At 39.3% G+C, this 141,469-nt stretch overlaps 1 protein-coding gene and 1 non-coding gene across 2 annotated transcripts; both read left to right on the forward strand.

Annotated features, from left to right (window-relative positions):
• Positions 1-19,212: 19,212 nt before the first annotated feature.
• Positions 19,213-19,282, forward strand: LOC122686362. Its single transcript, XR_006338731.1, has one exon. It is a non-coding gene; the product is annotated as a small nucleolar RNA U2-30 (small nucleolar RNA).
• A 31,076-nt stretch (positions 19,283-50,358) lies between these two features.
• RORB (RAR related orphan receptor B) lies at positions 50,359-113,492 on the forward strand. Its single transcript, XM_043891412.1, has 10 exons — positions 50,359-50,456; positions 64,338-64,423; positions 69,504-69,645; positions 76,655-77,056; positions 92,700-92,821; positions 94,166-94,298; positions 96,906-97,013; positions 98,790-98,900; positions 101,842-101,954; positions 112,950-113,492. The coding sequence occupies exons 1-10, from the start codon at positions 50,417-50,419 to the stop codon at positions 113,103-113,105; spliced, it is 1,413 nt and encodes a 470-aa protein (XP_043747347.1). The 5' UTR covers positions 50,359-50,416; the 3' UTR covers positions 113,106-113,492.
• Positions 113,493-141,469: the final 27,977 nt, after the last annotated feature.

The raw sequence follows: 141,469 nt of genomic DNA on the forward strand, positions 1-141,469 counted from the left end.
AGAGGTTATGTTCTGAAGATGAAAGCTTTTGTGGATGGATGTTAGACTCCATTGTTTGGGACTATCTATACCTGTCTGGGCCCCTGTCTGCAGCAGCTAATCACCATTAACTTGGCAAGCCTTGCAGGAATTCCCAGTTGTATGCCAGCCATTCTGTGGCCCGCCTTGAAGTATGGAAACATCACAGAAGTGGGGATAAGGGCAACAGTGACAGACCAGAACATTAGCTACGATTAAGGAGAAAGGGACTTAAAGGGAATTCAAGATTTCATGGTGGACAAAAGAAAACTCAGTAGGAGGGAGAAAATGGAATTGTCCTTGTACATGTCACCATGATTATAATATAAATATATATATATATATATAAGACTAGCAAGGAAACCTCTGAATTTCAGTTTGGAAAACTATCCATTAGTTTGTATAGCTTCATTTTAAATTGAACATTTTAATCAGTGCCTGTTTTTTTGACCTTGCCTATGGAAGCAATTGATGGGCTAAGGAAATGCTATTTTGAAAGTCTTTTTTTTTTTTTTTTTTGGTTTCAGAGTGGTAGGTTTCCAAAAACCTTTTATTAAGAACATTCTTATGTAGTAATGATAACTAACATTTAAGCAGTGCTTACTACATGCCTTGTACTTGCAAGTATACGTGTATGTGTGTGTGTATTCGGTACACATGGTGAGCCCCTGGAGAAACTGAGACACACTAACTCTGTGTGATTAGTCTCACTAGTGTGACTGTCTCTGGTCACACTGCCTATAATGAGAGGAGTCATTTTCTGTGACCAGGTAGTCTGGATACAGAGTCTGTGCTCTTATCAATGATACTCCCCACCTCCCAGGTTAGTGCCATAGATGCTTCCAATGTATACAGGTTATAAGACACCTATGTCTATGTGATCTGTATATCTTATGCGCTGAAACAATTGAATTTTGCTGGCTTGTTTCTATGTTCATCAGTTTCATTCTGTACAACTGGATTTAGTTTCTTCTCTAATGTCAAAATGGTTCTGTAGAAGAGTCCCATCTCCTTTTTAAGAATGTTCAGTTCAGTTCAGTTCAGTTGTTCGGTCATGTCCGACTCTTTGAGACCCCATGGATGGCAGCACTCCAGGCCTCCCTGTCCATCACCAACTCCTGGAGCTTGCTCAAACTCATGTGCATTGAGCCAGTGATGCCATCCAACCATCTCATCCTCTGTCGTCCCCTTCTCTTCCTGCCTTTAATCTTTCCCAGCATCAGGGTCTTTTCCAATGAGTCAGTTCTTTGAATCAGGTGGCCAAAGTAATGGAGCTTCAGCTTCAGCATCAGTCCTTCCAATGAATATTCAGGATTGATTTCCTTTAGGATTGACTGGTTTGATCTCCTTGCAGTCCAAGGGATTCTCAAGATTCTCCAGCACCTCTGTTCAAAAAAAGTACTTGGCATCTTTTCTTTTGCCTTCAAAATTATTTCTACCTTAAATTAGAATCGGAAGCTTAAATGCAGGGTGACCATCAATCTACTTTTAGGAATCCTCCTTTTTTTTCACCTCATCCTACATTTGCCTTAGTGAATAACGGCAGGCTTCAAAGTCAATGAATCTTAGAAATCCTAAAATATTATCTGGCCTAGCTAGAGTAGCTATTAATCCATACCCACTCTCCCATTATACAAATAAAGAAATAAACGCTTGGGAGGGTACATGGCTTTGTGCAAGATCATACAGCTAGCAGGTGATAAATACAAAATTGGAACCAAATATTTTGCCTCCTTTAAGGGTATTTTAAAAATTATAATTGTTGCCTTTCTCCGTACTGAAAGTCTTAGGCCAGTAGGGGTCAGCCAAGAGCAATTCTCTTTCTAAATGTTTAGCCTTGATTCCAGGGACCACTGAAATCATAAGATAAAAATAGGGTTCCAGGAAGAACAGGGGCTTCCCAGGTGGCTCAGTGGTAAAGAATCCACCTGCCAAGCAGGAGATGCAGGAGACACGGGTTTAGTACCTAGGTAGGGAAGATCCCCTGGGAGAGGAAATGACAGCTCACTCCAGTAATCTTGCCTGGAAAATTCCATGGACAGAAGAGCCTAATGGGCTACAATCCACACAGTTGCCAGAGTTGGATACAACTGAGCAAGCAAGAGATGAGGAAGAACAGGAAAAGTTTAGATTATACTAGGCCATCAAATGCTCACATAAGGAAGAGAACGGTAACAGTTTACAGAGAGCACGATTAAGACCCAAGCTGAATGTATTCTTTGGGGACAGTCCTTTCAGCATATTGTGTGGTTTGGGCTTCCCAAGTGGTAGGTGGTAAAGACTCCGCCTGCCAGCCCAGGTGCTACAGAAGACACGGGTTCTGTCCTTGCATCGGGAAGATCTGCTGGAAAAGGAAATGGCAACTCACTCTAGTACTCTTGCTGGGATAATCCCATGGTCAAAGGAGCCTAACGGTCTACAGTCCATGGGGCTGCAGAATCAGACATGACTGAGCATGTGTACATAGTGTGTTCAGGTCCAGGGCATGAAAGATTCTAGGAAGTAGGTAGGCTATGAGAGCCAGGTGATACAGGGGTCTCATGAATCAGTTCTTAAAGTTGTGCCATAAAGTGCAGTCAAAAGATTTTATTTTGAATACTAAAAGTTTACTTAAAGTAATAGACTCTTTTAAAGATACTTTCAATTCAATTCAGTTCAGTTCAGTCGATCAGTCGTGTCTGACTCTGCAACCCCGTGGACTGCAGCACATCAAGCTTCTCTGTCCATCACCAACTTCTGGAGCTTACTCAAACTCATGTCCACTGAGTCGGTGATGTCAGCTAACCATCTTATCCTCTGTCGTCCCCTTCTCCTCCCGCCTTCAATCTTTCCCAATATCAGGATCTTTTCAAATGAGTCAGGTCTTTGCATCAGGTGGCCAAAGTATTGGAGTTTCAGCTGCAGCATCAGTCCTTCCAATTAATATTCGGGACTGATTTCCCTTAGGATGGGCTGGTTGGATCTCCTTGCTGTCCAAGGGACTCTCAAGAGTCTTCTCCAACACCACAGTTCAAAAGCATCGATTCTTCGGCGCTCTGCTTTCTTTATAGTCCAACTCTCACATCCATACATGACTACTGGAAAAACCACAGCTTTGACTAGACAAACCTTGGCTGGCAAAGTAATATCTCTGCTTTTTAATGAACTGTCTAGATTGTTCATAGCTTTTCTTCCAAGGAGCAAGTGTCTTTTAATTTCATGGCTGCAGTCACCATCTGCAGTGATTTTGGAGCCCCCCAAAATAAAGTCTCTCACTGTTTCCACTGTTTCCCCATCTATTTGCCATGAAGTGATGGGACCAGATGCCATGATATTAGTTTTATGAATGTTGAATTTTAAGCCAACTTTTTCATTCTCCTCTTTTCATTTTCATCAAGAGGCTCTTCATTTCTTCGCTTTCTGCCATAAGGGTGGTGTCATCTGCATATCTGAGGTTACTGATATTTCTCCTGGAAATCTTGATTTCAGCTTGTGCTTCATCCAGTCCAGGATTTCTCATGATGTACTCTGCATATAAGTTAAATAAGCAGGGTGACAATATACAGCCTTGACATACCCGTTTCCCGATTTGGAACCTGTCTATTGATTCATGTCCAGTTCTAACTGTTGCTTCTTGACCTACATACAGATTTCTCAAGAGGCAGGCAGGTGGTCTGGTATTCCCATCTCTTGAAGAATTTTCCACATTTTGTTGTGATCCACACAGTCAAAGGCTTTGGCATAGTCAATAAAGCAAAAGTAGATGTTTTTCTGGATCTCTCTTGCTTTTTTGATGATCCAGCAGAGATTGGCAATTTGATCTCTGGTTCCTCTGCCTTTTCTAAAACCAGCTTGAACATCTGGAAGTTCACAGTTCATGTACTGTTGAAGCCTGGCTTGGAGAATTTTGAGCATTACTTTGCTAACATGTAAGATGAGTGCAATTGTGTAGTAGTTTGAACATTCTTTGGCATTGGAATGAAAACTGATCTATCCCAGTCCCATGGCCGCTGCTGAGTTTTCCAAAGTTGCTGACATATTGAGTGTAGCACTTTCATAGCATCATCTTTTAGGATTTGCAATAGCTCAACTGGAACTCCATCACCTCCACTAGCTTTGTTCATAGTGATGCTTCCTAAGGCCCACTTGACTTCACATTCCAGGATGCCTGGCTCTAGGTGAGTGATCACACCATCGTGGTTATCCGGGTCATGAAGATCTATTTTGTATAGTTCTTCGGTGTATTCTTGTCACCTCTTCTTAATGGCTTCTGTTTCTGTTAGGTCCATACCATTTCTGTCCTTTATTGTGCCCATCTTTGCATAAAAAGTTCCATTGGTATCTCTAACTTTCTTGAAGAGATTTCTAATCTTTCCCATTCTATTGTTTTCCTCTATTTCTTTGCATTGATCACTGAGGAAAGTTTTCTTATCTCTCCTTGCTATTCTTTGGAACTCTGCATTCAGATGGGTATATCTTTCCTTTTCTCCTTTGCCTTTCACTTCTCTTCTTTTCTCAGCTATTTGTAAGCCCTCCTCAGGCAAAACATTTTCCCTTTTTGCATTTCTTTTTCTTGGGGATGGTCTTGATCACTGCCTCCTGTACAATGTCATTAACCTCCATCCATAGTCCTTCAGGCACTCTGATACCTTATTACAGCCATAGACATCATTGACTTAGATGAAACAGGACAAGCCCTTGGACTTTCTACTTGATTTCCTTGTGATGTCTGTTACAGGATTTCCCAGTTGGCGCTAGTAGTGAAGACCTGCCTGCAGGAGACATAAAAAGATGTAGGTTACATCCCTGAGCCGGGAAGATCCCTTGGAGGGAGGAATGGCAACCCACTCCCGTATTCTGGCCTGGAGAATCCCACGGACAGAGGAGCCTGGCAGTCTGCAGTCCATAGGATCACACAGAGTGGACATGACTGAAGCGACTTAGCACACATTCATGCACGAAGTCTGTTATGGTTAAAATCACCACTATGGTTCTACCTTTCTTCTGAAGTCCACCTAACTCATTTGCATAAGTCCCCATCACCAGTTAAGTCCTCTATCAGTTGACTTTGTGTTTTAGCATGTCCTTCTCCGTTTCCTTCTGCCTGTGCTGCCTGACTTCAGCTCAGTAGTCAGCGATCGTCCGCATGAGAAAAGAGATCACTCCTTGACCTTGATTTTATATATATGAGTAGATGAAAACCTCTCCTCAACAAGCCAGTTTATAAAGTATATTCATTTTCTATTAATATATCTAAATATATACATGTATAGAATATAAATATTTTTAGCTGATCAAGTTATGTTTTGTGATTTTTCTAAAACTTATTCCACTGTTTCCTCACCTAGATTAACAAACAATAATTTACATTTAGTACATAATACTTTCAATTTTGACTTTTAGCAAATTTAGCATGGAGCTTAAAACTACATAGATGTAAATTGCTGAGCAATAGCAAAACTACTGTTTATTTACTGATACATTAATGATGATTTACACATTGCAAAGCATACTTTACCTTTTCCCTTTTTATGTTTCTTTCTTTCTTGCGTTTGTCTGTTTTAAATTGCTGGCAGCATCTTTTAGCACTATTAAAGGGCTGAATTCCCAAAGGCTTTCCTCTCTAAATCGTAGCATGGCTAACTGAACTCTGAGGGTTGAGCCTTTCTCTTCTCATTAAAAGCTATAAGGTGACCAAGCACAGGAGTTGAACTGAGGCACCAATTAAAATGTTGATGGTAAATACTTTTCCATGGGAGATGGAAAAGTAGTTTTGTTTGCTTGAGAATGTAAATTGCAATCATGAACTTGAGAAGCATTTTTCCTATCATGTCCCATTCACTGCAGTAGAAGAGAGTATTTTATAAAACACTGACTTTTTTGAAAATACTAGATTTTGATTTCAACTTGTGTTGGTCAGCCTTGGCTCACTTCTCTCTGTGGTGTCTGTGTTCTATTTGGGTAGACTTATTTGTCCAAGAAACATTGGAAGGCATTTCAGAATCACCTAATAAGGCTTTTATTTAGAAAGTGAAACTTGGAAATGGCACAATTGTAGTAAGCCTCAATAGGAGTGTAACCAAAGGAAATCATCAGTTTGAGATAAACTTTCCTGTTACACCAAAGAGTCCAAAAAATGCGTGAAATACACATGGATTTTTCTCCTCTAATTCGTTAAGCCAGTGTTACCAGTTGCCAAGATTTGCATGAGTATTCAAAAAAAATGAAATTTTTCCGGTATCTTGCCCCTTTGTTCTCCTAGTTTTGAGATATAAGTGACACATGTCATTGTGCAAGTTTAGTGTTCAGCTCAGTCGCTCAGTCATATCTGACTCTCTGCAATCCCATGGACTGCAGCATGTTAGGCTTCCCTGTTCATCACCAACTCCCAGAGCTTGCTCAAACTCATGTCCATCGAGTCGGTGATGCCATCCAACCATCTCATCCTCTGCTGTCCCCTTCTCCTCCTGCCTTCAACCTTTCCCAGCATCAGGGCCTTTTCAAATGAGTCAGCTCTTCGCATCAGGTGGCCAAAGTATTGGAGTTTCAGCTGCAGCATCAGTCCTTCCAATTAATATTTGGGACTGATTTCCTTTAGGGTGGACTGGTTGGATCTCCTTGCTGTCCAAGGGACTCTCAAGAGTCTTCTCCAACACCTCAGTTCAAAAACATCAATTCTTTGGTGCTCAGCTTTCTTTATAGTTCAACTCTCACATCCATACATGACTACTGGAAAAACTACAGCTTTGACTAGACAAACCTTGGTTGGCAAAGTAATATCTCTGCTTTTTAATGAACTGTCTAGATTGTTCATAGCTTTTCTTCCAAGGAGCAAGCGTCTTTTAATTTCATAGCAGCAGTCACCATCTGCAGCGATTTTGGAGCCCAAAAAAAATAGTCTCTCACTGTTTCCACTGTTTCCCCGTCTATTTGCCATGAAGTGATGGGACCAGAGGCCATGATCTTAGTTTTCTGAATGTTGAGCTTTAAGCCAACTTTTTCACTTTCCTCTTTTCACTTTCATTAAGAGGCTCTTCAGTTCTTTGCTTTCTGCAGTAAGTGTGGTGTCATCTGCATATCTGAGGTTATTGATATTTCTCCTGGAAATCTTGATTTCAGCTTGTGCTTCATCCAGTCCAGGATTTCTCATGATGTACTCTGCATATAAGTTAAAAAAGCAGGCTGGCAATATACAGCCTTGACATACTCCTTTCCTGATTTGGAAACTGTCTGTTGTTTCATGTCCATTTCTAACTGTTGCTTCTTGACCTACATACAGATTTCTCAGGAGGCAGGTCAGGTGGTCTGGTATTCCCACCTCTTTGAGAGTGTACAATGTGATGATTTCATACATATATTTATTGCAAAATTATTACTACAATAAAGTTATTTAGCATATCACATTATTGTAATTACATAATAATTATTATTTACATAATTATATAATTACTATTTTGTTGTTATGGTGAGAATGTTTAAGATCTACTCTGTTAGCACCTTTCAATTATACAATACAGTTTTATTCACTGTATCCATCAGGCTAGGCATTAGATCCCCAGAACTTATTTATCTTATAACTAAAAGTCTGCACCTTTGAGCAACATCTCCTGCATGTCTGTAACTCCCCAGCTCCTGCAGTTACCATTTCAGTCTGTTTCTATGAGCTTGGCTTTTTTAGATTCCATATATAAGTGAGATCATTCAGTATTTGTCTTTCTCTGAGTTATTTCACAGATCTTGCCCCTTGATTGGTACCCAGAATCATCTCTCCAAAATTATTACCTAGAAAACAGTGTAAAACCAACACTGACGTCCATTCAGTAAACTAATTCCTTGTGGCTATGGGCTTCCCTAGTGGCTCAGACAGTAAAGAATCTGCCTGCAAAGCAGAAGAATAGAGGATTCTATCCCTGGGTCAGGTAGATCCCCTGGAGAAGGGAATGGCTACCCACTCTAGTATTCTTGCCTGGAGAATTTCATGGACAGAGGAGCCTGATGGGCTACAGTCCACGGGTTAGCAATGAGTTGGACACACACAAAGTAGCAACTTCCACTGCTTTCACTATGGGAGAATTAAAAAGAGAATGTCACTGTCTTCCTGTGACTGCTAATCCTCCCAAAGAATTCTATAATAATTTTTAATGAATATACTATTCTTCCGAGAAAGGAATTAAGACCACCAAAGTTTATTCATCAGGGATGGTAAATCAAGCAGCTGTTTGTATCCTCTTCTGGGGCCTGGAGGAAACTCTTGGTGCTAAACATTTCTCAGAATCAGGTCAGGAAAGTGGCAAGAACAGTCAACGTACCAGTGATTTATAAGGATATTACACTCCCTAGGGAAAGTCCCTGAAATAAATCATGCCTCAGTTAACTGTGCAAAGCGAATTTTTACAACAGCAATAGCAGAAGAGAGTAAAATTTCTCTAGTAAGTCTGGAAATAAGTAAGGGAACGTCATGGCCTTTTTAGAATCAAATACTCCATTGAAACTCTAGAAGTGAATGAAGTTTTATTCTATCAAGCTGTGGAAAATGAGCCAGATGTTCTGGTGGGCAAACAGCTTGACTCCTTCCCTCTACCCTAGAGACTCAAGTCTCAGACCTTGGTAGCACAGAATCCCAAAGAACCTGCATATCTCCTCAGGGTTCCTAGGTGGAAGTAAGAATGTATTACTAGCTTCTGTCTTGCCTTGTGAAAATTAACCAGCATCTTAAGAACTTCAGCTCATTCCTTCCAAAAGACCTATATGGTAAAGTTTCATGCAGTCTCAGGCATTTAAAATGTTACCACGCCATATAAATCAACTATACTTCCATTAAAAAAAAATAATAAAAGATCATTGTCAAGGTGGGGGCAGTGAAATAGGATCCAAAAGGTCTACTCTTTCTTGAGCTGTAAACAAGCATTTTCTATGCGCTCCACTCCTACATCAGCTGATTAATAAAACTAAGACCAGTTTCAGAATAGAGATGGGAAGAGATCATTTACTAAGGAAACCAGATTTGTTTTGTTTTTTTATCTCTTATCCCTGGAACTGAAGATCAAAGGAAGGCTATTAACAAGTGAGGTTTGCCAGCAATAAATTGATTGCCTTTACAGCCTCACCAGAATGACAGGAAATAGCTCCATGGGCTTGAGAGGGAAAAGTTTGCAGACCTCAGCCCAAAATGCAAAGGAGCAAAAGGCATTAACAATAAAACATGAACCCACATGCTCCTCTTCAAATATTCCACTCTCCCTACAACTGTATCTGTATCAGTCTATTCAAAGGCTCCTGTCTGTGTAACTCTCAGTGAAATTCTCTCTTAATGAAGTGATGCCCCTGAGAGCCAAACATTATTTGATATTGAATTCATGACTACCGTTAGGCATTAGAACACAGGGCATCCCTCTGATGGATTATTTGATTGTATATTTTATGCCACTCTTTCTCTAGAGCTTTAGAAACTCAAAGACACCTGCGATACACTTTATGCATGTGTAGATTGTTATTTTACATCTTAAAAATAGCATTGTTATTTTATTTCTTAAAGCCTGTACTCATGAAGCGAAATAAAAAATTCTCACCCATATCAATCAGTTGAAAAAAATCAGATTCCTTGGATTTGTAGTGACAATATAAATATTCTATCGTCTATTCAGTGTCTATTTATATCTCCTCTTGAACTTCCCAGCATGGATGAAATATTGCATTCTGTCAGAAGAAGTAACACCCAAAATAAGATTACATTTTAAGTAGAATGGGAAAAGTTTATGACTAGTTTGCTTAAGTTGTTAAGCTATGATATTAATATGACCAGGATTTCAGGTTCAAAGTATGAACCTGTTAGCCATCTGGGTTAATTTATCTCCTACTTATTCTCTAAAATCAGTTTCCAGATGGCTTTTGTTATGTGTACAAAAGAGAACTCGGCCAAGAGGGTAAATGGACCAATGGAAATTGTCACTGATATTAGAAAAATGGCTCAGAGCCCATGCCCTACTAATGGCAGGTAACGAATTCCAGTGCCACTTAAAAATGTGAGCAAATTATTAAATTGAAGAGAACCCTACAAAGGTTATAAATTGGCAGACTGCCTGCCAAATACTCCCAACAATATTATTTTGTTTTGCCCCTATAGTGTTTTTAAAACACTTGAGTCAGTTACCAACGTTCAAAAATTGGAAGATATCACACAGAATCCTGGGTTGCTTCTGTGTCTACAGCCCTACGCAGCAACTTCAGCTGGATCTGAGCAGCAGCTGCTGCTTTGGATAGAGTGTGTGCTTACTGGTTCACTCCAGTCCCCACCACGCCCCACTCTCGTGCTTATCTCGCTTCTACTATATGTTACCTCCCCAAGCCTGGGCGGTGCTGGTACTTGAGCTTGTGATCTCCTGCGTGTCTCCTGCATGCGTGAGTGCTAAGTTGCTTCAGTCGCGTGCAATTCTGTGAGACCCTATGGACTGCAGCCCACCAGGCTCCTTGTCCATGGGATTCTCCAGGCAAGCATACTGGAGTGGGTTGCCATGTCTTCCTCCAAGGGATCTTCCTGACCCAGGGATCAAACCTTCTCTCTTGTGTCTCCTGCATTGGCAGGCAGGTTCTTTACCAATAGCACCACCTGGGAAGCCCATGATCTCCTGAGGTTCTTATATACACAATATGAAGAGTTGTAGGATCTGAGTCTGGAGGAGGATGTGGCAACCCACTCAGGTATTCTTGCCTGGAGAATCCCCATGGAAGGGGAACCTGGCAGGCTAGAGTCCTTGGGGTTGCAGAGTTGGACAAGACTGAGCAACAAAGCAGAGGATCTGAGTAGCTTATTTTTTGGGGGGGAAAGATCCATTCATTTAGTTGATGTCAATATTTGCTTTGAAATTATAGAAAAGTGAGAGCTGCTGTATCTTCAAGGAAAGACTCAAGAACTTGAACTACTGTGGCTCTCTTGCTCATATCTCTGCCTGGGATTGTTTGTCCCAAGGTTTGTCTGTGCTTGCATTAGCAGCTGTGTGTCGCACAGACTGGGCCCTATTCTGTGCAAATGAATGGTGGAGAATGTATCTCTAGCTCCTTCTACCCATCCTCTTTCCCTAAAAATCTACAAGGCTTACCACTTTCATATCAGACACAAACCTACTTTCCAACCCGTAGATGTTCATCTAGGGCTCAGGCCAGTGTTTCTGTATAGAAATTTGCTGTGGCCTCAGTAGATGGCTAATAAAGCAGTTTATGGACTAAAGATCCAGCTTGCACCATGCAGACAATTTCCAAAACTGCACATGTCCCAACAAACTTCCCTGAACATCCTGACAGTCTCTGTGGACCTATTGATCTGTTTTCTGTACATAGTCCTGGAATTGTTTATATTTCCAAACCAAATGCTAATTATTTGATTTACTAATTCTGCCGATAATCATTTATCTGCCAAAAAAATTGTTTTTTCTAGTCAAGCAGACCTCCAAATTGTACCCTTAGGTTGATGATCTGTCAGTTACAGAAGACAAGCAATTCAAACCACAAACCAGCTTTATCCTTCCTGAGGCATAGCATCTAAGGAGCAAATACTGTTTAGCTCTAAACCTGTCTGCTTTTTGAGCCAATGTTGGCTGGGTTGAAATATGCTATGTGTCAGTTCTGGTGGGCAAGTCTACAAGTTAAAGATGTCTCTTTCTTCTGTAAGGCAGAATTCAGCATTTGCTCAGCTGGGAAACAAACTCATTAAGAAATAGGCTGAGAACTTTGATGGCATTGCTTAAGTTTATGCAAAGGTTGTCTCTGTGTAGAGCAGGAACAAATTGAACCTTATCTGCCAGGAATCTTATGATGGTGAGGAAACCTTGCAGGGGACTTAGCTTGTGCTGTCCCACTGTGTGCCAGTCTTTATTTATTTATTTTCAATTGGAAGATAATTGCTTCACAGTATTGTGTTGGTTTCTGCCATACATCAACATGAATCAGCCATGTGTACAAACATGTCCCCTCCCTTCTAAACCTCCCTCCCACCTTACACCCCATCCCATCTCTCTAGGTTGTCACAGAGCCCCAGTTTGAGTTCCCTGAATCATATAGCAAATTCCCACTGTGTGTGCCAGTCTTGATGATCATAAACTTCCTCTGCAACCTTGAGACTACAGCTGGACAGGCTGAGAGTTAAAAGCCACTGATATCACTAAATGAGCTATTACTGGTAGACTCAGCATAGTGAATCATATAGAAGTCTATTCCCATCTTCTGTGTAGTCTTACTATTTATATGAGCTTTGCCTTATTTTTTTTTTAAAAATTACTGCTCTGTCATTTCAGCAGCCCTGCAGACAGTATGATGGAGTGGTGGAGAGTTTCTTTGGAGCCAGTCTGTCTGGGGTTGTACTGGCTGCGTGATCTTAGGCAAGATATTTCTCTTCTCTATGCCTCAGTTTCCTCATGCAAAATGGGTATTAGGAAAATGTAACCACTGATAAGGTTGCTGTGAGGATAAATGAGATGATAATGAAACAGTGACTAACTCAGTACAATGACTGGCATGTAAGTAAACACTCACTTAAATGTTGATTTCTTATTATTTCTCCGGGAAGCACAGTGAGCTAGGCTCTAAAGAGAGCTGTCTGGGACTTTCATGGTGCCATTCAACGCATTGGAAAGGTTTTCTATTGATTCAAGAGTCTACTGTTCTTCATGGCAGCTCAGTATCACAGAGGACAGCATTAAGAACCACTCAGCTAGACATTACTTTATTCCATTTGAAGTCATTGTTTATTGATAATGCAGACACATGCTCTGCAACAGTTTCAATTTACTCTTCAGTGACTATTGTCACAGACCTTCAGACTAATGGAGCTTTAAACAAAAGGGAAGCAGAAGTGGAAGGAGCCTGGGGGCTGCCTTCAAAGTGAGATCGCTAGTTAAATGGCAAAAGCTTCTGGCACTGGAACTGGCTATCAGTAGATGTGAAGCTGGGTTGTTGCATATGAAACAACCATACATAAAGTGTTTCATGTTGAATGCATGTATATGTATGGCTGAGTCCCTTCACTCTTCACCTGAAACTACCACAAAATTGTTACTCAGCTATACCCCAATAAGAATAAAAAGTTTTTTTAAAAAGTGCTTCATGGTGAAAATGACAATACTCCCAGGGCTCTGGTGGACTAGGGTGTCATGCCCCTTTCAATCTCAGCACTAATGTGGTGGTCCAACCAGAGACCCTTGGGGTAATAATGGAAGAGTCACACAATCTATTTATGCACAACATGTTGCTTGAAGACTGAATAAATATTATCTCATACAGATATGGGATTAGCCAAAAAAATTCATTCAGGTTTTTCCATAAGGTCTTGTGGAAAACTTGAGCAGACTTTGTGGCCAACCCAATACATTTAGATACTTTATTTAGAACATTATAACTGGGATTACTCCCAATCAACAGATTCTGAAAGTACAGCTTAAGATGATCTGAAAACCTGCCTGACATTTGCGTGTGTGTATATGTGTGTGTTCAGTCGTATCCAAATCAGGTGAACCAGTAGCCCATCAGGTTCCTCTGTCCATGGAATTTTCCAGGCAAGAATTCTAGAGTGGGTTGCTATTTCCTACTCCAATGTCTTTTTATTTTGGAAACCACTCTCCCTAGCCTAATTTCAAAAAATATCGGAGACCAAAAGAGTAATATATGAAAAACAACAGTGAATGGAATTCTCCAAAGGCTGAACAATCACATTTTATATAGAGCTTGAAGGCAGAAGGAAAAGGGGATTACAGAGGATGAGATGGTTGCATGGCATCGTCGCCTCAATGAACTTGAGTTTGAGCAAGCTCTGGGAAATGTGAAGGACAGAGAAGCCTGGCTTGCTGCAGTCCATGGGGTTGCAAAAAGTCAGACATGACTGAGTGAGTGAACGACAACAACATAAAGAATAGAAGCAAGTATCTGCTCTTGGATTTTTCTTAAGCAAAACTATAAATTATTGGGGAGTTATGAAATTGAATATATCTTGCCATTCAGTAATCTTGGTAAGCCTCTTCCTTTCTCTGAATTTTCTCTTAGATGGAGTGCAGCTGACAGCTATAGACAACTCTTTGCTTGTCCTAACCGCTAGACTATGAAGAATCACCTCATGGGTACTATCCTGTCAGTCACTTCTTCTGCCCCAATCCTGTTAGAAGTTATTCACATTTGGCTTTCAACTAATATTTTAGGTTTCTGCATATTATCACTCTATGTAAGTTTGCGAGAATTTGACTCTTTTAAAATATCTACACCTCACTCTTTTTTAAAAAATTATTTTAGAACAATTTTCAGTTCAGTTCAGTTCAGTCATTCAGTTGTGTCTGACTCTTTGTGACCCCATGAATCGCAGCACACCAGGCCTCCCTGTCCATCACCAACTCCCGGAGTTTACTCAAACTCATGTCCATCGAGTCGGTGATGCCATCCGGCCATCTCATCCTCTGTCATCCCCTTCTCCTCCTGCCCCCAATCCCTCCCAGCATCAGGGTCCTTTCCAATGAGTCAGCTCTTCACATGAGTTGGCCAAAGTATTGGAGTTTCAGCTTCAGCATCAGTCCTTCCAATGAACACCCAGGACTGATCTCCTTTAGGATGGACTGGTTGGATCTCCTTGCAGTCCAAGGGACTCTCAAGAGTCTTCTCCAACACCACAGGTCAAAAGCATCAATTTTTCGGTGCTCAGCTTTCTTCACAGTCCAACTCTCACATCTATACATGACCACTGGAAAAACCATAGCCTTGACTAGACAGACCTTTGTTGGCAAAGTAATGTCTCGGCTTTTTAATATGCTATCTAGGTTGGTCATAACTTTCCTTGCAAGGAGTAAGAGTCTTTTAATTTCATGGCTGCAGTCACCATCTGCAGTGATTTTGGAGCCCCCAAAAATAAAGCCTGACACTGTTTCCACTGTTTCCCTATCTATTTCCCATGAAGTGATGGGACCAGATGCCATGATCTTAGTTTTCTGAATGTTGAGCTTTAAGCCAACTTTTTCATTCTCCTCTTTCATTTTTAGTTCCTCTTCAGTTTCTGCCATAAGGGTGGTAGGTTTATAGTAAAATTGAAGGGAAGGTACAGAGATTTCCAAATGCCCTCTTCCCTACACACATGCATAGCCTCCCTCATTACCAGCATCACTCACCAGAATGGTACATACTTTACCAAGGATGAACCCACAGTGACACATCATAATCACTCAAAGTGCATAGTTTACCCTAGGGTTCACACTTGGTGTTGGTTTGAATAAATGTATAATGACATGTATCCATCACTATAATATCATATAGAGTATTTTCACTGCCTCCAAAATTCTCATCCCTCCTCACCCCTTACAGACACAGCACTCTTTCCCACGGAGGATATTAGCACCAAAGATATCCATAATTTATCAAAGTGTCAATGATCCACAGATCCCAATGGCATATGAAATTCTAGAACTAATAAAGTAACTTATATTGTAAAGAAAGGTATTTATTTAACTTATTTTTATTTGTATTATTGACTCTGGAAAAATAGAATTGTATGTGTATGTGTGTGTGCATGTTTTACATGTGCATTTTCATAAAATTTTATTTTAGGAATACTTATTTCTGCCTCTGTGTTATACCACTCCACATGGACAAAACTGAAATCTATCTGCATCTGGCAAATGTTTTTTATTTATGTTTTGCCATGTACTTTAAGTTTGAAGTAGAGATTGTGACAGAAACCCTAATAATATGTACTAACATCACTCAGGAGATTGGTCAAATTAAATGCAATTTTTAACTTTGGTTTAATCATAGACTTAACAACATATCCCTCTCTTACCTATGTTAGTGAAGAAGCATTGTCCTGTTTCTTTATCCTCTGCTCTATATCAAAAGTCTTGTCTGACATCGACTCCTAACCGATGTGTCTGTTGTCTTAATACCAACATTAGCTGGTAATACCTTGAAGAGCAGATTGTTTAACTTTGGGTTTTACTTTCCCCATCAATAAAATTAACCACAGCATCATCTAAGCTATCAGTGGTATAATAAAAGATAGGAATACTTATAAATTAATAAAGATAAAATTATTGAAGGAGGTTTTCGCCTCGGTTGACTCACAGTACTCTGAATGGACAGTTTCAGGATTTGGGTTTGCACTGGTCAGAGCTTTAATGTCCAAGTCAGATAAAACTCATATCAGCTCTCCTGACCACTTCCCAGTGGAAGAGACGAAATTCTATATTAAAAGTTACTATTACATGAGAACATCTGTCGCTTCTGAAAATGAAATAATTTGATTGGTTTTTATTTTTGGACTAATTCAAGTATTGCCAGACTGCTTGGATAAACTTGAAATGAGCCACTTACCTATTTTATGTGTTATGTTGTTTTCTGTGTTTTTCAATCGTATATGATTTAACTCCATCGTAATGGATCTCCAAGTATGTCAGTTAGCCTTACTGCCTAACAAACTACCCCAACAACTTTGTTATTGTTTAGTCACTCAGTCGTGTCTGAATCTTTTGCAACCCCATGGACAGTAGCCTTCCAGGAGCCTCTGTCCTTGGGATTTCCCAGAGAAGAATACTGGAGTCGGTGGCCATTTCCTTTCCCAGGGGATCTTCCTAACCCAGGGATCAAACCCTTGTCTCTTGCATTGGCAGGTGGGTTGTTTACCACTGAGTCACCAGGAAAGCCCCAAAACTTAGGAGCTTTCAAAAACAAATATGTGTTATTAATTGTGATTCTGTGGATCACCTGGGCAGTTCTTTTGTCTGAGCCGGTTTAGCTGATCTTCAAAGTCAGCTGACAATTCAGCTGAGAAAGGATGGTCCTGGATGGCCTTACCTGTCTGGTGTTTGGAAAGTTGGATGGTCAAGGGGACCTCAGCTTGCCTGACATCCTCCAGCAGGCTAGCCTACTAATCAGCAACAGAGGGCAAGACCCAGCACATCTGTCAAATTTGCTCTTATCCCATTGGCCAAAGCAAGTCACATGACCAAGGCTAGAGTCAGTGTGGAAGACACTCCCCAAAAGTGTGTATATACAGATATGAAACTTTGGTTGCCATTACTGCTAGCATTAGAAACCTGTTCAATCACTGGGTCTTGTTTTTTGAAAAGCTATTCTAATATAAATCCATATAAATTGTCACAAGATTCTGATCATTTTTCACTTTTCACACGGGGCTCCTGAGCTATAGGATTCTATGTTGCTTGTAGGGATTTTATTTATAATAAGGTTTCTTTGGATTTAGAAGACAACTTTCAAAATATCTAATGAAAGCAGGAGGATACAGTGGCAAAAATACGGCACTAGGCCTAAGCAGGCATGCTTTCTCACCAGCATGATGTGGGGTGAGTGAGATAATTAGGACAAGTCCCTCCCTTTCAGTGAGAATCAATTTGTTCACCTGGAAAATCAGGGACTGCGGTGAAGCCTCCGCCTGACTTTGCTATTCTACAATGCTAAAAGATCCAGATATGTGCAACAGTACAAAATTGATTCAGGGCCTCAATAAACATATGGATATACTGCTCTATAAGGAAAATATTGACCTTAGCAAACTCAGGTTAATAAATTTTGATATTTGCCTCAAAAGAAATCAATACCCACTTTTTATCTTCACATAAAGTAATACTTCTATGAGCCAAAGCTAGTGATGGAAGTGAATTTACCTCTAATCCTAATAAATGCATTATATATAATGTAATATTATTATAGATCATCATTCATTATAGCTGGACATTCTTTGATTTAGAACAAGGGTATTATACTCCCAATTCATCATTCAGTTAACTTTTCTTTTGAAGGAAAGATTAAAAAAACATTTCTCATTCTTTTGGGACCATTAGTACATGAAATAGTATATTCATTACATAAGAACACTCAGAGCTTTTAAGCTATCAATGGAATCTTGTTTAGTCAGCTAAAGTACATGTATTACCTTGTTGTATGGGTACAAAGTGATTCAAAGCAAGATACCTTTTAATCCTCTGAGGAAAACAGTTGCATATTTCTCTGGCCTGCTTTCACTGTTAACGTTTCTTATTTCTTCTTGTTTTCCTTTGGATTTGGCACTGACCATTAGATGAGATTTTTTTTTTTCTAAACAAGGAACTCAGAAAGAAACGAAGGCTCTATGTGCCTGCTTGGCAAAGAATTATTCTAACTATAATTTTTCTCTAAAATGAAACACAATATTAACATTCACAGGGTAGCACGGGTAGGACTCATTGAACATTCCATTATAGAGATCTTAAAAACATCCCTTTAGACAATTGCTAATATTTGAGGTCAGAATATTCCTTGGAATCATTTGTCCTCAGACTCAGTATAAGGAATTAGTAATTTTGTAAAACAGACAGGAAGGGCAAAAAGTGAAATTAAGGAAGTGGGGGACTTTAGTAGTAGATGAATGAATTGGCGATCCTAATCTTAACTGGGTTTTTTGTGTCTCTTTACTATTTCTTCCATTACTGGAACATAACTGCACAGGTCCCCTTTTTCAACATGACTTATATTTTTCTTCAAGAAAGAGTCCCCACAGCTCAGTAATAAAGCCCAGACAAGGACTGGATTCAAAGCCTCATTTTGTTACCTACATATTCTAGGACTTTGGACAAGTCACTTTGAGAGCTTCAGACTTCTTCATTCTTTAAATGGTGTCAAGATCTATCACACAGGACATTAGTTCGAATCAAAAACCATTTGTTGTATGGACTGCATCTAGCAAAATGCCTAGTACTCAGTAAATATTAGTTTTCTTTTCCATGCTTTCCTTCTGTATCTCCATGTCCATTAAACCAAAGTTTAAAGGAAAGAAAGAAACCATAGGACAGGGGCATCAGAGGGGCTTCTCACGTGCCTTCCTATCTATCCCATCTCTCATCTCTCAAAGATCTGCTGGGGGTGGGAGGGGCTCTCTACAAGCAACACGTCTTCCTCAGAGAAGTCTTTTCTAACCGGAGGCCAGGGTGGGTCTCCTACTATGCACTCCCTGTTCTTCTCTGCAGTTTGCATACTTGCTACTCATTCATTCATTACAATGATTGACTTTGTGTTATTGCTAAGAACATAGACTTCAGGGTCAGACTGCCTAGATTCAAATTCCACCTCCTCCACTTATTATCTATGTGACTTTGGGCAAGCTACTTACTCTCTCTGTGCCTCAGTTTCCTCATCTGTAACATGAATATTACCTCCCTCAGTGGGCTGTGGGTGGGGGGGTAAGAAAGGCTCATCAGTTCTGAGCAATGATGAAAAGGTTTTACTACTGACCTTTATAGCTATGAAGCTTTCTATACTTGATCTGAGCTCAGAATTTAAATTTTTTAAGAAACAAATATGCTTGTTGATAGAATGATTACTTTTGGGTCAATCACAAGTCCTTCTAAACTGGAATAAAAAATATTTTATCAGTTATATATAACAGTATTTGCTTCTAGTCTAATAACTGTGACACTTGAACCTCAGCTAGATCTTAGCTCAAGTCCTGATTCTACCACTTACATGTTATGTGACTCTGGGAAATTTTCTTAGCCTCCATAATCTCACCTGTAAATGCTAGTCATGCAGATTTGCACACAGTAAGCTCAGTCCACGGTTTGCTGTCTTGTGAGTGAGACCTCTGGCCCATCCATCTCTGTATTCTGTCCCTCACTAGACACCAAAGGGTATTTTGGAGAGTACAGTATTGCTCTTCAGGAGTTAATTGTGATTTCACTTAGAACACTTCCTATTCTGCATGATTTGGGTATTTTAAAAGAAATCCCAGAGCCAGCTGAATGGCAGTGAAAGAAGGGAACAATGATGGCAACTTCCACCAAACACTAGGAAACCCTGAAATTTCTAGCTGTATTCAGCTCTTGTAAAATGAACTTTAATGTAGGCTGGACTTCTAAAATTCAACTATCCCAGTAAGGCCTTTAAAAAAATATTCCAATCTTCAGTTGGGACCATGATTCTCTAGGCATGTGAATGAATGGCTTTCCATTATATGTCAATGTCTATTGAACAGGCAAAACATCATGCTCTTCTCATTAATTCTCTTTTTAAGATAAGACCCTTTGCTTTAAAAGATGTTTTGGGAGGACACAAACCTTGCACACATTCTAGGTACAAAAAAAGGGAAACTTTAGATTTATGGCAAAAACATAAAACCACGCTATAAGCATTCTAAATTCAATGTGGATGGCGGATACTATACTAAGTGGACTTAGATCATGAGGTCCTGATGACTAGTCTGATTATTCATCTTACTTTCCAAAAGTTAAGTTATGGTTGAGCTAAAAGAACAAAAGGATAGAGAGAGATGTTCTTAGGGAATTTTAAATTGTTTTTCACATAAAACATGTTTTTCTCAAAGCCGGATTTACCTAAATTCACTGACAGCTGGAAGTCAAATGTATTCACATTAAATTGTCTACATCACAAGATTCCAGTAGATAAAGTACATTTCATTTATTAATGTAGAAGAGACCCTAACTCCTATTTTTAACCAAATATGTTTCTCATCATTTCTAATGCTTAGAGAGGGGTATGAGAGAGAGAGAAAGAGAGAGATGATGGTCGGTTTTTTTTCATTTGACAGTGTATCATTTTTTTGGTTTGCTTTCTGTTTGGTTTTGCAAAATAGGAAGAGGATGACTATCTACAATGGCCCAGATTTTGATAGTTCAGGAAGTGACCATAACCATCTACATTCACTTTCTCTGGAGAATTCCATCTCCTGCTTCAGTGTTCATACATTCCTGGAAAATAAAAAGAAATACAAAACTTTAGGAATAATAAGACAAGGGTTCCTTTTATTGCTGGAGAGAGCATAGTACCTAGAGTAGAAAAATTTATTCAAAATTCTCAAGTCCCATCCCAGAGCTACTGAACCAGAATCTGTATTTTAAAAAGTTCTTTATGTGAACATTAAAGCTTAAGAAGCAGTGTCCTAGGAGGTCGCTCACACTATGGCCACCTCCAACCCCCGGGTCTTTGGAGAATCCCTGTGACATTACAGTAGAATTTGTAGAACTGGAGAGTAAGAAACAGCCAAGGGTGTCGAGAAAACATTCATAGTTCACTACTCATTGGACAAACTCTCTAGGAATAAGTGACTTAAGGGCCGTAAAAGTGGAAGATTTCAAGGAGGAATGCAGATACTCCCTGTTTGTAATTGGAGAAACCAGACTACAAGTGTATAGCGATAGTCAGGACCATGTCTCAAAACCTATAAAGGATGACAGGAGGCACTGGTGAGCCTGTTCCAAAATCCACAATTCAGGGATGAAGAGAGAGAGGAAGCTGGGGGATGCTACAGTGACAAGTCTGTGAGGAGCTTGCCGAACCTTAGGAAAGATTTGTGTGTGTCTACAGACTGATTCTTGAGCTGACGATAGTCACAGCAGTTTTCTACCCCTTCAGAGGTCGGCCCAACTTCTTACAGTGACCAAGTATAGCCCTTCATTCATCCATAACTCAACTATCTGGCAATGTCATTTCCCCTGATATGCATCAGAAATGTAGCTTAATTCAATTCAATATGTGTTTATTGATTGACTATATTAGGCACCATAACTATGACTCAATTTTTTAATTAAAAAAAAGAACCTCCAAATAGTCAAAATTGGTGACCATGTTCATCAGTAAAGCTCATAATTCTTCCATGTAGAATCAGGGTAGGCCCAATTCTGAGCCTATTTTTATTTATCTATTTTGTTCTACTGTACATACACTTCTGTACACACATGAATTTGAGCAAACTCTGGAAGATAGTGGAGGACAGAAGAGCATAATATGCTGCAGTCCATGGGTTGGATATGACTTTGTGAACAATAGCAACAACACCAAATTATAGCAAGCTTGGTATCTGGTTTCCAAACCCTCCATGGAAGGCATAAAGGGACAGGGCAGTCAATGCTATTGCTGCAGGAAATTGCACTGACCCAGCCAGAAAAGCAATAGGTTGTCCATAAATGGAGGACCAGAGATCTATAAATAGAAGACACAAGAGCTCAAAAAGCTCTGTTCTCTGGAGTGTTTTTTTGTTTTTTGTTTTTTGTTTTTTGGTAGCTATAACATTTCCATGCACCTCCCAAGACCTGGGCCTTGAAATGTTACACCAGTGCAATTGATCCTTAAAAGGGAGTCAATCTTCACAGAAGGTTACATCATATTCCCAATACAATTTGAAAAAAAAAAAAGAAATTCCCTGGCTGTCCAGTGGTTAGGACTCAAGACTTCACACTTTCATTACTTGGGGTCCAGGGTTCAATCCCTAGTCAGGAAACTAAGATACTGCAAGCCACGTGGCACAGCCAGAAAAAGACGAATGAAAATTATGTAACATATTGTAGGAAGCTCTCCACACAGAGAGGCTCTGGTAAAAAAAAATCATGGTGCTTGAAAGAGCAGCCCAGCATTTTAGAGGAATTTGCAAAGGCTCAAGCTATAAAATTCTGGATATGGGCGGCTTTAATATGTTTTCAAAAGGATCAAACTTACCTGGGATAATATTAATAAATTGAAATCAGAAACACTGCCTCTGATGGACTCTAATTTCCACTGTCCGCCTTTTACATGAATGAGACGTTTGTACAAGCTGTACATTCGTGAACATCACACAGCATTTCCCATTGCATCTGAGGACACAGAGCTGTCAGCACACTCATATTTCAACCCCTGTTTCTAGGTTCTTGAGCATCATTTCAATTAAGCCTCCAATAAGCTGCAAGCAGAAGAATCATGGCCCTTATTTGTCTGCTCCTTGAGAATATTCAGAAATAGGGGTATCTGGGGGAGAAAGCTGCTTTAGCTAAACGAAATATGCAACAATTAATTCTCACCAAAAAATTGGAATATCGGTTGGTAAAGTATCATGGAAATTATAAATACAATCAACATATAGTAGTATATTGATTTGGTTTATTTAATACAAATATGTGTATTATATCATGTTATTGCACCCATATACTAGAGAGAGAAAGGGAGAGAAACAGAGAGCTGGGACTATGTCAGGAAAAATTCTTAAAAAATACACTAAATATTTAACAGTGTTTTTTCTCCACTGGGAAATAGAATTACTTGCACATTTACTTTCTTCTTTACATCTCTACATTCTATGAGGTTTTTGCAAAGAAAACAAGCATGCGTGTGCACACACAAACACACACACAATACCAGTACTTCCGTTTGGAAGCAAAGGAAGAAAAGATGAGAAAGAGGGAGAGAAAGGAAGGAAAGAAGGAAGGAAGAATGGGAGGGAGAGATGGAGGATCTGGTGAGGGAAACTGGCCCACAGATCCCTTAAGTGCCACTTAGCCTTGCAGGTTCCCTCGTCCTTCTCAATACCAGCGTACCTGCCCCTTTTTACTGATGACACTTCCCTGTCGCTGTCATCGATTATTCCACACACCCAGTCCCTGGGACTGTCCCTTTTTGGTAGCTGATAAAACCAAAGCACTAAGAATAAAAACATGCAAAGCCACAAACCTAACTGTGGTACAGCCAGAGGCTGGGGACACCCACCAGCTGGATCACTCTCCCAGCAACTCAAGGTTCCCTGGGACTCTCTTCTGTTCCATATGTGGTCAGGTTGCTTTCCAATTTGGAAACACACCTGTGAACCAAAAACCAATCCTTAGCTCGTACTGAAGGTCATCCCATCATGAGTTGGGGCAAATTAGGACAGGCTGGAGAAAGGCAGCCCCTCATTTGAAAAAGCTGTCCTGAAGTTCGTTCATTGCACAAAATAAGAAGGGCATTCATCATTTAAATAGGTAGTTTTATTTTCTCTCTTCTAAACATGCCCTTTCTTTATATGCTGTTTAAGATTAAACAGTATAAAACAGGATTGACATCATGTAATTACTTGCCTTTTACACTGTGCTAACTTAATTTACTTTTCATTCTCAGGTATTTAAGAGACCATTATTTTCCCATCAGACTTTACTGTCTGCCAATTAAAGGGTTAGATGGATGAAGTAGAAAGAGAATATTGTTCAGGAAGGTTTCAGGTAGCCATATGGAAAACAACAGCTTAATACCACTTTCTTTTCATTAAAGTCAGAATTTGTTTTTGGCCAGTTTACCAGTTTCTGTGATACCCTCTGTGTATAATATGTTGTTTTTTGGTTCCACTTACAAATGAAAATGGCATGGTCATCGTATACCTTCTAGCATTCACAGCTACATACAAAGTCTCCCTTTCTGTAGAAAGAGTAAGCAGTTGGGGATCACGTTGGCACATGGAGTTGTTTTAAGGTCACACTTACTCTTCTGGTGCAGCAAAGTTACAAAGCGTGTTTGGATAGCACCCAGTGGTCTCATGGAGCTGTGCTGTCCCTCTGCTCTGCCAGGTAAATTTCAGCAGGAGCCACATCCCAGCTCCACAGACTGCTCTTCAGTCACATGATCAAAGATGCTTCACATCCCAGGAAACATTGGGTTTGTGTTGGTTTAAATAAGGTATAAGGGGTAATGACCCAAACAAAAAATACGAGTCACTTTTCGTCTTATCCACTCTCATTTTATGTAATAAGAGTTGTGACACTAAGGTTTTTTTCACCTTGTATCTTGACACACAGTCATTTCCTTTTTCTCTCTGTCATTATGGGAAACATCTATATTTTCAAAGTCAAGGAAGTCATAGTAATTTGCTCAAGACCTGTAGAGAGAGAAAGGGTCCAGGACAAAAGTAGAGACATTTGTCAGTTCCAGAAAGCATTTTCCAAAGAAAGAGAATTAATAAACCAAAAAGGCCACCATAAGCACAACCAGATAACCTCCACCATTAAAAGAAATTAATTGACTGTAGGTAATAACTCAGGAGACAAAGCCCTTGCAATTATTAATTGCAAAATATGATTATTGTGTGTCATGGCCTCCTTGTCAGAATTCATGGTTCTACTTCTGACCTGGACGAGTAAGTCCTGGGTCATGAGTTGACAGCAGGCTATAGGTTGTTTCAGCTACCCTAATCCTGGGCTTAGAGCACACAGCAGTTCAATGAATCCGTCTCCTCTCTGTCCTGAGAGAGCAGGCATGGAGAGGACAAGATTGTCACCTATCAGATTCTCCTCCACCTTAACCCTGAGCTCATTCCGGATTCAGGTCAACAGTCCCTGCAGTTACTGAGCTCCATGCTTATTTGTAAGAGAGGTGTGTGAGAGAACCACAATAGGCTGTATAAATTTAAATGCAAGGTAATTAAAATTGAATAGAATTTAAAACTTATTTTCTTATTTGCATTCGTCACATTTCAAGCCTATATTGTTTAGTACAAGCATGGGTTTTCAGTCACTCAGTTGTATCCAACTCTCTGCGACCCTATGGACTGTAGCCCGCCAAGCTCCTCTGTCCAAGGGATTTCCCAGGCAAGAATACTGGAGTGGGTTTCCACTTGCTCCTCCAGGACATCTTCCTAACCCAGGGATCAAACCTGCATCTTCTGCGGCTGCTGCATTTGCAGGTGGATTCTTTACCAGTAAGCCATCATAGAAGCCCATTGTTCAGTACAGATTTAGAATATTTCTATCATCACAGAACATTCTGCTGGACCATGCCGTAAAATTAGAAATGCTTGCTCTCTCAGCATCCCCCACCTCAAGGAAGAGCTGAGGAAAATAGGACTCCTTTAGACCTTATAGCTCATCTTTGCTCTAATTTTCTTGAAGAGATATCTAATCTTTCCTATTCTATTGTTTTCCTCTATTTCTTTGCACTAATCACAGAGGAAGGCATTCTTATCTCTCCTTGAGATTCTTTGGAACTCTGAACTCAAATAGGTATATCTTTCCTTTTCTCCTTTGCTTTTCACTTCTCTTCTTTTCACAGCTATTTGTAAATCCTCCTCAGACAGCCATTTTGCTTTTTTGCATTTCTTTTTCTTGGGGATGGTCTTGATCCCTGTCTCCTGTACAGTGTCACGAACCTCCATCCATAGTTCATCAGGCACTCTGTCTGTCAGATCTAGTCCCTTAAATCTATTTACACTCCCACTGTATAATCATAAGGGATTTGATTTAGGTCATACCTGAATGGTCTAGTGGTTTTCCCCACTTTCTTCAATTTAAGTCTGAATTTGGCAACAAGGAGTTCATGATCTGAGCCACAGTTAGCTCCTGGTCTTGTTTTTGCTGACTGTATAGAGCTTCTCCATCTTTGGCTGCAAAGAATATAATCAAACTGAAAGAAAAAAAAAAAAAGAATATAATCAATCTGATTTCAGTGTTGACCATCTGGTGATATCCATGTGTGGAGTCTTCTCTTGTGTTGCTGGAAGAGGGTGTTTGCTATGACCAGTGCATTCTCTTGGAAAACTCTATTACCCTTTGCCCTGCTTCATTCTGTACTCCAAGGCCAAATTTCCCAGGTGTTTCTTGACTTCCTACTTTTGCATTCCAGTCCCCTGTAATGAAAAGGACATCTTTTTTGGGTGTTAGTTCTAAAAAGTCTTGTAGGTCTTCATAGAACTGTTCAACTTCAGCTTCTTCAGCATTACTGGTCGGAGCATAGACTTGGATTATAATGATATTGAATGGTTTGCCTTGGAAACGCACAGAGATCATTCTGTCACTTCTGAGATTGCATCCAAGTACTGCATTTCAGACTCTTTTGTTGACTATGATGGATACTCTATTTTTTCTAAGGGATTCTTGCCCACAGTAGTAGATATAATGGTCATCTGAGTTAAATTCACCCATTCCAGTCCATTTTATTTCGCTGATTCCTAAAATGTCGACATCCACTCTTGCCATCTCCTGTTTGACCACTTCCAGTTTGCCTTGATTGATGGACCCAACATTCCAGGTTCCTATGCAATATTGCTCTTCACAGCATCGGACCTTGATTCTATCACCAGAAGCAGAAGATATTAAGAAGAAGTGGCAAGAATACACAGAAGAACTGTACAAAAAAGATCTTCACAAGCCAGATAATCATGACAGTGTGATCACTCAGTTAGAGCCAGACATCCTGGAGTGTGAAGTCAAGTGGGCCTTAGGAAGCATCACTACGAACAAAGCTAGTGGAGGTGATGGAATTCCAGTGAGCTATTTCAAATCCTAACAGATGATGCTGTGAAAGTGCTGCACTCAATATGCCAGAAAATTTGGAAAACTCAGCAGTGGCTACAGAACTGGAAAAGGTCAGTTTTCATTCCAATCCCAAAGAAAGGCAATGCCAAAGAAGGCTCAAACTACCGCACAATTGCACTTATCTCATACACTAGTAAAGTAATGCTCAAAATTCTCCAAGGCAAAGTCCAGCAATACGTGAACCATGAACTTCCAGATGTTCAAGCTGGTTTTAGAAAAGGCAGAGGAACCAGAGATCAAATTGCCAACATCCACTGGATCATCGAAAAAACAAGAGAGATCCAGAAAAACATATATTTCTGCTTTATTGACTATGCCAAAACCTTTGACTGTGTGGATCACAATAAACTGTGGAAAATTCTGAAAGAGATGGGAACACTGGACCACCTGACCTGCCTCTTGAGAAATCTGTGTGCAGGTCAGGAAGCAACAGTTAGAACTGGACATGAAACAACAGAGTGGTTTCAAATAGGAAAAGGAGTACATCAAGGCTGTATATTGTCACCCTGCTTATTAAACTTATATGCAGAATACATCATGAGAAACGCTGGGCTGAATGAAGCACAAGCTGGAATCAAGATTGCCAGGAGAAATATCAATAACTTCAGATATGCAGATGACACCACCCTTATGGCAGAAAGTGAAGAACTAAGAGCCTCTTAATGAAAGTGAAGGAGGAGAGTGAAAAAGTTGGCTTAAAGCTCAAGATTCAGAAAACTAAGATCATGGCCTCTGGTCCCATCACTTCATGGGAAATAGATGGGAAACAGTGGAAACAGTGGCTGATTTTCTTTTTCTCGGCTCCAAAACCACTGCAGATGGTGACTACAGCCATGAAATTAAAAGACACTTACTCCTTGGAAGGAAAGTTATGACTAACCTAGACAGCATATTAAAGAGCAGAGACATTACTTTGCCAACAAAGATCCATCTAGTCAAGGCTATGGTTTTTCCAGTAGTCATGTATGGATGTGAGAGTTGGACTATAAAGAAGGCTGAGTGCCGAAGAATTGATGCTTTTGAAGTGTGGTGTTGGAGAAGACTCTTGAGAGTCCCTTGGACTGCAAGGAGATCCAACCAGTCTGTCCTAGGGGAGATCAGTCCTGAGTGTTCATTGGAAGGACTGATGTTGAAGCTGAGGCTTCAATATTTTGGCCACCTGATGCGGAGAGCTGACTCATTTGAAAAGACCCTGATGCTGGGAAAGATTGAAGGCAGGAGGAGAAGGGGACAACAGAGGATGAGATGGTTGGATGGCATCACTGACTCAATGGACATGAGTTTGGGTAAACTCTGGGAGTTGGTGATGGACAGGGAGGCCTGGCGTGCCGCCGTTCATGGGGTCGCAAAGAGTCAAACATGACTGAGCTGCTGAACTGAACTGAACTGAGACCCTATAGCATTAGTCTCAAACTTCAGCATGTCTCAGAATCATTTGGAGAGCTTGTTAAAACACAGATCTGGGCCTCAGCCCTAGGGTCTCTGACTGAGCAAATCTACAAAGAGCCCCTCAGATTTGCATTTCTAACAAGTTCCCAGGTGATGACAGATGCTCCAGTCATGGGGCCCACACTTTGAGAACCACTGCTCTGTGATTAGTAGGAATAATACCTGGAGTGTAACTGGCATGCAAAATGCACTTGACTAATATATTAAAATACTCAAATTTGTCTCAGTTCAGTCAGTATACATTTACTGAGTACCTCCTGTATCCCAGGCAGCAGGTTAATTACAGGGCTACAAATATCAGGCCTTGATTCTATAACTGAAAAGGAGAATTACCTAGAACTCCACTGTCTAGTACTATAGCCACTGCATGTGGCTCCTGAGCACTGGAATTAGGCACCTAAGAAACAGAATATTTAATTTTTATTCATTATAACTTAAGTTGAAATATTAAAGTGGTATATAATATTTGTCCATTAATCATAGCTATATAGTTTTGACAGGACTATATTTTATTTGAACTGTTGAAAATTTGACATCCAAATTGGTGTATAAGGGTAAAATGCACATCGGAGTTCAAAGATTTAGTATGGATTAAAAAATGTTAAATATCTCATTATGTTGATTACATATGATAATATTGGGACCTATCTAGGTTAAATAAAACATGTATTGAAGTCGTTTTCACCTGTCAATTGTTACATTTTCAATGTGACTGCTAAGAAAAAAAAACATTAAATCACATGGCTTGCATTATATTTTTATTGGACTGTGCTGATCAGGAATCTAACTTCAGCCTCTTAGACTATTAACTGCCCATCAATCAATTGGAATCCTGGAGTAGAGGGGAGGAGTAGTAGATTAGGACTGAAAGCCCTGTAGGCTCTGAAAACTGTGATTCCCGCAAGACAAAGCGCCAGAAGATAATCTTTCCTTTCTGCTTTTCCTCCAGCATTGGGCAAACCTGCCAAATATCTCCCTTTGAATGCCGTGACAGCCCACTCTCCGTCTGCAGTTCAGAGAAAAAGATGATGATTCAATCTCCTTAAGCCACAGAGGACTACATCTTAGGCTCACATACCAATACCATACATTTTCTAACTGGGCTGCACTTCTTCCACATATCTCTATAAAACCAAGTGAGAGCTGGCTTGTTTTTGTTGTATATAGCAAAATGCTGGCCTCCCTTCCAACTTTAAGCATCCTTCCTATCAGACAAAAAAAAAAATGTCATGAATTGAAATGCTAACTGTTTATTAAATGGCCTCCAAGGTCAAAAAGATGAAGTTTGCTTTTGCCATGTACAAATGAAATTTTTTAAAATTAAAACAATATACCCATGTTCATAGCAGCATTATTCACAATCACCAAAATGTGCAAGCAATGTGAGTGTTCATCAATGGATAAATGGATAAATAAAGTGTGATGTATACATACAGTGGAATATTACTTAACTTTAAAAAAAAAGAAGGAAATTCTGACACAAGTTGAAACATGGATGAGTTTTGAAAATGTTATGCTAAGCGGAATAAGCCAGTCACAAACTGACAAACAGTGTATGATTTTACTTGTATAAGGTTGTTGAATTTATGGACACAGGTAAATATAGTTAATGCCACAGAATTTTATATTTAAAAATTGTATGTTCTGTATAAATCACCACAATTAACAAAAAATGAAAACAATCCATTATCTAACATTATGAACCTATCTTCCATCTCTTTCACTCTACTATCCCTGAAGCTTGCAAAATCCTAGAGAATTGTTAATAATGCAACTAACAATAATACTCATTCTATATTTTTAGAGCATTTTAGCATTTATAATACACTTAAAATATGATTTCACTTGAAATAACAGTTCACTGCCAATTGTGCTATAGAAACCTGTAACTAACTACACTGAGGATTAAGATTCAATGTTATGCCCAAGGTCATTAAGGCTGAGTTGTAGCAGGGCCAAGATTATGTCCGCATGCTCTGACTCTGCATCATAGCAGATCTTTATTTTGGATTCTGAGCCAGACCATGGGGTAAACTTCAAACACTCCAGAAACCCACGCTGTTTTAGAAACAGCTAGCTATAGAACTATCTTGAACCAATTAAGGAAAAAGACCAGCCCCAGACAAATTGTGGTGGGGTTGAAAATTTTCTTTAGCAAATTTTTAGCAAATTTCTAACTTCCCTTCTTATCCTGCCATCTCCTGCCTGGTCTTATGTCACCTCCTAAGACAGCCAACACTTTGCCACTGCTTCAAAAAGACTACTTTCCAGTAATGGCACTCAGGACAGCTCTAGACATACCCCTGTCCCCTTCTCCACTAAAACTTACCCAACCCATGTCTCTGTCACTGCTTTGCTAAACTGTTGACTGATGAACAATTAAGTCACATTCAGAAGAGCAGTGCCCACCTGTGCTCAGTCGCTCAGTTGTGTCTGACTCTTTGCAACCCCAGTGGTGCTCCCCTAGTGGTGGTTTTATTCTTAAAAGTAATTCCTTAGAGATGTGCATGCGTGCTAAGGCGCTTCAGTCGTGTCTGACTCTTTGTGACCCTATGGACTGTAGCTTACCAGGCTCTATCCATGGGGATTCTCCAGACAAGAACACTGGAGTGGGTTGCCATGTCCTCCTCTAGAGGATCTTCCCGACCCAGGGATTGAACCCACATCTCTTACATCTCCTGCATTGGCAGGCAGGTTCTTTACCACTAGTACCACCTAGGAAGCCCTGCTTAGAGATAGCAGTGTCTTAAAGGAATAAACAATCAAAGGGGAAATTTCAGACACAGGGCAGATCAGAAATGAGGTCATTTCAGACTTGGTGTCTTTAGTCAAATTATGAGAACAACTGTCTGTTCATTTATAGGTGAAGGTTCTATTCAAAGTGAATAAAGGGAAATCTTAATTCACCACTGAGATGCTTTGGCCACAGTACTGAAAGTCAGGATGTAGAAATCTTCACAAAGTCCTAAAGAGCCACATGGCGGTCATCTGTAATCACCGCTTTTGGTCATCCTCTGAGGCACTGCTTGGCTCAGATCTGTCATTACCGAATGACTGTGAACAGAACACATTGATGGTCTCATGATGGCTTGATACAGTCTGCTTACTGAAATAGACTCATGTATCAAGAGAGTAAAAGATTTCATAGATGAATTACAAACTAGAAATATTAATAAACTGAAATCTTACAGTGTCTTCTGCATTGACCAAACTCTATCTTCCATCTGGTATAGAATTAAAATATTACAGATTTTACCAAAATCATGGATACCTTAAAGATTACTTCTACCTAGGGTTGATCAGATATCTCTTCAAAATTATCATTTCCTCAGAGTAATGCTTTTGGTGAGGAGGGCACAACCACCCACTCCGGGCTGTAGTCCATGGGGTAGCAAATCACAGCACAATGCATTTGGTAGTTATCAGTTCGCAGATACAAAATGAATCAGGGCTAAAAATTCATGTTAAGTAGCAGGTAGAAGCCAATGCGGAGTAAGTATGTTTTCGTATTATAACATTGAGGTATCACAAGGCCATTTTTTACTTAGCTTTTGCTATTTTGAAAAAAATAAGTCAGTGTCAGAAAGAGATAAGCATTCTCATAGCCTGATCAATGTTTCCAAGAACCTTTAAAATAACTAGACTTTTTTTCTTAACTATATCTTTTGTCAGAATCTAAGAGAAGTAAACAGTTGTGCATTTCATAATAGAGAAAAGAGTCTTAGAAACAACTGAAAATATCCAGTTATGATGAAATTGAATAAATTAAGGCAAGCCACATGAGGAAATATTACATACACTAAAAGTAATGTTTCTTTGAGAGTATTTTAACAATTTTTATTTTCAATTTAATTTTGTATAGAGAATATTTGAATAATACATATATAATATTTAATGATTCAGAAAGTATTCAGTTAAATGTCTTTACCTCTAATCATTCCCTTAGAGATAAAAAGTATTACCAATTTCTTATTTATCATGCCAGAGATATTTTATGCGTATTCAAGTTCTAATTATGTGAGTAAAATGTTTGTTTTCCCTTGAGGGCACTCATATTGAATTTGTAACTTTTAAAAGAGAGCAGTACTCAAATCCAAGAATCTTAGTTCTTAGAATAAAGTTTCCTATGAGATTTCCAAAATTTTCATTGTAGAAGAAGAACTTGAGACATTGCTAGAAATCCTATTTGCCCACCTGTCTATAGAAACATTCAAATTAAGAGCAAAAGAAATAAGGAATTATAGTTATGCAGGCACTTTCCCTCCAAATGCCTAATAGTTTGACGGGTGAATGGGAATGAAGTTTTCCCCTCTCTCAGCCTAGCCTACAAACCCTAGAAGACTATACTTCTGGCATAAATGTGCACAAGCAAAGAACCCCCCAGTTTTGGCACAGTGACAAGGAAGAACCACATTCTCACCTTAAAAGCAAGACTAGACCTGAAGCTTAGCTTAGTTTATGGTCAGCAGAGCCGTCTGCTGCCCACTCCAGCACCAACTATTCCCGCCTCCATCACGCTGAGGCCAGGGGTCCAGCTAGCCCATCACAGTGCACTTAATCCCCATTCTGGTCCTTCATCAGCTCCACCACCTCCTGGTTCTTAGAGGAAGCTTCACAAACCCGGGAGAGCAACCCTCACCCACTGTCTCCCCCAACAGAATAAAATGTCTTCCACTGTGGCTTTTTTGTTGAGATTTTGTACTTTTTCCCTCAGATAAAAATCCTACAATGTGAATCTTGGTATATAAGCTATTTATTGAATTTCTGGATCTAGCATATAATAAGCACTCAATAATTTTTCAAAGAGCTGCCTTAATGAATGAATTTTGCATTGTTTCAAAGACTGTTTTTTTGAAAGATGTTTGCATGATGCCTTTTGGCACTGCATGTTATATTCAATAAAAGCAGCACAGGTGGAAGTTCTTGCGGCAAGAAGAGAAGTTGTGGAGTGGTGCTTGAGAAAGGTTTGAGGCAGCATTCGGCTCTCAAAGCACTCATGATGACAGGGTACACGGCATGCCAAGTGGTGGGCTATCCATTGCGGCTGACCTTCCTAACAGACTGTTATGTCCCTCAGCTGTTTTGTCTGAACTGAACCAGACATGCAGAGTGGAAAAAAAAATAATAATAATAATGACACTTGAATTATATAGCACCTTTTTTCCCCTGAAGAGCCCCAGTGTTTGGCCAGCAATTCCTTTCCTTGTATCTGGTTATTTAATACCTTTCGCTCTGTTTTATTAAGAAATTCTTCATTATGTAAATTGGTTTCATTTATAAATGGTGAACATTTTCAAATTTTTAACTGTGCATGGTAATGTACATTAAAATGTGCCATACAAAGTACTGTTATTTACGACAACTATTATTGCTGTCATAATTAGTATAAAAATGACAACATTTATAATGCTCTCCCGAAATCACAGGCAACTTGTGAGCTAGACAACAGTGAGTATAAAGGAGCACTGGCCCAGGCAGTTAGTGTGCATTTGGTAAGAATTTATTACTGAATTAATTGGTAGGTGTAATTTTACCTGTCACAGAATTACATGGAGTAAGAACCAGCCTGGGAGATGAGGTCCCATGTGCGAGAAGGCATGCTATGTGGGACAGCTCTTCTTGACATATGATGTGACAAATCATAAGAGTTTCAATACTGAGCCCCAAAACATAGATGTGGGTCTCTGGGAGGACTCTCAACCTCTAGAAATGAGAACAATACACATACCCAGTATGCTTGCGTTTTCTGGCCTAGGGGGAGGCAGCCTTAGCTATGGGGTAGGCAGTTTTCATGCTTAATAACGACCATTTGCTGACTACTTTCTATCTGCCAACCACGGGCCAATTACCTTACAACAAAATTTCATTTTAGTCTTTTCAGCAGCCCTGTGAGGAACCATCACACTAATTTAATAGATGGGGAAATTTCGATGCAGACAGGTGGATCGTCTTGACCAAGTTTGCATCTCTTGAGTGGACTAGAGCAAGAACACAGGTCTGAAGCCCATGCCACAAACCAGTGGCTCTCAAAGTGTGGTCCTCAGTCCCCTGGGAGGGCCTTGGATTTCCTCCAGACCAGTTTTGAGGTAAATGTGACAAGCCCTCCTTTATAGTTCTTATTATGAGCAAAGGACAATCCCACAGAGCTTCATTTTTACATAAGACTAAGGACAAACGCGGGTTTCCCCTTTGGGTCAGTGGTAAAGAATGTGCCTGCAATGCAGGAGCCACAGGAGACGCAGGTTCAATCCCTGGGTCAGGAAGATCCCCTGGAGGAGGGCATGGCAACCCACTCCAGTGTTCTTGTTTGGAGAATCCCATGGAGAGATGAGCCTGGTGGTCTACAAGTCTATAGGGTCACAAAGAGTCGGACGCGACTGAAGCAACTTAGCAGGCAGGCACGCAAGGACAGATCTACTAGTAACTTAATTGGTGGGATACAGGGAGTTATTAAAGTGTTGATACTCAAAAACTCAAATTTTCATGGTATTATATAGTTTATAGATAACTCTAACTTATTATTCTATATTATTATGAGATTTCAGGCTAAGATCACATTGTAAATTTAATGCTTTATGTATATTAGTCAGGCTTCCCTGGTAGCTCAGTCAGGGTTCTCCAGAGAAACAGGACCAGCTGGATATATAGAGAGGAGATTTATTATAGAAATTGGTTCACACTGTCTTGAAGACCAAGGAGTCCCACAGCGTATCATCTGCAAGCTGGAGAATCAGGCAAGCCTATGGTATCATTCAGTCCAAGGCCAAAGGCCTGAGAACCAGGGCAGCCAATGGTATAACTCCCATTCTGAGGCTGAAGCCCTAAGATGTGGAGGGCCAGTGATGTAAGCCTGGAATCCAAAGCCTAAGAGCCAAGAGCTCAGGTGTCAGAGGGCAGGAGCAGACGAATGCCCCAGCTCAAGAAGAGAGAGGGAATTGACGCTTTCTTGCCTTTTGTTCTACTCAGATTCCCAATGGGTTGGCTAATTCCTGCTCACATTGGTGAGGACAGATCCTATTTACTCAGTCTACTAAATCTAATGCTAATCTTCCAGAAACACCTGAAAAACACACTTAGACACAATGTTTTACCAGCTCTCTGGGCATCTCTTAGCCCATTCAAGCTGACACATAAAAATCAACCATTACAATATGTAAACATACAGATAATTGGAAATCCGCTAGAAGGTGGAAACAGGTCAAGTGGGAGAATAGTGTGAGGTCTTTGCCTTGCTTTAGTGTGTTACAATAAAAATCCTTGAGTACCACTGTCCCAGGGCTTCCTTGGTGGCTCAGATGGTTAAGAATCTGCCCTCAATGCGGGAGACCTGGGTTTGATCCCTGGGTAGGGAAGATTCCCCTGGAGGAGGGCATGGCAACCCACTGCAGTATTCTTGTTTGGATAATCCCCATGGACAGAGGAGCCTGGCGGGCTACAGTCCATGAGGTCGCCAAGAGTCAGACATGACTGAGCGGCTAATCACAGCACCCCTGTCCCAACTATGATGCTAAACTGGAAGGGGAGAAGGCTTTGTCTTAGTCCATTCACCCCACTAGAACAAAATGCCATACCCTGAGTGGTCTGTAAACAACTGGAGTTTATTTCTCACATTTCTGGAAGCTGGGAGTTTGAGATCAAGGCACCGGCATAGTTGGGTCAGGGTGCTCTTCAGGGCTGCAGACTGCCAGCTTCCCACTGTATCCTCACAGGGTAGGAAAAAAAGAGCTAGCCAGCCCTCTGGTCTCCTCTTGTAAGGGTACTAATCACACTCAAGAGGATTTCACTATCTAGACCTAATTACCTCCTGAAGTCCCCACCTCCTAATACTATCACATCAGGGGCTAGGATTTCAACAAATGAATTTTGGGGAGACCCGGACAGTGAATCCACACAGAGTTCATTCCTCTGCCTGTGAACTGAACAGAGCATGCTGGTGTTATTTTCCTATACATGAAGAGAAATCTTAAGAACAAACTGTTATTTTGTTTTTCTCATATTCCTCTAATTTTCATAAGATCCTTTTTAAAACGCCCTATTGTTATTTTCTGAACTAACAATCTAGAATCTCAAATAAGACAGGACACATCCAATGCTGATGCTTAGCTCTGCTTTCATTTCCACACTGATTCATTTTAAAGTAAATATTATTTGTATCCTTTCCTGTTTTAACGTATCTCAATGATTCTGTCTTTTTCATACCATAAGCAATATATGCTTCTCAGTGAGGTCATTTAGTCTCTCTTCAGAAAATCAGAATAAACACTTTTCTGAAACATACCTAAGGGAGCTGCTTCTCCAAGACATCACCCATCAACTGCCTTTAGCAAACAAAAGATAATTTTTAGATTCTGAGCATTATTCTTGGGCCCATTAGCTGCAAGGGCATGGGCAAATTGGGTTATTCAGTCTCTGAGCATTTTTGTCACAGAGTCAAAGATGTATATTATTGTTCTTTATTTATTGAAATGTTCCCTCAGCATTCATGCCCTACTCATCTGAAAACTTCCTTAGCCCCTGGGATATAGTTCTTACTTTTCAACCATAAGATAATAATTCAATGTCTTTTCCTCCAGATCATCCAATTATTATTTGTTAGTAAGTGTGGTGGTGCTAAATAGCTATTATTTCTACTTGGCGATTTTATCTCAGCCCAAGAAAAAAAAACTTTTTCAAATAGGGTAAGAAAAGAAGTCTTTTAAGTCTTTGACATGACATTTATCACTGAAAATTCCCCAGGCTTTGTTGACCTCCAAAGCCACAGTATTTTGATAATGCTTTTTAAACAGTTTGAAAATAACTTTAATTTACCACTTAATAGTGCTTAAGACTGCAACTTGAACACCTAATAAGTATCAAGGATAAAAAAGCAAAATATAAATAAAATGGAAGGGCAGATGGGACTATATTCACTAAATTGTATCCACATTCAGTATTTTACCCTTTGTTCTGACAAAAATAGGGTAAGCCTCCAAGTTTTATACAGTAACCCTTTAATCCTGGGAAGCAAAGGGAGCGATCAACATAAACATGTTTTTTTGTTGTTGTTCCTTTTTTCTTTCTTCAGAGAGACTGGAGTTTAAATCTTTCATTCAGTCCTGAAGTAACAGTCAGCATGAAGCACAGCAAAGGTATTAATGATACTGAGTAAAAATAGTAATGATGAAATGCCAACCCAGACTAATGTCATGATGAAAAGGCAGAAAGAGAAAATAAGTGACAATTCTTTTCTCAATCAGACAGACAGACTTATGACAGGTGATCAAATTTTATGAGGGTTAAGAGGATTGTAGGTAGATTTTAGAACCAAAAAAAATCATGGTAGTACATGTCAGTGACCTCCCGTGGACCAGCAGTGTCCCTGGAAAAAAAAACATCCTATGGAAATTTAACCCCAACAACTGTAACATGCTGTATTTTCTACAGTACAGGCTGTCAGTCCACCAGATTGCCCCCAGCAAAGACATAACCCAACGTCTGTCTGTTCCTTAGAACTAGAGAGGGAAAAGCTTGCATAACATGCAGTTCTTCTTGGTCTGCAGGGTTCATGCGCTGAAATTACCAGGTCCAGAAACATGGGCTTTCAGGACTTATTCAAATAGACAAAACATGAAAAATTTAATAAACAGTTTAAAAATATGGCTTTCTTGAAGTGCTCCCAGATAACACGTATCTTGTGAACAAGCTACATACTAAGTATGTCATTTAGAGGTTGGGCTTAAAGGCCAAAACAGACATGGATCCACCATTATTAATTGAGTGATCTAAACCATTGTTCTCAGACTTTATTATTCATTAGAATCAGCTAGAGTGTGCGTGCATGCTCAGTTGCTAAGTCGTGTCCGACTCTTTGCACCCTCATGGACTGTATCCTGCGAGGTTCCTCCGTCCATGGGATTTTCCAGGCAAGAATACTGGAATGGGTTGCCATTTCCTTCTCCAGGGAATCTTCCCCACCCAGGGATCAAACCCACATCTCCTGCACTGGCAGGCAGATTCTTTACCACTAAGCCACCTGGGAAGTCTAGAATCAGCTAGAGGGCTGCTTAAGACACAGATTGCTATAGTGTTCACTCATGGAGTTTCTAGACCACATCTCAGTAGATCTGAAGAAGGCCAGAGGATTTGGATATCTAAGGACAGGGGAGTGGGAGGTGATGTTGATACTGCTCATCCATGGACCACATACTGACACCACCACTGTCAGTTTCCACCCCTCATCCCTGCTGTGCCTCAGTTTCTTCACCAGTTACCTGAGAATATTAACACCTACCTCCCCGAGTTGTTGTGATAACCAAATCAAGCAATGTGTTGAACCCTCTTAATGCAGTGCCTGGCACATGTGAAGTTCTCAGTCTGTGCTAGCTGTCATAACTGTTTAATTCTATGGACCCTGGAGGATTCTGAAAATGAAAATAATGAATGGTTATAAATACTTTGATTTTCTGGATTTTCTGCTTTTAACTTTAGATCAGAGTAAACTCCTGTTTTCAATTTTGAGTTAGAAATTAAAGATTTTGTTCTTCAAGAATGCTAAATTCACATTCAGTTTGGCAACGTGATCTGTTTATGTGGTGTTACATTCTTCATTTGTTTCTCACTCTGTTCAGTAAAATATTCATGATTTTGGTTGGCTGTAAGATACCATAAAATGTCCCAGGATGAGTGAGGGAAAAGAACTGTGTGTGGTTCTACCTTGTAAGATACATCAGGGACAAATTTCTTTCTACTAATGCATTCTTGTACTGCAGACAGAGATAATGCTAGCATTTCTGGACTTCCACATTTTTAAGTAAATTTGCTGTCTCTGGTAGTTAAGTTGTCTCTTGGTAAAGATGTTCCTTAGAAGATACAAGATGAGAAACTCAACTCCTTTGCTGATTTGGAAGCAAAACTGAGTTGGATAGCATTAATGACTGTCTGTGAATTCTTTCTGACAGAATTACCTGATTCTTATGTAAATAAAGGTATGTTGTTGGTGCCTGTGTACAGAAAGGAAAAAAAAAAAAAAAAGAGTAGAATGTAAGCAATAGCAATGAATGACAGAACCTAGAGATCAAGGGTTAAAAATCTCTGATGGTTATGAAAGAAGAAATTATTCTTTTTACTTGAACATAATGGGGGAAAACAAGACTCTTGAGTGGTGGAAATGGTTTTGCTAGACGATTCTGAGCTAGTATGGCTGAAACTCATGCAAGAGTATAGAATAATATGGGTCTCTGGTGCAGCAACTTATAGCCTTGTGTCCTGGATTAAAACAATCAAAGCTCATCATGTGATGCTGCGTATTCAGCACTACCATGCAAAATTACTGCTGTCTCCCTTGGCACCAGGTAATAGTAGTCTTCATCATATACAGACTTATAAAGGAACTTATCGGAAGTCAACTTCCAAGTTCAGATACCTTGGGAAACATTCTCATGGTACCAATTTCTTTGCATATTTTTTAAGACTGGTGTCTCCACCACTCAAGAGAATGACTTTCAGATTAGAAGGTAGAAAAAGAGTCATCAAGGCAGAACTGAGGTTCACAACTGAATGCGGGGTAAGAGGTGAAGTTTGCCACTTTAAAGAAGTGCTGAAATCTCTAGATGAACGCTATGTTAGGGATTACGGTGTGTTTCTCCTATGATGGCTATATTTGAGATTTCTAGTAAGCTGAAAAGCTTCCAGAAGATTAGAAATAAATAAAATATCCCACATTGAAAAGCAAGCAGAGAAATATAAATTATATATAGACAAATATTTACACTAGATAGATAAATACATATATACATCTATATATACATGTATAAATATGTATGCATATACACATATATGCTCTATTGATATTCAACAGCAAGACCTTAGAACAAATTATAGACTAGAGTCACATGACTAGGGAGGTAAGGAGGTGTTACTGACAGTCCATCTTATATACACAAGGTAATAAACAATGACAAACTAACCTCACAGCACTTTTTGATAGTGTTTAATACACTGAAAACTCCAGTGGAATAATGCAGACATCATATTTTTATTTTTATTTCAGCAAGGCTGTGGGCATACTATAGATAGGAGAAAATCATAATTGATTGTTCAGGAGGAGAATGCAATAGTGAAATCAATTGTCTTGCAAAGTGCTGAACCTCCCATCATTGAATGTAACCAAACAGATGCTAAATGAAAACCAGGGAAATCTCTTACTCTTCCTGCATAGTAGGCTTACATACTGTAAGTTCCATAAGGGAAGGCATTTAACTCAGACACTAGAATATTTTATGCATTCAACAAACATGATTTTTTTTTTTTTGCTGAATAAATGAATGTCAAGATTCAAGAAGGAATTGGATTTCAGTCTTTCCTAGTGTTCAGACCTCAACTCTTAAATAGCTTTGATTTCTACTGAATTGGGTATTGTTTGCTCAATGTAAAAAATGTTAAAGGCGAAATAATGGAGATGAGTCGTTACTGGAAGTGGAAGCAGGGGAGATGAATAGAACACAGAGGATTTTTAGGGCCGTGAAAATATTCTGTATGAGATTACAATGATTGAGTAAATGTCATTATACACTTCTCCAAGCCTATAGAATGTGCAACAGCAAGAGTAAACTCTAATGTAAACTACAGACTTTGGGTGACTGTGATGTGTCAATGTAGGTTTATCTTTGTTTTTAAAAAATGTACCATTCTGGTGAGTAATATTGATAATGGAGGAGGCTACGCATGTGTATGAGCAGGACATATGGGGAAAATGTCTATCTTCCTCTCTATTTTGTTGTAAACTTTAAACTTCTTTAAATATAAAGTCTTTTTTTTTTAATTCAGCATTTTTAAATGAAAATAATCACTTGTTCCCCCAAATCTACCTTACATATTTTATCAATCTAATAGTGCTTATAATGAAAGGAATCTAATTTTACTTGATACTGGGAAGTTTTTGTTGTTAACTTTCTTAAAGTTTGAAACTTTATATGTTGGAAGAAAGCTTAGGAATATGTCAGTGAATGAGCAACCAGGGTTCAAGATTTCTGCCACTTGCATTTTGGATTCTACTATTAATACTAATGTCATCCAATGAGAGTATTGAAAATCTCAAGGTAATATTGTCTGTATAACCTTCCCTTGAGTGGAAAATAAGTAAGAGCACTGAGGGGAAAATGCTTGGAAATATAAATGGATATTATAATATGGGTTTGAACCAAAGTTAAAACATTTGCAAGCTCAGTTGCAATAATAATAATAATTTAGCTACTGGTTAAGACACTAATCACTACTCTACTCTGCACCAAAATTAAATGGCTAAATGTTCTTAAATGGATTATACAAGATAAATATCTCCCAGGAGATATTTGAAAATCTGAAAACCTTTTTGTTTGTCACAACTGGGGGGGTGATGGTGGCATCTAGTGGATAGAGACCAAGGATGTTTACAATTTCTGCTGTTGAGTAATAGCATACATGATGCATTTACAAAATCATCAGTAGATTAACCCATTCCTGCAGCTTTCTGGAGAGTGTATAGTTGTGACTAAATTAAAGTATGTATTTGACTTAACTAAATACCCTTCAGAAAGCTGAAGCAAATGCACTTTTGACAGAACGAAATGTTAACGTGACAGGAGAAACCCTTTTCACCATTTGTCAGTTTAGATCGAATGACGTCATTCACATCCATGATGACAGGGATTATGCCTGCCTTGTTTCCTGCTATGCCTTCGACTATGATTTTTTTTTTTTGACTATGATTTTAAGGGAATTAAATGTTTATTAAATGCCTTCTGTATATAAAGATATTGGCTTATATGCTTTCCCATATGTTACCTAACATGTTTTATAACAAATGCATGAAATAGAAATTATTTTCCCTACTTTATAATTGAGGAAAAATGGTTCTGAAGGATTAAGCCACTCCCTAAGAATACCTCACTTCAAAAGGGTGGAAATAGAACCTTGTTCCAATGATTCTCACACACTCCTGCTCTTCTGTCTCCACCCCAGATGTAGACTCTAAAAGGTATACATTAGTATTTAGTCTTTCTGATTCATTATTCAGAGGATAAACTGTTGAACGGGTACACAGATTCTGTGTAAAGACTTCAGGAGTTTTCTCGGTGGTTTGGCATCAAGATAAGACTGTGTATATTCATGATAGCTGACATGATCTCTATTCAGGCTGCTATACCAAAGTACCACAGACTGATAGAATAGGTGGATGATAACAGAAATTTGTCTCTCACAGTTCTGAAGGCTGAAAGTCCAAGATCAGGGTGCTGGCTTGGACGGGTTCTGGTGAGAACCCTCCATGTTTCAGACTGCCAGCTTCTCACAGTATCCTCCTGTAGTGAAAACAGAGGGAGAGAGCTCACTGGGATTTTTGCTGTTGTGTCCGGCTCTTTGGCAACCCCACAGACTGTAGCCCGCCAGGCTCCTCTGTCCATGAGATTTCTCTATGCTGGACTGAGTTGCCCTTTCTTTCTCCAGGGATCTTCCCGACTCAGGGATCAAACCTGTGTCTCCTGCACTGCAGGCAGATTCTTTACCACTGAGCCATAGGGATTTTTTTTTTTTAATAAGGGCATTAATCCCTTTGATGGGAGCTCCACCTTTATAACTTCATCAACCCCAAAGGCCCCACCTATTAATGCCATCTTATTGGGAGTTAGAATCTCAACGTATGAATTTGGGAAGACACGAACATTCAGTCCCTGGCATTTGCTGTGCTTAAAATACTGTTCTCAGTGCTTTCTGGGCACTTTCGCTCTTATCTGTCAAATCGCATAACAGAACTCACTCCTGAGGTGAGTACTATTATTACCTCCACAGGAGTGTAGACAGAGGCACAGGGGGGTTAAGTACCTTGCTCTAACATAGCTGTTAAACAGCAAAGCCTAGATATGTATCCAGCTATTGAAACTCTAAAACATCCACAGTTGTTAACCGGGGGCTACCTTTTCCCCAGGAGATATTTGGCAATGTTTAGAAATCCTTTTGGGTTGTCACAACCATAGGATGATCCTGGCTTCTAGTGGATAGAGGCCAAGGATTTTACAGTGCACAGAACAGCTCCCAGAGAAAAGAATTATCCAGCCCCAAATGTCAGTCATGGCAAGTTGGGAACTCTCCTCTAGAACCTACATTTCAGCATTTCTCTGTGCTTTTCTGCCTCTGAGTTGGGGCAAAATCATGGAAATAATGAATGTGACATCTGACATTACTGATGATTAATTCTAACCTATATTTAATCTCAAGGCAATGTTGATTTTAATATATAACAACAGTATATTATACCATACATCAAAATTATCTTGGCATCTTGTGTAAAATAAAAATGTCTGGTCTCACATCTGACAATTCCTACTAAATTGGTCTGCAGTAAGTCTCCTGTAAATCACATGTATTTTTTTTTTTTTTAAGTTTCTCATGTGATTTTTAACATGCAGCCAAGGTTTGGAAAACTTAAAGAAAAAGAGTGGAGATTTTTAAAGTATGAAATGCTTTCTATTCTCCATAAAGTAAGATAATATTGGCCCACAGTCACTGAGTGCTTATCTTGTGCCTATGACAGAGGGGAATACTTTACAGGAATTATCACATTTTGACTCATTGGAAAAGACCCTGATCCTGGGAAAGATTGAAGGCAAAAGGAGAAGGGGCATCAGAGGATGAGATGGTTAGATAGCATCTCCAACTCAATGGACATGAATTTGAGCAGACTCTGGGAGATGGAAGACATCTGGGGGATGCCATAGTGGAGGACAGGAGAGCCTGGCATGCCGCAGTCCACTGGGTCATAAAGAGTCAGCTTAGCAACAGAAAAACAACAAAAAAACTCTTCAACACTTCTATCAGGTACGTGATCTTATGACCATTTTTACAGGCAATGAAACTGAAGCATTAGAAGATTAAATAACTTATTCAGAGCACACAACCAGGATGTGACAGAGCTGCCGGTTAACTCTGGATCCTTCTTCTTGGAAAATCCATGCTATAAACCAGTGACTCATTGGGAGGACTGATGCTGAAGCTGAAACTTCAATACTTTGGCCACCTCATGCGAAGAATTGACTTATTGGAAAAGACCCTGATGCTGGGAGAGATTGGGGGCAGGAGGAGAAGGGGACGACAGAGGATGAGATGGCTGGATGGCATCACCGACTCGATGGACATGTGTTTGAGTAAACTCCGGGAGTTTGTGATGGACAGGCGGGCCTGGCATGCTGTGATTCATGGGATCGCAAAGAGTCAGACACAACTGAGCGACTGAATTGAACTGAACTGAACTGAAACCAGTGACTCTGAGATCAGAGCATAATCAGGGCCACCGGGAGGGTCGTGAGGACTCAGATGCTTGCCCTCCACACATACACCCACATCAGAGGTTCTAAGTCAACAGGTCTTGGAAGAGGCCTGAGAATTTGCATGAATTGTTTGAATTTCTCACAAGTTCCCAGGTGATGCCACTGATCCTGCTGCCCTGGGGAACTATAATTTGAAAACCACGGTACTAAAGAGGGACAGTTTTTTGTTTATATTTATTTATTTGGCTGCTTTGGGTCTTCCTTGCAGCATGCATAATCTTTAGTATGTGGCATATGGAATCTTTAATTGCAGTATGTGAACACTTAGTTACAGCATATGGGATCTAGTTCCCTAACCAAGATTGAACCTGGAGTCCCTGCATTTGAAGTGCAGAGTCTTAGCCACTGGACCCCCAGGGAAGTCCCAAAGATGAAGAATTTTGCCTTTTTTTTTTTTTTTAAATAAAATCAAGCTCCCACTCTTTTATGACATATTTCATTTAAAAGGTTCGCCTCCTATTTAATCCCTGAATATTATATCTTTTTAAAGGAACTTTTTTAATCCCACTAGCTTAATGTCTTGTAACACCAGGGACAGTCTAAGTACCACATTGGTATGACAAGTGTATAATAGCTGCTACCAGGCAATGCCAAAGAATGCTCAAACTACTGCACAATAACACTTATCTCACACACTAGTAAACTAATGCTCAAATTCTCCAAGCCAGGCTTCAGCAATACGTGAACCGTGAACTTCCAGATGTTTAAGCTGGTTTTAGAAAAGGCAGAGGAACCAGAGATCAAATTGCCAACATCCGCTGGATCATCGAAAAAGCAAGAGAGTTCCAGGAAAACACCTATTTCTGCTTTATTGATTATGACAAAGCCTTTAACTGTGTGGATCACAATAAACTGTGGAAAATTCTGAAAGAGATGGGAATACCAGACCACCTGACCTGCCTCTTGAGAAATCTGTATGCAGGTGAGGAAGCAACAATTAGAACTGGACATGGAACAACAGACTGATTTCAAATAGGAAAAGGAGTACATCAAGGCTGTACATTGTGACCCTGGTTATTTAACTTATATGCAGAGTACATCATGAGAAACGCTGGACTGGATGAAGCACAAGCTGGAATCAAGATTGCCGGGAGAAATATCAATAACCTCAGATATGCAGATGACACCATCCTTATGGCAGAAAGTGAAGAAGAACTAAAGAGCCTCTTGATGAAAGTGAAAGAGGAGAGTGAAAAAGTTGGCTTAAAGTTCAACATGCAGAAAACTAAGATCATGGCATGCAGTCCCATCACTTCATGGCAAATAGATGGGAAACAGTGGGAACAGTGGCTGATTTTATTGTTTTCAGCTCCAAAATCACTGCAGGTGGTAACTGCAGCCATGAAATTAAAAGATGCTTACTCCTTGGAAGGGAAGTTATGACCAACCTAGACAGCATATTAAAAAGCAGAGACATTACTTTGTCAACAAAGGTCCATCTAGTCAAGGCTATGGTTTTTCCAGTAGTCATGTATGGATGTGAGAGTTGGACTATAAAGAAAGCTGAGCGCCGAAGAATTGATGCTTTTGAACTGTGGTGTTGGAGAAGACTCTTGAGAGTCCCTTGGACTGCAAGGCGATCCAACCAGTCCATCCTAAAGATCAGTCCTGGATGTTCATTGGAAGGACTGATGTTGAAGCTGAAACTTCAATACTTTGGCCACCTGATGCAAAGAGCTGACTCATTGGGAAAGACCCTGATGCTGGGAAAGATTGAGGGCAGGAGGAGAAGGGGACAACAGAGGATGAGATGGCTGGATGGCATCACCGACTCGATGGGCATGGGTTTGGGTGGACTCCGGGAGTTGGTGATGGACAGGGAGGCCTGACATGCTGCAGTTCATGGGGTCACAAAGAGTTGGACATGACTGAGCCACTGAACTGAACTGAACCAACGGTGTAGTGGGGTCAAGGGAGAGCCACAAAGGGGAAGAGGGGAAGAGATCAACTCCTTCTTGACTCCAATGTTATTACTTCTAACCAGAGAAAAATAAATCTAAATAGGACAAAGCAAAGACCTAACACAAAAGACATCTCCAAAGTGGCAATTAAATGCCTGACAAAGAGGATGAGGGGGAAGGTAGTAGATTAGAGGAAAACAGGAAATCAAGAGAAGTTTTTTGGTGCAACTTCCTTGTTCCTAAGAACCAATTATGATTCAATAAAAAGCAAAAAAAAGAAGAGATTTTTTTTTTCCTTAATCTTCTCTCACCTCCACTGAGTAGCTGCAAGTAAATAAACCAATAAGCCCCAAAGATGAGAGCTCAAAGTGAAACACAGGTTACAGGAAATGGTGGGAGTAGGCAGTGAGACATACATGGCCCCCTAGTGCTACAGTCAGTCAGCAGGAATACACTCGCCCACTGATGGACTCTATATGTTTTATTGCATCTCTATGCTAGATGTTGAGGGACACACAAAAAGAGGGTTTTATCCCTAAGGAGCTTACAGTCAAGGTGAAAGGTAAGCATATAAACAGGATTAATGTAGAACACCAGGACCAATTAAGTGGCAGAGACATAGGAGCCCAGGGTAATCACTGTGGATGGAGCAGCCAGGGGATGCTTGGCAGAGATGATGGGAGTTGAGCTGGGTCTTCAAGAATAGGTCACATGTGCATAGCTAGAGCACAGTAGAGAGAGGCCCTCAGCAGGATTGAAGAAGAAAAAGAAGTGTCATGGAAAAGGCAGAAAAGGGACGAATTTGGGGCAGACATTGAGGTTAGATGGATGACTCTGGCCGTGATCACAGAATAAGTACCTGAAGACAGGGCTGCCCCAAGCTGTGAAAATCCAGACCAAACAGGAGATTGGGTTTGTCTTGTGGAGGGCTGAAAAGTTTTTGATCAGGAAAGTGGTGTGATAACGCTACAACTCTAGAGAAATTCCTTTCGTTCTTTCTTTTCTGATCATTTGTCCCTTATTCAGGCTGAATTTACTGTTTATGCATGTGCTTTTATCTCCAATCCTGCTCTTTGTTTGTGGGGAACATGCATGCTCTGTGCGTCAAGGTGCCATTGATTCTGTCTTGATGTTCTTTGGTACCAATTTCCTGGCTCACCAGAGGAGCTGGATTTATTTTCAAGGCTCAGGAGGCATGAGGAGTATTAGCTTCTAACCCAAGATTTGGCTCCCGGCATCCTATGAATACCTATATTTTTTGTTCTACACAAGGTAGTATTAACTAACCTTTGAGTAGTTCACAGAGAATTCAGCCTCTGCATTGAAATGGAACACACAAAACATTTGGTATCCCCCAAATCTGTTTGCTTTCTGACTTAAAAAGTGGTTTTAAATAGCTTTCTTACCTATCCTTATTACCAACAAGTCTTCTAAAATGTTATTTCTACTACTATATAGAAAGTGACAATTACAATGGAAGAATTTAAATAAGATTAAGTCCACAGGTTATTTTGTTTGTTTGATTTCTGGCCACACTATGTGGCATGCAGGATCTTAGCTCCCTGTAAGGCATTGAACCTGTGCCCCCTGCATTGAAAGAGTGGAGTCTTCATCACCGGACTGCCAGAGAAGTCCCTAAATCCATAGGTTTTAAATACACATGAGAGTGTGAACTCCATCATATTTATTTCCCAGAGCCTTGTACAAATAATATTAATAATGAATTAATATGTATTGACTGAACAAATAATAACTAGAGTCAATAGTCAAAATGCATGTCTTGGAGATAAGCAAAGGCAAGCTGATTCATTTTCAAGTATAGTTACTCAATGTCCAATGTGTACCAGACACTGTGCCTTTCACATTTCCTCCTCATACAATTCAAATGGGCAGGTGATCCTATGTTGGAGATATGTAACCTGATATACGGAAAAAGTTATTAACTTACCCAAAATTTTGAGACCAGATATTCTGATTCAAAAATGTTTTAGTAACTTACTAAAAGTTTAGACCAGATATTCTGATTCAAAATCCAAGATTCTTTCCTCAAATTTTCCCCCAATTTATCTAATTATAGTAAATTGTTGTTGTTCAATCACTAAGCTGTGTCTGACTCTTTGTGACCCCATGGACTGTAGCCCACCATGAAATTTCCCAGGCAAGAGTACTGGAGTGGGTTGTCACTTCCTTCTCCAGGGGATTTTCCTGCCCCACAGATTGAACTCACATCTTCTGCGTTGCTAGCAGATTCTTTACCGCTGAGCCACCAGGGAAGCCTGATCCCAGGGCCTTATTATTCTAGCTTCCAGGCTCTTCCTCAGAAGACTCTGACTGAGTATTTGGTGAAGGTCAGGAATCCATACAGTTAACATATGGCTCTTTTGATTCTGAGATACATTTCAGGGGCCTCTAGTCTTGGCTGCCCATTAGAATCACTGTGGAAGTGTCTAAAACTCCAGATGCCTTGGCCCCACCTCAATGAATCGATTTGTTTATCAATGGTAAATAAGAAAGAAATCCCAGGGTATCAGTATCTTTTTACTCTTCAGATTATTCCAATGGGCATCCAAAGCGGAACCACTGGGCTCAGCTCTGCTGTGCTGACAATAATCTTTGCTGGGTTTACCCAGCCTCCTCTAAGCACTTCTCCACCCCTTGCCTTTCTTCCCATACACTGTGGGCCAGGAAACAAAGCAGAAATATTTCAATGAAGAAAGGCACAGAAAGGAAGGAGATCAAGAGACCATTTGTGACAAGTGATTAGGGAGAAGAAAATGAGAACTGTTGAAGGTGGTAGGGGGAAGTGAGGGGTGAAGGGAAAGGTCTGAGACTCATCATGGAAACAATTTAGTAACTCCTAAGCAAAAGTTAAATAAAGTTGGCACTCATGTGAGCCTATTGCTCTCAAATAAAGATCATGCTCTTTTCTATGGGAGTCAGAGCAATTTTTACTTTCTCATATATCTACCCTTCCTCATGACAAGGCTTGAGGATCAGAAATTCTGTATCTTTATTGTTCTTTTTACAAGTGGGAGTACTGAGACATGCTTGGTGAACCAAGTCCCCAACTGGTTCCTAGGCTTTGTTAGCACCTCTTGTATGTGTGCATTTTTCTCTGCCTGTGAAATACTCATGGCATAGACAACTACAATCCAATATTTGGGAAAACAGGAATTTTGACTACCTTTATGCAGTCCTCCCTCCCTGGACTTCACTCAGTAGAGGATCCAAAATAATGGGAGCAAATTAATCTGATGGAAACTTATATTATACTTTGAAAATCAGAAATAACTTCTGGTACGTGGCATCTGCCTATTGGCTCTGTTTCCAAAGGGATGAAAGCAAAGGAGAATTTTGAAATGCAGAAATTGCAGGCAGCTATACACTTCTGGTGGGAGAAAATGATGTTCTTAAACTGCTTGATTGTGATCTAGCAAGTGCTGAATTCTTTTGTCTCAAAAAAGAAAAACCAGTGTTCCCCCTCCTGCCTTCCTTGCCTGGACAGCCCGTCACCCTCTCTTAATGAAACGGAACAGTTGATGCCTCTAACTCCTCTTTCATTTAATCTCATTAATGCAGTCTGTTGGGATTCTTGTTGTGGGGTAACATAGGGACAGTCGTTAGACCTCTAGTGAAAAGTGCAATATTTTCCTGTTAGACTTTTAATTGCGACATCAAAATGTGTGAGAACGAGCTCAAAACCAAAGCTGACGCCACTGGTGAGTTTTGCATTTTCTTCTTTCTTCTGATGCTTAGCTGTACGAACTATCCTTCAGCCAAGACAGTAAGCATGTATAAGCTCTCAGCAAAATAAAGTGATGGCTAAGTGTGGGAACAGTAAAATATTTTGACTTGAGCATGCATATGATAAACAAGTGACTTAAGCTTTATTTTACACTGGAGAACATCTTTGTATATAAATATTATCATATCCTAGAGCAAATAACCGGATGCATGAGTTTTAAGATTGAATTCATGTGGCCCATTACACTAACATGAGGTTAACAGTGTGAATATCCATGTCACAATTTTGTCCCTTTGCCATTCCTGTTGTTAAGTTCATTTTACTTTTCTAATTTTTAAAAAAAAATCAGTTTATCAATATATTATAGCAGGCACTTTCTCAAATGTAAGAAATCTGTTTTCAAAACAATTCTATTTGGTTGAATGATTATTAGCAGTCAGGTGGATTATGTTTGAGCTTTTCTTCTAAATTTTTCATATGTTAATACATAGTTCCCTAAGCACATATCATCTCATAACATAGATTATGTGCATTTATTTTAAAAATATTTCAGGGCAATATGATGCATGATTTATTGCCATTTTTTTTGCTAGTACTAGAACTATAGTTGGAAATATTAAGAAGTAAATTGATATAATCATTTGTTTCAAATAATATAACCTAACAACTGTTCAAAAATGTTACTAAGCAAATTAAAATGCCTAAAATATTATATTAACTCAGAAGTACATTTTTTTAAAATACTAAAGCTTCCTAGTGCCTGTATTTTTAGAAAAGAATAGATATTGTTTTAAGGCAATTATTCACTGATGTCAAAATATATATTTAAGGACTTTATTCATGACATAAGCCATTACAAGCAGATTGTAGTTCTGACATCATTGGAGTCTTTAGACAAATATTTATCCTTCCTACTGACAGATTTACTCAGGATATTGTTGCTATTGTTGTTTAGAAATTAATAACACTGGACGTATTAACATCAATGTACTTAATCCTCTTTGGGTCTGAATTACAATTAGCAGAAGCTAACAGGTAAACATAAATGTCCCTTTCTCCCTTGATTTGGTGTTTTAAAACAACATGAATTTGTCCTCTATTGTAAAATTACATCGAACACAGAATTTAATTTTTGGAGCTTATATGTGTATGGGCACTCACACACACACACACACACACACACACACACACACACACACACACACACACACTTCATTTTTTTAAATGAACTATATGAAAAAAATGTGCCTTACATTTTGCAAAGAGAACCAGATATTTTAATTTTGTTTTAAAATTTAGTGGAATTAAAAGGAATATTCCAGATTAAACCTGCAGGGTGTTTTGGTTTTTTTCCAGTTACTACAGTAGAAAATTTTGGTGCTGTGCTTAGCAACTGGTTTCACCAGTCTTTTTCCTCTATTATTTCTCCCCAAAATAGATATTTCTGCCTTGAATAATTCAAGCCTCTAAAGAAAACCTCCACTTTTTCCTACCAATTTAGACCACCTGGTAGCATCAGAATGCCTTTGGTAGACATTAATGTATAAGGAATACAGCTAACAAATGGAACAACCATAAACATCTCCATGGAAATGCTGTTAGAAGCTATCAAGCAATGATTATGAATCTGCTGCTTGTAGAAAAACAGTTCAAAAGAAACTTGCGAAAATGGAATGTGAAAATCACTGTATCTGTTCTTACTACTTGGTCATCGTTGTTCATAGAACTCCTTCCCCAGCTTACGTAAACACTGAATAAAGCTGTTAGGGATTACGTGCAGCATGCTGGATCTGATGAGCTCAAAAATAAGATAGCTTGGGTCCTATAATATTTAGGATTATGCTGGTAATCTCTTTAGGGAAAGTGTGCGGTATCAGCAGAAATGCACTTCAGTCTTCGCGGGAATGGGCACTAATAATTCTACATTTGTTGGGTAGCTAAACCTTTGCCTACCTTGATGTAGGGGCTTTGTGACATTTGTAATAGGGTGAAATCATAAGGGAGAGCTTCTGGAGTAACATCTTAAATTATCATTTTACCTCTAAAATAATTCCTCTTGCTACATACAAATGAGAATACATTCCTTTACATTCTAAGTGTCTCCCTTTTTGAAACAGGCTGCCTATGTAAAGATGAACTAAACCCAAAGATTTCTTTCTCCAAAAACCTCTGAACTTGTTCTCATGTCTAGAAATGAAATAAAAATTAAGGTGGTCTTTTCAATTCTATAATTTTTTTTAAGATTCAATTCAGAAACAATGCAGGCTGAATTGCAAATTTGCTAGAACATAAATGATGTTTATGTAATCTCAATGCAGAAACTCACAATATATTTTTCTTTTGTAGCATTGTCTGTGTTAAAAACAAAATCAAAGCTCTTGCAGTTAATCCAAAAAATGAGTTCCTAAAATCTTAGCTCTTATAGGATTAATAATCCCTGATGGCCAAGTGTCCTCCCTTAAGTGAAAGACCCCTCATGACATGCTGGACTGCCCATTCATGCAAATTTTCCCCTACATCAATCCTGTGATGGCAAGGAAAGTCTTTGGGGCTACTGGTAGTAATTGTTCTTCATCCATTTCATCCTCTTCTCCCCCACACCAACACACACAAAACTGGTGTAAATGTCTCATCTATGGTCTAAACTTGGTTTATGTAATTATTTGCTGTATCTATGGCTAAAGGTGTGTTTGAAAAACAGATTGTGTGTGTGTGTTTAGCTGCTCAGGTGTGCCTGAATCTTTGTGACCCTATGGACTGTAGCCCACCAGACTCCTCTGTTCACAGGATTTCTCAAGCAAGAATACTGGAATGGGTTGCCATTTCTTCCTCCAGAGGATCTTCCGGACCCAAAGATCAAGCCCTCTAGTCTCCTACACTGCAGGCAGATTCCTTACCCACTGAGCCATCTAAAAAAAACGGAAGTGTTTGTAAATATGAAAGAGGGATAAATTAAACTCTCTCTGTCTCTCTTTCTTTAGTCGCTAAGTCATATCTGACTCTTGCAACCCCATGGACTGTAGCCCGCCAGGCTCCTCTGTCCATGGGATTCTCCAGGCAAGAACACTGGAGTGGGTAGCCACTTCCTTCTCCAGGGGATCTTCCCCACCCAGGAACCAAACCCAGCTCTCCTGCATTGCAGGCAGATTCTTTACCAACTGAGCTAAGTTATACTACTGTTCAGTTTTTGACTATCCAAGCAAATTGTAGGACATTATGTGCCAATTAAATCAAGCATTTATTACATTAGTAAGAAGAATGTTACTATGATGCCAACATTCTGGTCTTATGTGGATATCATCCTCATGTAAGACAATAATCCACTCAAGTATCTCATGAGAGACAAGATGAGATGCCACATTTATTTCAAAGTTTTCTCTTTTCAAGAACAAAGGCATTGAATTGGATTTTGATCACTGTATTTTAGACTTTGTCTTCATCTTTTCCTCTGTAGTCCTGCCTTGTCTTTTTTTAAAAACACTTTAAGGGATTTAATCTTTACCACTATGCAGAAAGAAACTTGTTTTTCTTATTTTGAATTCTCTGAGAAAGTTCTGAGAATTTAAGGAGTGGTCTTCAACATTTCTATCAATGGAAAGAGTGAGAAACTAATATCACGTTCTTTCCACCCCATCGTGTACTTTCAGTTGCTTGGGGTTTTTTGGGTGTGTGTGAGTGTCTGTATCTGTGTGTGTGTGTTTAATTAGTGTTTTTTCAAAATTTGAATCCCTTACCTTCAAATATATATGTGTATTTTTTATTTTTACTTATTTATTTTATTTTTGGCTGTGTCATACAGTATGTGGGATCTTTGTTCCCCGACTAGGGGTCGATCCTGCATCCCCTGCATGGGAAGTTCAGAGTCTTAACCACTGGACTGACAGGAAAATTTTACCTTCAAATATATAATTTAGTGGCTTTGTTTTTATATTTCTCTAATACATCCCTTTTAATTGGCCTTTTCAAATATTCTTTTTTTTTTCCATTTATTTTTATTAGTTGGAGGCTAATTACTTTACAATATTGTAGTGGCTTTTGTCATACATTGATACGAATCAGCCATAGATTTACACGTATTCCCCATCCTGATCCCCCCTCCCACCTCCCTCTCCACCCGATTCCCCTGGGTCTTCCCAGTGCACCAGGCCCGAGCACTTGTCTCATGCATCCAGCCTGGGCTGGTGTATCTAGGATGAAACTTTTCAAATATTCTTGAAAAGAACGTAGTATAGGAACCACACCTTGGAGCACACTGAACAGTAAAACTGGGTTGACTCACATGGAACTGGCAGTGTTGCCTCTCTCCTTGCACAAAAAGGTGGCAAATTTATATGACTCAACCAGAGTCATATGTGACTATAGATAAAAGCATAATTATTTGATGATCCTAAAAGAATTCCGCTACTATTTATTTTTCATTTAACTCCATTAACTACCCTGTTCTCTTCCTAAGACCTGGCTCAAAAGCCACCTCATCCGCCAAATCTTGCCAGTTTTCTCTGGTTGAAACCAATGTATTTCTTCCTCCAGGTTTATTTAAGCATTCATCTCAGTCTGCCCTGTGTGGAGGTTTTGTAGACCTGTGTGCGGCTGTACAATCATTGTACTCACTTTGAAGATAGAAAGTTGGTTTGCATGTCTGTGATCTAAAACAAATATTTGCTGAATTGCCTTTGCTGGGCGGTCTCAGACAATTCTCACTACCTCCATTAAAAGAAGCACTTTTCAGTAATTCAATTATTTTTAATATTTACTAGAATTTTTAGTGCAGTTTTAGATTTATAGAATAATTGAGCAGAAGTCTACCCACCCTCTCATATACAATTTCCTCCATTATTAATAGCTTGCATTAGTGTCATATATTAATGAACCAATTAATTAGTCAACCAATACTGACTTGTTATTAACTATGTCCATAGTTTACATTAAGGTTCATTCTTAGTGTTGTACTGTTCTGTGGGTTTCTGTGAGTTTCAACAGATGCATAGACATGTATCCATCGCTACAGTATAACATAGAACAGTTCCACTACCCTAACAATTCTGTGTGTTTCACCTATTTGTCTTCCAAAGCTGGGATAACTGCTGTTGTTTTTTGTTTGTTGGTTTGTTTACTGTCTCTAGAGTTTTGCCTTTTCCAGACTGTCATAGAGTAAGTAGCCTATTCAGACTTCCTTTCACTTAGCAATATGCATATAAGGTTTCTCCTTATCTTTTCATGGCTTGATAGCCCATTTCTTTTTAGCACTGAATAATATCTCATTGTCTGGATGTACAATGGTGGGTTTATCCACTCACTTGTTGAAGGATATCTTGTTTGTTTCCAGTTTGGGGTAATTATGAATAAAGTTGCCATAAACATCCATTTGCATGTTTTTGTGTAGACATAAGTTTTCAACTCACTTGTAAGTACCTAGCAGAGGAATTGCCAAGTCATATGGTAACATCAAGTGGCTGTGTAAAAAACTGCCAACCTGTCTTCCAAAGTGGCTGTCCCATTTTGCTTTCCCACCAGCAACAAGTTCCCTTTGTTCTGCATCCTTGCCTGCATTTGGTATTGTCACTTTTTTTTAGATTTCAGTCATTCTAGCAACTGTGTAGTGGCATATCACTGTTAATATTAACTAATTAACATTAAAATATTAATATGTAATTCCCTAATAACATATGATGGGCTTCCCTGGTGGCTCAGATGGTAAAGAACCTGCCTGCAATGCAGGAAACCCAGGTCCAATCCCTGGGTCAGGAAGATCCCCAGGAGTAGCAAAGTGGCAGGCAACCCACCTCGGTATTCTTGCCTGGAGAATTTCATAGAGGAGCCAAGCAGGCTAGAGTCCATGAGGTTGCAAAGAGCACAGCTGAGTGACTAATACACAGTAACATATAATATTGAACATCTTTCTTTGGTGAGATGTCAGTTTTGATCTTTTGCCTGGTTTTTGAGGTTTAAGAGCTCTTTGAATATTGTGCATACAAGTCTTTTATCACATATGTATTTTACAGTATTTTGTCTCAGTCTGTGACTTCTCTTCATTCTCTTAATGCAATTAGATTTTTAACATAGAAAAGTTGTATTTTTTCATCTTCTGAAAGGAGAATTTTTTGCTCTTTTTTGAATTTTTCTCCAGGGAGTGAACTCTGCCTGGTCACTCTGAATCATCCACGTGACCTGGTGTGTGGAATTTCTCCATCTTGCCATCCATCCGTGAAAGTGGTTCTACATAAACCTGAACTTGCTATTGAAGTTTTCAGTTAAACAGGGACTAGAGAAAAGAGCTCAGAAAAAATTAAGGAACTGAAGAGAGGCAAGTTTTTTCGCTGAAGCAAAATACTGTTTTCTTCTTTTTGTAAATGGAAAACAGCTATCAAAACAGATAACATGCCTTTTTTTTCTTATATAAAGTTCTCTTCACAGAGAATTGGAGCTTAGGAGACAGACACCCTGAGAGTTCAATTGTAGAATGTCTTTCCTTTCTCTCTTTCAGAATTTCTCAAACTGTGCTGTGCATATGCATCACAGTAATACTTTTACAGTGCAGATTCTGATAATATTGGTCTAGAGTAGGACCTAAGTGCCTGCATTTCTATCAAGCACTCAGGCAACGCCACATCGCTGTTCGTCAGGGACCACATTTTGAGTAGCAGGTCTCAAGACAGCATTATGATAGAGGAGAGGAAGGTGATGAGTATCCATCATGACTGTTGAACTCTGTGTTAACCAATCTGCCTCCATGAGATGGGGCAGCTTTTCAAATGTTTTATTCCCAGAATTACCATGGGTAGCTAAAATGAGTTCATTTCTGTATCAAACGTAGCTTGACCCTCTTACCTTTAAAAAAAGAAGCAAACTTGGTGTGATTCAACTTTTAAAATAGAAGAACTGTTGTTTAATCTTCTCAGGCGAGACATTTTTGAACTGAGTATCGGGAGAATGAGCTAGCAGCCAGAACAGCTAACAGCAAGTCCGCAGAAGAGGAGAACACAGTACCATGAAGTGTTACAATATGCAAAAGATGTAGGCACAGCGGACAATCATTAGATCTGCAAAAGAACCTGAAAAAGGAACACTGGTTGGGAATACATGTAAATCCATGGCTGATTCATATCAATGTATGACAAAACCCACTGGAAAAAAAAATAATAAAAAAAAATAAAAAATAAAAAAGGAACACTGGGTATTCATTACAGTAATGCAGGATGTTTCTGGGAACACACATACACTGGCTTTTCTTTCTTCTGCCTTGTCAATTAATGACCAGTGTTTTTTGTAACTAATCCTTCAATTGTCCTACTGCCTTTTGAACAAAAGAGAAATGCCTAAAAGAAAATAGCAGAAGCTGCTTTCCCAGAATCCTGTGTTTTTAATTTCCCATAACGTCAGAGAAATTAAAATTTCTATCAGTTCTCATAGTAGCTACAACTGTAGTTACCTGGACATCATAGAACATTTGTTCTCAAACTTGAATGCTGTTCTGGAAGCTTGTTACAAAGCAAATTCTGTTGCAACTGGCCTGGGCAAGTCTTGATAGTCTGCAATTCTAACATGCTCCAGGTCCTTCCAGTGGTCTACAGACCCCACTGTGAGTGGGCATGGGACACTTCAGCTTTATATTTACAGATGGACACAATTAGCTCCTTTCAATCTGAATGATGTCAGGTCCTACACACACATTAGCTCGTTATAATTAAAACTTTGACAGGACAAGATGTACTTAATGGAAATTAATTGAAACCACTATGACGTATAAAAGTGATTTGCTTTGTTTCCAAGGGGATATTTAACTTTTTATCAATAATGCTACTAATAATAATACTAATTTCTTTCTTCATTCTTTGTTGGTCTCATTCTCTCTTGTTTCACTCTTCTGGGGAGTCTGAGGGCAAGTAGCTCTTCAAGGATAAGTGTTCAAATGCAAAAGAGAAATCAACTTCCTTCATGATAATCCTACAAATGATGCCTTTGAAAAAAATCACTTTTTGCCATTATCATATGATAGTAAGGTTTTTTTTTTAACTCTGGCTTCAGTGATATACAGTTTAGAGAAATACAGTGATATAAAAATAAATGTTATCTTTAAATCATTCAGAAGCTGTCTGTCAACTGAATGGAACTGAGGGCTCACAGAGACCACCACCCAGAATATACAGAGAAGAGCTTGAGAAGAAAAAGGGGCCTCAAATGCTGATAGGTGTGAGGGCATTCCAGTAGGATCTCAAGTACACTGAATTTCATGCACTATATGTGGTATTTTAGTAGGATGCTGGGATTAAGATGCTGTGTGCCCTGATGAGATAAATGAGAACACAAACCTGATCTAATATCAGGAATCTCTTCAAATCACCACATAGCATGATGCAAAGACAAAAACTCAAAGGCTTTTACTCTTTTCCAGAGGGTCTCATTTTTCTACACTTTCATCCCACCCCAATCTTTAGGCTGTTTTCTGATAAATCAAAGTTACAGTGGAACCAGATTTCAGGAATACCAGTTTCATCTTTGCGGATTGTTGCTATTTGATAGCAGAAAGTTCTGTACCTATTAGAGGTAAATACTTAATCTGCCAGTGAGAGAGAAGAGTACAAACAGGGATTTTAATTCAGATTGGCCACAAATGATACAATTTGAGTAGAAGATACAACTTGGGCTACTGAGACCATCTGCAAAAAAGATTTTTAACCAAAATGGTCATCTTTATTGGAAATTTTTACATATGCAAATTGGGCTTCACTCAGGCATTAAGAGTTCTTCCTGCACAGTCCAATTTTAGCATAACTGTAAAATTCTGGGAACCAGGATCTGACAGGCAAACCTAGTGTCCAGGAATGCAAGTTATCATAGCCTGGGTAGATGACTCTTATTTCCCTTAAGAAAACAAAAGATGCTGTAAGTATAGCCCCCAAATGAAAGCCAGAAAATACAGAGAGAAATACGGGTCACTCCTTAGTATTCTCAGATTCTGGCCTTATCCCAAGATTTGACTTCCTTTGCAGATGGTTTATGTGCTACGAAGAACACCTTGTTAATAATTTGATTCATTTAATTCTCAATGGGAGGCTTTTATCATATCAGAATCACCTGGGGGCCTTTTTCAAAATACATACCCACTCCAATCTTGAGAGATTTTTATTTCTTCTCCTCATCCCAAATACAGAAAATCAGTATTACTTAAAGCCTCTTTCATTAAAGGGAGTGTCAAATCTGTTGGTTGTATTGAAAAAAAAAAAAAAATTAGGACTAACTGCTTTAAAGAGTAAGAAAAATTATCTTTCAGTGTCCATAGAAAATATTTAAAAAGAAGGATGACCTGGACTCTGTCCTCAATGGATTTTAAATGCCCAGAATATAAAAATGGCTGGGTTGAGGTATAAGAGTTGGCATGGTAGAAAGGAAATGCCACGGGAGTACACACAGTAAAAAATGTTGCCTCCAAACAGAGGGTACCTAAAAGGTCCTTTATCACTATGATTCCTGATGGATGCTTTTAACAGTTATGGTATTTTGATGGATTAAAGTGATTCATTTTTCTAGTTAATTCATTAGCCTGGATTAGTTTATTTAACCTTAATACCTGGTATTACAGCAGGGGCTTCTGAAGGAGAAGAACTAAAGATATGTACATTTTGAGAAGCAGGAAGAATGCATGGTGACTTTGAGTGATGTTGTGGTAAGGCTCCCTAGGAAGGACCCTCAGGAGTATGCCAGGGTGAGAACTGCCATCTTCAAAAAGAGAGACAAATTTGGATTACTACCCAATTGTTGAATAGGGTTTGCCTGCCAACTCAGGGGATATTAAGTTAGTTGTACATCATAAACTATTCTAATATGAAGTAAAACATAAAATTATTTAACATCTGCCCTGACATTCCTTTGCACTATAAGAATGTCATTTCCAAAGAAAAGATATAGGATCATTTTTATAAAAAAAAGTTTAATTGGTAAATAAAAATTAACTCTAGTCTCCACAAAGCTTTACCAATAGAAAAATGTAAGTGAAAGGACAATATAAGAAATTGAAAACCTAATAAATGAGCATGTCTCAAGCCATCTCTCAGGGCATTTCAACTCCTCTAAATTTGTCTCTTAGAAGTTACTGTTGAATTAATCCTCAAATCCAGCAAAAGTATGGACATGAATTTCCTCCTCAGTCTCTATCACCTTCATTGTCACAGCTGGTGAGGTCCGGGCCACCAAGTCCTCGCTAGATATCCACTTTGAAACCATGATAAATAGTTTGTCATTAGATATGCAGCCACTGCAAGACAGTCACACAGGAAATGATGGCAAGTGTAACAGCAAGACGTTTAGAAATGGCAAACACTGAAGCAATGATCTGATGTGTTGTCCTAGTGTCTGAAGTACCCTGCCCTGGAGATGTGCTTTATAAAATACGTAGTGTGAACTATGAAGCTGTAGCTCCAAAGCAGTGTATTTTAAACGAGAGAAAAGGAAAAGGATTCATGCTTTAAATTATTGAAATTCACCTTCACCTATAAAAACCTCAGACGATCTATTCTACCATAGTAGATAAAAATGGTCATAGGTTTTCCAAACTGGTAACTCTCTTCCCAAATACAGCCTTACACAAACACACTTTTCAGGGACTTCTTTCTCTTTAAAAATACCGTTGAACTGTTTATGGTTCTTCAGGATTACATGTTGCGCTAGAATTATAAATATGTATAAATATGCAGATGCTCTATCGAATCATTCCTTATCCCATTTGTATTTCCGAAGTTGTGTAAGATAACCTTTGTGGCTTTCCAAAACATCTTCTCTCACCCCAGGGGGCAAATTACCTCTATTTTCATTTCCTTTAGAGTTAGATCATTTTATAATTAAGAACTTATTGAAGCAGATTCTCCCCACGTGTAAGTTACTCCCTGGGGAGTAATTTATGCAAAGAGTGCCTCTGACTTAATATCATATAAGCCTAACAACTGTACAATGGATACCTGGCATTTTTAGTCAGTTTTGCAATCACTGAAAAAAAATTCATAGTTGGAAATGTTATTCAAAAAAAAAAAAGTACAAATAACTTATAGTGTCATTCATTTGGGCTTTTTAATGGTAAGATTTTTAATAAAAGAATGTGTCTTATATTTTTTGTTAAAAAGCATCAGAAATACCAGCTAATGATGATGTTTTTGATTGCGATGATGAAGACTGACATTTTGTAGCTCTTTATTATTTACAAGGTAAAAATAACTCATTTAATCCTCACAAATCTATGAAGTTTGTCAGCTAAACTTTCTAAACCAGAAAACAATATCAGAATTTTTTTCCCTTGGTCCAGTCATTAACAGATTAGGGACTGGAATCCAGGGGAACAGAACAGAACAGAGTGATATAAAATCTCACATTTTTTTACTGTCACAGAATTTTGAAAACAAATACTAGTTCATATATAAGAAGAGAAGCAAATAGAAATACTTAGTCTAGTAAGTTTTTTTCCTTTGGATTTGTCTCCTCTTCTGATATTTTTATTTTTACCTCTTTAACAGCTACATTTGAATAATATAGGAATTCAAAATTGTATTTGTATTTTGTCTTTGTGGGAGGCAGTGAAAGGGTTACTGAATGACATATCAGGACAATCAGCTAGTTTCCAGTTGTTTTTTTCCAAGTCATCTTAAGAGCATCATTCATGACCTGAATCCTCAGTATTCTCATCTGAAAAATAGAGACATAACACTGAATTTTTTGCTTATAAAGATGATTTGAACTTCTTGTGAAATATTTAATTTAAAAAATGTACTGTGCTTCCCTAGGGCTAAGTACTTTTTAATACTTAAAGCTACATTATTTTTTAAAGTAGGGTGGTAAGAAAAAGAGGGTTATGTCATTGCATATTTGTTTTGCATATTCAAGGGTGAGAAACTGCCTAAAAGCATCCAAGTGGCAGATTGATGTATTTTGAAGCATATTTTGCATAATTATTTTAAATTGGGAGTGGGAATAGCAGATCTTCCTAGTGTGTGTAATTTTAACAACACTGAGAATACTATCAGAGACATGGGAACTACTACATTCTAAATAAAGTTTATATCATGGATTCATCCATAACCTCAAAGATGATGACTTAAAATCATCTTTCTAAGAGGTTCTATACGGGTTCTGTAAGACATGACACTAAATTGCACACATGCAAAATGGAAATCCTATGCCCTACCATATTCCACAAAGGAATTGCCTTATCAACCACCCATTTATGTTGTCTACTATTTAATCCTACACTGAAGGCTAGGAAGCTATAAGTCACCTTTGATTCTTCATCAGTTTCCACCTCTTTCATTTATCTTCCCACTTCTTTCATTGAGCTATCTTTATTTGCTGCTGCTTCTGCATTTATCCTGCTACTGAGGTAATTCATGCTTTCAGCTCCTGATACCCAAGTTGGGAATTTTAATTAGTCTTCCATTTGTTTCTGGTCAGCCTGCCAAATTTACCTTTCTAAAGTAACCAAACCACCACTTTCGCCATTTCTTCATTCACGTCTTTGGTTCCTTATAGCCAGTGATGTCAGAAAATTCTTCTGCCTGATCCCCAGGAACTTCATAATCTGATATCACCCCCTCTATCCAATTTTATGACCCAAGTTTCCATTAGAGCCAAGTTGCTTGGCTCAGTGATCACAAGCCACAATCATTCGGGGCCATCTTAATTCCATCCTGCTTGCAGAAATGCCTTTTGCCTCACACTTCCTACACAGTTTTCAAAATCAAAATATCTTTATCTCCAGTGAAATTGCTTCAGTCCTATTGAAGTAATAGTACTCACATGCTTTGGGCTTCCCAGGTGTCGCTAGTGGTAAAGAACCTGCCTGCCAATGCAGGAGACCGAGAGACTCTGGTTTGATCACTGGGTCAGGAAGATCCCCTGGAGGAGGGCATGGCAGTATTCTTGTATTCTTGCTCCAGTATTCTTGCCTGGAGAATCCCATGGACAAAGGAGCCTGGTGGTTGCAAAAGAGTCGGACACAACTGAAGTGACTTAGCATGTACCCATATGCTTTATCATTTTTCCCTTGATATCTCCATGTATTAATTTTGGTTTATTGATTAGATAATTGGTGTCATTAGTATATCTTATGTCAACAGCCTTTATTATTTTAGTGGATATATAGATACTCAATAAATATTGGACAGATTCTTTGTTGGCATTTTCATAAGTAAACCTCCAGCCATTTAGTATATGAAATCACCTCTACCCCTTCCAGTTTTGCTTTACTCATTTAAAATATCATTGAAAAAGGTAATGTGATCATTCTCAGTGACTTAAAATTTGAAGTACAAAAAGAAAACCGAAACCACAGGTTCAAGAGATTTTTAAGTCACACTACATGAAGTTCGAAAAGGAAAAAACAATGAAAGCAAAAGTCTAGAAAACTTCTAGTCCCTGGTTACATTTTCTAGGTTAAGGAAAACAAAGCAAAGAATGGTAAATGGATGCCCTTTATTTAAAAGGGATTCCCAGGTGCCTCAGTGATAGAGAATCCCTCTGCCGCATACAGGAGATGCAGTAGACACAGGCTAGATCCGTGAGTCGGGAAGATCCCCTGGAGGAGGAAATAGCAACCCACTTAAGTATTCTTACCTGGAGAATCCCATGGACAGAGGAGCCTGGCAGGCTACAGTCCATGAGGTCGCAGAGTCAGATACGACTGAGGGACTGACCACCACCAGGTTACTTAGAAGAAGCTCAGAGCAGCCATTCAGATGGAATAGGTGACCCTACACCCCACCCCCAAACACTGAGTCTTCAACACTGAGTCTTGGCAGGAGAAGTGAGGAGGGAGATGGGAGGGTGAAAGGAAGACAATTCTGGAAGCTCAAAACTGTCTGTTTTCCCCTTTCAGCACAAATTGAAGTGATACCATGCAAAATTTGTGGCGATAAGTCCTCTGGGATCCACTACGGAGTCATCACGTGTGAAGGCTGCAAGGTACGGGCCTTAACAAGGCAAAGCTGACAGTGTCTGTGTTGGCCGCAGGCATCTGTGTGCGTCACAATGCAAGAGGTGACAGCTTTTGAAGGCCTGCTAAAGGATTCCTATCCTGCTGCTGACACTCAGGAATTCTTGTTTGGTGGTGGGTGGGTTGATTTTCTGTTATTTGGCCTTTCACCTTTTTGTCATTGTCTAACTCATCAGGAGCTGCTTAGAAATGGATTGCTATTTAAAAGCCTCAGTTATTCACATTTACCAAAATATAAATACTGATGTGCTGTACTAACAGTCTTCTGTCGAATAAACTCCAGCACATTTATATCAACATTAAAGTTTAAAATAAAGACTATAAGTTAAAGCTGTATTTATTTATCTGCTTGAGAAAGCAGTCAAGGTAACATTTGCAATACGCTTGTGACTATCCTTTATTCTCATATTTCAGAAAAAAAAAAAAAACTAGAAGGATGAAATCTTAAAAGTGGAGCAGATAACCTCTTGTCAGTTAAAAATAATCTGCCTCAATTTCATCAAAGAGGTCCTGAGCTATTAACAAGATTATGTCATATGGCCAGTATCACTGATCTAGTTCATGAGAGAACATGAACAAACATGTTTGTTTTTTTTTTTATTCTCAGTCCAGTGTTCCCCTCCACGACAAATCCAACTAATTCTTCCAATTCCTATAAGCAAGTTGATTTTTAAAATCTTAAAACTGGAGGAATAGCAGTTAACATAGACTAATCTTTAAGAGAAATTTGAAATTTAAGAGTAAATGTTTAAACTCAATCCTTAGAAGGTAGGAAAGATGAGAGACTAAATATCAAGGGGAAAATGAAAACAGTTCTACAACTAATTTTAAAGGGCACTGTGTAACCAGAACAAATGAAATGAAGCTATAGTCCAGGAGGGGAAATCGATAGACTGGCAAAGTTACAAGCAAAAGCAATTATATTTTTGATCAAAGATGCAAGCTGAGTGAATCATTAATTTAAGGTCAGTAGAATGAAAGAGATGTGGCACAATCACAGATTCTAAGAACCACCCTTAATCTTATAAGACGTTCAGATATAAATGAAACAAAACATACTGAAACTCAGATAGTCATGCTATGTGAAAAATTGGCAGTATCTTCATAACAGTCTCGAAGAAGTATAATTCCTGGAATTGAAACTGGAAGGAAAGGAAAAAAAAACAAAACGAATAAATGAGAATAAAGTCAGGAGAGGGAATGCAGAAGGGGAAGAATAACACAAATGTACTAACCCAGCAACATACCAACCTGCTCTAGAGGTGATAAGCAATAATCCATGTTTGAATATCATGAGATGTGCCTTGTATTCTGTTCTTCTGCAGACTTATAATTCAGAATTGCATGTTATCCACCTTAATGTGCCTCAACTTATCTCATGAAACAGTAAAGCAAAATTACAGATCAGCATTTTGTTTTACCCTCTTAGAATAAGTTAGTACTTCCTCCAGGCAGATAGACAATTTTCTTCATAAAAAAGAATAATTTGGGAATCAGACCCCTCTCCAGTGAAATCACTCCCAAACTGTGTAAGTTTATTATACAATTTTAAGAGCTCTGGTCTAGTTTATACACCATCCATGGGAAAAAAAAAAGGGGACTTCCCTGGTGACTCAGATGGTAAAGAATCTGCCTGCAATACCAGAGACCCAGGTTCAATCCCTGGGTCAGGAAGATGCCCTAGAGAAGAGAATGGCAACCCACTCCAGTATTCTTGCCTGGAGAATTCCATGAACAGAGGAGCCTGACAGGACACAGTCTATGGAGTCGCAAAGTGTCAGACAGAACTGAGTGACTAACACCATCATCATGGTGATGGTGATTTTAGACCACTGTCAAAGTGGAAATGTTTTGTTTCATTGTATACAGCTGGATTTATAAATGTCTGATTTCAAAATATGAATCTGTGGTCATGTTAAGAAGCTAAACAGTTTTAAGCAGTAATTTTTAAACTATTGAACTACTTAACAAATATATTCCAACAGGTCAATAGCCAAGAACAAGTGTTTAGGATCCTGTCATCTTTTCTATTTAAAGAAGGAACCCACAATCAAAGAATTTGTGTTTGTTATTTTGAAGCATATTCTGAGGTTTTAGTCAAAATGACATTGTACATCACACAAATTTTTTTATTTCATGGAAAAACCCACATTTGTAAATATGCTACATTTTTCTCCAAATAGCAAACTCAAGAAATTCTGCTCAGAATAAGATATCAATGTCAGCACATTTAGTATCAACCTCTGAATTTTCATAATCCTGTTTTCGGGTCAACATAAACAACCCACATTAAAAAAACATCATTTCAGCGTGTGCACTTGTTCATATTCCTTTTCATTCAATAAAAATTTAAAATGAAACCTCCTTTTCATGCCAAAAATCTCATTTGCAATAATGAGCAACAGATAAGCAAAAAATGCCTTACAATTAATGTCAAATTGGCCTTAAATTAGGGCTGTAGCTGTGACTTCAAAAAAAGTCTTTTCTGTCAACTCCTTTGCTAAGTGGCACTTAGAGTATCCACAGATAAAAACCGCACAATTTTTTTGTAAAATGTAAATTCCAAGTCATCTTTAATCAGGACCAATGGACTGAGGTTATGCTTTCTGACAGCTTTCACGGTAGATGAAGTACATCATTTCAATCCCCGGGGGCTTGGATGTGATCTCTTGTTTAAGGGCTCTGTGAATTCTTCCAAACTGGACAGTTGGATATCTTATTTTGCCACCACTGGTCCATTAAATAAATAATACACTTGGAACTGTGGGGGCAAAATTAGTCCTTGTTGAATGGCTTGGGGCTTATAAACACAAAACCTTATAGAGGAGATACTTGGCCATGCTTCATTTTCTGAGTTTTTCACAAGATTGGCCAAGCTCTCTGTTGCAGGGCTTTGCCAAGCCATATGGAAGCCCAAGACAAAAGGAAAATTGATAATTTAAATTCTGCTTTTATTTAAATTTTGAGGGGTTTGCATTAATGTTGATTTTTAACATTTAAAATCAGTGTTAAAATATTTATCCTGAGTGCCACATCTTTTGGCAACCCTTAAATATGTGACCAAGATGGTTGCCTCACCAGCCTCACCCTAGTCCCAGCCCTGCTCTATCCTCCCATTGATAGTTGAGGAAGCATGGAAGCTGTTTGACAGAAGAAGTCAGGTGTCCACTTCCAGACCTCTCAGCAAGATGGGCATCGTGGGCGTTGGGCAGCCCTCCTGAACCTTTTCTAGGCTTCCTGCTTCCAAGAGAGGATACTATGTGTTATCTTTTCCTAACATTTCTCTTGGTAAATCTATTTGTTTGTAGCACTTTGCACCTTTGCTGTTTTGCAATTCAAGAGCAAGGAGTGATGAGGAAAACATTAAATAGGTGAATGAAAGGGTGAAGGAAACTTTCATATCTCTGGAGAAAATGTTTATTTAGGATTTTTGCTAAGATAACTAACGTGGGTTGTAGCCAAAGAATTAGGGGGAAAAAAAAAAACAATAAACTTAGCTGTGGATTTATTTATAAGGGTGATGTATGGTCCAAGGCAGCTCATTTTGTACCAGAAAGACCTAAACTTACTTGCTTGAGGACCTTCTATGTCACTATAGTCTGAGACAGTAACCGGGATGGGTTAATTGTGACCACACCGGATCCACTTCTGAGGCTTTAGCGTTTATTGTGCCCTTTTGTCATTAGAGGCACACATGATGGCCTGCCTCAGGGAGACGTGCCCTCCTCACCAACACCCCCACCCTTGGGCTAGGGTGCCTTTGTTTGACTCACAGGAAGATAGCCTGACCCTGCCTGCCTGTGAAGGACTGGGATAGTCTTGAGTTCTTTGTGTGGGAAATGGCCTCCAACATGGCTTGGCTCAGAAATTCACATTTGGGGGACCGGAATCACAGATATCTGTGGCATGTTTGTTTATTGATATGACAGGAGATATTCCATTTTACACCACCCAAGAAATGACTGTAAGGAAGTGAAACTAACACATCGGCCTGTCTGAGACTTGCCATTCTAAGAGATAGTTGCAAGAATTAAATTGTCTTCTTACTTTGTTTCCTTACCTCCACCATCTCTGATCCATAAAAGAACCTGGCATCCAGGCCCAACAAGATGGTTATTTTGAGATGCTACTCTGCCATCTTCTCTGTTAGCTGGCTTTCCAAATAAAGTTGTATTCCTTGCCTCAACATGTCGTCTCCTGGATTTATTGGCCTATTTTGCTGCAAACAGAGAGAGCTTGGACTCAGTAACAAGATCAAGCAGAAGACATTCATTCAGCTTTTACTTATTGTTTATTTTTCAATTGGCAGTTTATAAACCATATTTCCTTTATTCAAAAGATGTGGTTGACCCTAAGGTACATCATTGGTTAGAAATACAACCTTCCAGATACATTCTGGCCAAATACAAAAATTTCCAAATGGATGAAAATGCATCTGAAGAACTAGGAAGATAGTGGCATCCGTTGAAGCCACACTCCTCAGTACCCCAAGTTCCTCACTCACACAGCCTTGACATAAGCCTGTGTTATTGTCCCAGGTGGTGCTAGTGGTAAAGAACCTGCCTGCCAATGCAGGAGACTGAGAGACATGTGTTCGATTCCTGAGTCAGGAAATCCCCTGAAGGAGGGCATGGCAACCCATTCCAGTATTCTTGCCTTGAAGAATCCCATGAACAGAGGAGCCTGGTGGGCTATGTTCCATAGAATCACAAAGTCGGACACAACTGCATTATCCCCAACAAGCTTTGTTGTATGTGACACTCTCCTCTGCCACTCTTTTTTCACTGCTCTCTGGGAGCAGGAACTCTGTTCTGTTTTACTTCACACAGAACAGCAAAGATGTCTTTAGTAAATATTAATGAATGAATGAATGATACCTTCATATCTTGGCAGAGAGTCCACATTTTCGCCAATAGAAATGTCTGTAAGCTATTCAAGGAGAGGTAGCCAAAGAGTTTTAAAAATTGAAGTCAGTTACTTTCACTGTAGTATATGTTAATGGTCCCTTCTCATAAATCTACCTCCCTCCCATTCTCTCTCTCCCTCTAGGGATTCTTTAGGAGGAGCCAGCAGAACAATGCCTCGTACTCCTGCCCGAGGCAGAGAAACTGTTTAATTGACAGAACCAACAGAAACCGTTGCCAGCACTGCCGACTGCAGAAGTGTCTTGCCCTAGGAATGTCAAGAGATGGTAAGGCATTGCCTTCCTATTTCTTACTTAAAGGCTTTCAAATGGATGCTTTGCTGGAATCTGTTTAAAGGGTTGGAAGAATTCTAGACAAAAAGAATTGGGGATCCAAAGTAAAGAAAGCTACATGCTGGCAATGTATTAAGAGGAAAAGTAAGAGCACATAAATATATAATTTTGCCTATGAAATAGGAAGAAAGGAAAGACTTTCCTGTATCTCACTGAGCAACCTGTGCTAACTAGATTAGGTGAAAGCCACATAGAGTGAAAGGTGACCACTTCTCCAGGTTTCTCTGTGAATGAGGGATTTCCTGGGATGTGAGATTTTCTGAGCTAAAACTGGAAAGTTCCAGGCAGACCTGGACCACTTGGGTAAATCTGACTAGTGCGCAAGTCGCTTATTTTGTGGAGATGCTAAGGAACAAAACTTGCTTCCATAGGAAGGCCAAAAGCTCCATCAAAGAATGTGGCCTATTCAGATGAAGATAGCAGAGGCTGTAGAAGAACTCTATGTCTTAGAAGGGTTGTGTAGATGGTGTCCTTCTCAGAATAGACTCAAGTGTGCACTTTATCATCACACCCAACCCAAATGGGTGGCTTGGCACCTTCTTAGATTAATGAAAGAGGACAAATAAGCTCACACAAAGAATTTCATCTAGCTTTGCTTCCATTTTTAAGTATTCAGCTAAACAAATTCCACACTGACACTGGCCATAGCACTCCTATATTGGATTATGAACAGCTCTGAGTCCTGGGGTCATTTCTGTCTAGTTCCCACTGAATCCTCAGGATCTGGTTAAAAGCAGGCACCTAAGTGTTTGCTGAATGAATCATGAAAATACTTTTTATGTAGAGCCTGAGACACAGACAAAGTCCCTGATACTTATTCTCTCTATGTGAATCATTGTGATTTCTGTGTCTCTGGTCACACTTCCTCTAATGAAGTTCGAGGTGGTATGGACAAAAAAAGAAAAAGAAATATTTCTAGATTTTAAAGAAATTTAGCTAATTGCCTTCACTGTCTCTTAGTATAAAGGGATTTATAAGCTATTAAATAAATTCAGGCCTTTTGGTCATTTGGATAAATTTAGCTCTGCTTAGAAGATACTTAAACATATACACTGTTTACTTCTTAGCTTGCATTCTCCAGATAGTTGCATCTTGAATTTTTCTTACCATTTCTCTAATTTCCAGCTCACCTAAATTTGTCTTGGACAAAAGTATACCAATAAGATATATTTGACTCAAAAAATAAAAAGAATCTGATCTTGAGCCCTTCAGTTTATAGGTAGCTTCTAGAGCTACAGAGATTAAGTTTCCAAAACTTTTCTATTAGCTTATCTTTTCATCTGTTTTTCTAAATTTGCTAATCACATGCATTTACTCTTTAGGGTAAATTTGTAGCCCCGTGTACTTATACATTACTAAAGGAAGAAAGTGTAAGGTAGGGGTTAAATGATTTTCAGAATTTATTTAGTGAAATTCTGTGGGAACTTGAGTTGATGATTTTGTACTTCATTTTTATAATTTGGAGGTGGCATAATAATTGACAGTATCTGAAAAGCTCCATTAACAATTATACAGAGAGACTAACCCACTGAGAAAGGGTGCTTCTTCCCACAGTAAAAGGGAGCATGTGTTTGGAATGAGAGGTCACGTTGGTGTGGGCTGGTGAGCAGAATCATGGGCAAGGGGTGGGTATTTGGTCCAATGCAGATTTAGTGACATCAGCCTACAAAATCTAAGAGATTATCTGAATCTCACAACATAAAAGAAATATATTGGTAGGGGAAGGATTGTTTATGGCTAGAGCCACAATTCCTTCTCAAGGGGGAAGAAATTTACTGCAGCATAAACTTCTATGCAAGTAAAAGCAATACAGTACCTAAGGATGCTGAGGATTAAGAATAATGATCCTTCTTGATTTTAAGTCTAGAAACAATCCTGAGGCTTCCAGGAACATCTTCCAAATTGCCTCCTAAACATGTCTTATGCCAAACTGATGATGAGAAGAAATACTAAGGGGTGATAGAAGTGGTTGGGAATGAGGAGAAGGAAGTACAACAGAAGGAAAACATTATTCTTTCTAAGGGAAAACAAATTCTTCTTTATCATTTGTAGAGAGGAAGTTTGTTATAAGCCTTGAATATAAAGGGTACTTTATAAACTAAGTAAGTCACACTAATACTTGGGAATGGACTTCCCAGGCGGCACAGTGGTAAAGAATCAGTCTGCCAGGGCAGGAGACACAGGAGACATGGGTTTGATCCCTGGGTCAGGAAGGTCCCCTGGAGTAGGAGATGGCAAAAATTTCAGTATTTCTTGCCTGGAAAAGCCTATGGACAGAGGAGCCTGGAAGGCTACAGTTCAGGGGATCACGAAGAGTCGGACATGACTTAGCCCACACACATGTGTCAAGTTCAATACCTGGGAAGCTAAATAGGGTTTATCTCCTATTGATTAACAATGCCTAGTATGTGGAATCAAAGAATTACAAAGTCCTGAGGTTATGGTTGATTAACCATGTCTATAAGCGCTCAAGAATGAGAGGTGGAATGTCTTCTGCCACTAATTTATTATAGCTACCTTCTGCAGATGAAGCAAGCATTTTCAAAGTGCTTTAGCAGTAGTACCAGCAGCCATAGTAAATTGTCTCACATCAAACTTCTTTCGACATAACACCCCATTCAGCTTCCCTCAGACATAAAGTGGCATCTTCATTTTGATGTCTTGGCATTTGCTTTCTATAAGTTATACCTGTCTCCAAGAGTATTTACTTCACTATAGCTGGTCACTGAAACAACTTGACTACTAGCAGACAGTTTGATATAACTGTTGACTCCACTGGACTTTCATTTTCTCCTGAACTTCAGCTTCTTTAGTGGTAGATTAGCCACGGCAGGTATATGAGTAGAAGACAAACTCATCAGTAACAAATTTGCTCAAATTTAGCATTGGCAAAGAATCAAAAGTCAAATCCACCTGGCAAACATAGAAGTGTTTATGTGTATTAAAGGGTGAAGGTATTGCATGTACATGTATGTGTGAAGTGATGGCATGTATATAACCCACGGAATCTTCTCCACCATTGTATTTATTTCTTTTATAAGTGGACCCTTCACAAATGTTAGCTACAGGAATCTTCCGTGTAAACTATTTCCAGTTGTATTAGTACTACTTTTCAAAAAATATACAGAAAAAGTTTTTGTATCAGTAGGAAGAAACTGCACCCCAAAAGGAAAACATGGTAATTACCTTGCAATAATTAAGTATGTGTCCTCCAAATGGCATGTCTCTATGAAAACATGAAAACTGCCTACAGGGGCAGGTGTCACAGGTTTGGCTTCTTCTTATCCAGCATGGTATTGTCCAATATGTCCAATCCGCATGTCACTATTTAAATTTAGATTTGTTAAAATTAAATAAAATTTAGACTTGTGGACACAGCAGGGGAAGGAGCAGTGGGACAAACTGAGAAAGTAGCATTGGAACATATATATTACCTTATGTAAATCAGATAGCTCATATGTAAAACAGGAAGCTCACCCCAGTGCTCTGTGACAACCTAGGGGGTGGAATGGGGTGAGGGGTGGGTGGGAGGTTCCAGAAGGAGGGAACATATACATAATTATGGCTGATTCACATTGTTATATGGCAGAAACCAACACGACATTCATTGGAAAGCAATTATCCTCCAATTAAAATTTTTTTCAAATGAATTTTTAAAAAATTAAATAAAATTCAAAATTCAGTTCTTTAGTCATACTAGCTATATTTCAGGTGCTCAAAAGCCACATGTAGCTTGTGACTACCACACTCAAAAGCACAGGGAACATTCCATTATCACAGGATGCTCTATTGGAGTAGAACCTGAGGAGGATGAGAAAGAATATTTCAAAATTATAACTAGCTTTTGATAGACGGAATTGGATTATTTCTACAAATCTTAAAGCACTATAAAAAAGGCATATCCTTGACATTTAAATGTTAAATTAAGACCAGTTTCCTTGATAAGTAGTGCGATATAAACATAAAGAGCTTCACAGCCAAAGATAAAATAATTTTTAAAATGACTATGGAAAGTCATAGATGATAGTTCAACAACTGAATTCCTCTTGAAACAAAAAAACTTGTGTCTAGTTGTGTGGTAGGAAGCAGTAATCTTTGAAGAAGCAGCGGCTTCGTTTTATCGTTGTTGTTTAGTCGCTAAGTTGTGTCTGACTCTTTGCGACCCCATGGGCTGCAGCACACCGGTCTTCCCTGTCCTTCACTGTCTCCCAGAGTTTGCAACTTTGTTTTATAATTACTCCAAAAACTTACATTCCATTTCAAATCCTACCATTTCAAATAGACCTGAAAACGTTTCCAAGACATTTGCGTAAAGTTCTTTGCTACTGTGGGATCAAAATCAGGTTTAAGAGCACATCACAAGCAAATACTATCATTGTTGAATATTTATGAAGCACTTGCAATGTATACAGAACTGTGCTAGTTTCTTTGAGAGCTAGCAGTTTAACAAGTGGCTGCCTCCATACTCAAGTGAATCTCATTAACAGAATAATTCAAATTTGAGAGGGGCAAACACTTAAAACACGTGCTGTACTGATTAATGGGTAGTGGAAAGAAGAATGCTATTGCTTGTAAATATATAATAGTAATATAGCCTTTGCTAAAAATAAGCCTATGAATACAATAAATATATTTACAAATAGTGAGAAGGAATTTTTTATTTATTAGGGAAGTTCAGTAAGCTTATTTTGGCAAGTGCTGTAATTTTTTTTCCCAAATATGTCACCACTTACTATAGAAAGGAACATAAAACTGAAAAACTGGCTCATCCGTGTTTCTGAAATGAATGCAACATTTATTCTAAACTAATATTGAAGCCATTGTCAGCAAAGTCCTTGATTTGGGATGAAGACTGATAATTTCAAAATGTAGTGGAACTTTAAGTTTTTTCTTTGAAAATATTTAAGTTGTTCAGTGACTTGGTAAGTCAGTTTTTTGGAAGAGGCATAACAGCAGAATTCTGAACCTAAAATTGTTAAATGTAGGTTCTTGTCTGGGTTCGTTCCCACATCTTTTATCAGCTGCAGGTTAGTTCTACAATTAGGAAGTGTAGTTGGCTTTGACTGAGATGGCTCTGTCCTGTTTCACATCTCTTATCCTCCAGCAGACTAGTTTAGGCACTCAATCACACAGGCACTGTTTAAGCCTCTGTTTGTGTTGTGTGTGTGCGTGCATACCAAGTCGTTTCAGTCATGTCTGACTCTTTGCAACCCCATGGACTGTAGCCTGCCAGGCTCCTCTGTCTATGGGGATTCTCCAGGCAAGAATACTGGAGTGGGTTGCCGTGCCCTCCGCCACAGGATCTTGGTGACCCAGGGCTCGAACCTGTGTCCACTGTGACTCCTGCACTGTAGGCAGACTCCTCACCACTGAGCCACCAGGGAAGCCCTCCGTGCGTGTGTCTGCTTAGTCACTCAGTCGTGTCCAACTCTTTGTGACCCCATGGACTGTAGCCCGCCAGGTTCCTTTGTCCATGGGGATTCTCCAGGCAAGAATACTGGAGTGGGTTGCCAGGTCCTCCTCCAGGGGATCTTCCCAACCCAGGGATCAAACCCAAGTTTCCCACATTGCAGAGAGATTCTTTACCCCCTGAGCCACCAGGAAAGCTTACATACATCAATATCCCATGGGCCCAGAGCAGGACCCTGAGCCAAAGCGGTGGAGCAGGATGCCTGCACAGAATAAAAGGGCAACGCAAATTTATATGAGAAAGAGAAGGCAAATAGGCAAAAAGCATCAGGGGTGTTAAAGCAGCTGATCCACTACAATATCTGTTTCACCCAGCTTGCTTAGTTGCTCAGGCTCCTCTGTTCTTGGGGATTCTCCAGGCAAGAATACTGGAGTAGTTTGCCATGCCCTCCTCAAGGAGATCTTCCCAACCCAGGGATCAGACCCAGGTCTCCCGCACTTCAGGCAGATTCTTTACCACCTGAGCCACCAGGAAAGCCCAAGAATACTGGAGCAGGCGTCCCTTCTCCAGGGATCTTCCCGACCCAGGAATCAAACTGGGGTCTCCTGCATTGCAAGCAGATTCTTTACCAGCTGAGCTACCAGGGAAGCCTGTTTCACCTACAGAGTATAGAAATCTAAAGCAAGGAGGTTTGGAAAGATGTTTAAAAAGAGATACTACAATTGCAGCAATATTTACAATAGCCAGGACATGGACGCAACCTAAATTTCCATCAATAAAGGAATAGATAAAGATGATGTGGTACATATATACAATGGAATATTACTCAGCCATTAAAAGGAACTAAATTGTGCCATTTGTAGAGATAGGGATGGACCTAGGGATTGTCATACAGAGTGAAGTCAGTCAGAAAGAAAAAAAGCAAATATTGTGTAATAATGCTCCTATGTAGAAAAAAGATACAGATGTACTTATTTGCAAAGCAGAAATAGAGACTCGGATGTAGAGAAGTGAAGGCAAATGATGTGGCTTACTTAAAATCGTGTTTCTCACCCAGTTCTACATCCTTGGTCTTACCCAACCTGCTATTTAGAAAATAGTGAAATTATAGGGTCTTAGCTGACAATCCAGAGATCCTAACACTTAGGAGGGAAGTTAATGATGAGTGTTGGTTGACATTTGAATAGATAGTATGTGGTAGTTTGAGATTTTTGTGAATTTTGTTTTCCCCACAAGTAAGAAAGAACAAGGAAGCGTGCCTTCTAACTTCATGGCAATGGGAAATACATCTATGAGTATTTCAATTTCTCCCTAGCTTAGACTTAGTTCTCACTATGCACATAAACCATTACAGACAGCCCTGAATATAACCTTTCATCAAATGTGGAGTGTAAACCAAGGGACTCAGGGGCGACGGGACTTGGACTCTGTGCATTTTATGGTGGTGAGACAGTCATCGTGAGCTCTTGAACTCCCAGTGGTTAAGGAGAGAGATAACCACAAGTGCGGTTTTCGACTTTTGTCTCCCGCCAGCTGTGAAGTTCGGGAGGATGTCCAAGAAGCAGAGAGACAGCCTGTATGCCGAGGTGCAGAAGCACCAGCAGCGGCTGCAGGAGCAGCGGCAGCAGCAGGGCGGGGAGGCGGAGGCCCTCGCCCGGGTGTACGGCGGCGGCCTCAGCAACGGCCTCGGCCCCCTGAGCAACGAGGCCAGCGGCACATACGCCAATGGGCCCGTCATCGACCTGCCCAAGTCCGAGGGGTACTACAACGTGGACTCCGGCCAGCCGTCCCCCGATCAGTCAGGACTTGACATGACTGGGATCAAGCAGATAAAGCAAGAACCTATCTATGACCTCACATCCGTACCCAACCTGTTTACCTATAGCTCTTTCAACAACGGGCAGTTAGCGCCAGGGATAACAATGAGCGAAATCGGTAAGTGGACATCTTCCAGCGCGTTTTTGGAAATTCTGCTTTGAAGTGGCCTTGGTCCTATTTAGTAAGATCATTTTCTTAGGTCTAAGGTGAATCACTTGCTTTCATGACTTCTAACGAGAAAACGAATTGATTTTAAAATATAGTCTAATAACTGTCATTGTTCCCAAGGCCCATAAAAGTTTATTTCAAGCAAAGGAAGAAAGAAGGAATTATAAATAGATGCTATCTGTAAAGAACAGATGCTATCTGTTGGATTTGGGTTCATCACTGAAGGAAAAATGTTATTGGTATAAACAAAATTTCAGCAAGTGTTCAAAGTGATGCTATTAAAAGTGAAATAGCTAAGGGATATGGAAGCAGTATGTAGAAGAAAGTGAATGAACAGGGCTCCAACTCGCTAAGATAACTGGGGACAAACGTCAGTTTCCTTCTGTGTAGAGGCAGAAGGATAGACCAGAAGACCTCTAAGGCTCTTGTAAATCTCAATTCAAGAATTTTACATCAGAATAAAGTCCGAATTACTGGCAGTAAAAAGAGTATAGTCCACCTTGGATCTGGAATGTAAAGAGGATGTGAAAAACTTGGTGGAATCCAAATAAAGTCTAGAGTTCAGTGTAAAAAAAAAAAAAGACTGTAGTTACAGAAGAGCAACAAATAAGCCCCACCGGGGCAAGTCCCAGGCCCCGCTGCCTGAGCAACGCTACCCTCTTGCTTCGGCAGCGTCCTTGCTAAGGAGTGGTGTTCAAGACTGCATCTGCCTAGGTGCTCTGTCTTCTCACAACTCTTTTACCCTGTTAAGCTTAGGAGTCTGTTAACTGTCTAATCGGTTGATTTTATTCAGTAATTGCCATGAAAATATGGATATAGGTTTAACACATTACCCTCCTGGGTGACAGAGCTGCCTGTTAACCGTGTCCCAGAGGAGCTCACAGGCAGTGGTGTAGCAGGCTTCTTTGCCGTATTCCGTGCGCAGGGGAAAGCAGTGTGGAGCTCAGAAGTCTGAGGCCTCCTCAGATCTCTCCCTAAGAGGTAGCAGAAAAGAGCGGTTAAGAACCAGGCCACTTGCGGACTTCCCTGGTGATCTAGTCATTAAGACCCTGCTCTTCCACTGCAGGGGAACCTCCACTGCAGGTTCAATCCCTGGTTGGGGAACTAAGATCGCACTGGCATGGTCAAAAAAAAAAAAAAAAACAAAGGCCCAAAAAAAAGATTCTAGGCCACTTGAATTCAAATCCTGGATCTGTGGCCTATTATCTGAGCTGGAAAGCAAGTTTCTCAATCCCAGTTTGCTTATTCTATTTGTTTCGCCAAAAGTACTAGCCCATAGCTCTCACCGTTGTTGTAAGAATTCAATGAGTTCATACATGTAAAATAGAGCCACGAAAAAAAAAATAATAATAAAACAGAGCCACGTTTGGAACCCGGTAAGCACTCAGTAGCTCTGAGCTGTTTTCACTTATCCACCACGTGTTCAGTCACCTTCTCTGTCTAAACAGTGAGTAGGAGCCCAAAGCCTACGAGTGTTTTAAATAAAGTGGATGTGAACACATAACGAAGGACATGCCATATGTATCTTGGCTACTTCTACCATCTGGCTGAGGAAGAAGTGATGTGACACAGTTACAAAACCTGAAACGTTATTTCTCTCTCTCAGCAATTCAGCCTATGGCAGTGAGCAAAGAAGTGGTTGACAAAGCCCTTGTAACAACATCCCCACAGCTGAGGGACGTAGAAAACTGCCCATCAGTGTTGATAACAAAAATATTCATTAGATTTCTCTCCTTAAGCAGGGACCATGTCACAGGCACTTCACACACTTAATTTTCACAAACATCTTATAAGTAAAACTATTATTCCCATTTTACTGATGAGGAAACAGAGGCTCAGAGATATCTCATGACCTGCCCATATCCTTTGATTACTAAAGGATAGAGCCAACTTCCATCCCAGGCTATCTGATTCTGGAGTTCTTGTGCTTATCCATTATCCCACTATTTGCTCTGGGCTTAATGTCCACAAACTGCACTGTCAATCAATAGAGGACAATCTGTTTAAGTAGAGTCACTCAGTCTTTCTAAGAGAACATGTTAAAAGGGAAAGGAACTAGGCACCATAATTTGCTTTTATCCTACTTAGTATCTGAGTGCCTGAGTTTGCTACTGATTTGGAACACATGTTTAAAACATACGGAAGCAGAAACAATTGTTGGGCAGTCTTCTGTTCCATACAGAAAAAGGAAAGACTTCTAAGAATTCAAAAATCTTTGTGATTTAATTTCTAAATCACAGTTTCTTTGCGGTTTAGAATCAGTAGGAGGTATTATAGAAAGAGAACTGCAGCCAAAAACATGAACTTCAGTAACTCTACCCAGGTCATTTTCCTTCTGGCCTGAACTAGAGAATCTCCAAATCTATCCAGATTTTCTACACAGACATTGACCCCAAAATAAACTAGCATTTATTTTTTCTTATTTCAAGATACTATTAGTCTTTAGAGATCTCTAGATCTGCTGTAAATTTTGGAGGTTTCTTCCATCAGACTTTTAGGGATGCAATTAGATTGTCCTCCGAGAGCTCTTAAATTTAGCTGGCTCTTAAGCCTAAGTATTGCCTTGGTTCCCATTTCGTTAAAACGGCAACGCCATCTAGTGGACACAAACTCCTCCGCGCGTCGGATGGAGATACCTACCGGAGCCCCAAACAATGTGATGCGCGGTGTTTTCTTGCACCACCTAAAAGACTCCATTCATTTCACTAGAGCACCATAACCCTCTCTGTGGGCAGGAGCGCACCAGTGATGCACGGTAGTTAAGAACTTTGGTTCTGCAGTCGGACAGCCTGAGTTCAAAACCTGGCTGAGACTTTCTCTTCAGTTTGCCTAAGCTGAGTCTCAGTTGCAAACCTAAGATGAGAATAACCCCAACCTATGCATGTGGCTTAAATTAGTTAATATTTGAAAATCCTTAGAACAGTATCTGTCCTGCATAAGCCTTATCATCATCACTGTTATTATCAATATAATTTATATCATAAAGTTATTCATCTCCTTATTACCTAATAACATTCCTAGTTGTTACAAGTTATGTAATTACCTTTTATTGAGCACCTACATGGTGCCAAGATATATTTAATGCTTATAACAACCCTCTTATGCCTGTTATATAAGTATTTGTATATCCGTTTTGCAGGTGAAAACATTGAGTCTCAAAAGTTAGAAAACTTGTTAAAAGCAGAGTGAGCCAGTGAACCCAGGTCAGAGTAACAGCAAAACCTTCTCTTAACGATGTTTCTTCCCATCAAACAAAGGGAGCCCCTCACTAGCTAAGAAAAGGGCAAAAGGAAGCTGCAGATTAATAATTAAGAATCAGGTTTACCTGGTTTTAGCAGGAATTTTATCTCAAGCTGGCATGGTGGATGTGTTTATCTTTACAAATGAGATTTTGCAGTGGTTGGTGGCAGGGAGGGGAAGCTTTCTAGAGGCAGGCTGGCAAACAAGCCGAGAAAGAAAGTGGAAGGTCGTGCCTTCGCTCCCTCACCACAGCCCTCAGACGAGGTGAAAGATTCTGCAGGACTAATACTCTTAATGAAAACTCATTTAGGCTCAAAGATGATTGACAGTGTATCTATGAGATACCAGTTCAGTTCAGTTCAATCGCTCAGTCGTGCCTGACTCTCTGTGACCCCACGAATCACAGCACGCCAGGCCTCCCTGTCCATCACCAACTCCCAGAGTTTACCCAAACCCATGTCCATCGAGTTAGTGATGCCATCCAGCCATCTCATCCTCTGTCGTCCCCTTCTCCTCCTGCCCCCAATCCCTCCCAGCATCAGGGTCTTTTCCAATGAGTCAACTCTTCGCATCAGGTAGCCAAAGTATTGGAGTTTCAGCTTCAGCATCAGTCCTTCCAATGAACACCCAGGACTGATCTCCTTTAGGATGGACCGGTTGGATCTTTTTGCAGTCCAGGGGACTCTCAAACAAGACAATTCACACAGCCAATCAATGTGCTTTTAAAAACAGGGGTGGAGGGGGGTGAAATCCATCAAATTAGCTTTGATGCTAATGGTATAGATTGCCTTTCACATATATGGTCTGAGTTTGCTGTTCAGTAATTTTCTGTCGAGATAGACAATGAAATGTGAATTCATTGATCCCTCCTATATAATCTTAACTGTAGATTTATTTTCCTATTCCTTTTGTGTTCTGTTTATGAAACCTGGAATTTTAAACATCAGAAAATAGAAATAAACCTCTTTTTAGCAAATTCTTCTATTCAGAAGCTGAGTATTAATAGAGAAGTTTACCAAAAGGGATTGGCCTAAAGGTGATCTAATCCCTGTGATGTACTACTTTTTTTTATCAAAGCTAAATAGACACATGGAAGATATTTCTAGTGCTGTTTTATTGGGGAAAATTCTATAAAACTTGATCGTGTTTCCATTGTTCTTTACTAAGAATACCAAGCAAGTGCTATAGTCTAAGGCAGCATTTTCAATGGCATAGGCTTTTTGAGGTAAATATTTTACAACTGCTTAAATCTATTATGCATATTCAACTGTTCATTGAGAAATGGTACAGAGAATAGAGTTTAACTCCAGCTATGCATTTTCTATGCCTTCTAGTGGCACCTATATCAAACACACATAGGCATTCAATTTAGGAGCAAGTGCCTAATACTTCATTAGACTAAACCAGTGAGGAAAACCATTCAAGCAGGTTAGGGAAATGAAAATCCAGTGTCTTTAGTTCTTCTTTTTTTGCCTTGAGGGAAGACATCTTGTGAACTTCCATTGTTATCTGACACTCCTGTCACCCTCACCCAAACACAGGTCCTACGCAGGCAGTTTAGGAAATCCTGACTCGACATGCTAGCCATGTGAACTTGTTCAAAATTAGTTCAGCTCTCTGGAGCTCAGAATCGTCATCTGAAAAATGAGGCCGATGGACTAAATGATTTTGAAGGATTATGGTTCTCCCACCTCCTGGTGGACGCTCTGGGCCTATGCACAAATATCCCTTTTGTTACAGTCACTTCCTGAAGAGAAGGGTACAATAGTGGAGAGAAAAGGACTTACAGGCAACTAAGCAATCCTGAGACCTGGGTTCGATCCCTGGGTCGGGAAGATCCCCTGAAGAAGGAAATGGCAACCCACTCCAGTATTCTTGCCTGGAGAATTCCATGGATGGAGGAGCCTGGTAGGCTACAGTCCCCAGGGTTGCAAGGAGTTGGACATGACTGAGCGACTTAACTGTTACTTAACTTTCAAGCAATCCTGAATGATGCTGAAATAACTGTCTGTGGTGGGAGTTTCCATGGAAAATTTCCATGGGTGAAATGGTCCTGTCAACTATACAGTTAATAACCACAGTCACATCAGAAGTGTGTACCAGCCTCTTCTCTTCACCCATGCTCTTGGAAAAAAAAAAAAATCAACATCAAGGACAACAAAGAGCTACCCAAGGAGAGAGTGGTGACCAATCCCAAACCATCCCAAGTTTATGCACAATCAAAGTAAAGAGTAAGCTTTTGTATGAGTACAGCTTCAGGGTCAACCCACCTGTCCTCCCTGGCCCATTTCAACCTGATCACCTCCCTGACTCCCCCTTGAAAGAAAAAGGGGGACAAAAGATTAAGATATGTTCTTAGTTGCGCCCCAGGCCTACCCAGGTGACCTTGGTTACTTGAGAGGGATTTACTTGAGACCTCTGAGTAGCAAACTATCCATGCACTACATCCCAAGAGGCTGCTTATTTCCAGAATCCCGTCTTCTATCTCAAAAAGAAAAAAAGAAGAAATTGCATGAGTGTGGGGGCTGAGCTATGCAACTCAATTTTTCACATTTCTGGGATCTCTACCATGGCCACAACTATATTAACTAGTCAATGGTCATGATTATCTTAGAGCATCCCAGGACAAAGGACACTGTAATTCTTCCCCGTGCACATGCTCTGTCGCTTCAGCTGTGTCTGACTCTGCGACCTCATGGACTATAGCCCACATGGCTCCTCTGCCCACGGGATTATCCCAGCAAGAACACTGGAATGGGTTCCATTTCCTCCTCCTGCATTGGCAGGTGGGTTGTTTTTACCACTGAACCACCTGGGAAGCCCGTAGTTCTTTCCTAGGTTTTTATTCAAATCCTTATCTTTCTAGATATCCTTAAATAATCTGAAAAAAATCTCCAAGGTCACCTAGTAATGTGTTGTAGTCACTCACCTATCATGCTCAGTGCAATGAGTCATATATATATGAATATATATATATTCATTCATATATAAATGATCTACATCATAAGCAATACATACCTATATGCTTAATTGAAGTACTTATAACCTTGTATCTACTCATAGCACATGTATGCACATTAGCCACGACATGCTTACGCCTCTGTCAGTACAGCTTTCCTTGCATGCTAGCATTCACTACATTAGGTAAATCACCTTTTCTGTTTTGAGCTGAAATTGTGTAAAACTGACCTTCCTCAGTAGGCTTCTCCTGGAGATACTAGTTTGGAATTAATTTTTGACTCAGGACTTCCTGAGAAGACTTTAAAATCCACCAATCAAAAAAAAAAAAAAAAGTGCTATTGGGAAGCTATGGGAAAACCAATTCCATTTTCTACACTCAATTTCAAAAGCCATAATAGACATAAAATATTCTGCAATAAGGAAGAGGAAAGGAGATTTCATGAGGTTCTGCCTCCGACTTATTGAAAGATAGAGTGTTTATGCTTATAAGACAGCCTCTGAAACAGCCCCACTGTTGACTAGTACTTCCAGCATTGCAAGCTTGACACTGACTCTCAGAAATAGCTCTGAATCTCTCTTCCACTGATTGGGGTGAATAGGTCCTGCTTTGGCCACATTTTCAAACACCTACTTTGGGAAGAACTGGCAAGGGTTAAAATACCACATAAGCTATGGAACACAGAAATGTCAATTGGTGGTTAGGTTGTTGGAGCTTGATACACTTTGATTTTCATTACCATAGTACACAACCAACTTAACAGGCTCTCTCCCAACCAGTACAGGATTTATTTCTGTGGTGTTTACAAATGTGGGGAAGCCTGTTGAAAATGTTTCTATCTGGAAAGACTTTTATTTTAGATGTAAGCTATAGATAAGGATATGTGACAATATACCCTCACTACTGAGAAAAAGGAATTTACTTTTTAAATCTGAGCCCTGTTTATGCAGACTATTGTGGAACTGCTATTTGGTTTTCAGACACGTTTGTTCTAGGAACATTTGGTGCCAGACTATTTAGAAAATACTTACTTTAAAACATTAGTCAATGAATGAAATGTATTATTTAAGCAATCAAGTGACTTTTAAAAATTTAGATTAAATGTTTGAAAATGTAATCATTGTCTCCAAAGATGTCTTCTGATTTAGTTATTCCTAAAGGTCAGAATTATATTGGCTACATTTCCAAAAGGGGGATAAGGTTGGGGAGGGATTGCTTCTGTTTAAATTAACGGTCAATCCATATGTCAGCAAAATCCAAATAGTAAAAGTCAATCCTAATGATGGCCCTGGGGAATTTTCATAATTAGGTTTCCATCATCTGTGACTTGCTGAGTGTCCTTTGGGTGATGTGGAGAGGGGGGTGCACTTTCTAAAAGAGAGTGGTAAAGATGTTCATGGGCTCAAGATTATGTTGTTTTTGCTTGTTCTAAGTCTCTTCAAATACTTTTAAGACTGTGAGCCGTACTTTTATCTTCCGTAACTCTGCAGAACTTCCCTTCACCAGTCAAAACAAAGAGAAATTCCTATTTAGCCCCTCAGACTCAAGTCTCTATGCTTTTACATAGCCCTTAGAAAATATCACTGCTGCCAAAACTTTCTGTGGATGGAAAATCAAGCCCAAAGAAACTAAGACTTTAGGATGTTAAGTGACTTCCCAGAGGGCATGAAATAAAAGCCTAGAGGAGTTCATGTTGGCTTCCTCCATCTTAACAAGACACTTCCTTAGAACTCCCCATTTCTCGGGCATTGAATCGATCTTTTCTGATTGTTCTGTGAACGAGGTCTTTTACTATGAAACTTAACTTTGAATGATAATGTTTTTTATAATAAGTTCTTCCTTAATTTTTTTAGCTAGTTTGAAGAAAGGGAACTGTAATTTCTCTAAAACTAGACATGCACTATTGCAATGAAACAAAACACTTGTGTTCCAAAACAGCTTTCCATTATTTAATTATTAAGAAGTCACCCTTTTAGATAGTTGATTTGTTTTGCTGCTTATGGTCTTTTTTCCCTTTGGATATATTCTGTTTAAATATAAATGCCATATGGATTCCTTCAGTTTTTCTTTCTGCTTTAGTTTCTGTTTTCTTAATTTTAAAATGCTCTCACCTGAACTTCCTGAAATTTGATAAAATTTTAACCATTTTATTTATTAATCTGTTTATGCAGTCTTTGCCCAGGTATTATTACTTGTAGTGTTAATCCAATTTTTCCACTATTTTTCTCTGTGTTCATGTTTTATTGAATTGTGTCTTATCACATTTTCATCATTTTTATAGGTAATAACATAATCTTCTATTTTCTTAATATTTCTTTCTAAAGAACTTTAAGAGCATTTTGCTTAAGACCTACATGAAGTAAAAATCAGTTATGCCATTCTCTGATATAATAATTGGCCGTAGAATTTGTTTGAAAAGGAGACCAGAAGCTTCCCTAATTCACTGGTAAGAGACTAATGAGTGACTGGACCTTGAAACCGAACCAACAAATGAGTTACAGGTTATTTATGGCCCCAAATTCTTCTTTAAAAACTTTAAAGAACTTGAAAAACGTGCTGAAAATCTTTCCTTCCTCCTATTGAGGTTATGGATCACTACTAGATGGCTGTTTTAAGCTTTAATATTGATGTTTTATGCTGGTAGCACATTTCTACTTATGCCCCCAAAATAATCATCTCTAAATAGAGATTAGAAAAATCAGAAAGGCCTTAAAAGTAACATTGTCCTCTCTAACACTGTCGTCTGTTATACCCTAACCAGTAGACTTGTTCTATTTAATGACAGAAAGCTTATAAAACTGGGAGTCTATTGTCAAAAAGACAAAATGCACACTTGGTTAAATGTTCCACCTTTAAACCAATTGTTCTAATATATTAGAGTTACTGCCTCAGAGTGTGGGTTCTGAGGAGTCTTGATATTCTGAAAATCTAATGCAGGCACTTAAAACTTGCCTTGAGCAAGTCCGTAGAGATATCCTGGCATTAATTCAAAGCGAATCCCCTAAGAATTCCACTTCCACACTAGTAGTATAAACTAAACAGGGAATTGAGCAGTTCTCTAGATCCTTAAGGCAAGTGATAAATTAAAAATTCATTAATCATTTCGATTGAGGCTGATATATAGTATTTTAAGAAGAATACTTCCAAGGTTTTTTTTTTTTGTTTAATTCCTTATGGAGAAAAATGAATAGGGGCTATAGTTCACAAAGAAGAAACCATTCTTTCGCATGAGGGAAAAAAAAAAGGAGGAAGAGAAAGAATTAGGAAGTTCAGATGCAACTCCCTCCATTACTATATATAGCTTTGAGCCTCAGCTTTCTCGCCTTGATACAGTTGGGCCACGGGTGCTCTTGGTAATAACACTGAAAGCACTAGTTTTTAAAGATATACTCAACTTTCCCCGCTCCCAGGATGTGGGATTCTAATGAAACCACCCGTGCAATCCGTGTCTGAGACTCTGTAGCCTTTGGAGCACACCATTTGCTGAAATGTCTAGTGAGAGCTAAAATAAGCCCCTTTGGTGGAAAAAACCCACTGAGTGGTTGAAATCAGAGATGCAGAAGGTCACTTGCTATTTTAGTAGCTGCAAGCTGGTCCTCATTTTATAATATTGCAGTTATAAACAAGAAATTGTCACCTTACCTGTCAGTTTACTTACTTCTCATCAAAATAAGCAGATGTAGCCTTTTTTCTACATAGTACTAGGTAATTTAAATGACTTCTTTCCAAACTTTGCTTTACTATATGGATTAATACATAATAAAAGTTATTTTTCATATATTTCTTTAAATATTACTTCAAAATATTATTTTTATACTGTCTGATATGATTAACCTTTTAAATCTATTGACCTGTGTGTCTCATGTCCATCTCAACCATTTGTAAATACCTTAAGGAGGAACTTTTTTCATACTTCTTTGATTTATTCCACAGATCACCATGAAGATTGATGAGGATTGGGGTAGGGGAGGGAAACTTTACAATTTCAGAGAGAGAGAGGTGACCCAACTAACTTCTGGAATTATTTAGATACAGTCCTTTTGGAAATAAAGGAAGGAAGTTAGTTCCAGACCCAGTGTTCTACAATTCTTGCACACCCTATTGAGAATTACCATCAATTTTATTCCAGTTTTCTCCTCAAAAATTTACTTTATCTCTTCTTTTTGCTCATAAGTGGATCTAAGATTACTTCTAAAGCTTCCAGGGAAGTGTAGCAATTTTAACAGTATTTTTCATCAAAAAATTATAAAGTACATTTGCCTGCAGCAGTTATTTCTTAAATCTCTTTATTGAGGTAATAATTGTACATACAAAAAATCTGTTCATATTTAATGTATACAACTTAATGAGTTTGGAGGTAAATATACGTATACCCATGAAACTATTACCACAATCTATGCCATAAACATATCTCTATATCCATTATTTTAAAGCTTTATAGGATTATTCTTTCATTTGAAATATTGTCTTTTGTATCTTGTAAAGTTACTTAACACATGAAGTTACAAATTCTATTAATTGGTTTTAAGTCTTAGGTTCTAATAAGCCTTCCTTCAAGGAAAGTGTAACAGTAAAAGTCTAAAAATAAAACAGGAATTTTATGAGGAAAAAAAAGAGATGAAAGTGAGAACAAGGTTTTTTTTTAATTAGCAAATAAAAAATGAGAAGAGTGGACTTACTATTAATTTGTAATTATACACCTGGTTTTCCCTTGCCAGCATCAATATTTACTTTTCTCTTCATCATGATTGAAAAGGAATGACTTGGGCTAAACATATGAATTTGTTTTTCTCATTCCTTGATATCATTTTATTAACTATCAAAGCAGCCCACGTACTCTTAGTGAAATGGACAAACCTGTGTCTCACTGACATAAACCAAATATTAACTACTGAGAAGATGGAGTCGCATTTTCAGATCCACTTAAGAAATCTCTAGCCTCATCCCTGGTCTCAGGGAGAGGATAGTCCATGCGCATCATCTCTGAAGGTGGTAGAATTTCCTATTAGTCCGTCAAGTGGGGCCATACATCTGTGGACCCAATATCCCAGCACAGTGTGAGCCGACTCCTTCCTCAGCATGTGCGGTCTGCAACCCAAGCTTGTTAAAGGATCTGACCAAACCTGGGCTTTGAGAAGCAACTGCAATCCAAGTCAGGGAAATGGATGAAGGATGTGTGATTGCCCAGAAAGATTCCACATCCCCTGCTCTTTTACCTCGATCTGTTTGTCTGGACTTTCTCATGTGGTTGATCCCTTGAGATCATCTCGTTTACTCTTACCTTTTCTGTTTTTCCAGGCAAGGACTCTTGAAAGTTCCTTTGGCGCCCAGCAGGAACTTTGCATACTGTATTCATTGTCTCTCCCTTTGTCCCCTCTTTTTAAATCCTTCTCCCCGTCTCACAACTGCAGACTCAGTCCAAACAAACCATCTCCTCTGATGGTCATGCATCTTTCTAATGGACAGAACGAGTCTTCTGGCCTTGCTCCCTAGGCACCAAGTCTTGCTTTACTGTGTGGTTTATACAGACCGCACCCAGCCCCTGCTGAGCCTTGAGAGGGTCAATTTGGCTTTTGCACAGGGCTCACCTTTGATCTGCGGACCCGAGGAAGGAAGTGGAGAAGGACCGCTCCTGCTACTGCTGCTGCTGTCTTGGCCTTTATTGATACAGGTCTTATGTCAGAAAGAGATCTGCCTTGTATTTCTCACCATGAGGGTATATAACTGCTCATGTTTACTGTTTGACTTCAAAGCTGTCGTGAGTGCTAATGCTTTAAGATCATCAAACAAAGAGTCAGTCTTAGCTTACTAACATCCTTTGTCAAATAAAGCAGAAAACGAGGGGATGAATGGCTAGATGGATATTTTCAACATTATCTTTACTAACTAAACATTGGCTGAGTACCTACTGTAATGTTCTCTCTCTCATGCGCACGCACACACACACACACACACACACACACACACACTCCCCTCGCTGATCCAATGCATCGTTCTTCAGACTGTCCTAAATCTAGCCTCCGCTCTGTCTTGGCATTCTCACCTCGTCCAGAAATCCCTCACGTTGCCTGTATTTTTCACCACAGCCTGATTAATCTCACTTACTCCTTCATGCCATCTCATCTTCTCTGCCGTGGCCAGGATAACCGTTCTAAAACAGAAGACCGAACATGTCACTCTCCTGCCTCACAGCTGCCGCTAACTCTGACTTGCTACAAGATAAAATTCGAACTCCTTGGCCCGGCTTACTCAGCTGCTCCGTCTTCAGTCACAGTGTCCACCCCTAGTCTCTTTTTTCCTTCTTTTCATCTCTTCCATGCACTCTACGTTGCCAACAATATAGACATTTTGCTGGGAAAGACAGAGCTGATTTCAAAACACCGTTTGTTAGCTTTGTGAAAATGGGTCTAAAGTCACTCACTCTTTCTGAACCTCACTTTTTTCCTCAGTCAAAGGGAAATTGTTTGTAAAAGGTAAAGATTGTAAAGATGTAAAGTATAATGTCAGCAGTTATCCAGCTCAGAGCTAGTTTCCGTCTATGCCTTTCCGTCATCCCCTCTACCTAAGGTCTCTCTCTCTCTTTATGTGACAAACTCCTGTTCAGACTCAGGTCAACAGGCATCTTCTCTATGGAAGTTTTTCTGCCTTCCCCAGACTGAGTTAGACATTTTCTGCTTTGGGCTCCCACAATAACTCGTGGTATTTGTTATATCACGATATGACAAAATATTATTATAAGATCCTTTACAAAAAAAGAATGTCTTTTTTTAAACTCTGTATCTTAGCTAGGCATCCTCAAAAAACATGTGTGAACATGTGAATGAATATATGAAAGCATTATGTTGGGTTCTGCAGTCAGTTCTTGAAGAATTCATCATCTTGAAGGGTGTAGAAACATCCACTCAAATAAGCATAATGTGAGCCTGACTGGAAAGGCCTGGTTGAGTGAAAATTAAGTGTAACGGCAGTTGGCCATTCTACCTGAGAACAAAAGCCATTCCTATTTGAGCTGAGTCCTAAAGCACCCATGTGGAGTTAACTTTCCATTTTGCTTAATCTGCCCATTCGTTTATTATGTTCACTTCTCTCATACCCCATAGAACCCTAAATTTTGGTGGCAGAGAGCTAGAGAATTCTTAAACTTTGGTCAGCAGTTCTCAGGAAATGTTGTAAAAGAACAGATAAAAAGTTTTTCATAGTGCAATTTTGAGTGCAATTGTAATTTTGCTTATAAACCCTGAAGCCTGTAAATTACTGACAAATCGTATATCTTTGAAAATGAAAACAGACTACACCGAGAAGATAAAGGTTTGAAAACTATAGAGCCATAAAAATCTATGTTTTCATTATATACCTACTGAGGAATAGATATGTTTTTTTAAGAGTCTTAGTAATTAGACTGCCCAAGTGAAATTGAAAAATGATGAAGCATGACATACCAATCTATTTTAATATGATGTATAGAATATTTCCTGCCCTGTTTTACAACATAGGAGGATGTTCAATAAAATTTTGAATATAGGATTTTTTAAAAGAAAGGATCTTTATAATATGATAAGCAATGAAAGTCTAGAAATGCTCAATGTTGAATCCAATAGAGCATAACAATAATCATAAGTTAGAATTTTGTAGCATCTTCTATATCTATCAGCTTATGGTTCTGATTGAACAACTCTAATAAATATTGAAATATCTTCCTTCATAGCACTGATTCCAAAATTAAATATCTCTGTTTTTTCTCCATTGTGTGGTCAGATTGCATCCCTGATGAAAAACTATGTAGAATGTCCCAACAATGACAATTGTGGCTACCGTTTATTCAGTGTATATAATGTGTCAGGCAATGGCTATATGAGATTTTTTATTTGGAAGGTTCATTAGAAACTTAAGCTTACATTTTTAATTCTCTACATTTCTAAAACTCAATTTATTTCATGCCATATAAATAAGAAACTTAGCAAGGTAAGAAAAAAAAAAAGGTACCTAAGTACTGCTTTGAGAATTCTCCTGCAGAACAAATGAAATATAGCTACTTAGAAAGACAGAAATTGCATTTAAAATGGCACAACCTGCAACACAAGAGAAACTCCACTTCTATATAAGCCAAGAACAGTTACTAGGAAGAAAATTTTGGTCATCTTCATTTTACTCACATCCCACTTACAGAATTCCTAAGGGTTTCCCTGGTGGCTCAGATGGTAAAGAATCCACCTGCAAGGCAGGAGACCCGGGTTTGATCCCTGGGTCGGGAAGACCTCCTGGAGAAGGAAATGGCTATCCATTCCTGTATTATTGCCTGGAGAATTCCATGGACAGAGGAGCCTGGTGGGCTACAATCCATGCGGTCACAAAGAGTCAGACAGAACTGAGCAACTAACATACTTTGGTTTCTCAGATGTCACCTTCATGTGTTCACATAGCAGAAGGGATTATGAGGGGACCTTCTTCCAGCTCTATCCAACTTTGGGAACTCACGGCAGGTTGTTAAACAGAACTCTTGTGTCTGGTGCTATGACTCAACATTTATACCTTGAAACTCAAAATGATCAATATTTAAGATACAATGCCATATATAACTCATTTGGACTAAGTGCCCCACCAAGCTTGATTGCGTTTATTTCTACTTTTTAATGAATTAAGCTATTTTCTCTTTTTTAACTTTTTCAGAGAAAAACTTTATCTTATGAAAAATTTGAAAGAATATAAAGACACTAATGACCTAACTTCAAAATTATCACCTCATGAGTCAATATTATTTCATGTCCCTCTCCTATTATTTATGGAAGATATCTACATGGTTCCAAAGTCAAATCTACAAAATTAATACTATTGGAGAAGTCTGACGTCTATCCCTGCCCACTCCCCATTTTCTTCTCTTTCCTCTATAGAAAACTATTTGTTTTAGATTATTGTTAAATCCTCCCTTTTTAAAATATAAGCAAAACATTTGTATTTCAACTTCTCCTTTCTGAGATAAACACTGGTGATCTAGTGATTTTCAAAATATTTCAAAGTATTTGGAGCTTAAACCGACTGTTACAGTATAGCAAATGTTACAAGGCTAGCAGACTTTCAGGCTAAAAAGCAAGAAACATGGTAATTTGTATCTATTTCAAAAATCAATATTTATTTGAACACTTTATAACTTTAAGACCCCAATTTTGTGACCAAAAAGAGGAAGAGAAGGCAGTTAATTTTTATTAAAAGCCTGATATTTGGGGGGGAAAGCAATAGTTTGTCTGGAGATATGTAAATAGATAGTAGTGTTAAAGATATGCTCATACCAGTGGAGTATATTCAAAACGCATTCCTTCAGGAAACACATTAAGAGCAAGTCCTTCAGCAGAGTGGGATTTTATTCACAAACCCACAAAGTGATCTTCTTTCTCATAGATCGAATTGCACAGAACATCATTAAGTCCCATTTGGAGACATGTCAGTACACCATGGAGGAGCTACACCAGCTGGCCTGGCAGACCCACACCTATGAAGAAATTAAAGCGTATCAAAGCAAGGTATTCTGGGAAACGAAAGGGTTTTCTGCGATTTCTCCATTTCTGACTTTTTCAGCCTCAGCCCTGTTGACATTTCAGACTGGACAACTCTTTGCTGTAAGGACTGTCCTGCACGTTGTAGGATAGTAAACATCCTCTTTGGTCTCTACATATTAGATGTCAGTAGCATGCCCTCCCACGTGGTTGCGACAACCAGAATGTGTCCAGATATTACCACATCTGGAAGCAAAACTGCTCTGACTGAAAACCAGTGCCCTACTCACGTGACGGAGGAGACTGGGCCCACACTGGGTGATGTTAGGACCCCTCTTGGTGGCTTCTTTGGTCCAGGCAAGGAACAAGAGCAGTTGAAAATCACAGCAGTAATATCTGCAAACTTACTCTAGAAAAATATTAAACAACGCATTCTGAATGTTTTCTTGCCCTACGTATCAAAACATGACCAGAGGAAAAAGGGAGAACTCATCCCACATTATACCTGTTGTTTTTATTATAATTATTATTATTTTGATTATTTTGTATCCATTAGAGAAGGTTTTAAGAGAATGAATTTGTTGTTGTTGTTTTGACTCACATTATTTACAAGACTGAGATCCACAATCACAAAATCTACCAGTACATTAACTTTTAATAAAATTTATAAATGTGTCTATATCTAAACATATGACATAACATGCTGATTTTTCTCCAGTGGAACAATTAAATGTTACCACTTTTATATGAATAAGGAGACAAAAGCATAGGTATTATTACAGTCAATAAAAAATCAGAATTAACATACTTGGATTTCCGAAGAAAATAACCCAAGGATCAAAATACATTTCTGGATTCTGTGGTACTTAAGAGAGTGATTTGATCTGATGTCTTTTCCACTGAAATTCTTTTTGTACCAAAAAGCAGTCTCCATAAGTTCTGGGAAAAGAACACAACATAGAAATATTGCAAACTTAGTGTCAGTCAGATACACATTGAAAATAATTTTGTGGAAGTCTGTGAATGAAATCTGTTACTGAGGGTAAGAGTTTGATTTGACAAAACAGACTAAGAGCCTGAGTTTGTTTAGGTGAGAAGAGGAGAAAAAACTATTTAAAAACCTGTAAATATCGATCTTTACTATTGCAATATTTCCATTGTTTTAGCTTCAGTACTTTGATAATTGTGGTGTATCGAGGTTCAAATAAACCAAAACATCTTAGAAAATATCGCCTCTCTTCTAAAGGGGGGTGAATTCCCACCGTGAACCCCCAAGTGACAGATCAGCGCCGGTTAGAGCAACCTTGAGTGTTTCACTGAGTCTCCAAGTTGTTCTTGGCTCCATGTCCATTCCTTTTTTCTCTCTTGAAGTCCAGGGAAGCACTGTGGCAGCAATGTGCCATCCAGATAACTCACGCCATCCAGTATGTGGTAGAGTTTGCAAAGCGAATAACAGGCTTCATGGAACTCTGTCAAAATGATCAAATCCTACTTCTTAAGTCAGGTAAGCGAGAAGATTCATTGCTGGGGGGAAGGGGGTCTATTTTAGACCAGGATGTGGTCCACCCTTAGCTGAGGTTGGTTCTAGAAAATCCTCCATCTGCTATGTAGTCATTTTTACCACCCGCACTGCCAGCCAACTCCCAAAGGAAACACTCAGTAATAAAAATGCCCTGATACTCATTCAGCTCGCCTTTGAAGTCAAATACAATTTTGCTTATTGAAAGTGGAGCTATTAATTGCGGAGGTTGAGATACCCAGCTTGACAGGCAGTGCAAGTAATTAGCGTGTCAAGGTGGCTGAATTGCTGAGCTGGCTCTAAAATGTACGACTTGCCTTCTGTTGGGGGGCTGGAATCCAGGCTAGCTGAGCTCTGCCTCTGTGGTCATTTCCAATCATTTTAATGAGGATAGCCTGCAGCAAGAATACACTGGGAGAAGCTCACTCTGCTCTAATCTTTCCTCCCCCCTCTCACACAGACTCCCTGACACATGCACAGTCACTTAGGAAGAACCTCAAGAAACTGCACGTGGTTCTCTTTGCAGCTGCCATTACCCAAGCAGGAAAACTATTTACTTGTCTTTCTCAGCCCCCTTTGAAAATAGAAAATAAGAACCACTCTGGTGTTTACATAAAGGGCTACAGCAAATAATAATAACATCATTTTATATATGTAATAGCTCACATATACATGTTTATATTTACCTATGACATCTTTTTTTAATCTCGTGTGCTCAATATGGTTTCCATCTTATAAATGAGGAAGCAAGGATTTGAAGAACTGAAGCGCTGTGTTCAATACCACATAGCCAGGACCTAGCAAAGCTGGCTTTTGAACTTGAGTCAGATAAAATAATTATTCTAAGTTGTTGCTGCTTTTTTACCAAATGATTAAAAAGGTAAAAATCTTGACTCAAACGTGAACTTGATATATTTGTTGCTAGATTAAAAATCACCCCAAAACTTGGTTCAAACAACAATAATAATTCGTTTTGCTCCCAAAGCTGATCTGAGCAGGGCTCAGCGAGGGATGGCTCATCTCCACTTGCTGTGGTGTTCACCAAGGCAACCAACTGAAGGCAGGAGGCCCCATTTCCACGTTGGCTCATGCACACGGCTGGCTGTTTGTGCCAGCTGACGGCTCAGAGTTCACTCAAGGCTTTGGGCTGCAGGGCCTCGGTTCCTATCCATGTGAGCCCCTCCACAGACTGCTTGGACTTCCTCACAGCATGGTTGCTAGGTTTCAAAAGTTAGCATTTCAAGAGAGCAAGACAAAAGTGCATAGCATTTTTCTGACATTGCTTCCAAAGTCTCAGAGTGTTATTTCCACCTGACTAATTAAAGTCAAGGCAGTGATGAAATCCACCTTGGTTTAAGGGTAGGAGACATGGAATGTGAGGGGTCAAGTAAAGTACCTTCCATATTGGAGATACTGAATAAATGGTTCCTATGATTATTTTAGTCAGAAAAGCATTATGTCCATTAATATTTGTGAATTCCCTATGTGTAAGCCCCTATGCTAAGGTGACATATAAGGGAAAGCAGAGAAATCAGCAGAACAAAGAAATAAGACACCAGATTAAGAAAGGCACCAGGGTACCTCGGGGTACCACACGGATGTAACCAAATCATCGGTGTGATGTTCTCATGCAAATGTGTGACTTCTGACTGTGGATGTCACCTTCCAACCTATTGTGGGGCAAAAGCCCTTTTCTCCAAAATGTGGAGAAACCATGCAATTGTTCCTCAGGATGTCAGTGAGTATTCAGAGGAACAAGCAGAAGTATTGAACTAATTCATTTAATAAAGATTTATTAAGCATCTACTATGTGCCAGGGACTTTTCTAGGTCCTGGAGATATAACAGTGAATAAAATAGGCCACAATCGCCTATGGTTACAGACAACAGCCCTGCCACTACTGGACTAACAGCAAATCCAGAAACGTCAGGCCCCGTCAAGGTTGAACAAACTGCTTCTTGATGGGATTTCAATAAACCTTTGATCTGTGAATGTTGATTATAACTCCCTGGAGTGGATAATGCTCAGCATTTTGCCAAAACTTGTTTGACCTCTTTAAGAAACCCTTGTGTCAAAGACATGAATACATAAACGGTGCCCTCAGGAAACATCCTGAAGGTGTCCTTAAGTCATCATATGCAGAAATACAAACAGACTGTGTTAAAAACTTGAAGTAGCGTGCAAGTTTTCCCAATACCAAAACTTCTACAAAAAGTTAACAGACTGGAGTTGCCTGCCACAAAACTTCTTTCTGGGCCACTTATCATCACCTGTAAATTTGAAACTAACTTTAATATATTAGTAAAAAATGCGGCAGGGGGAGGGCGGAATACATTCTTCCAAAGAAAACATTGTTGCCCTCCATTTTAGTCACCTTTAAAGTATGTTTTATCTTTCATCCCTCACATATGCATCAAGAGCTTTATTTCTAACATAGTTCTTTTTTTACTTGGGAAGGAATCTTGAGGTGTTTCTGAATGTGTGTGTCTATGAGTCTGTGTGTGTTTTAAAGCTTTTTGATGTCTCTTGACCTACATGCAGTAGTAAGGTCTTTATTATTGTGTATATATACATAAATTTTTTTTCGCATAGGTTGCTTGGAAGTGGTTTTAGTAAGAATGTGTCGTGCCTTCAACCCATTAAACAACACTGTTCTGTTTGAAGGAAAATACGGAGGAATGCAGATGTTCAAGGCCTTAGGTGAGTTCACCTTCGGTGATGACACAGTTTTATTAGCTACCATCAGTTTTATTGGCTACCATCAGTTCCTCTGCTTAGATTATAACTGGTAAAAGAAATGTCCTGATTCTCTAATGAGAACTAGTATCTCATTATTCAATAAGGGTCTTACTAGGTGAGCCTCCAATGTTTCATCTAACTCCTCTGATTTTACAACTGTGCCTCCAAATATCAAAAGAAGGAAGGGAACATGGACCCTCTTGATACCAGCCATGCTTCGTTCGGAAGTCAATGAAAACGGATTCTAAAGAACTGGGATGCATTCTAAGCATTCTTTATAGAATCAGGTTTTCTTTTACTTTCTAGCTTACTGCTTCACAAAGTATATCATATAGACCACTGGTGGTCTTAAGTTTCTTATGCAAGTTTGTAATCATGAACTAAGATGCTTAGAAGAGGAACTCTTCCACTCGTTTTGCACCCAGAGTCATGGTTCTCCCTGTTAATTCATGAAGTTCTGAGAGCACAAACAGCATGGGTGCCAACTAGCCCTAAATGATCCGCAGACCGTTCTTGTGGGAGGGCAGGATAGCATCAGTCTCTGGAAGTGTGTCGTTCACTTCCCGTCATCAGTGTGCGGGGTGGATAAGAATGTTAGCAAAGATGGACTGATGCCAGGAAAGGTTTTAACCACTGACAGTGTCATTTGTTCCATATCCTGCCCACAGACACCAAAGAAGGCCACTGCCCTTTCACCTTTTGTGCTGTTAGCTGATATGGCAGACAACAGCAGGTCCACCAGGGCCGGCAGTGTTTCCCTCCTGTAGCTGGTACACATCCATGTCATCTCCAAAGCTAGATTTTCAAGAAAGGAGGAAAGACATTGGCAAGCAACTTGGGTATATTTCCAGCTTCATAAAATAAACATTTACCAAGGATCAGTGTAGGGATGAAGCATTGGTTTGTGAGGATCCACAATGGCTAAGCACCTTACCTGCAAGTCGTTCATTAGAAGGTAAACAGGAATGAATGTTTGCTGCCCAATTAAATTTCCAGGAAATTACAGGCACTTTATTGACAGGCACTTTATCTCCATTCTCTTAGTTTGAGGCCCATGGACATCTTACATCGCCAGTGACATCCTATAAGTGCCACTAAAAATGACAGCCCTTGGCCCATATAAAATACATAATATTTTACGTTTTCTATGAATGCTATCTCTGTACTAAAGGATCCTCAAATCACTAATTATTTCAGTTGGAACTAATTTCAATTTTACAAGATTAGAGTGGGGTTATATAGTCCCAGTTGGATATTTCAATGGGTGCACACTGCTTCTATCTGCCCTTCATTGGTAATTTTGACTTTCATTACCTGGTCAAGACATTGCCCAATTTTCTCATTCTACAATCATCACTAAATCACTTCTCAGGTTGTCCTGATGGTTCAGCAGGTGAAGAACCCACCTGCAGTGCAGGAGACACAGGAGATGGGGGTTTGGTCCCTGGGTTGGGAAGATCCCCTGGAGAAGGGAATGGCTACCCACTTCAGTATTTTTGCCTGGAGAATCCCATGGTCAGAGGAGCCTGGTGGGTTCGTGAGGTCCCAGAGTCAGACACAACTGAATGACCAAGCACACAGCAGAGCACAGATCACTCCTTCTGGTCAGGAACTTGGAAATATTTTTCCTGTGTGCTTAGTATGCAAGTCCTTGAATAATTTCTTGATTATGGGACTTTTTCTTACCGTTATACCATTCTATTCAAGTATTTTCACTTGATTTGCCTTCTTTTATAGGTTCTGATGACTTAGTGAATGAAGCATTTGACTTTGCAAAGAATTTGTGTTCCTTGCAGCTGACTGAGGAAGAGATTGCTTTGTTCTCCTCTGCTGTTCTGATATCTCCAGGTAGGGAGGTCTGAGGTACTTACCATTTAAAAAAGAAAAAAAAAACTGTTTTGCTATCTTTAACATGAATTGCACCTATCCAAGCCAAGGTTCACTGGAGAAATTTTAAAAGAACTATATTTTCTTTAGCAAGCTTGTGATATTTTTGGACAATTCAAAGAAAAGTACCCTCATGTTAATTTGAACGATCCATTTGGTCTCAAATGCAAGAGTAGCGTGTGTGGTAAGGTTGACTCCAGATTCAGAAAAGAATCATCATTTCTTAAGGGATAAATGAAGAAAAATAGTGGCCTGAGTTATAACTAAGTTCTCTTTTGATTTTAAGAATAAAGGACACAGAAAAAATGTCCAATAAGGTGAGACTTGGAAATATACCTGAATGAACAAGCCAGCATAGGGATTAAAAAAGTAAAACATATACTTTCTTTTCTTTAAATATCTGTTTCACTGGCCTTTCTATCCAAATTAAAGTTAGCATTCTTCCTTCAGGCAAATGCTGGTGCCTCTTTGTTGTTGTTTAAAGCAATATTAGAAGCTTTAAGGACAGCAGAGGTAAAAATGGCTCCTACTAAAGACTGGAAAAGGAAGGACCTCTGATGTGGTCGTAGAGACTCTAGAACAGGTTCTATCACCAAATATCTGGGTGACCTTAAACACTTGACCCCTCAGAATCTCAGTTTCCTCACCTGCAAAGAGGGTTGAGTTTCATAATAATAAAGACCCAGTCTAGCTCTGAAATGCAACAAACAGCAGAAAGTTTTCAAAGCAGGTAAGGTGTGACATTTATAGATCAAATAGCACTATAGTCTTTGAAATTCTGTTTAAAAGCATGTGCCAGCTTGAACCTGTATAGAATCCTAATAAATGCATGGTTCCTTCCTCAACCAGAATGAAAAGTCAGAGCTGCTCATTCAGTCATCTGTTGGGTTAGATTTGAGGTCAAGGAATAGCAGTGTCATTAACAGTTCTCTATAGAAAGAAAGACACATTCCTGGTCATTTTTATAGTCAAGAGACTCATTCCTTCTATAACCCATTTATCTCTAGAGACTTGCTCTTTTCTCTTTTCTTACACCTAACACATTTTTCAGCGAGGCTGGAAGGAATTAATCTTCCTGGTGATGGGACTTGTTGACATATCACTACTAGCTATGTGTACCCACAATACAGCCTTTATACTTTGTATCTGGTAGACTTTATTTACTTATTTTTAAAATTTTTTAATGATTTTTTAAAAATTTGATTCTGTTTTTTTATTACTTTATCAAAAATGGAAATTAGTTATCAATTGGCATGTTATTACTAACAGTTTCTTTTGTGGCTCTGTCTAAAATAAAGTTGTTCCTCCAAGCTTTTCCCTTGTTTTTTTTTTAACCCTAGAAGGTTTTCCAGACTTGGCAGCACAAAGATAAATGGAAGAAGTGACAAGAAAGATTTATTTCTAGTAGCAACCAAATGCCAAATAATTTTCCTCCTGCCATTTTCTCATTGCATTTGATTCTTCCCATCGATTATAGTTCAGTAGAAGATTAATTCTAAGCCTGCAAGTCTATGATGAAGCAGGTGGTTTCACTCTGATTCCTGCTTCCTCAAAGGAAGCAATACAAATTCACTGTCCTCTTAGGTATGTGTGTGGCAAATCAGTAAATTCCCAGCAGCAAATATTTAAGACACAATATATCAAATCTAAACAATCCATGAAGATAACTGCCCCATTTGAAAAGCAAACATGCTTCTTATGAGTGAAAAATCAGCTGAACTATGAGCCTTTTTCTAGGAAGAATATGCTAAAGCCATCAAATTCCACAGAAGTGAAGCATGAGGTTTAGCTTATTCTACCCTGTGAGGACTCTTCCAGCCCTGGTCACAGACCCACACTCAGAGGCTTCTAGAAGCAACTCCAAGATACTGTGTTTGCCACCTTAGCATAGTGCTATATTCAAAGAGGAAAGACAATATTCCAGCCTGTGGAGGCTCCATCTCATGCCAGACCTACCCTTCCGCCCAGGTTCTTGCCATAATAGTTACTGTCTATTCAGCTCCGGATGGTTTAGGGAAGGGAGAAGCAGGGAAACTTAATGTATTCTGATTGACAATGGTCACTAAAGGTTTTTGTGCTCACTTACGTAAGGGTTCGCTTAACTGTTGGCTAGACTTGTCCTGGCCCTGTCTAGGATTACAGAATCGAGTTTCTCACCTGACCTGAACTGTGTTCAGAAGGATCATGTGAAGTTCTTTTCCATGAGTATTTGTTCAGCATTTGGACACTCTGGGTGTCTCTTCACTGAAGTTTCAACCTAAGGCATTGATGCTGGACTGAATTTTGTCACCATGGTATAAAGCATCTAGGAAGAAAGAAGAACGAGATGAAAGAACAAAGAGAGGGAGGGAGGAAAGAAAAAAGAAAGTAGAAAAGGCTAAAGGAAAGGAGGGATTATCCTAGCCATTACTTAAATATTCAATATAGAACCAGAGGACTCAGGATTAATTTTTATATTGATTCATGTTGATACTATATAAATTATAACAGCTTATATAAAAGAAGGGAGATCCTGAATACCAAAAATGCTCCTTTACAATAGATTTTCTTCACTTCTATAATTCATTTCTTCACAAATCATTAACTTAGACTTTGAAAGAAAATCTAAGCATATGTCCAGAGAGTGAGTAAGAGATGTAAACTGCAACAGACAGTAAGACACACGGAGTGTCTTTGAATCACTGTGTCTTTACCTCCATCCTGATTTCCTGTCAGCATTTTGTACATTACTGTCCTCATGGCATTGCTTATAAACTATTCATTTTAGAAAAATAATTACATGTCTTCAGAAGCAATTTAGACTAATTTGAGTTAGGTCTAGATCTCAGCACTTACATATGTAGGTGAAATACAACAAAACTTACATTCTGTCCCCTTCCTACCCACCCTTTTCCTTTCTCAGACCGAGCCTGGCTGATAGAACCAAGGAAGGTCCAGAAGCTTCAGGAAAAAATTTATTTTGCACTTCAACATGTGATTCAGAAGAATCACCTGGATGATGAGACCTTGGCGAAGGTAGGTCCTCAGAGCACAGACCCCCCGCCACTGACAGAGCCCAGTGAGCAGGGGAGGGCTAGTCACATAAGGCAAGGGACATTTCTCATCAGCAACAAGATCTGAAGGTTACCAAAGGTGGCATAAACTTCGAGTGTGCATTTTAAAAGGGACACTAGGAAACTATAATGAATTGAGAGGACAATAACTTCTTAGTCAAGGATGATATTGATGGGTCTGAACCCCAGATAGAGGAAGACACATTATAGGAACTGAGGGTGCTTATCTGAAGAACAAAAGCTTATCTGAAGAACAAAAGCAAGGAGACAAGTCTTCAAAAATCACATGTGAAGAAAGAGGAGATTTTGTCCACTTGGGAGTCTGGTCTAGACAAAAGAATGGTTAGATTTTTGTTCAAAATAAGGATGATGAGAACTGCTGAACAGAGGGTAGACCACTGAGTGGAGTGAGGTCCCTGTCATTGGTCAGATTCTTAGAGATACTGCCTTGTCTCCTTGCCGATATGTTGTGAATGACAGTCCTACCCAGAGGAGAAGATTACACTGATGCCTTGTAAATTTTCCTTCAACTCGAATCTCCTCACTTCTAATCTGGGATTCTTTCAAAATGAAGTATCTCAAGGGCAGACTGCATGCACAATGCTTTCCATTTCATTCACAATTCAACTTAATTAAAAATAGTGATCCTTTAGAAGAATTCTGGAAAAAGTTATGTACCAACATAAAATGATCATAAGAGAAATAAGGAGTTTTCTAATGATATCTAGCATTATTTTAGATCCTAAGGTATCTTAAATTTCTTAAGAATTGGAGTTTTTTTAGAGGTTAAGCAACTAAGAAGTAGAGCTTGTCCTCAAAGATGATAGTTAACCGACTCTATATTTTTATCATTAAAACTCTCCCACTCTGCTCTTGAAGTTCTTTATTTTAAAAGGGGGGGAAGGGGGACTCTGCTGGAGATACGATCAGATTTTACTTTGCACTTACAGAGTACTGCCATAAAAAAACCTCCATGAGTTAAATATGCTGCTTCATTATGGTAACATTTTGCTAAAATTAACACATCACTAGGAAGAACATTTCTACACCATAGAGTGATAGTTCTCTTTGATGTAACTTGTCACTTACCACGTGGGCAAGGACAAATCCCATGCTCTTCCTCCCAGGTAAGAGCAAAACTTCAACATGCTTTCAGATACACTGGGCAGAAATGATGATAATGTGGATATATGCACCTGTCTCTCTAATTGCTGTGTAGCATGTATGCATAAATGCATCTGGTTAGTTAATGTTGGCAGGAAGAATGTTTCCTGAATTTGGATCTCTCAAAAACTTTGGTCCCCATATTTACCACCCTAAAATCCAGAGTTAGACAAAAACTATTCCATTTCAGGGGATCATCATCTTATCAGAAAACCATGGTTCTTTCATCTGTAAAATGAAGTTTATAATTTCTAATTCCTTTAGAAAAGTATAGGTTCAAATGAGATATATACACTGCATCAATTCTAACACACTGTGACATGGTGATTATTACTTCCCCAAGACAGTAACCCGTGTGCTTATACCATTTTCTACTACTTGGTTGGTATCCTGATGGTGATCTGAGGTATTTGGGGGTAGAAAGGAGGCAGAAAAATTGAAGATGAAAAATTCAGTTCAGTTCAATCGCTCAGTTGTGTCTGACTCTTTGTGACCCCATGGACTGCAGCATGCCAGGCCTCCCTGTCCATCCCAACTCCCAGAGTCCATCCATCCATTGAGTGGGTGATGCCATCCAACCATCTCATCCTCTGTCGTCCCCTTCTGCTGCCCTCAATCTTTCCCAGCATCAGGGTCTTTTCCAATGAGTCAGCTCTTCACATCAGGTGGCCAGAATATTGGAGTTTCAGCTTCAACATCAGTCCTTCCAATAAACAGCCAGGACTGATCTCCTTTAGGATGGACCAGTTGGATCTCCTTGCAGTCCAAGGGACTCTCAAGAGTCTTCTCCAACACCACAGTTCAAAGGCATCAATTCTTCAGCCCTCAGCTTTCTTTGTAGTCCAACTATCACATCCATACATGACCAATGGAAAAACCATAGCCTTGACTAGATGGACCTTTGTTGGCAAGGTAATGTCTCTGCTATTTAATATGCTGTCTAGGTTGGTCATAACTTTCCTTCCAAGGAGTGAGCGTCTTTTAATTTCATGTCTGCAGTCACCATCTGCAGTGATTTTGGAGCCCCCCAAAATAAAGTCTGATACTGTTTCCACTGTTTCCCCACCTATTTGCCATGAAGTGATGGGACCAGATACCATGATCTTAGTTTTCTGAATGTTGAGTTTTAAGCCAACTTTTTCACTCTCCTGTTTCACTTTCAAGAGGCTCTTTAGTTAAAAGTATGTAATAGAAAAAAAAAAATTAAAACACCAAGTAAAGTCAGCTTAATTCTCCTTTTTCCATCTTTAGTGGGAAAGGTATACAATTATTTTATTTTTTAAGTATAATTAACATACAACATTATATTAGGCTTAGGTATATGACATAATGATTCAATATGTGTATATGTTGTGAAGAGTCATGTCCGACTCACAAAGACTCAGACATGACTGAGCAACTGAACTAAACTGATATGTTGTGAAACGAACACCACAGTAAGTCAAGTTATATCCATTCAGTTCTTTTCTTATGGAAAGAGAATGTTGTAAATCTGGGAATCAGAGAAAGTGTTAGAAAGGATAATTTCTTATATAAAATTCACTGGAGTCAAATGACAAAGCATTGCTTCCACTGGTCACGTGTGGATATTGAGTTTCTGTGTGGACCTTTCACTGTAATGGTCATCATTTGATAGGATGTTATGTGAACTAGGGGCTTCCCTGGTGGCTCAGAGGGTAAAGAATCTGCCTGCAATGCAGGAAACCCAGGTTCATTCCCTGGATCAGGAAGATTCCCTGGAGAAGGGAATGGTTACCCACTCCTTTATTCCTGCCTGGAGAATTCCATGGACAAAGAACCTGGCGGGTTACAGTCCAAGGGATCACAAAGAGTTGACGATGACTGAGCAACTGACACTATGTGAACCAATGTGGAGGGACCATGAGATGGAAAGAGAATTGGGATCTCATTTCTCCCTGCTCTGGACCATGTGGTTTTGCATAAGTCACTCCATTTGTCTAAGTCTCAGGTTCAATTGTACTGGGGAAAGGGAAGGGACAGGCAAGTCTCTTGAGTCCCTGACTGCCTTCATACTCTAAGGACAATGGCACCATTGACATATAGGGACACCCTCTCATCAAACCCATGCTCTCCAAAGGAAATAAACAGTTTTATCTAAATCCAAGGAAAACTGTCCCACCAAACCACCGATACTTTTCATATTTTCAGAAATTTCTTCTTTCACCTTCATAGCCATGGAGCTCTTCTGCCTCCATGACACCCCTAAAAGAGTGACCTCTCTGGGCAATCGGGCACACAGTATGGAACTTACCTCCAGAAAAAATGTGCACATGTGCAACTGCTGTATTCAAGTCCAGGGGTTTGGGTTATAGCCTCAGTAAGCGGGGTAGATCTGCTTCTGTGCAAAGGACAAAGACTGTTAATACTGCCAGCCAGTCTGACCCTGAACAGGTATAGCCGGCTTCAAGTGAGGTGCAGGGTTCAGACACAGTCATTAGATTTCATCTGGAAAAAACTGTCTCCAAAACACTTTCTGCATGCCCACTTCCTGAAATTAAAGTTTAAGTAGCAATGCCTTATAGCTTTGACCAAACTTGGACCTGGAGAGGATTTTAAATTCAGGAATTTTAATCCATTAACTAAAAGTTCTCAACCCCTGTGTATTAATCAGTTTATTTATTTTTTTGTTTGTTTGGGGTAAAAACAAATAATCTAGTTTCCTCTTTTCATGATCATAATGATAATATGTAGCATATATATAACGAACCATCAGAACTGGCTTAGTTACTCTGCACAAGTGTCTTAACCTCTCTGTGTCTCGGTTTCCTTATTTGTAAAATGTGATTAAAGATAGTATTGATGTCATATGGTTATTCTGAGGACTGAATGAGATCAAATATAAACATGGTACCTGATTCATAACCAATATGTAAGCGCTGTTGTTGTAGCTGCTGTGGACAGAAGAAACTTTGTTTCCGCAGGGAAATGTTTTATCCAAGAAATGGGTATATTTGAACTAATCACTGATGAATGCATACTGTTTCAAAGGATGGGAGCTACAGGTTTAGGGAGGTGAAGTATGACATTCCAAGTAATGGGGGCAATGATATATATATATATATATATATATATATATATAAGAAAGTATAAGCTGTATGCAGACTATGAATAATAGTTAGCTTTGGCTGGATCCCGGATTTGAGCAGTGAGGAAATGAGATAACACTGGTCACTCTCACTAAAGCCTACAAAAGAAATACATATATATTGGAGAAGGACACGTCAACCCACTCCAGTATTCTTGTCTGGAAAATCCCATAGACAGAGGAGCCTGGCAGGCTACAGTCCATGGGGTCACAAAGAGTCAGATACCACTGAGCGACTAAACATGTATATACATATATGGGCTTCTCTGGTGGCTTAAACAATAAAGAATCTGACTGCTGGTTCAGGAAGATCCCCCAGAGAGAGGAATAGCTACCCACTCCAGTATTCTTGCTTGGAGAATTCCATGGACAGAGGAGACTGGCGGGCCACAGTCCATGGGTCACAAAGAGTTGGACATGACTGAGTGACTATCACTTACTATGCATATATATGTATATGTATGTATGTATGTATATGCATATATACACATATATTTTTAAGCCCCATATGACTAGGGGAGGCAGCCCATCTGTTCTCTGGGCTTCACTTTTTTTTGTCTCCTAAATAAGGAGGTTGGACTGGATGGTCGTTAAGGTCCCTTCAGTATAATATTCTTTGACTCTAGAAGAGAAAAACAAAGGTTCCTTCTAGCATCTTCTTTTGCCTTCCAGTATTCAGTCCTGTGCAGTAGTTTTAAGGATTCTTTAGATGTTCTGCCACTACAGTAAGTGAATAAATAGACAGATTTCTCCAGGCCTTACAGATTCCAATGAGTACTCTATGCACTGTAGTACTGAATTTAGGGTGATATTCTAGTCCCAAAGCATACACTGTTTATAAACCTCACATCCAGGGGTCAGCATTCCCATTAGGCTTTCTGTTTCTGGCAGAACAACAAAACTATCATCAATACAGAGAGGGGAATTCTTCTACTGTAGCAGTAGCAAGTTTCTAAATAAAAGCTTATATGAGGGAAGGTTGTTTACACAGCCCTACTTTACAGTGTTAATAACTGAGATCTTTATCTGAAAGAAATCACTCCTAGTCACTCTCACTTTAGTAAGCACTATTAGGATACAGATTTAGGGGAAAAAAAAAACAAAAACAAAAAAACAGCTTTGTTGACTCATAGATAGAGTCTATGGAGCAAGCAAACTCTGATTGAGAGATCAGTGAAAACTGCCAAGGGTCATTTACAATGATTTTCATTGCTTTCTCAGTAAGATCAAAAGGGACTATGTCATGATGAATAATGGGATGTTTACGCCTGAAGCCTGCTTATTCTTTGTGCAGGACACTAGATGGCACATCAGAATTCCTAGCAGGTGGGCCTGGGATTCATCAGTTTCATCCTGATCAGCAGTCTGTCCAGTCACCACTTGAGTCCCTGCTCAGATGATGTGGCCTCGTGGTCTGAGCCTCCCCGTCCCCCTTCATATTTGGTTAGGAATTTGTTTTCCATTTAAATTTTCTGTACTTTCTTAAACGACAACATACGTGCTGAAAGTTCTTGACTCGTCAGTGTTTAGCTCAATGAATCAACATGCAATTAACATGCCGGTGTAACCACTGCCCAGGTGAGACTGAGCACCCCAGAAGCCCTGCTCAGGTTTCCTCAAGTAGGATATACCCTGTAAAATAATGCAAGAAGAGGCAAGATTACAGAAAACAGTCCAACAGATCATCCAGGGTTTCTAATTCCAAATCAATTCTCAAGAAATAGCTTTCTTAGGGAATAGTTTTCTACTTCAGCCTACATGTATCATGAGTATGTATTGTGTGCCAGATGCAGGGGAGGGAGCAAAACATAATACACAGTCTTGGCCCATGAGTGGTTTCCTTGAGGAATCCCTGAGAGAGATCAGATTATTTCAGCTCATGTTAGTCATTTATAGTTTGCTGGCATACACTATATGTCCCACACCCAGAAATTTTAGGGATTGTCTGTCAGACTTAGTCTATAAGAAGAAGAGAAGTGTTGTTTGTTTTTTGGCTATTCCACAAGACATTCAGTATCTTAGTTCCCCGACCAAGGATGGAACCCATTCCCCCTGCCATGGAAGCTCTGAGCCTCAAACCACTGGACCACCAGGGAAGTTCCAGAAGAGAGGTTTTGATGTTACTCCCCACTCATGAAGTTGCAAGTTGATGTATTGGTTAGGACTCTTGAGTTACAAGGAACAAGAACCAACTCCCACTAGGAAAAGCAAGAAGAAAATAATAAAATTAGTGGAGAGAAATCTCATGGAACCTAAGGTCAGAAATCAAGGCCCCATTCAGGAAATGCTGGGACAAGAAATTAGGAAGCCTTCAGAATTCTTCATCTCACAAGTTTATCTTTCTTTAGATACCTGCTTTCTTCTTCTCCCTCTCTGAACACCAGTTTTCTCTGCTTCCCTGGTCTTGGTGAAATATGGCTAGCTCTTAGCTCCTTAGGTCACTAGAAAGTAATTCACAAAGTACATTTAGAAAGTAATTTGCTGGCTCTCCGTCTGATTCCTGATTCCAATCCCAGCTGAAGCAAGTGTCTGCTTCCACTTTAGTCTGCCATTCCCGGAGTAGAGAAAACATCCCAAACAGCATGGATGTCAGGATGGAATGAGGATGGTGGAAGAGGGCTGTGTCCTGAACAGATACCTCAAATTCAGTGTTGGAAGTCTAGGCCAAATATCTAGAGTTAGCTAAACAAAAACTCCAAAAAGAGTGAATGGAGAAGACGAATGTATGTGCAGCCTCACTGGATATTTCCTGTCTCTATCAGTGCTTCTGTGGTTTCTTCTGCTTTAATCAAGCCATTGTTGACTTCCTGCTTCATGTTGGAGGGCATCATGATGACCTGAAAGCCCACATGAGCATGATCTCTAGTTTTCACCTTTGCATCTCTAGTTCCCTTTTTTCAACATCAAATGTGCCAATTATAAAATTGTGGGTTTTCTCATAAAACCACCCTCTGGAAAGAAGCATAGGATTATTTTCTCTTCTCAAACAGCTATTTTTCTTCTTGTAGACCCCTGTAGGTATAAGCTGAAGCTTCCTTCTTACAAGAAATGTTTATCATAAGAGAGTGAGATGAGTAGGTGAGTGTGAAAATGCCTTTTTCTAGACCCTCTGTCTACTCCTGCCATGGGGATTATTTAAACATGATGAAACCTCATGATGATTTGAAATCAACTACCCTTTCCATCTCCAAGTGCTTCTAGATCACCACCCCCTGCTATTTAAAAAGTTGTTGAAACTTCAACTGCTGCTGAGGCTTCTCTGAGCTCCTTTCGACATGGAGGTTTCCCAGCTGCAGTACATTATATCTTCTCAACCCAGGGTTTGAACCCACTTCTCCTGTGTCTTCTGCATTGGCAGGAGGATTCTTTACGACTGAGCTATCTGGGGAAACCCCAACACACAATACGTGTGTGTGTTCTCAGTCACTTGTCATGTCCGACTCTTTGCAACCCCATGGACTGTAGCCCACCAGGCTCCTCTGTCTGTGGGATTATGCTGGCAAGAATACTGGAGTGAGTTGCCATTTCCTCCTCCAGGGGATCTTCCTGACCCAGGGATCAAACCTGCATCTCCCGCATCTCCTGGATTGCAGGTAGATTCTTTACTGCCGAGCCATCTAGGAAGCAAACATACAATATATAAAGAATCAATTTTTGTTGCTTGGTTAGGAGCTAAGCTGGTTTCTTGCCCTCCATGTTATTTGGCTGAACAAGCTTGACCTTGACTATTTCTCTCCCTGAGGGAAGCATTACTGTCATAGATGGTTTATATCGACTCACTTAACCCTTACAACAACTCTCTGAGGCAGGGACTGTCATAATTGTCATCTGACAGATAAAGAAGCTAATAGGTTAAGTGACTTGTCCAAGATCACACAACTGTAAAGAGCAAGTCAGGGATTCAAACGCAGTCAGGCTCATTGAAAGCCCATATTTTTATCACTAGACTAATCCTCTTTATGTAGTATTTGTGTTTCATAGGGAACTCAGGAAATTTCATTACTTGTCTCTCACCAAAGTAATAGAACCGAGCAAATGAAACCTTCCCTCTCTAGACATGATAATTTCTTATCAGCCTCCAGAAAAGGAGCTAGCTTGACACTCAGTTACCAGGACTGTTTCTTATATTATAAAGAATTTACTTGTCAATTTTAAAAAAACAGTTGTAAATTTATAAGATTTGAACCTCTTAACAGTGCTTCTCAAAGTCTATTCTATGGACCCAGTGCACCAGTATCCTCAGGATATGTATTTCAAACATGAAATCTGAGCTCCACATCTAGGTTTCATGAAACAGAATCCCTACAAGTGTATTGCAGTAATTCGCATTTTTAGGAAGCACCCCAGCGATTCTTGTGCACACCAAAGATTGACAAGCATTACAGAGTTGCGTCTGGGTGTTGTAGGAACTCTGCACATCATCAGTTCAACTGCAGATGATTACAGAAAGCTTTCAAAGCCTCTGTGCATTCGGTAGCTATTTCAGGGAGAATTGTAATGTGCAAGAAGTGTTCCGAAATTGTTACAGTCTCCTTCTGTGTGAACCAGCTGGTTAAGAAAGCTTGAATAATTTCCCAAGGGACTCTATTGAGTGGACATTTGTACACTCTTTACCTATGAAAATATAGAAAAGACACAGCTTTCCACCAGGATTCAAATCAAATCTTTCAGAATGGGATTCTGATCATCTTTCTTAAAATTCTTCCAAAGACCTTAACAGAGACCGTGAGACCTAGCATAACCTGACTATGCAGCCTCCCCAGCTTTATCCTTGAACATGCTCACCCACTGCTCCAGGGACACTGAACTTCTTTTAGTTCTAATACCGCATATGATCCTGGAACATATTATACACCCCCAGCCCCAGCATCTGGTTAGCTCTCTCTCTATCCCTTCAGAACCCAGCTTAAATGGCCCTTTCTCAGAAGTGTCTGCCTTGAAGAAGTCAGAGCATCCTATTATCCACCACTTCTCCTAGCATCGTTCCTCCATGGCACTCGCTGTAGTTTTTCAGTCTGCTTTTGACTGTGGTCATATTCAGCTGTCTTCCCACATAGATTATAAGCAATATCACTACTTTTTGTGAATTCTGGTGTCTAGTAGAAGTGTCTGCTACCAGTTTAAGTACCTCATAATGTTGAAAAGTCCTGATTCTCAGTCTAAAATTTAACATCCATTCTGTAAAGATTCTACAGTTGTTGTTTTTTTTTTTTTATCATTTCTATCCCTATGACTAAATAGCAGTGAACTGAAAATTCTGAACCCCAGACTTCTTTGTGTGTTCTAGATCCCTTTAATGAATATGTCAACAGCTGTAATCCTGGTGCTATTTTTAAATGGCTCATAGTATGGTTATATAGTCATTAGTTGTTAAAAGGAAAGTTAATGAAAGAGTGGAAATTTCTGATTTTGAAAAGTCACAAAGTAACTAATTAACTATTTCCTCCTTTACTTCAAAGGCTGAAATGGTTTCTTATTATTGAATAGGGTAGGGAGAGCAATGAGCCTAATTGGTGATTAGATGGGTTTATTTTATTCCATCATTGCTTTCAAGTGTACCTTTGGTCAACTATATGAACTATCAAGCTTATCTTTTGTAATAGTATTATCTATATGAGAGTATTTCTTATTCCCACAGTAATTTGATCACAATGATACTTAGTTTTAAGCAATTTTGACACTAAATGATGGATTCAGTGTTTCAGAATTATAAGTGTGTTAAAAGCTAGAATTGTCCAGAACCTGAAGACATATATAGCATTTAACAAACTGTGGGTATTTTAAATGATTAAAACACTGTCTTCTGGGTAATTAAATTTAAAAAAATTATATCTTACGATACTAACATATCAAAACCTAACAGTTATAAGTGGATGTTCTCAAAAAAAAAAATAAGTGGATGTTCTCCCACGACTTTTTAAAACACCTCCCCAAGGAAGCTGAGTGCCAGTGACCACCCAAATTCTCCCTTGATTAAATATAGGTTTCATTTTATGCATTAAAGTGGCAAAGGATTGGAAAGATAGTGGCAGGCTAGTGACCTTGACAGCAGAGCAGTCCAGATCATTGTGAATTACACCTCATATGGTTTATGTTATACCTTTCTAACACTCATCTTCCAAAACTAAACATCTGACATTCATGTTTAAAAATCTATGGGAAATGGTAGATAAGGATATTTGCTAATTGTGTTTCATGCCTACAGTATTCTTAGCACTTTCATATTAATTTCATCACTTGGTTTATACAACAACTCAATGAAATAGATGCTACGAGTAAGTCCATTTTACAAATGAGGAGACTGAGACACAGAGGGTGTCACAGACACACAGCTATTTAGCTGTTTTAGAACCAGGATTCCAACCTATTCAGCCTGCCCGGCCAGCACCTCCTCCTAATGATTAGACTAAACTCCCTTCCATACATACTTTCTATAAGAACAATGAACTAGGAAGCTTGGTTCTGCCTTCTTTCCTTCGCCTTATTTTCTCTTTAGAGAGTGGGGGAGGAAGGTGTTTTGTTTTGTTTTGTTCTAAAGGAGAAGCTGAAAGTGAGCCCTCTTTCTTTTTGAACATCTTTTTCCAAAGTCGGTTCCCTTCATCTGGGGCCAGGAAGGACACTGATTCAGGAGACAGAGCACTAATGAGCTTTCCTCTTTGTCTCCTTCCCTGTCTCTCCACTCTGCAGCTAATAGCCAAGATACCAACCATCACAGCAGTTTGCAACTTGCACGGGGAGAAGCTGCAGGTATTTAAGCAATCGCATCCAGACATAGTGAATACACTCTTTCCTCCGTTGTACAAGGAGCTCTTTAATCCTGACTGTGCCACCGTCTGCAAATGAAGGCGACAAGCGAACTGTCTCATAGTCGTGGAATGCATCACCATTAAGACAAAAGCAATGTGTTCATGAAGACTTAAGGAAAATGTCACTACTGCAACATTAGGAATGTCCTGCACTTAATAGAATTATTTTTCACCGCTACAGTTTGAAGAATGTAAATATGCACCTGAGTGGGGCTCTTTTATTTGTTTGTTTGTTTTTGAAATGACCATAAATATACAAATATAGGACACTGGGTGTTATCTTTTTTTAATTTTATTCAGGTATGTTTGGGGAAACAACTGTTTATAGAATTTTATTGTAGATATATACAAGAACAGAGCAGTACTTTACATGATTACTTTTCCTGTTGATTGTTCAAATATAATTTAAGAAAATTCCACTTAATAGGCTTACTGATTTCTATGTTTTTAGATAGGCGATGCATGTGTAAATTTGTAGCTGTCTTGGAAAGCACTGTGCAGGTATGTGATAAGTATATAATATCTGAGAATATTATATATGACTATTACTTATACACACACATGCACTGTGGCTTAAAATACCATACCTACTAGCAAAGGAGGTTCAGTCAGGCGCTCTTATGTTATTTACCTTCTGTGTTATATGTTACCTTTATGTTAGACAATCAGGATTTTGTTTTTCCAGCCAGAGTTTTCATCTGCAGTTAATAGCAGAATGGTACCAATTCAGAAATAAGTCGACAAAGGAATAAATATAACGCATGACCTCTGTAGAAAAACTCTGTTTCAATCAATGACATCAAAGCCTTGTCAAGATGGTACATATTGGGGGGAAAAAAAAAACTATTTGGAGCCATTTTCCTGTTTTAAGAATTAGGCCACAGAAAACATTGTGGAGTCCAGGGCCTTTTTGACCAAACGAAAGATATATCCTATTTTTCACCAGGACACAAAAACCACCTTTTTTTCTTTGAATTTCAAGTTGTGAGAGAAACTTGATTTTGGTGCTTATTGTATCTTCAACAGAGAAATACAGCCGGTAGATTATAACCACCAGCAATTTTTTCTAAAAAAATTAGAGTAAAAGAGTAAATCAGAACCCAGGGTCCTAATACCATTTCATGTAAACATTTTATCTCTTTTGCAAAGAAGTAGAAAGAGAATATACAAAGCAAAGAAGTAGTTCTTTATGTTCACTCTCTTTAATAAGTTTGTTAGAAAAAAAGCAGCAATAAATGAAGGGAGAGGCAGGACTTTCTATGTTCTTCTAGTCTGGAACCTCTAATTTTTTCAACTCAAAAATGCTATATTATAAAAATATAGCAAAACATTGATAGATTAGAATAAAAGATCTGTGTTATTCTACAGAATGAATGCACCCCAAAGCCAAAACCATTTCTGGTGCCGTTTGAAATTGCATCATCCATCTACCCTGGGGTTATTCTTTTAGCAACTTTTAAAAGTACAGAATGCCAGAGGTGAGGTCAGGATTAGACAACTTGGATTTCCTAATACAAGATCTCACTTCCCCACTTGCCCTCCAATCAAAGTGATCACCAGAAAAACACAAATTCCAAGGAGTTTGTTCTGCCTGTGTTTTGGAGGCCTTATGCCTTTAGTCTCATTTGACCCCAAATAAGAGTTTTTAAAAGGGATCTAGAGAGGAGGTTTGTGTATAAGACAGGGAAAATTATGATCTGTAAGTGTAGCCTGGCCATCAGCTCATGAAGACCTGCCCTTATCTCCTTGTCTCTCTCTCTCTCTCTCACACACACACACACACACACAAATGCACACCTGCTTTGTGAAGTTTCCATCAATGGAAACTGATTTTTTTTAATCTCTTACGCTCTCCTGAAGTTGGATGGTTGACAGCCATCTCCAAGATGCCACAGCACTGCTCAATGATGATCAAACAGTCGTGTTCATCTTGTCTTTTAGAAAACAGAGCCTTTTCCCACCTCATGATTGATGAATTCCAAACCAATGGAGAAAAAAGGCTTTAAAATAATGAATCCCTTTTTCAACTACTGTTATATTCAATTAATTTAACTACACTGAACCAAATTACCTTCAGTGTCTAAGAAGACAGCTGTAGACTGCTTATTATGCTGCTACAGGGACTCAATTCTTTTTGGTGTAAATGTCACTCCTGTTAGCTCTTTGTATAAAGAATTAATTCCAAGAGTCATATTTCCTTCTAATGGAAAGATTACTTTACTGATTGCTAGGAAAACAGGGTAATGGAAGGCACTCAATTAAACCAAGCTGTTTCCAAATGCAATGTATGTTTTATGATTGGCTTGTGATAGGCAATGCTTAATGTGTCTACTTGGCGTTTCCCTTTGAGCTTTGAACTTATGTCAAACTTTGCTTTCATTGTTCAGTTGGACTAGTGTTTCCTATTGTCAGCCTGTAATTCCTGCTCAGTTGCAAAGGGAACCATTTGTTTCCTCCAATTTACCTTAGAGGATTTAAATTGACTCAATTGATGAAGTGGCTGAGAATTTTCCCTCCCTTGTCCCATGGGTGATGTAGGAAAAAGATTGTTCCCCACATCTGCCTCAGGAGGTCCTGGATTTGAATTTGTGTTGTTTCCACTGGCGCAATCATGTCATTGGGACGGCATGAACCTTTTGAAGCTAGGGGACAGGAAACAGCTAACAACTCAACCAGAACAGAACAGTGGAAACCAGTATGCACTCAGCCCCTTGCAGTTGAGGAAAGAGATTTCCAATTTTTGCCACAGTTGCCAGATCTGTCCCTTGAAAGACAGCCAGGTCATGTGTTCAGTGGTAACAAAGTACCTTTAAAAGCTGCCCTTTGAATGTCTCCTGTGACTACCTCTGGAGGTATTTTGAAATTTTGGTTAACAACTTTCTTGACCACATGCAACCTTTGTCCCTTCCCCATGAAGACTCACAAGTGTTTGCAACACATTCATGATAAGGTGTGCACTGGGAGAAAGGAGCCAGGATCTGAACTTTTCACTTCATGCTTCGTAAATGACAATCACTGCTTGACGCAGATGTTGCACTGTATCCACTCAGGGATGTTTTGTTTTGCTTTGTTTTTTTTTTAAAAAAAAGGTACACCAAGAAGGAGGGGGGAAAAAACAGGAAAATGACAACAAAATGTAAATGGCACAAATTAAATATGCCAATGAGAGAACCACTCTGACAAGGCTTTCAGACCAATGAGGGGTAACTTCATGCTGTAAGCTGAATTTACTTCTGTGTTTGGACTTGCTGAAAAATTGCTCATGAGTAAGAACAACTTAGCTTCATTTTCTAAAATCTCCCAAGAGCCAAATGATCCAGTTGCCCCGTTTATAGGAATATGTATCTCCCAGAGAACCCAAGCTTCCTATACAAGTCAGTGGCATTCACCACCTGACAAGGGAGGAGAGTTGTGGTCTGTGAAAAGAAAGGCAAATTTTTGAGGGAACATAGGAGAGTAAGGAATTCCACATCTGGCCTAACATCTCATCTCTATCCCAGCTGTCTGTGACTCTGGTCCTCTTTGTATTCCTTTTTCTGCAGCTCTTTTACCCCCCAAAGATTGAAAACTGAGGGTGAAGATGTATTTGACAAACATACCCTTTCTGAATTTCCCTTGTTTTAAAAGTGTCTTCAGGACTTTGGACCACTGAGTAGGTAAAAACAGACAATACAGAGGTCTCTTAGGTAATCAGACTTCTTTGATGGAATCTAAGAGACTCTGGATGTTAACAGTAGGTGCCAGGAGGCATTAGTTCATGTCCTATCACAGTTGCCTGCTCAACACACAACTTCCCAGCAGTCAAGCTAAACTGCTTGTAGAAAACTTCGCACGTGGATAGTCAATTCACGCTCACTCTCTGTAGTCCCATGTGTACCAGACTTGACTGCAAAAGCAACTCTTATGTCCCAAGGACACAACAGCTTTTTTCAAAGTCATCAATCAGATGCAAATTATGTCAGTTTCGTTCTATATTCTGTTTCCATTTATCATAGAAGCAAGGAAAAATTCTACTGCTATTGGAAATTAGAAGAAATAACATTTTCCTGATTCCTTTCTCTCTCGAAGCTACTATAATTGGCAGTAAGTTCAGACAAGGGCATCTGTGCCCTGACAGAACCACCGTTCAAGAGAACAGCAATAACTTGAAAGTGTGCATCTGTGGTGACTCTTTGCACAGAGTCCCCTCTAACGAGAGCGGAAGTCTCACCATCTGCTTTAGATGAAGTGGTTGATTTTCTGTTCCCAACTGCTAATCCAAACAGCAATCTGATATGGGCAGCCACGTGTGTCTTTAGACAAAAGTTGGCATCCTTTTGGGGTTGGTGGTAGGGGAGTATCTCAGGACCAGAGAAACATGTTTGTTTAAAGCTAAGGTTAAAAATTCAACAGTCTAAGAGGGCCAGGGAGTTGATGCAAATGAGTGAAGCAGTCTGGTGGGAAGCTAGCAAGGAAAGGCCCCAATGAAAAGGGGCATCCAAGAGTCAGCTAAAGCTGAAGTATTGCTAAAGTTTCTAAATCTTATGCAATCTCTTGAGTCGTAAATGTCAGTTGATTCAAGGCTTAGTGCAGACCAAACAAACATGTCTCAGGGCAGAAGGCAGTCACAAGCCCTGAAAATCCAATCTCGGGGCCTATCTGACTGGAGCAAGTCCGACCAGATACATCTCTGGGTGACATTAGAGTCAGGGGTTCAGGGGCAAGAGGTCTTGCTCTTCTGACACTTAATTTGGTTTCCATATTTGACTAGAGGATATAGTAAGAGGTCAGCTTTAAAAATGGCAAACAACCTGAAAATAAAAATAATTTCATGATGGCTTATAAAAGACACTCTGTTTTGCCCAAATTTTCAGCTTCATAGAGTCAGGTGATTGGATTTCTTGCCACTTTCTTGTTCTGGAAGTCCAATGCACAATTTTTATGTTTTTGAGTCTTGGTGTGCGTCTTTAAATGTGCAGTTTCATAATCTGCAAGTTCTTATTTTTCCCTTGGCTGTGTCTAAAAAATTTATTCCACAGTCACGGTAACATAGTCCTCCATTGTTCTGAAGTGAGGGACCATGGATTTCTTTGCAGCCGATAGGGGTTGTCTGTTTGTGCACTTTTTCCCTTAGCTGTTGAAATTCCTCCGAAGTGAATTGGCCGTAGTAATCTTTCTTTGCCTCCTGCATGACTGTAAGCACGACCTCCAGTGGAGCAGACAGAGCAGCTGAGTGATGGTTCTTACGGCCAAAAATAAAGCACACGGTGACTGAGATTGAATAAACCCGGTTGGGGGAAGCGCAGGGGCTGTGCACCCCCGTTGGGCAGCGTGATCCTCTTGTTAAACCACACTCTTCAGGCAGTGGCTGATGGAGGGCATATGCCTGTCTGGGTCATGACCGAACACAGACACACACTAGGGATGTCAGAGAAGCTCCGGACCACACCCCCAAGACGGTACCGTCTGCTTCATCTGATTCACACACACACACACACACACACACACAGAGGAATGAAAACTACACCTATAGAAAATTGAGTATGTATTGTAGAAATGTAGAGGAAAATAAAAATATTTTTTCAGATGTAATTACTTTTAATATATGCTTGTGGAAGGTCTAATATGATGTATGCTGTCTCTGTAATTTTTGCTGTAAATAACTGGAGACAGTGAATACACTGATTTTTATATGTCTCTGTTTAAGCATAAGACTTTGTAATGATTTTTTTAGAGGGGGAAAAACCAACAAAGAGCGAATATGTACTTGCTTCCTTTCTGCGTGTTACGTACTCCTCAGAAACTGGTTGTAATGGTTTAAGCATCTTGATGGGTCATTGGTGTTAAGTGTACGCTTCCTTTTGTAAGACAGCTGAGAAAGGGACAGGGCTGTCAATGAAATCTGCTCCAAAGAATCTGTATTGAAGATTTCCCTAAGACCTGTAAACTCTATCTGAACCAGACAACATGAAAAAGGAAAGTTTTTAAAAAAAGAAAAAAAAAAATGTTGCCTGAGTAAGTCCTCTTTCCTCGTAGCAAATGGCTTAGTCCATATCCTTTCTGCACGGAATAGCTTAAGGAAAACAAACTCTGCTTTCTGATGAACAAAATATTTTTGTACACATTTATTTCGTATTAATAACCTAAGGTCAGATCACTCATTTGCTGAAGCCATAACTGACCTTTACCAAATAAATGTTGTCAAGAACCTGGGGGAGGGTGGGGGGAAGCTGAGAGGGAGGAAAGTTGAAGGTGTCATGAGCTGTAACAACACAGGCAGGAGCAAGTCTGATGCGTCTGATGCTTTTCCTGCATCCCAAACACAACTTTAAAAGGCTAATATTTTATGATGATCGATTTATAATAAAAAAAAAAAAGATATTTAGATTTAAATGAGACTTTCCAATATTTTTGAAATCCCTGACAATAATTCCTTGCTTTTAGGACTGAGAGAAATAATTTTCATGTACTTCCAACATTCAGAGATTTAATGTTTTTACCTGAGCTCCAGCCCACACGTGTCAAGTAGAGAGCAGATCCCTGAGTCCTCCGGCGTTGAAGCCATGTGGTTTGGGGCTTGGCTGTACCTACCAACCACCACTGCGCCTGGAATGTGCAGCTTGCATCTCTTACTAGTACGCGTGTCATTGCTAGCAACGCATACAACCTGCATTGCCAGACTATGTAAAATAAAAGTATTCACTCTAAAGAGCATAATAATTCTTCTTTTTTTAAAGAAATAATGCCTCCTAGAGACTCTGATTTTTCTGGAGCTTAACTTACATTATTACATGCATTATTATTGGCTGATAGGGGCAAAAGGCAAACTACAAATAAACCCAGTGACATATGTAGTTTTAAAATCTACAGTTTTCTGATCTCTCTCTCCTTGTTTAATACATAAGCCCTAATGTCGTGTACGTGAGTAAAACTGCAGCCTGAGTCATTTAGGAAGTAAGCATTGAGTTTTTTATTATAAATATACTAGAATAAAACAGCACTCCCTAACAATTAAAAAAAAAGAGTTTTATATTACTTTAGAATGTAATAGGTTTTTGTCCTTATTTTATGTCCTGTAAATTATTAGTTGAATACTGTTAGCATTCCCTGGATAATGCACACATGATTTCTGAATGTTTTCTGTAAATGACAATCAATGTTTATGAAGTTCCCTCCTTTAATGCTGAACAAAATTAAAAGAAGAAAAATGAAAAAAGCCTGGCCTCATTATTTTCTTTTTCTCACACAGGAAACAAGGAGGCTATAAAGTAGGTAGATAGATTTGGCTTTGAAAATATTATTCCATGGGTTCCAACTTACAAAATTGCCCTTTTTTTCCAGTAAATACTGGGTGATTTTTTTTTTCCTGGAAAGTCTTGTGTCCTCATGGACCTAGTCTGAGTTAGAAATGCTCATTGAGAAAAGACCCAGGCTTCATTCTAGCCAAATAGCTTACCAAGTTGCAGTTAAAATGGGAACAACACCTCTCTAAGATACTAACTAAAATAATGCTAATAGCCCTACTTTTCTAGAACCTTCATAAAATGAAGCCCCAGCTAGCTGAGTCATAAGCAACTCCTTTGCTGCTGAAATGTTATAGCACATTTGAAATAGATGGAAGTTTTAAGATAATAATTAATAGTTAAGCCTCTCATCTGATTTTTTTTTAAGCAAAGCATCACCAAAATCAATGCTCACCAACATAGGAATGCTCTGATTCTTATTTGAAGCTGTAGTAAGAAGTGATTGAGGCTAATCCCAGACTCACAGTTATGTTTTTTAAAAAGCAGTTCTAAGAGATGACAGCGATTTTTTTAGGTGCTCAGAAGCTATTGCAGGTTGGGGTCCCTAGAGCTGGCATGTTCTGAGAAATGTAGTTTAAAGCAAGATTTAATAGATTTTAAAACTAGAACCACTGGCCCATATGATAGGATAAGCATCAGAAAGCCTTTCTTCTATAGCGTCTCTCCCAACTTCAGTCTTTGGAACCAGCAGAAACCCTTGAAATACATATGTTTCAAGACATCCAGATCCCCTGTGGGAATCTTAACTCAAGATCATCTCAGATCTCTTGAAACAGAGAAATACACTGATGTTTCCATGAGGGTACCACTTGTCCCTTGCTTTCTAATCAAGTCTTCAAGTGACTAGTTAGAGACATCAAATATATTAACACAACCTATCCCAGGCTCATGTCAATTGTCACCAACAATAGATTACAGAATCTTAACTATAAAATCATCTCGAGTTTTGTTAGAAACCTAGATTTAAGCAGGATTGAAACACAGGATGAAATTTACTGTTTTTAAAATTGAGGTTGGATCATGTAAGATGACAATGATTAACCTTTGATAGCATTACTAAAATTATGAATTAAGCCCTTTTTGTGCTCAAAGCTTTGTTTCATTCCTAGATCCTCTTTTTTATTTAAAAGGAAGAACTGGCAGCATGTTTCCATAATCACACCAGGAATGAGGCATTTCAGGTATCAAAGGAGTAGCCGGGGTTTGGCCTCATACTCCCAAGTAGCAACAGCTCCTTGACCCAAATAAAGATGAGGCAGAAGTGAAGTAAACCCTTTACTGTCATCTTGGTAGAGAGGTGTCTCAAATTACCAAACTGTGCTACAAAAATTTTATCTGTTTTCTAAATTTGAATTAGCTAAGCTTAACTAGTTAAAAGACTACAGAATTCTTGATGGCTGTGCCTCACAGATCTTACGTCTCCCAAGTTCATGGAGTAGAACATGGCACAGTGTAAGCATTCAGTAAATGTGGCAACTATGCATTGGGGTTCATTCTCCTTTTGTAATTTTAGTTTCCCAATGGTCTATCCTGTCATCTCACTGGATCTTCCAGCAGAGGTACAAGATACAGACATGCTTTTTACCATAAGCAGTAAGAGGGAAACAGTAGCCCATTGTCAGAGCACTGGAAAGCTCTTACCCTTCCTTTCTACAAAGATTTAACCAAAAGCAATAAGGAGAGAAGCCTGAGTGGATATTAGAGGTTAGACTTAATTTTCCAGATTTTTCACAGAAAACTCAGCTAGGCAGGAAGCAGAGAGACCAGGGAGACATAAAAGCCTGGCCTGGGAATTATTCCTCTCAAATCTCAGTCTGGTTTCATCAAATCACAAAGTCTCATCAATAAGAACAGAATCTGGAGAACTGATGAATTCTTGAGCTATGTCACTGTACAAATAGATACTGCTTTTTAAGAGATGGAACCCATTATAGTTGTAACCATGTGTTCCTGTTGCAGCAGTCACAACAATAGACCAAATGTCATCTTAGAGGCCATCTTAATCACTGGATACTTTGCATGTGGCCAGATGAGGGGAGCAAGAGAGAGCTTGAAGGATTACACAGGAGGTTGGATGGGCCAGGCCTACACACATTCCATGAATCAGAATTAACCCCACAGCACCACATAATAGTAAAGGCTAAGGGAAATGCAGTCTACCAGTGTAACCATGGGGAAAGGGAAACTGGAATGAGAAACCCTCGGTAACCCTGACACAAATGTGAAAGGAATCCACGGACGTCTCTAACCTGATTTCCTATGAGATACTGCAACAAACACTCATTCAATGAATATTCATTTCCACTAATATATGCCAGGTACTATGCACTGGGAATATAATAGAGAAATATGATAGATATAGACTCTGCCTTATGGATCTATGCTCTAGGTCCAAGAAAGGTGCTTATACAAGAGGGCAAAAGTGTAACAGAAATAACTAGAAAAGATAAACTTTATTACAACTGTTATACTAGTTACAGCTACAGGGGCCAATACCCTACTTGTATATTAAACATGAACTAAGAGAATTATAACACTTTCGCATACCCAGCTAAAAATATTTAACCAGGAGGATGGAGAATGGAATTAATCATCACTTTAGAGCTCCAAGTAGCAGCAGAAGGGATTTACCAAATGGCAGGGAAGTTTTCCTGGGGCTGTGCTCCCTATTGAACTATCATGTAGTATCATGAAGGATTTGTTAACAACTTTGTTAACAACTCCTCTGAACTTTCCATCCTTACCACATTTCACAAATCTGAAGCCTTGCAGTTCTCTAACATGCTCAGGAAAAATGCCATTTGAACTTTCCCTTTAGGAAGATAAAACATTTTTAAGGTGGGATGGAATTGACTGAGGGTTGGGGTAGGTTAGAGGGGAAAGCAAAGTCAGGAAAGATTTTCCTCAAATAAATAGTAACTCTCATGACCCTCAATCTGCAGAAATTTGAAATGCCACATCTACACCACTGGTCAGGGAACTTTTGTTCATTACATGGTGAAATTCCGTGTACATACTAGACAGGTTATATGAAAATATGATGTGTGTAGAAACTTGATTTTTTTTTTTTGGAGGATCTTAAGCACAAGAAATGGGGGTCTTGTACTTAAAGCCATTGAGCTCTAGATGTTTCTAGTTTTCTCAGTCATAATAATATTATCTATTAAAATAATTCCTCCCCTCAAATAACCTTTTGGCACATACCTAAATTCTACATCAGGACTCCCTAGTGGTGCAGACAGTAAGGCATCTGCCTGCAATGCAGGAGACCCAGGTTCAATTCCTGGGTCAGGAAGATCCCTCGGAGAAGAGAATGGCAACCCACCCCAGTATTCTTGCCTGGAGAATTCCATGGACAGAGGAGCCTGGCAGGGTACAGACCATGGGGTCACGAAGAGTCGAACACTAGGGAGAGACTACCACTTGCACTTTCACTTAATTCTACATCATCCAAATGAAATAATGTCTTCATCTTTACTGATTCTTTCCATTAAAACTAATTATTTCAGCATAATAAAAAAGGGGAGGTCTCTCTGAGATCTTGCACTAAATTCTCCTCTCCAATACACTGTTCCTCCCTGAAATTAGGAATTAAATTCTTAAAAGTACTCTCTATGAACTTGTGGAGATTCAACTCTCAGATAGCTAAATGGCACTATTCTGTGGAAAATACTCTGATATTTCACAGCAGAATTTAAATGTCTTATCTGGACAGGTTCAAGGTAGCAGTAAGATTGCTCTTTCTAATTCCCATTCCAGATGCTATCTAAACACTTTCATCCAACTTCCAGCTTTTACTTCATTCACACATCCATTCCCCTTCACCCTGACAAGAATAAATGCCTGTCTCATTGCCCTCAATGGACTATGCAGTAAAACTCTTTAAAAATAGACTCTTCAAAGAAAGAGCCCAAACATTTGCTCAAAACAAGCAGTAAATCTTTTTCACACTGGTTTTTCACGTAGATTATATTAGCTATTTTTCTGCTTGTCCCCAGAAGTCAGGGATAACAATTTCCAAATGCAAGGCATTGTGATCAAATGTAAAAGCAAAATCTGAGAAGCAAAGCAGAAAGGAGAGGTGAGCTCAGGCCCTATATCCCAGAATCACATCCCTTCCCTCATCCATTCAACAAATGAGTGCTTTGTCGTCGTCATGCTTAGTCGCTCACTCACGTCCACCTCTTTGCGATCCCGTGGACTGTATGTAGCCCACCAGGCTCCTCTGTCCATGGGATTCTCCAGGCAAGAATACTGGAGTGGGTTGCCATCCCTTTCTCCAGGGGATCTTCCCAACCCAGGAATTCAACCTGGGTCTCTTACGTTGCAGGCAGATTGTTTACTATCTGAGCCACCAGGAAAGCCCATTGAGTGCTTATTATATGCTCAGTATTTTATCAGATCTAAAGTATAGAAAGATGATTAACATGGACCCTATCCTTGAGGTTTTCATAGTGTAGAAAGACTAGCAGACCAGCAAACAAATGCAGTGATACACATCAAAAGCGGTATGTGTTTAGAGAGAGGATTTTGGTGATTGTAAAGGAGGAGAAGTTAAATCAATTAATATTTGGAAATAGCTGTGGGAGCAAAATGAAAAACAATGCCATTTGAACTGAGCCTTGAAGGATGGTGAGATGTTCTTCTGGAGAAAGAGTATTTCTAGTAGTGGAAGAAGCATATACAAAAAGAGAGAGACAGATGTCTAGAATATGGAGCAACTGGCAGCTGCATTCCAAATATTACCCTCAGACATGTTTTCTTTGGTTTACACTTAATTAGGAAATTCCATGTGAAGTTAGACTCTCCAGATTCTTTTATAAAAAAAATAAGATCTGGCAATAATATTCCCACATTCTCATATGGAAAAATTATTCCTTTTTTAGGACATGTTTTCTCAAGTTTTGCTCTTTACTCATGTTCTACCAGTCTGGCTCCTTAGATGACTGGGTATACGAACAATGATGGAAGATCAAGAGAAAAAGGGTAAAATATGAAGGCTCTGGAATCCTGCCTGAAAAGCCTTCTGAAAAGCCTATCTTTAACTCAGTGTTACTGTGACTACGCCCCCACAGAACTGGTTATCCACAAGTTGGGCTTTCCTTTTAAGTCTTTTTTTAAATATCAGGACTGGTTGCCACTCATCTACAATGATGTACTCGGGGAAGAAATCTGTTATTCATAATCACAACTACCTGCTCTGAAAGGCAGTTTCTGCTAAGTAGAAAATGCTCCGTTCTATTCATAGACTTAATAGTATTGGAGAAGGATTCAAAGTTTTCAAGGCTCTCCAAGAAGGAGAAAGTATATGAGGAAATAAGGGGAGAAGACATAAATAAGGAGCGAATGAGATCATGGAACTTGGGTAAAGATAGGCCAAAGAACTGATGAGAAACTCTCAGTGGTAGGATTTTACGATCGGGGATGGTAATGTATGATTTTAGATTGTTTGGTGCTCGAAGAACAACATGGCACCACTACCTCCACCAAGGGCCACCATCCCCAGGCTCCTGACTTTCAGTAAAGTCAATCTCAAACAGTGAAGTCAATCCTCAAACATGAGGATTCAAATACGAGGAAACTCACAGAAATCTTTAGAGGATGCTCAAATTTCTTTAGTTAGAGGTTAGCTAGAAGGTAGAATTGTGTGCTTAAGTTAGATCTCGTAAAACAAGAAAGCCCTACTCAATATTAAGTTTATACTGGAACTTAATCACTGATAAAATACTATGTAAAACAAACACTGCTTATTAATTTATTTTATGACAATCTTAATATTTGATGATAACGTATTATTTTTATGTAAGGAGCCACATGACTCTCAGGAGCTCTGGCACCTGAACACATCTGATGAGCATGAAGCATGAGGTTTTCTGAGGCTCTCCACTTCTTTACTTGGGAAGTGATTCATGGAACTCAGCCTAGAAGAAATCAGAGGATGTTTTCTCCAAGCTTCCTCTTGCCTCATAGGGGAGACACTGCCCTTGTGGGCAAAGGGCCTAGAGAGGTCTGTGCCAGCTTGCTTGCTTGTACTTTGTTGGTGAGCACAACTCTTTACCTGCAATGGAACTGAACTGCTAAGTCTCACCAGCTGGTGAAACAGCTTTGGCCTCTAATTCACCTCCTGGCTTGTAGTTCTCGCATCTGATGAATGCAAATCCCCAAGCTACTCATTCTGAATGGTGCCTATGGTAAAGCTTGGGTCTCACAGTAAATCATCAACTCATAATCCTCCCTTTAGCTGGAATTAAATGTGTCCCTCAGATTTCTCAGTCTGGAGACCCTTGCCAAGACAACAAAGGCCTGCCAGGTGGTTGGGGCTCAGGCAAGCATCTGCCAAGCTTCGTGTTTGACCAAAATGACCACCGGGACACATGTATTCCGCAGATGTGTTGTCAGAATCAGCAGCAAGAAATGAAAAAGACCCCAACGTCTGCCTTTCAAATAAACCTGTATGTCGTAACTTATTTCTAAATAAATAATTCCCACATATCCACTGTCCCTGGGTATAGAATCTCATATCCCTTTTGAAGAGCACATAGATAATCGAAAAGGAAATATGTGGTGAAGGTGGCCAAGTTAGGTATCAAATCAAATGAACACATTAATTGGGTACCTACTCTAATAATAATGACTAACCATTGTAGAGTTCTTTACATCTTACAATATGCCTCATTCTTCATTTGAGCATTACAACAGCCCGTTAAAGATAAAACATGCATTACAGATCAATATTTGTAAGCACTACTTCCAAAATTCAGCTATGGAATATACTTTCCCACCATAAAATCAAGTAAATATAACTGAGAAATATAAGGAAGACTTTCAGATCTTAACATTACTAGAGATTCAAGATTAAGGCCATTCATCAAGTTATTAAATCATACCACGAAAGTAAATTATATGTCACATTACATTATTACTATAGTAATATTATACCTTTTCACCTGTAAAAATTTTCTTTGCCAAGAAAAATGCCTCCTAAAAGTTGTAAACTAAGCTTCACACCTAATAAGTTTGGATTCAAATAAATGTTACATAAAACTAGATTAAAGGAGAAGAGTTTACAGTTTTACTAATAGCTGCCAAAAAGACATTTCTAATAAAAACTCTATGGAATATTTGAATAGAGGGAAACGATGCATACCTGTCAAAGAGAAGTAGATTATCAGTGAAAATATTAGGAAAAAAGAAATAAAGTTATGTTTATATTTAAACAATATAATTGTATATTTAGAAAATCCAAAAGACTATTTTCAAAACTCTATTCATAAAGGATAATTTCATTAGATGGCTATATGGATGATAAATATAAAAATATATAATTTTTAAAACACTGTATCAGTAAGAAATTAAGTGGAAAAAATTACTACAGTAATAATACTACAAAGTTCCAGTAGACAAATATAATAGCAAAACAAATTTAATAGTAAAAAGCACAGAACCTATGTGAACAAAATTATAGACTCTTACTATAAGGCAGAAAGTAAAAGACTCAACACACTGCATTTGTAGAGGAAAAAGGAGAAAAGAAACAATAGAGAGCATAATATGTATAAAATGTATAATAAAAGCCCCCCAAATAAGTTTATATACATTAACAATTTATAACCAATATGCTATTTCCCCATTATAAAAGTTGAGGCACAGATCATTTTTTGGTAAAAATTTTAATGTATAATATTTTGAAAAGAGCTGAAAACAAATTGACACAGGAAAATTGAAAATAAAGAAATGAAAAGAGGTGGTCTAGATAAACACTAACAAAATTTTCAAGGATGTAGAAATAGTAATCAGGCAAAATAGAATTTAAGAATATTATAGTAAGGACTATTGAGTATTTTGTTTAAGTTACAAACCTACCTGGAAGATTCAATGAGTGAGTGAGTGAAAGTCGCTCAGTTGTGTCCAACTCTTTGCTACCCCATGGACTACACGGTCCACGGAATTCTCCAGGCCAGAATACTGGAGTGGGTGGCCGTTCCCTTCTCCAGGGGATCTTCCCAACTCAGGGGTCGAAGCCAGGTCTCCCACATTGCTGTCAGATTCCTTACCAGGTAAGTCACCAGGGAAGCCCCAGTCATCTACTTTTTTATGTACCTAACAATGTGGCTTTGAAATATATAAAGCAAAATTTATTAGAATTTCAAAGAGAAATTGAAAAGGCACAGTGGACAAAATCACAGAGATCTCAGATCCTAGAAGATTAAATAGATTTTTTGAAGAAAATTTAGAGATTTTAATAACACAGTTAACAAGTTTGATCTCAGATAAATTTAGTTGTGTACCAATAAACAAAGAATTCCCTTTATTTTCAAACACACGGAACATTCATAAAAATTGACTACATAATGAATCACACAAAAACTCTCAGTAAATTCCAAGAAAGAGAAAAATACTCATCACGATGGAAAAATTAGAAGTAAAACCACAACATTAAGACCCTCTCCCACCACACACAGAAAAAAATCAAAGCATATGAAAACTTAAAAAATAAACTTCTAATTCTTGGATTAAAGAAGAAATCAAGATTTAAATTACAAATGATTTAGAAATAAAAGGTGTGTGAGCTCTTAATACCAATACTTATGGACTGGAACTATGTGGAATATATATAATATAAATGTACAGATATATATGTTCTAGAAAACAAAACTAAACTTCCAGTCCAAGAAACTGAAATAAACACAAATAAAAGTGAAAGAATGTTAGACGAAAGCAGAAATTAATCAAAGTTAAGTAGAGCTGATCAAGAAGACAACAAGTTGACTCTGAAAAAAAGCTGTAAAACTTTTAGAAAAAAAAATTTCTAACAGGTCAGAATCTGGGAGGCAGAGGGATGGGAAGAGCTACAAATAGACATCATCAGTTAGTAGGAGAATTTCTAAATTTTATATATATTTTTCTATTTCCATAGATCTGGCTTCCAGCAGCAGGGTTCCCTGAATCCTTTTTGCCGACTCAAGAAGGAGCACCTATAGGACCATTATTATCACCATGGACAAGTGATGGTCAACACCTCCAGCTGTTGGCCAGCCCTGATCTCAAGGCCTGAAAGTCAGTCTACTGAAAAGTTGGGCCCAGGGTTGTTCTTGCCAGTTTCCCTGTCTGTCCCCAACCCCAAGGCTTTGGTCAGCCCTGACTTAGAATTGACCACCTACCTGAATGTTTAGCCTTTTGACCGCAAAAAATGGAAATTCCTGGTTAACAAAGTAAACAGAGAGAGAGACAAACCTGAGTAGGGCTCAGAAAATGCAAGGAAAAGAGTGATGAAATTTTCAAAAATCATTTGAAAAAAAATAAATAGATACAAAAAATAAATCAGAGCGATCTGGTCAATGAAGACAGAAATCAGAACAATGGAATAAGGAATAAGTAAGGACAAACCTCTCCAAATATTTTAGACTGAGAGAGGTCACTCTGCTCCAGGCAATTTACTAAGAGAGGGTCCATGCCTAAATAAATGCACTAAATGTTTACATTTTAAAGTAAAGAATCCAGGCTCCAACCTGTCACTAAATCCTGACTGTTTTTCACTTAAAATATGACATATCCAGGATTCATCCACTTTTCTCCATCTGTTACCACCAACCCAGCTCAAAGACTTTTACGTCTGCCCTTCCCTATTGCTTCAATCCTTTCTTTTTTCAATTTTCAAGGTTAAATTTACTTATAACACCTTCTTAGAAGGTCTTTTACTTAATATTCTGCATGTAAACATAACCACACAGTTAGGAAACACAGACTCATATGTGTTGATTGTGACATAATTTCTATCATGTCATATCTGAAGTGCCCAAGATTTCAACTTTAAATACAACACATATTCAAAAAAGAGGGAAAAAACCAGCAACATTTACTCATACAGTTCTTCAGAATTTCAACTGAAAATTGATTCAGCTGATTACTAAATCAAACTTGGAATTCAAGATTTGTTTGAGCTTGTTATAGATGTGATTTAAAAAAATAAAAAGTGACAACCACCTCAAACTATTTTCTACCTAAATAATGGCTTAAGAGCAACTGACAATCGGTTTGTTTACAAACTGTATGGGCTTGGAACTGAGCTCTTTGCTTCTGCTCTAGCTCCCTACAGAATATTCTCCAGCCAGGACCCAGAGCAAGCCTTTTACAGCTCAAATCATAGCATGTCTTTCCTCTGCTCACATCTTTCTAGTGGCTTCCCATCATCTCCCTGAGAGAAAATGTAAAACATACAAGGTTCTATAGATCTGACCGCCTCGTTCCAAACCTCTTTTGACCTCCACTCCTGCCACCCACCACCTCCCTCAGTGCCACATTTTAATCTTTAACTAAAATGACCTCCTTTCTGTTACTTCCCAATTATATGCCACCTCAATCCCTTTGATCTTGCAGTTCCCTCTGCCTACAATGCTCCTCCCCAGGCTTTCCCCAGGCTGACCCCTTCTCCTTCAGGCTTCAAGAGGGGCCTCACCATCCTATCTACAAGAACCCCCTCCACTTCCCTATCTCCCTGTTGGTTATTTAGTCATTAAGTCATATCTGACTCTTTCACAACCCATGGACTGTAGCCCGCCAGGCTCCTCTGTCCATGGGATTTCTCAGGCAAGAATACTGGAGTGGGTGGCCATTTCCTTCTCCAGAGGATCTTCCCAACTCAGGGATCCACCCCACATCCCTGCATTGGCAAGCAGATTCTTTACCACTGAGCCATCTGGGAAGCTCCTATCTCCCTTACCGTCCTTTATTATTTTTTCACTGCATTTATTGTATATTTATTGGTATGTAGAAAAGAAAGAGAGGTCTCACACAACGAGAGGTCTGGATTTTGTTCATAGTTGCTAAGAGGTAATCTCCAGGCCCTTGGAATGTACTGTCTCATGTGTCCTTTGTCTGGAGGCTTTGATTACTGGACAGTCTAACAATCTGATTTATGATGGGGGCTTTGGACCATATCAGTTCTGACTTCCAGAAGAACAAGAAACTAAAGAGTTAATCTCAACCTCCAAAAGAAAAGAGATTAAAAACAGCTAGGTAGATAGTATGCAATCAAGCCCAGAATAAGGGTCCAGACACTAAAAGCAAGGTGAGCATCCCTGGTTGGCAATATTCCATATGGATTTGCACACATAGTGGTGAGGAGTAGATAATATCACCATGACTCCATGGAGTGAGGACAACTGGAAGCCTCACATTTGGACTTTTCTAAGACTCTACCATATGTGTCTCTTCCTTTGTCTGGTTCTAGTTTTTATCCTGTCCCTGTAATAAACCATATCATAAGTATAATGAATAGCAAGCCCTGTGAGTTGTTATAGGAAATTATCAAATCTGAGGGCAGTTTCGTGGGTACCCCAAACCTGCAATTTGTATCAGATATGAAGGTAGTCTTGTGGGAACTGTTCCCTTAGGCCTTGCAGTTTAGCTAACTCTGGGTAATTGGGTTACTGTCTTCTCCCCACCCCTACCCCAATTAGGTTGCCATCTTCACAAGTTTTGGCTCACTGCTATATTCCTAGAGCAAAGAACTCTATCTTATACATAGAATCAGTACAATAAATATTTGTTGAACTAATTAATCTAAGAAGATAAAACAATTTATCTTCAAGGGAAACAAACTGTATCATCTTTTGCAACCATCAATGCTGCTGCTGCTGCTAAGTCACGTCAGTCGTGTCCAACTCTGTGTGACCCCATAGACGGCAATGCTGGAAGACAATATAATGCTCTTTACCAGCTTTCAGGGAAAAATTTATTACCTAGGAATCCTAGACTCCACCAATTTCTCATTCCTATATGAAGATGCAAAAAAAAAATCATATTCAAATATGAAAATTTTCAAAATAATAATAAGTATATACCCTTCCTGGAAAAAGAAGGGGCTTTCTAAGACATTTACAAAACCTGAAAGATGAACCAAACACAAAGAAAATAGTAATAGTTGATAGTTTACTATATGCAAGCCACTCTCCTGGGCGCTTATAGTAGTTCACTTAAATCTTTTTCTGAAAATCAATGAAGTAGCTACTGTTATTATTCCCCATTTCCAGTGAGGACGACGAGACAGAAAGGTCCACTTTCCTGCTCAAAACCGCAGAGCCAACAAGAGATGGCACCAGAATTTGAACCTTAGCGTCCGGCTTCAGATTTCACACTCTTAGCCTTTACACTATACTGACTTTACTAAACTTTTAAACACAATTACAAAAGTTAACTGATGAAGCTACTTATTTCATTTAGTATTATAAAACTAAACACTAAAAAAGAGTTTATCCTTCAAATGATACAGTGCAGAATCCGAGAAAAAAACAATGATGATTAAACAGTAGAGAATGCATCTTTAAAACAAAAATACTAAATTCATTGTCTATAAAGCAGAATCAAAATTAATTGCTTTATGTATATCACCATACGTGAAACAGATCACCAGTCCAAGTTCGATGCATGAAACAGGGCACGCAAAGCTGGTGCACTGGGACAACCCTGAGGGATGGGATGGGGAGGGAGGTGGGAGGGGGTTCAGGATGGGGAACACATGTACACCCAGGGCTGATTCATGTGAATGTATGGCAAAAACCACTACTATATTGCAAATTAATTAGCCTCCAATTAAAATAAATTAATCAATTTTTTAAAAATTAATTATTTTGATTTTGATATGATGATTAGATAAATAAAGGCTTAAGAATGTTCTTTTAAAAGAGCTTTAATGTAACCACTAATAAAATATTTAAAAGAATGTCCAGCTTTAATTCAAATCAAGCTTCCATGGAAGGCATCTAAAAATGCTAGCGAGCTGGCAGGGCAGGAGTCCCAGGGCAACAGAAGCAGCCCCTTGGCCCAGGACGCCTGAAACACCAGTCTGCCCTGCCTGTCCCCTCCTTGGTCTCTTGTGAGGTAGAAAAGACTCATACAAATAAATTACTTAGAGTTCTGGTTCAAGATGGTGAGATAAGAGACTACGGTTCTCCCTGCCTCCCCTGGACACACAATAATCCACGGTCATAGAAATCAGTATCATGGCAGGGGCTACAGACTGACTGGAAAGAAGCATGAGAAAAGTTCCTAGGGAGATGCAAATGTTTTCTATCATGATCTACATGAGTGTGTATATAAGTATACTCACACATATCATATATGTTTGTCATATTCATATATATGTCAAAATTCATCAGTCTGTATGCTTTTACATATGTCAAATATATATATATGTATATATTTGTCAAATTCATCAGTCTCTATGCTTAAGATTTGTGCATTTGACTATATATAAATTATACATCAATAAAGGAATATTCACATTTTTTAAAGGCTAAATAATATTTAGCCATCAGAGAGAAAGTGGGGAAAGAAGACCCCAAGCCCAAGCGGCAGCAGAGCTAAAACAAGAGGAAGAATAAGGTAAAGAAGAGCATGGCCTGCAAGTGGACAGACGGAGGCCACACTGCATGCCACACTTGGATATTTGTCTATATTTGCCATGGAAACCCTCTTGTGGAAGAATAACACTCATAACATTATCAGATTTGCATATGCGATATATGGGTTTTGGGAAAGACTGGCTATTTACTGTAGCTGAAGCATGGGGACACAGAATGAGGAGGGAGAGGTGTCTAGCTCGAAGAAGATGGATCACAAGTGTGCCGACCTCGATGCCACTTCAAGGAGGGTGACATGATCTCAGTTGAATGAACGAGAGGAAACACAAAAATAAGCAATTACAGGGCACATCCTGTGTGCCAGACTGTTGCTAGTTACCTAGTGTGAATTCCCTTCACCTTCATGAGAGCCCTAGGGCATAGCTATCATTAACCCACTTTACAGCTGAAGAAACTAAGAGACTCAGAAAATAAGAGTGAATTTCCTAAGGCCGCACAGTTAGTGACCATCACAGCTACAACACAAACACAATTCTATCTAGAGTAAACACCTGCTCTTTCCAAAACATCTGTCACCATATTTTTGAAAAACATAAAAGCATGTGACAACCCTAAAACATAGCGCTTCATCCAGACTGAATGCCGGAGTCAGGGGGACCAATATGAAGCTTACTGCAATAATCCAGGTGAGCAAGGATGGTACTAAAGATGCTGAGATGTGAGCCTGCTCTGAAAGCTGAGAGGATTTGTGAATAAACTGGATATAGGGTGAAACAAACAACAGGAATCAAGGATGACTCCAAACTTGAGGGTCTTATTAACCAAAAGGCTGCATTCCATTAACTGAGATGGGAGAGGTTACTGAAGAAGTAGATTTGGGGGAACATCAGGTGGTTAGGTATTAAATCAATTGAGATGTCTGGTAGACTCCAAGTCTACCAGTCAATGCCAAGCAAGCATGTGGACATAAGAAACTGATACTCCATGGAGTTTTGTTTAAACGTGTGTGCATGTGTGTTTGTTTTCCATAAATGGGATCATATTTTCCACGTTGTTTTAACAACATTTAGATTTGCTTACAGGTGTAAAATGAATGAATGAAGCAATCAATCAGTGTACATTCACAAAGAAAGATGACAGGATAAAGTTTTAATAATAGGGGTCTCTAGGTGGTAAGAGAGTGGGTGACTCGTATTTTGGGTTCTTAATTGCATTTTTTTAACTTTTTATAGTGAGCACTGGATTGTTCTTCCAAATACAATAACACTATTTTCAATAGATGTTAGAAGAGATTCATTTTACGTATAATAAATCCCAAAAGTGGATAAGATCTCTGACACCGAAAACATACAGTAAGTAAACCTGAGCACTTGTCTTCCATTTCACACAAAGAGCCAAAACGAGTATGTGTGGACACAAGTTCTAAACATTACGAAAAATTTGATGTCCGGTCATTTTGACTAGACCAGATGCCCTTTTGTATACTGGCGATACTAGCTGGGTTTGAGCCTGTCTGTGGAGTAGGAGCATGAGTACTGTATGTGTCGGCTTAGATGAGTGTGTGTGTCCGCAATCTACATTAGCAGGTGGCACACGTGCTGTAAGACTCCTTGTGAAAGAACACTGCCTTTTAATGAGTTTACCATTAAAAAAAAAAAAAATGGGACACTGCCTGGTTCCACGGTGTTAAATGAAAATAACATTCAGAGTTGAGTTAATCTGATTGCACAGGATCTATTTTCCCCCTTGCTGCAAATCAGAGCAGTCTTCAGCTAACAAGAACGGGTGCCCTACTTGAACGGGCAGCGGGTACCGCTGCTAGTCAGAGCAGCACTGAGCATGGCCTTGCCATCATTACATCCCTAGGTTCGAGGCAATGAAACTCCAGGAGCAGCAAAGTCAAATCAGTTCAATTGTCTGATTGTTCATACTCATAAAGTGGGGAAGCTGGCAGGGGTCCGGCATAAAACTTGGAGCTCTGCACTGGAGCTCCTTTAAGGTAATTCATGGCCCTCTGCGGTAGCTTAAATCAGAAGGGCCAGCATGGTCACAGTAAAGGCAGCTCCCCACCCTGCTTGAGAGCAATATCGCAGATAGCCGGCTGCTATGCCAGATGTCAAAGGTGCACTAAAAGCACTTGTTTTTGATCTACCCCATTCCTGAGAAGCACAATGGATGGGCCTTTAAGCACTGCCATAAAAAAAGATTGTGATTAATGAAGCAGCACAACTTAATAAACCAAGTTGACTCCCGCTTCCTTCTCCTAGGCATTTCACTGTCCACAAAGCAGTTCTTTTACTTAGCAGCAGGGACATGTAAAATGTTAATCATCAATCTGTGGGCCATTAAAGAAGTTGCTTTCCCTTTCTCAACTTGAAAACCAAGGGGGAAAGATAATAGGTTTGGTTAACAGAGCCATTCACATAATGGAGATGTGCGGAGGAAAGCTTTGATAGAGTCAGCGTGGAAGCCCTGAGCGCTAATCCATTCTGCTCTCGGGACCAGGAGTTCAGAGCCTAGCTGAGGCTGAGAGGCTCAGGATGGAAGCTGGAGGGAATGTATTGATCTGGCCGGACCAATGGGAGGTTACTGCACCTGAGTGAGGACCAAAATAAGATGAGACGGCATGGAAGCTTTCCGTGTCATGCCTGATCTTATCTGGCCTTCTTCCTTGCAGAACAGAGGACCACAGCAGCCTGCCCAGGCGGGCAATGGCTGTGAGGGGAGCCCTGACCGAAAGAGCCCTCCCTCGACCAGAAAGCAACAGAGTTTTTGGCTAATTCTCCAAAACCCAGTGAAATACTTCCTCTGCTAGAGTCAAAGGTGTATCAGTCAGAGACAAATAACTTCACATTTTACTCATGATTTAGGAATTGCTTCTGGCAGAGGCAGGAATCAGAGATCCAAGGATTGGGCACATGGCCCACAGATGTTTGATATAGTCAATCAGTTAATACTGGCAAGAAAAAGAGAAACTACTGGAAGACGGTGTCAGGACATTCTGAAATGTCCATGGTTAGGAAAGTTGATGCTAAAATTAAGAACAGTTCACTGCATCTCTTTTCATTCCTTTAGAGAAACTCTTGGTCTTATCTGGCCTTGGTGAAGAAAACTGAGACAGTAAACATGAGGAGATGCCTCTTGCTCCTGGAGAGAGTGTGTGTTGGATAACTCCAAAGAGAGGAGGACCAAGAGTCCATGATATTCTGAGAAACTCTATCTGATCAGCAAAATGCCACTTCTCTGTTAGAAGCTTTAACTTTCATATTGAGAAAACTTCCATCACTCACATCAAAGATAATGATAGTGCTAATGATAGGATAAAGTGAATTTGGATGGGGCTGCTGGTATGAGCAGTTAAAAGCCCTTCCAAAAAGCCTCTACTGGTTGTAATCACTCACCAAATTCCAAGCTCCTATGGGCAGTGTCTACATCATAGTGTTCTGAGACCAAGCAGGTCATACTCAGTGGATGATTGATACATGTCTGCTGAATTAATTAATTAACCTAGAATTGATTATGTTGAAAGCATTTTCTAACTTCCTTAGCCTTCATAATAAAACTTATTCCTTAAAATTGCATGAAAGGCTTTTAACAGTATATCCATTCTTCTCAGCTTTATCTCATGCTACCTGCTAACTTATTCCAATACGTGATTCAGAAACTAGCTAGACAACTATTCAGCATTCCCCAAACATCTCTCCCAGCTGCTGTTCCCTCCACCAGGCAAACTCTATGTCATTCTTTGTGAAGCCTTCCCTTCCCTCTTGAGATGGGAGTGAGAGTGAAAGTCACTCAGCAGTGTCAGACTCTTTGAGATCCCATAGACTGTAGCCTACCAGGCTCCTCTGTCCAGGCCAGAATACTGGAGTGGGTAGCCTTTCCCTTCTACAGGGGATCTTTCCAACCCAGAGACTGAACCCAGGTCTCCCACATTGCAGGTGGATTCTTTACCATCTGAGCTACCAGGGAAGCCCAAGAGTACTGGAGTGGGTAGCTTATCCTTTCTCCAGTGAATCTTCCTGACCCCCGAATCGAACTGGGGTCTCTTGCATTGCAAGCAGATTCTTTACCAGCTGAGCTAGAGGGTCCCTTTTTCGCTTGAAATAAAGGCATTTTGCAAATGCCTCAATTGCAGCTTCTGGTACAGTGAGGTAGTTTCCACATCTACCTTCACACAAACCTGTGAATACCTACCTTACTAATCTTGGAAAACACTAGGCACTTAACAAATCCTTGTTAAGTCAATAAATCAATGACTGAACCAACAAAGTAATGGAGCAGCCACTGAGGAGTTAACCCCAAAAATCACATGTTCTGTCTAGTCTACCTATGTTCTGTCAGCTATGGTTCTTGAACAGATCATAAATTTTCACAATAGTACTCTAAAAATGTCTTCAATTTTAAATTTTTATAAAGTGAAATATTTCATGAAAATGTTTCAGTTCCCCACCCACTGCCCTTCAGGAAATGGTCCAGGATGACTCTTAAAAATCATTTTTAAGTTTATGAATCCAAGCTTTAAAATCAGAGCACAGTTTAAAGTCTGCTTTGTGGGAAAAGTACGTGATAATAAACTCTCTTCAGAAAATTTAGTTAATTCCCATCTCTTATGTATATCCAAGTTTTCCACTCCATGTTAGCTCTTGGTGGGTGAAAATTTACAGTGATCATGACCATTCAGTGTAGGAAATGAATTAACATTCTCCACAGGACCCTCATTTGTATAGTATATTAATAGGCTCCTTATGTAAATTTCTACTCTTACCTCACTGCTTATATGCCTGCTAGCTGGTGGCATGCAATTTAGAAATGAGGGCAAGAAATGTTTGATTTCATGAAATGTCGCTTAGAGGGATGGTGAGGAGGGAAGTGGGTAGAGGCCAAGCAGTGAAAGTCTACAATGGACATATTTCATAGCTGTCACTAATCTAACAGTGCTCAAGAAAGCCAACTCTCATTCCAGTAAACTCTGGGGAAACAAACAGCAATATATCTGATGATATTTGAGGACACCTGGTGCAAAAAGATATGCAGTGTTAGTCAAAATTGTACCATGTCCAAAATTGTACCATGTCCTACCATGACTTTGTAGTAAACATTTCTATGGAAAGAAAAAACCCATTCTCCAAAGCCATGTCAAAGAGCATTCCACTTTCCAGAATCACTTTCAATTAAACGAGTATTTGGACCAGATTAAATAATCCCTAATTGGACAGATTTTGTTAGCTGTCCATCAAACTCCTTTTTCTCTTGTATGTGGATACACTTCTAGACCACAGTTCTTAGCCTCTTTCGCAGGTAAGCACGACTGAATTCTAGCCAATGGCATGTGAACAGGAGGTGTGCCATTCCTAGGGCTGGCTCATAAAGCCTCCTATGTGTTCTCTTCATGTTATTTTCTTTTTGGTGCCCATTTGTTAAAGATGATAGAGCCCTGTCAGCCTGGGTCCCAGAAAGGCTAAGTGGAGGAGAGCACAACCACTCACCACAGTCTGCCCTGCAGTGTTACGTGAGTGAGAAGTGTCCACTGTGTCAAGTCATCACACTGTTGTGCCTATTTATTGTTGTTGTCCAGTGTCCCCTAACACAGAACCATTTCAATGCTAGCGTTCTAGGGTCAGTATCACATACTATTACTCTTTTGTTTGAAAAGAGAAGCAGATGGAGGCTGATGAGCATATGTGGGGGCAGAGAATATATGGGAAATCTTTGTACATTTTGTTCAGTTTTGTTGTGAACCTAGAATTGGTCATTTAGAAAAGTCTATTTTTAAGTAAGAGAGAAGCATCTCCAGCTCCACCAATCCTGGGTGGGAAATTGTATTGGTGATGAAATAAGAGTATCTTCAATAATAACTAACAACTTCCCAGCACACCTATTGTGTGCCAGACACTGTACTAAGCGTTCTGTGTACAGTCTCTCTTTCTCAGACTACTCCTTCCTGGTCGGTTAGGTTCATTAGGTTACAGAGATGAATTTGCTCTACAACACAGAGATGCAAAAAATGGCATATTACCTTACTTTTCTAAATCTAGAGAGGTCTGTGCTCTCCAAGATGATAAAAGAGTTAGTCTTGCCAGTCGTGTTTGGGGATTCTAAAACAGGTAAGAACAAAAGCAGGTCACTGAGTGTTTGGAAAACAGAAAAGGGCTTCTAACCTTGGTCACTGGGCCCAAAGGATCCGTTCACATGTAGGCGGCTCCCATTTGATCCCTGACTAGCATGGATACAGATTGCTCCCTGTGACTTCCCGGGACAGCTCTTAAGTCAGTTTTCTCGATATCCACAAACTGGCCCTTCACAAGCCCTATGCCTCTTACACAAAACACCATCATCTTCCCTGCCTCCAGGAATGAGTCTCTCTTGTCAGGTTAGGCTTCTTCTGCTTTATCAACTCCAAGTTCCAAGCCCCATCAATTTTCCAGATGTTGTGGTGAGAAGTTGTCATATTGGGACCGTGTGACTTCTGCAGTAAGCCAGTCATGTCCTAAGGAAAAGGCATCCACCTACCTTCTTGGGATGGAGAACAGTGAGAAGAAAGACAAGTCAGTATATTAACAGATTACCTACCATAGTCAGATGATACGCTGGGTTCAGAGAGGTTAATCAGTTGCCCAAAGTAACAAACTATTAAGTGGCAAAGCTTCAGATCAAACCTAAGTCCATCTGGCCCCAGGGTTTAGAGACTTTCCTACTGTTTCATGTAGACCCATCTGGGGAAATTCAAAGCATGCCACAGCCCTAGGTGACCTTTGGTGACAACAGGAAATAATCATAAATCATCCTAAATAAAATAAAATATCTGAATCTCTTCATCTGAAATCTTCAGCAGTCACCCAAGCCTGGTATTCAAAGAACTACTTTCTATTTATACACACACACATACATATACACATACAAATAAGCAAAGTGAAATATTAAAGTCATCAATCATTAATTTGCAATAATATTTTGTGACTAGAATTCTGAAATCAGAAATCTAATGTATTATCCTCTTTGAAAAGCATAGACAAGTAAATTTTATTTGATTATTCTTAATGAGTCTTGGGGGCTTCCCAGGCGGCTCAGTGGTAGAGAATCTGCCTGCCAATGCAGGAGATGCCGTTTTGATCCCCGGGTTGGGAAGATCCCCTAAGAGGAAATAGAAACCCAGCATTCCTTCCTGAAAAATCCCATGGACAGAAGAGCCTGGAGGACCACAGTCCATAGGGTTGCAAAGAGGCAGACATGACTGAGCATGCACACATGAATGACAGTCATATAAACATTTCCAAGTTAAAAACTTAGTCACAGAAACATCTGAATATTTTTCAAAACAGAGAAAAATTTTAATACAAGTGTTATTTCCCTTAACCCAAATTCAGTCACTATCAAGATAAACGATGGTGACTTAGACCTGAGTTCTCATCCCTGCTCTGACAATACAGTTATATTAACTTTGAGTGAAACACAGCCTCTTCCAATCACATTACTTTTATGTACTCTTTTAGTTCTCATTTTTTCTAAATCTGTACTTCTGGAAAAGCTGGTACTGCACTTATAAAATTAAAGACGTTTCTTGATCCACATTTGCAGCCAGTTTAGTATAAAAACATGTAACAGAAATACAGAGTCAGAGAAAGAAAAATGAAGAAAGGAGGAAGAGGGAGAGAGAGAGGAGGGAAGGAAAAGGGGCGGGAAAGAGGGAGGGAAAGAGGAAGGGGGGAGAGAGGATGGTTGAGAAAAAATTCATTACCATCCATACTTTCCAAGGC

Source organism: Cervus elaphus, chromosome 29 (assembly GCF_910594005.1).
Source record: "Cervus elaphus chromosome 29, mCerEla1.1, whole genome shotgun sequence".
Classification (NCBI taxonomy): domain Eukaryota; kingdom Metazoa; phylum Chordata; class Mammalia; order Artiodactyla; family Cervidae; genus Cervus; species Cervus elaphus.

Bases quoted from the DNA above. Each gene is read 5' to 3' on its own strand.
- RORB (XM_043891412.1), top strand. From the start codon at position 50,417: ATGTGTGAGAACGAGCTCAAAACCAAAGCTGACGCCACTG. The intron at 77,057-92,699 runs GTAAGTGGACAT...TCTTTCTCATAG, and splicing joins GATAACAATGAGCGAAATCG to ATCGAATTGCACAGAACATC. The intron at 98,901-101,841 runs GTAGGGAGGTCT...TTCCTTTCTCAG, and splicing joins TGCTGTTCTGATATCTCCAG to ACCGAGCCTGGCTGATAGAA.